General features: G+C 42.5%; 3 protein-coding genes across 5 annotated transcripts in view; 2 read left to right on the top strand and 1 right to left on the bottom strand.

Annotated features, from left to right (window-relative positions):
* Positions 1–9,900: 9,900 nt before the first annotated feature.
* LOC139461112 (uncharacterized) lies at positions 9,901–66,816 on the top strand. 3 transcript variants are annotated; one of them, XM_071242648.1, is made up of 11 exons: positions 9,901–9,969; positions 48,607–48,828; positions 55,181–55,327; positions 57,319–57,547; positions 58,340–59,286; positions 59,651–59,717; positions 59,906–60,181; positions 60,652–61,155; positions 62,086–62,141; positions 64,128–64,408; positions 66,429–66,816. In XM_071242648.1, exons 2-11 carry the CDS (start codon positions 48,616–48,618, stop codon positions 66,568–66,570), a joined length of 2,862 nt encoding a protein of 953 aa, XP_071098749.1. In that variant the 5' UTR covers positions 9,901–9,969; positions 48,607–48,615; the 3' UTR covers positions 66,571–66,816. The 3 variants fall into 3 exon arrangements, with proteins under 3 accessions (XP_071098749.1, XP_071098748.1, XP_071098750.1); XM_071242647.1 differs by lacking the exon at positions 9,901–9,969 and adding an exon at positions 19,932–20,104; XM_071242649.1 differs by lacking the exons at positions 9,901–9,969; positions 55,181–55,327 and adding an exon at positions 19,932–20,104.
* A 23,344-nt stretch (positions 66,817–90,160) lies between these two features.
* Positions 90,161–125,441, top strand: LOC139461143 (guanine nucleotide-binding protein G(q) subunit alpha). Its single transcript, XM_071242689.1, has 9 exons — positions 90,161–90,216; positions 90,323–90,702; positions 113,419–113,615; positions 115,662–115,816; positions 116,901–117,029; positions 118,419–118,548; positions 119,309–119,462; positions 123,934–124,041; positions 124,996–125,441. Exons 2-9 carry the CDS (start codon positions 90,585–90,587, stop codon positions 125,076–125,078), a joined length of 1,074 nt encoding a protein of 357 aa, XP_071098790.1. The 5' UTR covers positions 90,161–90,216; positions 90,323–90,584; the 3' UTR covers positions 125,079–125,441.
* Positions 125,442–135,634: 10,193 nt separating this feature from the next.
* LOC139460647 (zinc carboxypeptidase-like) overlaps positions 135,635–144,179 on the bottom strand; it is a 14,384-nt gene continuing 5,839 nt past the window's right edge. Inside the window, exons 6-11 of the mRNA XM_071242117.1 lie at positions 141,155–141,259; positions 140,860–140,973; positions 139,983–140,073; positions 137,786–138,000; positions 136,249–136,336; positions 135,635–135,816 (exon numbers count right to left, since the gene is read on the bottom strand). Of these exons, the coding sequence (XP_071098218.1) occupies positions 135,635–135,816; positions 136,249–136,336; positions 137,786–138,000; positions 139,983–140,073; positions 140,860–140,973; positions 141,155–141,259 (795 nt within the window). The remainder of the gene's footprint in view (positions 135,817–136,248; positions 136,337–137,785; positions 138,001–139,982; positions 140,074–140,859; positions 140,974–141,154; positions 141,260–144,179) is intronic.

Raw genomic sequence — 144,179 nt, forward strand, 5'->3', positions numbered from 1 at the left:
CTTCATCAAACCCATACTAAACCCTTCATTAACCCCAACAAAAACCTCTTAATAAAACCCTTACACTAAACCCTTCACAATCCCCAACACAAAACTCCTCATCAAACCCTTTCACTAAATGTTTCAATATCCCCAACACAAAACTCCTCATCAAACCCTTTCACTAAACCCTTCATAATCCCCAACACAAAACTCTTCATCAAAGCTCTACACTAAACCCTTCATGGGCCTATCATAAACCCCATCATAAACACCTTCATCAAAACCCCAACACCAGCCTCTTCACCAACCTCCTACACCAATTTATCTATTCCTTTCCCGGAATCCAATCTTGACACTCCCAGCAAAAAAACTCTTCATTGAAAAAAAACACCAATACCTCCACCAGAACACTTCCCTGGACCCCTTCACCAAACACCTCACCAACACTAGGGCTACAACGGTTCACCAATACTTCGATTCGGTTCGATGCTCGATTATTTCCATTCGATTCGATTATTTTCGATTCGATTCATTAGTCTAATAAGATACAATAGTCATCGCGTTGACATCGAGTCCATGCTTTCTTTTCAAATGGTTTGAAAGATTAGTCGTGTTTCCGGCCTTGTACGTAATGTCGTTGTAACAAACTTTACAAGTTGCAGCATCTTTCGACTGTTGCCTAAACCCGAAATGAGCCCCAACCTTAGATTTTAGATGACCTTGGGCTGGTGACAGCACGTCGTATGCCATGCTTTCAAAGGGAGGTCACTCTAATCTATTTTCGTTTTCAAGTGAAAGTCGTCAAAAGTTTCAAACAAATGCATTTTTGGACATTTTCACTTCGTCGATATGAACGCAAGTCTTTGAATTTTTTTCGTCAACGAGGTAGGTTATTTTTGTTAATTTTAAATTTATTACAAAAATTAGAATGAACCGAATCGAAATGTAGACATTGTAGATCGAAGATCGAATCGAGACGACAAGAACCGGTTCTCGGTGCACCGAACCGAACCGTTGCAGCCCTAACCAACACCTCACCAAAACACTTCCCTGGACCCCTTCATCAAACCCCTCACCAACACCTCACCTAAACACTTCATTGGACCCCTTCATCAAACCCCTCACCAACACCTCACCTAAACACTTCATTGGACCCCTTCATCAAACCCCTCACCAACACCTCACCTAAACACTTCATTGGACCCCTTCATCAAACCCCTCACCAACACCTCACCTAAACACTTCCCTGGACCCCTTCATCAAACCCCTCATCAACACCTCACCTAAACACTTCATTGGACCCCTTCATCAAACCCCTCACCAACACCTCATCAAAACACTTCCCCGGACCCCTTCATCAAACCCCTCACCAACACCTCACCAAAACACTTCCCCGGACCCCTTCATCAAACCCCTCACCAACACCTCACCAAAACACTTCCCTGGACCCCTTCATCAAACCCCTCACCAACACCTCACCTAAACACTTCATTGGACCCCTTCATCAAACCCCTTCATCAAACACCTCACGAAAACACCTACCTGGACCCCTTCATCAAACCCCTTCATCAAACACCTCACCAGATCACTTCCCTGGACCCCTTCATCAAACCCCTCGCCAAACACACGCGTCACCTCCCCCATGCAATAACATTTGATATTCGGAGTCATAGCTCCCTTTCAAAACGCAAAACCGTTAACCCCCTTATTTCAACACCTCTTCACACGCGCGCCCTCTGCACCCAGGTGCGTATATATAAACAGTTAATAAATAATCATCGTCCTGATTAAGTGGACAACAAACTTAGACCGGGGAACATGTAAACACCACACTTATTAATATCTTTGTCTACACAATTTTGAACTAGGTGAACACGCCTTAAATGTGACCCGCTTTTATTTTTATCAAACTATGGCAAATGCGTATGTAAGTGATGCAATTAATTCCATTTTATCGTGTTTATTCAGATTGGCGTGTTTTGAGAGCCCCAGTCTGTATATAGAACTAGGGTATTATGTACACACTTCAATACAAAATTAACTTCATAAGTGGCTGCTTTTTATCAAGATACAAACAGTGCACGCGTGTGTAAATCGTTTAATGTAATAATTGATGTATTGATATACTGAGCAACAAAAGAAACGCATCGTCATGTTGTTAACTCAAAAACCAAGATGGCCGTTGAAGTGGATCATTTTTTCGAAATGTAGATATCTATGTGTGTGTGTGTGTGTGTGTGTGTGTGTGTGTGTGTGTATCATATTGTTGTGTTGGTTTTAGCCTCGTTTTAAATGTGTGACTGAACTATATCTGCCAAAATATGAGCCATATTGGCCTCATCATCGTCCGAGTTATACTGATAATCTTGATGAGCCTGTAAACAAAGCCCTCGGTAGTGTCCACTTTGGGGTCAAGTGTCCGTCAGCTCAGATATATCAACTGCGAGAATATGGTCTCTCGGGTGGGTGTTGACCGTTATAAGCGTCGATTGTCCGAACTGTTTGGGTGTGCGCCAGAGACAAATACTGATTGGGTTTCTGAAATGCATCTATAATAGAATGTCGGGATTTGCTGTCAAATTAATGTGGGAAAGATATCGGATATAAAAAAATCTACTGGATTGATTTCTGAAGAAGGGGTACTTTGATCATCGATGAAAAAACAGAAGAAAGATTTCTTCTCACACAAGCATCAAATGACATGCCCTCTACATACTCACACTCACTGGTCAAACGAGTGGTTTGGTATCTGGTGGTGTTAATTCAGTATCAGATTGTTATGGAAGCGTATTACTGCCACATTCTAAAAACAATATCATCCACGAAGTTGATACTTGTATATACGTAGATGATGAGGTGAGGTGAGGTGAAATGGGGTTTAACGTCGCGTCCAAGATTATTGCACTTATATAGCGACGTGCATGTACGTGTATGTGTTTGTGTGGCTGCTTGTACTAGTCCGGACTGATGCCGATTTATAGTGCTAGCACACTGAGATACCATGCCGCAGTTTAACATGAATACCCCACTCAGACACAGTATACTGACTCCGAGCCGACCAGTCCTTGTTTTAGCCCCTAATGCCGAGCGCCAGACAGGGTATCAACAAGTACCATCTTTTAACGTCTTTCGGTATGACGCGGCCGGGGATCGAACACCGGACCTTCGGCTCTCCGGGCGGACGCTCTACCACTAGACCACGGAGGTGGTCTACGTAGATGATACTTACATCTACGCAGTTGATACTACTCACATCTACGTGACCCGTGAAGATTTCGGAGTAGATTAGGTCTTCAGCAGCCCATGCTTGCCGTAAAAGGCGACTATGCTTATCGTAAGAGGCAGCTAACGGGATCGGGTGGTCAGATTCGCTGATTTGGTGCTGCATGTCATCGTATCCCAAGTGCGTGAATCGATGCTCATGATATCAATCACTGGTTTGTCTGGTCCAGACTCGATTATTCACAGACCGCCGTTATATAGCTGGAAAATTGCTGGCAACGGCGTTAAAATATAAACAAACAAAACATCTTCGTATATATTATGTTTGTGAGCGTTACTTATGTTCGATAGTAGATGGTACATTCTTCTACGTACATATGTTGTAAATTAAAGTATCATCTACGTAGATGTAAGTATGGTCTACGTAGATGTAAGTATGATCTACGTAGATGTAAGTATGGTCAATGTAGATGTAAGTATGGTCAACGTAGATGTAAGTATGGTCAACGTAGATGTAAGTATGGTGTACGTAGATGTAAGTATGGTCAACGTAGATGTAAGTATGGTCAACGTAGATGTAAGTATGGTCAACGTAGATGTAAGTATGGTCAACGTAGATGTAAGTATGGTCAATGTAGATGTAAGTATGGTCAATGTAGATGTAAGTATGGTCAATGTAGATGTAAGTATGGTCTACGTAGATGTAAGTATGGTCTACGTAGATGTAAGTATGGTCTACGTAGATGTACGTATGGTCAACGTAGATGTAAGTATGGTCTTCGTAGATGTCAGTATGGTCAACGTAGATGTACGTATGGTCAACGTAGATGTATGTATGGTCAACGTAGATGTAAGTATGGTCAACGTAGATGTTAGTATGGTCAACATAGATGTAAGTATGGTCAACGTAGATGTAAGTATGGTCAACGTAGATGTACGTATGGTGTACGTAGGTGTAAGAATCATCTGCCAAGATAACATTTTTATCAGAATGTGGCACTAATACGTTTCCATAGATTGTTGTTGGTATATGCAGCTTGTATCTTCCTGGCAACTTTGTGTATGTCGCAATGTTGAAGGTTATTAAGTATGTAAACGGTAACCATAGCAATATACCTACTTTATTATTATATTATTATATTAGTTCAAACGAAGGATTTCATTCGTCAAATAGCATAAATGAGAGATTAAATTGATTAACACAAAACAGTTAAATGTACTAAAATTAACATACACAAATACAACAAAATCACACATCCCTTATGAGACCTGTCAGTTATATCATATTACTTTCACAAAACAATAAATTTACCTTTGGAAAAATGCCATGAATCTTTCAGACGTTTAATGTTTTATGGAAGGGTCACTGTCCACCTTAATTAGCACCTGGTGGTCAAGAGCCGCTCATCCATTGTATGTGGACCGTTAAGGAGCTCCTTGACCGCACCTCCCAGCCACGCCCACTCATATATTCTAACGTTGCGGACATTCCCCCATGCCACAAAATGATTGATTGATTCTCAGAAGAGTAAGAGAAAACAGGTTTAAGTGTATTTGTCTGAATACTTGAATATCTTTAACTGGAAATATACTTAAATTATTGTTGTTATTATCGAGATTCATTCACGTAAACATTGGTTGCATTTCATGGTTTGTAAATAGGGAAAATAAAAATACTGTTTTTATTTCTTTATAAATGGCGATAGCACAAACCCTAGGACTCCTATATTGGCGTATTTGTTATTTAACGCCACACTCAACAATAGTCCAGTTATATGACGGCGATCTGTCAATAATCAAACCTGGACCAGACGATCCAGTGATTAATATCACGAGCATCGATCTACACAATTGGGATACGATGACATGCACCAACCAACTCAGTGACCTGACCGCCCGATCCCGTTAGTCGCCTCTTACGACAAGCATGGTCGCATCTTACGACAAGCATGGGTTGCTGAAGACCTATTCTACCCCGGATCATCACGTGACGTTCGTACATGAAGTAGAGCTGACATGATGCAAATTGAAATAAACTTGATAAATGAAGTGTAAGTAAATAACTGATATTTATTAACCGTATGATTATTGTAGATGTGACATTTAAGTATATCAATCTTCTGTGCACACAGGGGGCACGGGTGGCCCAGTCGTTTAAGGCGCCGCGATTCGCTGTGCAGAGTTGCGTCCCCTGGACACGCCAGAAACCTATGATTGTGGCTTCGAATCCCGGTTCGCCCTGATTATGTTTCTAGGTTTGTCAGCACCATACCCGTGCTCGTTGGTTTCACCGAAGTGTTAAACGTCTAAGACCTGTATCACTTCGGGCTTTCTTCCCACATTAAGCTGACACGCCGCGATATAACTGGAATAATGTTAAAAGCGGTGTTAAACCCCAACTCACTCACTCACTCTGTGCACCACAACAAGTCGGGTATCAAGCGAAAAAAGGACAGCCTGACCCCGTCAATATGAGTATTCGACCACACCTCAAATTCTCATTTGTGTCATTTTTTTAATATTGGCTAGCATTGTACACAACCACCAGTAGCTAACGTGATGACGTAAATCCTGCTGGGGTACCATGCAGGAGGCAAAATACTGTAAGTCCCAGTGATCCCCAGGGAGGTGGCCTAGCTTTGGTTACTGGTGGCGTATAGCCCGTGTTTTAAACTGTATAAATAATATTGTAATGCCCAAATATGATTGAAAAACATGTTTTTAAATATAACCTTGCATCCATGACTCACGTTTGAATTTATGAACTTCGTCGCTATGTGGCTGAAAAAAATGCCGATGCGACGTTAATGTTTAACTCACTCACTCACTGACTCATATCCATCGTGTCACAACTGAAGTAACATGAATATCATAATTTCAATTTTTGTATTGATATAAACGTTTATTAATATTAATATGGGTATATCATGTCTGATTGTTTATTTACATGGGGTATATCATGTCTGATTGTTTATCAATATGGGTATATCATGTATGATTGTTTATTAATTTGGGTATATCATGTCTGATTGTTTATTTACATCGGGTATATCATGTATGATTGTTTATTTACATTGGGTATACCATGTATGATTGTTTATTTACATTGGGTATACCATGTATGATTGTTTATTTACATTGGGTATACCATGTATGATTGTTTATTTACATCGGGTATATCATGTATGATTGTTTATTTACATTGGGTATACCATGTATGATTGTTTATTAATATGGGAATATAATGTCTGGTTGTTTATTTGCATGGGGTATATCATGTATGATTGTTTATCTACATCGGGTATATCATGTATGATTGTTTATTTACATCGGGTATATCATGTATAGTGTAGGAACACTGCCTTTAAAAAAGGGGAAGATTGTTCAGACGTCGCTTGTCAGTTTACACATATGACATAATTATGTTTCATAAATTAATTTTGGTTACGTTGTCGTCGACGACGGCTATAAATGCACATGTTATGACTATCTGGACAGGTGTTTCCTCAACACGTGGTGAAGTCTGTTTAATTTAAACCCAACAAAATGAATGTCATTTACATAAACGGACGGGCAAACGACATTTTTTTATTTCCTCCAAAAGTTGAAGAGTCCATATGAAAGTAAGTTTGGTCAAATCCTGAATGTAATGAACCGTAAGCAGTTAACAAAAATAGGTACAATACCCTTCTGGGTAGATGCTAGTGAACAGTAACGGTTATAGTGAGTGAGTTTGTTTTTACGCCGCTTTTGGCAATATTCCAATAATTTCACGGCGGGGGACACCAGAAATGGGCTTCACACATTGAACCCCCATGTCGGGATTCGAACCTGGGTCTTCGGCGTGACGAGCGAACGCTTTAACCACTAGGCTACCCGACCGCCCCAGTAATGGTTATAACATGTATTGTCTGATGTACAATGCGCAACTAAGGCGTTAGCGCAAACCTTGGGTTCCTATATTTCGTTATTACATGATTGCGTATTTGGTATTTAACGCCACACTCAACAACGGTCCAGCTATATGACGGCGATCTGTAAATAATCAAATCTGGACCAGACGACCCAGTGACTGATATCATGAGCATCGATCTACACAATTTAAAAACGATTACAAAAGAAAGCATCGATCTACACAATTTATAAACTATTACAAAAGAAAGCATACATCCACGTTTTATTGTGGCTGAAAATGAAACAAACTTGAAATGGTTTTTCGACGTTGATGCATTTGATACGGGTATCATGTGGGGGACTGTTTTCAGATAACGTTTCGATAACGTTAGTAATGATTTGAACGAAAACAGTTTTCAAGTATATACGTTCCGATGCCCGACAGTTTGTGTAGTTGTCGATGACATGTCATGAAATTTGATGACAAACCTAGAAACATAATCGAGGCGAACCGGGATTCGAACCCACAGTCATAGGTTCCTGACGTGCCCAAGGGACGCAACTCTGCACAGCGAATTGCGGCGCCTGAGACAACTGGACCACCCGTGCCCCCTCTTTCAGACAGTGGTCTGCCACGACGCAACAACCCTTTCGGAGTTGCGTCCCTTTGCTTTACCAGGATCCGACCTGAACGGTAGCAGGTAATTAACGTAACGATATGTCAGTCCACATCACTTCAAACGATATGTAATTATCACCTTTATTGTGTATATTGTGATGAAAAAGGAGGTACAGTTGACCCAGTCGCTTGAGGCGGAGAATTCGTGTAGGATTGCGACCTTTTACGTATGATCGGTGTGAAGTCTAAGATCTGCATCACTTCAGGCTTTCCTCCCACATTAAGCAGACACACGTGTCAAAGCGGCGTTAAAATCAACTCACTCACACACAGCGGATGATAAAAACTTTATTCATGTGGAAAAAATAATATGTATGACAGGTCACTTGAGGGCAATAACATTCTATGCCGGGACTACTTTCATTCTATGATGCTATTGGTTTTTTTTAATAACATCATAAACATTTGTCTTCTCATGTAAAATCACAAGTCTATTCCATCCATGACTTTTTCAGGCCAATCGATGATATAAACATGTCAATTGACTAGAAAATACAAATATCCTCGAAATATATTGATTTGTCCACATACTAAAATTATACACGAACGCTCGGTGCTGTAATGTAGAGTTACCTCCCTTGGACAAGGCTTGATCTCACCAATACCCATGTGCAATCTCAGCTCTTGTCAACGTATCGTTTCATTGGTGATTTTAGACACGCTGTACAGTGTGACAACAGCTAGACAGCGTGACATCACGTGTAACATCCTGGCATGGATAAGGGACACAACCCCGAAATGGTTTTTACGTCGCTGTGGACAACTGAATTGGGTCAATTCTCAACGAGGAAATAAACTGATAGTTACAATAAAATATTGTCTTATATATTATTATTTTTACAGCAATATGTTCGTGTATATATAAATACAGAAACTCTCATAGGTTTTAGATAATATTTTAAAGATACAACAAATTGATAAACTAAATAGCATTAATAAGTATCAATTACTTAGTATAAGATGTTACATAGGTGCATGTATATGTTTTATATAGTATTTACAACTTTTTGGATTCGCAGCAACCTACTCAGCCAAAATGAATTCTAGTACGACTGCTGCTACTACTGCTGCTACTGCTGCCGCTGCTACTACTGCTGCTACTACTACTACTACTACTACTACTACTACTACTGTCGGTGCTGCTACTACTACTACTACTGGTACTACTACCACTGCTACTACTACTACTACTACTACTACTACTACTACTACTACTACTACTACTGCCGCTGCTGCTAGTGCTACTACTACTGCTGCCACTGGCGCTGCTACTACTACTATTGCTACTACTACTGCTACTGCGGCTACTACCGCTGCAACTACTACTGCTACTACCACTGCTGGTACTACTACTCTGCTGCCATTACTACTACTGCTACTACCGCTACTACTACTGCTGCTTCTACTGCTACTACTACTGCTACTACGGTTAACTGCTATTACTACCACTGCTACACTGCTACTACTGCTGCTGCTGCTACCACTACGAACAATAATAAATAAAAACATAAATAAAATAAATTTTAAGTAGTCTAAACACATATTTTTATCCCCAATCTGTTAGTGCATATCATGTTTTTAAGAGCAAGGGAAGGGTGTGCCGATCCCATTCTCTCAAAGAATGCTTAGCCTGGTGTAGATTTCACGACACAAACTATTTGTTACGTCACAAATACCATTACAATTTAAATAGCGCTCACAACAAGAGAAACACGCACCCGTTCCATGAAAAAGAGTGTCGTAATAGTTCCAATACCTGACATTTTCAAGTTTCTCGGAATATACGTCCTTTTATTGGGCACGTTAAGATCAAGTGTTACTCGGCAAATACTGGACCCTTATCTAAAGTGAAACGCACTTGTTGTATGAGCACGTGATTTTAACCCGTAATAAAAAAGACCCGATTTAAATACCCGGTTTGATTGTTCAGATTTCTATTTATAGAGTTAACGGTTTCGTGGCCATGTGAGAGAAGACACTTCTTTCAAAGTCGAGGATAGTCCAATATTAAACTATTCATGACGTACCTCCTGCAAATATCTTTATATCAGGACGAAGAATAGATAGACAGAAAGCGTTCCCACCCGAGTGGTGTCTCGGCGAGAAGATCTCGCGAGATTGAACGAGATTTCTTATCAATGCTTTCGAGACCCGGCGAATTTGATTATCATGGAGGAAATTGAACTGCTAAGGTAAGAAAACGTGTTGGATCTTGTTTTGATATTTGTGAATGAGATTGTTTACCTCAAGGCGATGTAGTGGGGATTTGTAGTCCCATATGTTTTGCCATTGTCACTGATTATTCTTTGGGTCACGGGTTGGTGGTCGCGAGACTGTCGTCTGCTTTTTTTACCGTTAGCAGACGTGATATCAAATTACACTCTTTGAGTGACTTCAGTTGCGGTGAAGTATATACTCAGAATCTGTCGCGTTATTACCATAAGAACGGGTACGAATGTACCCCCTTTATACGGATATTAATGCGTGGGATCTTCGTATGTAAGGTGGACGTTTATCGTAATTTATAAAATATTTTGTGGGGGGTATATACCATTTCATAGCGATACAATTACACGTGATCCGAGAGTACTGTAGCACCCAAGCAGTCAGGAAGGTGACGTACCCGTGACGTGTTCTGTATTACCGAACCACGGACAAGGGGGGTCAACTACTCTTTGTCCAAAATGTAAACGCCTCTGGTTGTATTCGTCCGGACAGACAAGTGTCCGGGTACACGGGGTTCTGACTCACGAGGTTATACTGTGTAGAATTCTTGTAATCGTCAAGTTCGTCTAATCATACGTTTCAAAGTATGTTATATTTTTCACAAAATTGCAATATTCTCTCAGATATCAATTAATAATAATAATAATAATAATAATAATAATAAACAAAAACATGGCGGACTTTTCTTTCGAAATGTCACGCTTGCATCCCAAGTACCAAGTTGTCCGACTCACCTTTGTTCTCGATCGGTGCCTTAGGTTTGGTACCTCCCAATCTGTTGACTGACATTGGGAGAGTACCCGGGTTTGCTACCAGGAATACAGCCCTTTTGACAATCCGGGTAATGCAGAAGGCTGCAGTGTTGGGGAGTCTTCACATTCTCCGAAAAGTTCTGGGTGGGTTTGACGAGGCAGCGCTTCCTGGGAGAAGTCCCATTCGCTGTCTGGGCTGTGTGTAGAGGGGGCAAGGCTCCTGAGTTGATGATGAGCCTAACAAGCCTGACTGTGCCAGGATCACCTATACCCTCTGCTGATGATGATAGCAATGTTATATTAATGATAAAAATACTAATAATGGACATTTGTAATGCACCATATCCACCCACGAATGCGACTTAATAATGCGGCTTAAATACCACAGACTGTACTAAATGCAGGTTAGATGGGACGCGAATTCATTAATTCATGTCACGTACAAAGCGTACCATGTTTATCTAGTATAAGAGCAATGACAAGGTCGCGCTGACATCCCTGGTAGACAGTGATCAGACGTTGTATTTATTAATATGCATGCTTTTTAAGTCACTGTAACCAAACTATCGTCTTACATTTCCTGTGAAAGCACCAAAAAAATACAAAATTAAAAATGAGACTTTTTAAAAGACTTTTAATTAATAATTACGTAATATTTATTAATACATTTTAATTCAAACATCAAATCAAAATATATTCAAAAACTACACTTTACACTACCTGAACATTCAATTATTGATTGTTGAAATACTTTGTTTAGTTTTGTCAAATTGGTTCCTACAGCAATACCTTGCTATTTTTTTTACACGGTGCCTTGTATAACTAGGGCAGGTAAACAGATTTTATATTCAAAAATGATTCAAATTTACATGCATAGTAGCACGGCGTGTTTGGCGAATGTTTGTTGACATTTGAATAAAAAAAGATGGTGTCATCGCGGGCGACCTATATAACGCTCAATCCCTGCTTGAAACGCCTTGGATCTGCGAACAGAGACGAACAGTAAATGTATCGACTTGCAACTCATGAATAGGCTTCACACGGAAGGGTCTTTTTTCTGAATCTACCCTACGTAGCTTTCTTTCTACCGTAATTTAAATTTGAAGGAGGAGCTGTCATATTTGACCTCTTAACATTTTGATTTATGAAATCTGGTGTGAAGGTTATTTAGGACACAATATTGCTGACTTGACCATTTTTCTGAACTACATTTCCAAGGTGAAGGAGGATTTCATGTTTTCATCGCCAGTATTATTAATTCATAGTTGTAGCGGGTGTAATCATTCATTAAAGAATTTCTATGTTCGAAATATTTATTCTTTGACCTTCAATGGGCGAGGTGCGCTAAACACCCATCTTTGTCAACGCGATCTAATCGGTAGGAAAGATAACACATGTGTTTTTATGAATGAAAGAGGGCTCCTGTCAATTTAACAGTTACTAGATGGGTGACATTGAAAAACATGCTGATTTCAGAGGTTTTCGTGGATAGTTATTTTAGTTGTTGGGCCTGTCTTAAGAGCAGATTTTTGGGCTGATTTAAAATCATCTTGAACATGCTAAGTGTAACAATTCTTCCAGAATTCCGATATATGGACATAATCCCCTTATTTTTCTAAACCTCTCCTCAAGATCATATCGCAAGTCCAAACCGTGCAAGTTGAAACGTTAGTTTTCAATTATCATAAGAAGTAACACCTGATTCTTTCATAACACTATAATAATATGAAATAATCGGATGTTCACTGCCTTTTGTAATTAGTATATATATATTACGAAGCTCTCTGGTTCTCAACTTCGACAGCAACAGGGGCGGTCGGGTAGCCTAGTGGTTAAAGCGTTCGCTCGTCACGCCGAATACCCGGGTTCTAATCCCGACATGGGTACAATGTGTGAAGCCCATTTCTGGTGTCCACCGCCGTGATATTGCTGGAAAGCAGTGTAAAACCATATTCATTCATTCATTCAATAGCAACAATTCCCGATGTTGTCCAACTGCACCCATGCAATGGGTATGATTGTACTTTCACGTTAAAAATTCAAACACTAATATTGTCTGTAGCCTTCCGTAAAAGTTCAGAGTACGCCAACCAGTATTAACATAAGCTTTCTGTTTGTTTTGTGATCATAAACCTTGATCGTGTACTCGTAAGATAACGTTTCCAATCACTGAAGTGGTTCACCGTCAAGCCGCGCTGGACGCTCTCTCCAGCCGTCGGTTTTAGTCCTCCCCAAACCCAGCCCCATGTCATAAACCCTATCGCGTACGGCATGTGCGTGTCTGTAAACAGATGCACAGACGCACAGAGCCACAGACATATTACCCCCATTTACCACCCCAAACTGGCTTCCACAGGAGATATCGCTTGAATGAGATCAAGCGATATCTACACTGTAGCTATCGCTGCGATGAAATTACATCACAATGCTTTGCAGACCATTATGACATCACTGGTTACCATGACGTCACAATCAAATGACATCACTAATTGCTCCGCTACTGAAGCTGTTAGCAGTACTTTTTACACTGAAGACACTGCTAATTACTGTCTACAAATTGAAAAAGTTGAAAGAATGATGTTGTATGATAAATAAAATCTCACCCGAGTGTCTTTTGATATCAAATATATCAACACTCGTTGATAAAAGTGGCAAAAATCGAATTTTTCCACTTTTATCAACGAGTGTTGATATATTTGATATCAATAGACACTCGGGTGAGATTCTCTATCTACCCGAGGCAGAGGAGTTAACTGACTCTAACAGTCCAGTTTCCACCCTCCCCGAACTAGGTTAGAATTCCAGTGTTACATATTGGCTAGACGAACGAGTCTAAGCATATTTCAATCAAAATCTCGCAAGAACTAGAAATCCGTTTCGTAAACAACATGGATTTCAAAGAGCAGATTTCGGTCGATTGCAGGATTTGCAACGCATGTGTACCGCCAACTTGGCGTATGTTTTTAATCAAGGTGCTCAAGTGAATTGCGGGGTAAGGTCCCGTTTTATTGCAACATAGATCTTGATTATCGATCAGATCGTCTTGACTGGGCGCCGTCATTTTGTTTGAAGCAAATGCAAGCGATATGAGCGATGGTTGGTTGGTTGGTTGGCACTCAGCAATATGTCAGCCATATGACGGCGGTCTGTAAATAATTGTTGTTTAACGCCGCTCTCAGCAATATTCCAGCGACATGACGGCGGTCTGTAAATAATCGTTTCTGGACCAGACAATCCAGTGATTGACATCATGAGGTCTCTGTACGTGTCTATGTAGGTATACGTATGTGCGGGTATATGTATGTGGTATATGCATTTGTATGTATATGTACGTGTATCTCTGTGACTGACATCAGATATGAGCGATGGACATTATAGGGACATAGAAGGGACACAACTCGTAATAGCCACGTGTGGCGCTACGATCGAGTCTGGAAATTCCAGACTAGTTCGGCAAGGGTGGAAACTGAACTTTTATAGTCAGTTAATGCCCTTGCCTCGGGAAGATGGATTACCATCACAGGACAAGCCCTGTGTGATAGAACACATCGTAGACAGGGACACAGACACGACGAGACACAGACACACATATGCACAGACACGACGAAACACCAACATATTACCAACACAGAACCTGCTACTTTTCACGATGCTGATCGTAGACGGTGTTCTGTGCGTGTCTGTACATACACGCATCCTCACACAAAGACAATACCACCTATAGTACCGGGTCCGTCTCCGTATTTCTATATGCATGTAGCTATTACTGTGTGTCTGGGTGTGTCTGTATCTCGATGTGTGTCCTGTGGGTGTGGTCTTTTGGGTTTTTTGTCTGTGTATGTGTAGATAGTGTATGTCTCTGTACGATGGTTGGTTGGTTTGATGTTTAACGCCGCACTCAGCAATATTCCAGCTACATGACGGCGGTCTGTAAATAATCGAGTCTGGACCAGACAATCCAGTGATTGGCATCATGGGGTGTCTATGTAGGTATGTGTGTATGAAGGTATATGTATGTGTGGGTATATGTATGTGTGGGTATATGTATGTGTTGGTATATGTATGTCTGGGTATATGTATGTCTGGGTATATGTATGTCTGGGTATATGTATGTGGTATATGCATTTGGATGTATATGTATGTGTATCTCTGTGGGTATATATATATTTATGTGTGGGTATATGTATGTGTGGGTATATGTATGTCTGGGTATATGTATGTGTATCTCTGGGTATATGTATGTGCCTGTGTGAGTATATGTATGTGTCGGTATATGCACGTGTGTCTGTGCAGGTATATGTATGCGTGGGTATGTGTCTGTGTGGTATATGTATGTATGTGTCTGTGTGGGTATATGAATGTGTTTCTGTATATATGTGGGTATATGGATGTGTTTTCCGTATTTGCTTGAGTTTACACTTCGCTCCTCGGATGCCACAGATGGGGCAGGATACGCTCATCCTTTCGAGAAACATCTGGTATCATCACTATCTGATAGTGAGTCATAAACTTGTTATATAGAATCGGACAATGGACTCTGCTTTTAGCAGAAATGTCACTATTGGTTCTCTCTCTCTGTCACACACGCTCTCTCACTCCCATTCTCTCTCTCACTCTCTCTGTCTGTCTCTCTCTCTGTCTGTCACTCTCTCTCTCACTCTCTGTCTCTCACTCTCTGTCTGTCTGTCTCTCTGACTGTCTCTCTGTGTCAATCTTTGTCTCTCCCTGCCTCTGTCTCTCTGTGTGTCTGTCTGTCTCTCTCTGTGTCTGTCTCTCTCTCCCTGCCACTATCTCTGTCTCTCTCTCCCTGCCTGTCACTCTCTGTCTCTCTCTGTATCCCTGTCTCTCACTCTGTCTCTCTCTCACTCTCTCTCTGTGTGTGTCTCTCTCTGTCACTCTTTGTCTCTCTGCCTCTGTCTCTCTGTGTGTCTGTCTGTCTCTCTCTGTGTCTGTCTCTTTCTCTCTGTCACTCCCTGTCTCTCTCTGTCACTATCTGTCTCTCTCATTCTCTGTCTCCCTCTGTCTGTCACTATTTGTCTCTCTCTCCCTGTCACTCTCTGTGTCTCTCTCTCTCTCCCTGCCTGTCACTCTCTGTATCCCTGTCTGTCACTCTCTCTCACTCTGTCTCTCTCTCACTCTCTCTGTGTGTGTGTCTCTCTCTCTCTGTCTCTCTCTGTCACTCTTTGTCTCTCTGCCTCTGTCTCTCTGTGTGTCTGTCTCTCTCTCTCTGTCTTTCTCTTTCTCTCTGTCACTCCCTGTCTCTCTCTGTCACTATCTGTCTCTCTCATTCTCTCTCTCCCTGTCTGTCACTATTTGTCTCTCTCTCCCTGTCACTATCTCTGTCTCTCTGTCTCTCCCTGCCTGTCACTCTCTGTCTCTCTCTGTATCCCTGTCTGTCACTCTCGGTCTCTCTCTCTCCGTGTCACTCTCTGTCTCTCTGTCACCCACTGTCTCTGTCTCTCTCCATTGATAATAAATATATTCGATTATGAACAGCTTGTCAAAATATGCCATGCACTGTTATTATCGCCATTGCTCTCCAACAGTTAATTCATAAATGGGGCAAGTTCGTATTGAATGTAGACGACACACCAGCCAGGGAATACTTCCTTGTTTCAAAATTCATTGAATTGGCCGGCCTCAAGACCACGTGACATAACACCGCAGATTCAAACTTGCTGAATCAACACTTGGAATTAACGATTTCATTCAAGATTCATTTAATTGTCAATCACGTGGTTTCAATTACAAGTAAATCACCGGCAAATGACGTCACCTGATTGTGACCTTTGGACTTTTGAAGGAAGGAAATAATACTATCATACAGCTATAAGGTGACGTGTGTTAAGACGTTGTTGTTGTTGTTGTTGTTGTTGTTGTTTGTACGGCTGGCGTGGACAGGGACAACTCTGCTCAAACCGGTATCGTTTAGTACCTAGGGTACTCTCTTATTATGGTATTTGATATTAGCAACTGACTTCAGATGTATTTTTAATTAAATAGTATCGATTATCGAAAAACTAACACTGAACAATATTTGATATTTTTGGAAAACATCCTTCACCTCGGTTGTGTTTGGAAAATCGATCATAGATTTTGTTCCAACTCAGTTTCTTAAAATTGAATAAAAACATTCATTTAAAGTTAGATAATGTGTATAATGTTAAACCGCAGTTAGAGTACATTCTTTTCACTTCTAGATTAAACGGTTAGGGTGTTAAAAGAAGAAAGGGTTTGTCTAACGAAATAGGGGCGGGTAGCCTAGTGGTTAAAGCGTTCGCTCGTCACGCCGAAGACCCGGGTTCGATTCCCTACATGGTACAGTGTGTGAAGCCCGTTTCTGGTGTCCTCCGCCGTCATATTGCTGGAATACAGTAAACTACGCTTATAACGAACACGCTTATAACGAACACGCTTATAACGAACTTACTTTTTGGTCCCGACTTGTTGCTCTAGTTATTGCTGTATATATGCTTATAACGAACTACGGTTATAACGAACTAAAATTAGTAGTCCCTTTGAGTTCGTTATAACCGTACTTTACTGTATTGCTAAAAGTGGCCTAAAACCATACTCACACACTCTAACGAATGTTTCGAGTTTGCAATACAGACCTGTTTCACAGGTGGTGTCGTGTCGATAACACAGGTGAGCGTCGCCTCAGAGAACACGGCAATGTATTGTTACGTATCCTAATCTTGACATAAACGGCTGATGTGTATTTCGTAACCCAGAAGTACCGCGATAACGACTGTTGGTCTGTCAGCGCCATACCCGAGCTGGTGGGCGTTGCCACGTCGTGATATAAATAAAATGCTCCAAAAAGCGATGCTAAACCCTCCTCGCGTGCATCCATATTGATATGTAGCGTCCTTATTGTGATTAATGGACACATGCTGTGGAGACAAGTAGGAACAAGTAAATAATTTATTAAAACATGAAAACGCGAACGTCCACTAACTTACTCACTCAGTCACTCACAAAGTTCACTTACTCACGACCAAACCCACTCACTCACTCACTCATCCATCCACTGCCCAACCCACTCACTCACTCATCCTTCCATGATCGAACCCACCCAATCACTCACTCACTCATCCATCCACTGCCCAACCCACTCACTCACCCACTCACTCAGTCTCTCACTCACTCACTCACTCATCCTTCCACGACCGAACCCACCCAATCACTCACTCACTCATCCACCCACTGCCCAACCCACTCACTCACCCACTCACTCAGTCTCTCACTCACTCACTCACACATCCTTCCACGACCGAACCCACCCAATCAATCACTCATCCATCCACTGCCCAACCCACTCACTCAGTCTCTCACTCACTCACTCACACATCCTTCCACGACCGAACCCACCCAATCACTCACTCACTCATCCATCCACTGCCCAACCCACTCACTGAGTATCTCACTCATCCTTCCACGACCGAACCCACCCAATCACTTACTCATTCACTCCGCAGATCGTCCTCACAGAAAAAAAGATAATATTATGGAAATTTGCATTGCGGCCAACTCAACCGTGAAACTATTTCTCCTGACTTTAATCGTTGTGGAAAGTCCCAAAGTGTTACAAGACAGCATGAACGTATCTTGCTCTCTGCGCTGCTGGGGAGTTCGTTTTCTATACAACGCGTAGAAAGTGAAAATGAAACCATTTTCACACAATTGAGTCACAAGCTTGAACCGAATTTTGACCCATGTCTCACTTTACGTGTCGAGAAGTGAATTGATATTCGTCTCACTTCGAGTTCAGCGTTGGATTGCAACACAGCCATAAAAGCTTGACTGTACAAAAATAAACACACATGTAAAGGGTGTTTATCCACGGCCTTCAAACCTACCGCTTTCATTTATTTCTAAATTTCTGAATTAGAAATATGATTGAGGGATATTTGTAAAGATATATCGACCTCACAACAAAGGTAAGGGACACGGGTGGCCCAGTCGTCTAAGGCGCCGCGATTCGCTGTGCAGAGTTGCGTTCCTTGGGCATGCCAGAAACCTATGATTGTGGGTTCGAATCCCGGTTTGCTCCGATTCTGTCTCTAGGCTTGTCAGCACCATACCCGTGCTCGTTGGTTTCTCCGAAGTGGTAAACGTCTGAGACCTGCATCACTTCGGGCTTTCCACCCGCATTATCATGACACGCCGTGATATGACCTGGATACTGTTAAAAGCGGCGTTAAACCCAACTTACTCACTCCAACAAATAAAAGTGATTTATTTCAAAATCTTGTTCAAGAAACAAATAAACAATATGTAACTGCTATTTGTGAACTATTTTAGTTAGTTTTAAACATGTCTATTTATCTGGTACAGATCAACGTAGCTCATTATGGTAGTGAGTGAGTATGGTTTTACGCCGCATTTAGCAATATTCCAGCAATAGCCCAGAGGGGACACCAGAAATTGGGCTTATTGTTAGATACAAACCTCTGTATTGGTATTAATATTGGGAGAGTATAAAGAAATATTGGTTTGAGTGAGTGAGTGAGTTGGGTTTAACCCCGCTTTTAACAGTATTCCAGTTATATCGCGGCGTGTCAGCTTAATGTGGGAGGAAAGCCCGAAGTGATGCAGGTTTCAGACGTTTACCACTTCGGTGAAACCCACGAGCACGGGTATGGTGCTGACAAACCTAGAAACATAATCGGGGCGATCCGGGATTCGAACCCACAATCATAGGTTTCTGGCGTGCCTAAGGGACACAACTCTGCACAGCGAATCGCTTAGACGACTGGGCCACCCGTGCCCCAAAATATTGGTTTGAACCTCTCCATGTGTAATAGTCTTCGTACTCGGGATTTACTGTTAAAACACTCGCACACTTCATCTATCCTCAACACCTAAAAAAATTTGCCATGTAACGAGTCAATGTATATTTTTACATACATAGAACCACATCATATTGCGTCTTATTTGTAAGATGTAGATTTGACTTAAATATCCACACCTGTACTAAACAAAATCCAAATACTTCCCTTTTACAATTCTAGAAATAAATCCACGTGTCGATATAAAATGTTTCAAACCACACATTCAGGGAAAAACTATTTTCTTTACTTGACGTATGGCGTATACATGAAAAGGCTTTCTCGACGCAGTATACATTTACTGACTCACTTTACATTGTGCAAACACTTTCGACCGAACGCTCATATTGATACCGCGTTATATGGCTACACTGTTGACAGTTGAGGTTACGCCGGTTACGACAACGGAGAAACGAGGACTCTGTATATATATATCACTTATGCAATAGTAGGCTTATCGGGTAGATATGGAGGGTGAGGTCGTCCTTTCCGATGGGATCAGGAAACGCTTGAATGTGAGTTTATGTCATTTTAAATCATTTAAGCTGTTTAAGTAAGCTTTTTTTGTACGGTCTGGTACTATGCTGTCACATTTTGGTAGACGGTTACGTAACGGTGGTCTGCTACGGGTGGCTGTCCGTCTGTCAGTCTACCCGATGCGCACCTGTCGGGCGATCAATTTACCTAAACGTCTGTCCTGATTGCATCTTCCATAGAAATCTTCATGCTTGTTTAAACATACATATATTATTATTGTTGTTGTTGTTGTTGTTAATAATAATAATAATAATAATAATAATATTATTATTATTATTATTATTATTATTATTATTATTATTATTATTATTATTATTATTGTCATCGACGTTGTCGTCATAATCATCATTTTATTTTATCCCCATTAATACTATTATTATTATTGACCCATGGATATTCGGGTGAGAATAGGTCATCAGCAACCCGTGCTTGCCCTAAAGGGCCACTATGCTTGTCGTAAGATGCGACTAACGGGATCGGGTGGTCAGGGTCGCTGGCTTGGTTGATGCATGTCATTGTATCCCAAATGCATGGATCATATGCTCATCATGTCAATCAGTGGATTAGTCTGGTCCAGACGAAGTTATTTACAGACCGCCGTCATATAGCTGAAATATGGCTAAGTGCGGCTTAAAACAACAAACAACAACAACTATTATCATGATTTATTTTTTTATTTTTTTATTTTATTCATTTATTTTTAGGTGGAGGGGTGGGGGGTGGGGGGGGGGGGGGGATATAACCATTACTATTTGGTATTAAACATATCATACTTTAGTCAACATCGCTCAAAAAACACCTACATCTTTTGCCTCTCGTGTCTGCTTGGGTTTCATGAGAGGAGAAAGTTTTAAAATAATTTTTCGACCGATCAATTAGAAACTTATCTCCTTCTTAAACCTAAGTCTTCTCCTTCTTATGGCCATAGTGAATGAGAGGTTAGTATGTTCTCTATGCCTCCCACAGCTAGCAATGTCAGCTTTCACGACGGCAACTCTTTTCCAAAGTTTGAGTCACCTAATTATGATTTTTTTAATACTTTTAATATTCATCAAGAAAATAATGTTTGTCCAACAACCTGACTTTACATGCGACGATCCACTGGGCGTGGGTTCGAATCCTATACCCGCTCATTGGTTTGTCAACACCATAGTCTTGTTTAACGCCGCACTCTGCCATATTCCAACTATATGGGGACGGTCGGGTAGCCTAGTGGTTAAAGCGTTCGCTCGTCACGCCGAAGAGACGGGTTCGATTCCCGACATGGGTACAATGTGTGAAGCTCATTTCTGGTGTCCCCCGCCCTGATATTGCTGGAATATTACTAAAAGCGACGTTAAACCATACTCACTCACTCACTCCAGCTACATGACAGCCGTATGTAAATAATTGAGTCTGAGTGTTGCATTATCAACAAACACAAAAAGGGAGAGCGTCTAAGACTTGAATCACGTTGGGCTCTCCTCCCACCCAAAAGCTGACACGCCTTGGTAATATTTCCTTATGACCCTGTAAATCAAGGCATTTACTGCTCCTCCAGTTAAGGGTTGATTTAGAACCTTAGAGTTAAAAAAGTTGAACGCCGCTTAAACTACATTTTCGTATTTAACGCTGAACTCGATATGTATTAGATCGATGAACAAGATGTCAATAATCACAGGATTGTCTGGTCCAGACTCGATTATTTGCAGACCGCTGTCATAAATCTGGAATATTGCTGAGTGCGGCGTTAAACAACACAGAAATAAATCATTGGCGCAGCTGATAAACATTAAATGAGATGGTGGGTGCAAAAAGTCGACATCCGGTGCAAAAACGAAATTTGAATTGTAAAATAACGATGTGACTTTTATGGCGAGCGAGTACAACGTAACACGTTTTTATTTAATGACTGAGGACGTTTCGTCGCCTGCCTCTCACTAAAAGGTGGCGTTAACTAGACTGAGCGGTAACTTTGGATAGTACTGTATATCATATAAACCTTCGAAGAAAACAATCCCCTCCGTGGTCTAGTGGATAGAGCGTCTGCCCAGAGAGCTTAAGTTCGGTTGTTCAAGTCTTGGTCGTGTCATACCGAAAGACGTTAAATGATGGTACTTGTTGTTACCTTGCCTGGCGTTCGGCATGGTATTTCAGTGGGCTAGCACTATAAACTCGGCATTAGTCCGGACTACTACAAGCAGCCACACACAGACACCAAGCACCCTATAGTCCTACATTCATATACTCGTCGTCAGTAAGACAGTGGATTGTGTCATAACTGATACCTTTCATTTTTTGGGTGGTTGTTTGTTTAAACACTGGCCGTCTATGAGGCCGGTGTCACATTCCTCGGGACGAAAGCTACGCAGCTGGCTCTTTACGCCAACCGAAATGTCTCATCTTTCATATCTCCTCTCCCCGACTCGCGACTCTAGTACAGGGTGCCCACTAGTGCATGGTATTTAAAGACACACGCCAGCCTTCCCGTTTCCTTTGTTTGTGTTGGTGTTTTACAGTGCAATGCACTATTCCATAAATATCGGGTCTGTGCCAGACAAACCAGTGGTTGATATAATGAGCAATGTTTCACGCCGCTGTGATAAAATGACGCGCAATCAAGTCACCTGACCGTCCGACGTCTTCTGGCCTGGGTTCTCCTGTTAACTACCAGGGCTGTACTTAACTTGGGCGGGGGGGGGGTGGGGGTGGGGGGTGTTCACTAATGGCCTGTATCACTGCTCATGATTTCAGCCCTTGGTTTGTCATATCCTGATTTCATTATTTACAGACCGCTGCACAGTCAGAATTGTAACAGATGTATCAGTATTACGGTAAATGGTCTAGTTTGGCCCAGACAAAGAAATTAACAGTGATTCCGGGTTAGAGTGAGTGAGCATTGTGTTACGCCGCTTTTAGCAATATTCCAGCAATATCACAGCGGGACGAGAAGTGGGCTTCACACATTGTACCCATGTGGGGAATCGAACCCGTCTTCGGCGTGACGAGCAAACACTTTAACCACTAGGCTACCCGACCGCCCCAACTACATAAGAACGGAAACACATTTTATGCAGTCCGATCCAGTCTGGTAGCCATGGCAACTATTTCTGTTTTTACTTGCCCCTGTGTGTAGCAATCGGTATGTGAAGAATTACGATGCATGTGTAAACCAATTGCTACCGTACCCACAAAAGTGAGGATCGGTTGGTTACAATGGATGACTGTCTATTTATGTTTCACTCATGAAACCCAAAAAGACTGTTGTCATAACGTGACGTGACCGTTGACATGAGTGTGTGTGTGTGTGACCGTTAACGTGAGTGACGTTGTCATGTGTGACGTAACCGTTGTCATGTGAGACGTTGTCATGTGTGACGTGACCGTTGACGTGTGTGACGTGGCCGTTGTCATGTGTGATGTTCTCGTGTGTAACGTGACCATTGACGTGTGTGACGTGACCGTTGTCATGTGTGAGGTGACCGTGGACATGTGTGTGACCGTTAACGTGAGTGACGTTGTCATGTGTGACGTGACCGTTGACGTGTGTGACGTGGCCGTTGTCATGTGTGATGTTCTCGTGTGTTACGTGACCATTGACGCGTGTGACGTGACCGTTGTCATGTGTGAGGTGACCGTTGACATGTGTGTGTGACCGTTAACGTGAGTGACGTTGTCATGTGTGACGTGACCGTTGACGTGTGAGACGTTGTCATGTGTGACGTGACCATTGTCATGTCTTACGTGACCGTTGACGGGTATGACGTGACCGCTCTCATGTGTGACGTGACCGTTGTCATGTGTTACCTGACCGTTGCCGTGTGTTACCTGACCGTTGCCGTGTGTGACGTTGTCATGGATGACAACCGCCCTCAAATGTATTTGTTCCTTCAAAAAGACGATTTGACCTGTTGAACACATCCCCTATACATTGAGAAAAGCATACCAATGAACCATTCAATATTTCTAACATTTTCCACAGTACGCCCTTCTTTGTAGTTAAAAACACATCAAGTGAAATAAATTGTGCACGTATGCAATCATATCTGAAACATGTATAGAATTGCTACAAGAAATGGTTAAGTTTGAAATCAGGCGTAAAGAGCTGTCACGAATTTTCAACAAGGATGTTCAAATTCTTAAACTTAAATAGTACACGTCAAATTTGGAAACTACTTTCATTCAACAGTTTCACATAAAAGATCTTCTTGACTACTCATGTATATATTGTCAACAGAAAATTTCAACCACGCCCAAATGCAAGTGACTCACGCAGCATATCCTCAGAAACATTCAGTATCAAATTAAGCGCAATGCTTTCGTCATTAAAATTTCCCATGGGGGTTATCAATTCTCTTCACGTAATCTCAAATTATTCATCAACTGCGATACTTTCAATATTACAAGGGCCTTTTTTCAAACATCTCCCCTTCTCCCTAAAAAACGTGTCCGCGGAGGCAGCCATAAACAAGCGTTGAATATACAAACAATCTCGTTTGTCTTCACCCGTGGGAATACAGCCCCGAAGGGACTCCGATGTTGTCTCAAGGGGCCCGTTCAGGGTTTGCGCACTTGTGGAGTTATCGTTTGTGATAACCTGTGACCACTCGCTATGATATTTTGTGCCAGTGAGGGTTAAAACAAAAGACTAGCGCACTACTCTATGTCAAGGGTTGACCTTTCCTTGAGATTAAACATTCTAGTGCTTGAGGTTAGTCCTTTGCTAAAATGTAACATTTATGCGTGGTTGTGTGTATAAATGTTGAGCGTTAAATTTTCATCTGTGACGAACGAGCTCGTAGTAACTACTTGGAATCAGTGGAAAACAATCACAGTTGAGTGAGTGGGTGAGTGAGTTGGGGTGAGTGAGTGAGTTGTGTTTACCGCCGCTTTTAACAGTATTCCAGTTATATCCCGGCGTGTCAGCTTATGTGGGGGGAAAGCCCGAAGTGATGCAGGTCTTAGACGTTTACCACTTCGGTGAAACCCACGAGCACGGGTATGGTGCTGACAAACCTAGAAATATAATCGGGGAGAACCGGGATTCGAACCCAGAATCATAAGTTTCTGGCGTGCCCAAGGAACGCAACTCTGAACAGCGAATCGCGGCGTTTTAGACGACTGGGCCACCCGTGCCCCCTCACAGTTGTTGGAGTTGTCAAAGTATTTTGTAAAACGTTGGAACACTAATGTGTACTTTCTCAATGAATGTGTAGCTTTTGATCAACTCGTATCTACATCAGAGCGTGTAGGATGCGAATGCATCTTAACTAGTATACAAAGTAGACACAATTTATGGAAAACTGTTTCTTTTATAACTGTGAAGAGGGGCGGTCGGGTAGCCTAGTTGTTTAACCGTTCGCTCGTCACGACTAAGACCCGGGGTCGATTCCCGACATGGGTACATTGTGCGAAGTCCATTTCTGGTGTCCCCCGCCGTGATATTGCTGGAATTGTGTCTACTTTTCATCCGTCAGGTTCTAAGTGATGCCTATCAAACATTTCATCCGTAGTCTTAAATACACTAAAGGAATAACCTACGATACGTCCATTGTTGGGAAAATACAAAGTAAAAATAAAAGTAATTGTTTTTATGTTTAGTGGAATGTCCGAGTAACTCTCCATTCCTTAACGATAATGGAGCTGAGGCCCACAGGAGCCGAGGCCCATAAGTTTTAAGGAATGGAGAGTTTCCAGGATATGCCCCGACTTGAAACACATCTGTACTCTTACACTTGGACAAAACATTCTACAGCCATAAAACATGCAGCGTAAAAATCAGCTCGTGACGGAGCACGTGCAACAGCGGCAGAGAACACTATTAACTCTCCATTCCTTAAAAATGATTGAGCGCTCACACAACAGGTGAGATGCGGGGTAATTGGGTTTCACGTCGCGTCCAAGATTATTGCACTTATATAGCGAAGTGCATGCACGTGTATGTGTTTGTGTGTGTGCGTGTGGCTGCTTGTACTAGTCGGGCTGATGCCAATCTATAGTGGTAGCTCACAGAGATACCATGCCGCAGTTTAACATGAATACCTCACTCAAACACAGTATACTGACTCCGAGCCGACCAGTCCTTGTTTTAGCCCCTTAATACCGAGAATGACACGGCCTCCGCTCTCCGGGCAGACGCTCTACCACTGGACACATATATGTTTCAAATGAAGGTTATTTGTACCCAGTTATCTCATGAAAGCTTTTAAAATCTGTTTTATAGCCTTCAAAACTTCATAATTAATTTACGCAAATACAGTCAGATGAATGCTCTCCCAACCCCAACACACACACACACACACACACACACACACACACACACACACACACACACACACCTATCGTCCAACAATACCGGTACCCCTAAAGGGCCCCAATGAAGGTCCGCAGTTCAACAATCGTAACTCAAACGGCAGAGCACCCGACAACATTCCGTTATTCTTTCTGTGTCAAAGCTGGTGAATTGTATCAGACCTCGATAAATCTGCGCCCATGCCTTGTTCTTATTTCATGCAAACATCTGCGCTTCGTGAATCAGGTGGGGTGGAGGTCCCCAAGCAAGCGCGTTATTGCAGTTAGTTGTTTAATAGCCATGGTAACAGGGGCATCGAGTTACGGGGGGGGTGGGGGGATGACTTACCCCCGGAGTGACAGAACCTAGGGGTGCATGTTTCTTGGTCGGGTGACGTCTTATCATCATTTCAGTCTGGCGTTAAGGGAAATTATCGTCTGTAGTTAAGTAAGGTATGGCGTTTGGGTGTGTATTAATGAGTCGTCAGTGGAATTAATAGGTCGAAATAATCTAAGAGTTCGCACATATTTTAGATTGTTTTCATGCTCAAAGTAGACGTGTGAGACGTGCACAGTGAAAAGGTATATGTGCCATGTAATGAAGTGTTTTGTAGAGTATCGTTTTATTTCACAAGTGTATTTAATCGCATTCAAAAGTCAGGTTTTTCTGGTTTAAATGTCTGGCTTGGTTGCAAGCTTGAATTTGTTGACCGAACAATGAAACAAATATATCAATGAAAGGAGACGGAGAGGGAGGTAGAGAGGGTGAGTGAGAGAGAGAGAGAGAGAGAGAGGGAGGTAGAGAGGGTGAGAGAGAGAGAGAGAGAGAGAGATAGTCCGTTGTACGATTCCGACTATATAACAAGCCCGTGTTTATGAATCACTATCAGATAGTGATGATAGAGGATGTTTCTCGAAAGGTTGAGCATATCCTGCTCCATCACAAACACACGCAATGGCACGTCAAATGTTCACCTGAACAAACACGGGAACACATGGTACAAGCCAAGATAGAGAATTGCATCAGACAAAATTGTGGTCACTGGTAGGTCCCAATTAGAAATGTCTTCCACAAACATTGTGGCCTTGAATCAACAACTTTTGATCAATAGTCATATGATCATGTTAAAATCTTCGTTGAAAGAACATACTCAATTGTACCTGTGGAATGTAGACACAAAAGACTGGGGCTACTGGAATATTGTTGGACATAAAGGGAAGTTTAATTATTGGGGAATTGAACTCATCCCTCTTGTCACGCAGTCTTGCACAGAATCCCTGCAATGTTACCAGCTCATAACTGACAACAATCCAGACCCAGTTCGCGTTTTATCAATATTGTCAGTTTCAAAATCTTTTGAAAGGGAAATTCATTAATGCCAACTGTGTAAACGCCGTGACGGTGGCCCACCACCATTGAAGCAGCCATCTGTGAGTGATTGACTGTCTGTCATTCATAATATTCATTGATATGGCCCCAGTATCGTTGACCGAAAGGCCTTCTTTGCAGCCCTCAGTGGTTGCTATGACACCAATAAATCGGAATTTATACATGCCTATTTACCACCAATTTTGTGTGGGAACATGTGAAGGAAATTCAAATGCTTTTCAGTTGTGAGATACAGTTATTATTATTTTTTTCGATCTGTGGCGTGCGGCAAGGTTGTGGTCTTACTGGAGCGTCGTTTGTTTGAATTTGCAAATATTGTATCACGAATGCACCAATAAAAGTTCATGTTTAGAGTTTATGGCTGGGAATGTTTATGACCACGTTGTGTTGTGGAGGCAAATTACAACCAGCTATGCTACGTGAACAGTGTCATAATGTGGATGTTATTCTTGCCAGACGTATCGGTGATTCCACTACAGTGGTAAACGCTTGGCCTTGTCTGTCAGCGGTGGCTGTGGTCGCGGGTATCCGAACATAGTTATTAACAGTTTACTGCAATGTATACATGTTGTATGCCAGTGGATATCAGGTGCATTCTTGGTTCATTCAAGAACAGGTTTATTTTGTTAAAAAAACAATTTAATGTATGGGTGTTATATAGACTTAGTTCTTGGCTGTAGCAACGAATCGGGTTGTCAGGCTCGCTGATTTTGTTGATACATGTCATCGTATCCCAATTGTTTAGCTCGATGATCATGATGTCAATCACTGGATTGTCTGGTCCAGACTCAATTATTTAAAAACTGCCGTCATATAGCTGGAATATTGCTAGGTGCGGCGTTAAACAACAAACAAGTAAACACTTATACGTCGATTAAGGTGGATATGACCATATCTCCCTGTACACTCTACTACAATGTCCAGTGGTGAAACTGCTGACTGCGCTAATTTAGTTCAACTGTTTATTGAGGACAGAAAAAAAACTTATGTGGAATTATTTCTATTTTAACTTCTTGATGACCTTAGCAGATAGCACGTGTGGAAAAATAAAGAGTTACAAACACAGGCACACATGATTCACTTTAATCATTTGTGTATTTATATCAACATGTTACGCTTGGCATGTGTGCATCTTCGTGTTGGTGCTTCCTTGCATTCACCAACGTTGTATGTATGCATTTTGGTATGTGTGCGTCGCGGTATGTGTGCATCGTGGTATGTGTGCATTTTAGCATGTGTGCTTCTTGATATGTGTTTTTCGTTGCATGTGTGAATCTTGATATGTGTGAATCTTGCTGTATGTGCATCTTGATATATGTGAATCGTGGCATATGTGCATCTCGGCATGTGTGCATCTTGGTATGTGTGCATCTTGGTATGTGTGCATCTCAGCATGTGTGCATCTTGGTATGTGTGCATCTCGGCATGTGTGCATCTTGGTATGTGTGCATCTCGGCATGTGTGCATCTCGGCATGTGTGCATCTCGGTATGTGTGCATCTCGGCATGTGTGCATCTGGGTATGTGTGCATCTCGGTATGTGTGCATCTCGGTATGTGTGCATCTTGGTATGTGTGCATCTCGGCATGTGTGCATCTCGGTATGTGTGCATCTCGGTATGTGTGCATCTTGGTATGTGTGCATCTCGGTATGTGTGCATCTTGGTATGTGTGCATCTCGGCAGGTGTGCATCTCGGTATGTGTGCATCTCGGCGTGTGTGTTTCTTAGTGAGTGAGTTGGGTTTAACGCCGCTTTCAACAGTATTACAGTTATATCACAGCATGTCAGCTTAATGTGGGAGGAAAGCCTGAAGTCATGAGCACGGGTATGGTGCTGACAAACCTAGAAACATAATCGGGGTGAACCGGGATTCGAACCCACAATCATAGGTTTCTGGCGTGCCCAAGGGACGCAACTCTGCACAGCGAATCGCGGCGCCTTAGACGACTGGGCCACCCGTGCTCCCTTGTGTATCGTAGTATGCACCAAAGTTGTATGTATGCATCTTGGTATGCGTGCATATTGATATGTAGCCACGATTCACACATGTAAAGATGCACACATGAATCTTGATATGTGTGAATCGTTGCATGTGTGCATCATGGTGTATGTGCATCTTGATATGTATGAGTCGTTACATGTGTACATCTTGGCATGTGTGAATCCTTGCATGTGTGAATCGCGGCATGTGTGCATCTTGGTATGTGTGAATCGGGTCGTTGTGTGACTCGTGGTATGTGTGCTTTTTGGCATGTAGCCTTTAGGCATGTAGAATTTAGGCATGTAACCTTTTGACATTTGACATCTTGGCATTTAGCCTTTTCGCATGTAACATCTTGGCATGTAGGCTTTAGTCATGTAACTTCTTGGCATGTAATCTTCCGTTAAGTAACATCTTGGCATGTAAGATATAAGCATGTTACAGTTTGTTACAGTTTGTCATGTAATCCTTAAGGCATGTAGCCTCTTGGCATGTATCCTTCAGGCATGGAACAACTTGGCGTGTGACGGCTTGACATGTAACATCTTGGCATACAACATCTTGGCATGCAACCTTTAGGCTTGTAGTGTCTTGGCATGTATCCTTCAGGCATGGAACAACTTGGCATGTGGCATCTTGACATGAAACATCTTGGCATGCAACCTTCAGGCATGTGGCATTTTGGCTTGTAACCCTTAAGGTGTGTAGAATCTTCACATTTAGCCTTCGGGCATGTAACTCTTTGCATGTGGGCTTTCGCCATTTAACGTCTTGGCATGTAATCTAAGGCATGTAGCATCTTGGATGTAGTCTTTAGGGCATCTAGGCATGTACACTTTTCGCATGCATCATTTAGCATGTAGCCTTTTGGTATTTTAGCATCATGACATCAATCATCTTGAAATGTAGCATCTTGGTATGTGTGCATTTTGGTGAGTGTGCATATTGGCATGTAGAATATGGACACGTGATATTTTGGCATCTAGACTCTTGGCATGCTACAGAGGTGTGAGGTGATAAATCTGGTCTAGTGTTGTTGACAGTTCATGTGTTCACAGCGTTTAAACCATGCATGTGAGGAAGGTTCATTGTCAACGTAACATGGTCGACACAGATTCTGGCATCCAAGCCAGTCATACGGAGGAGGGTCCACCTTTAAATGTATGATCTGAACAGGACCACGATCCAGGCCGTAGGACGATTTTCGTAACATCCAACGTCTTTTTTGTAACCGGAGTTGACTAGCATTACCACATCCCTGGATATCTAGGTAAGCCACGGCGATACACATGTTGTGTTTCACTGTACTGGAACTTGATGCACACATGACGCAGCACAAACAATGTAGGCAACGACAAGAAAACATGACTCCTCACTAATCCTTGACATATATACGTGTCTTAAATAGCCTGAAGCTTTGTTTCTTACACCATTTTCGCCTTTGAACCGTGCGATGTCTACTGAAAATACTGCTGTAGATGAATAGGTTGAGCCACTTAGTTAAATCTGTGGGTCAAATACACGTGTGGTATCAAATAAGACAGATGCACGGGGTTTCTAGTTATATACTGTTTAGGTTTACAAATAGATGCTCAAGGCTTACAACGACAGACTCACTTTTTCACAAACACACTCAAGGTTTACACTTACATACTCAAGGTTTACACATAGAGACTCAAAGTTTACACAAACAGACTCAAGGTTTACACATTTAGACTCAAGGTTTACACATACTGACTCAAAGTTTACACAAACAGACTCAAGGTTTACACATTTAGACTCAAGGTTTACACATACTGACTCAAGGTTTACACATAGAGACCCAAGTTTTACACATACAGAATCAAGGTTTACACATACACACTCAAGGCTTACACATAGGGACCCAAGGTTTACACATAGAGACCCAATGTTTACACATAGAGACTCAATGTTTACACATACATACTCAAGGTTTACACATAGAGACTCAAAGTTTACACAAACAGACTCAAGGTTTACACATAGAGACCCAATGTTTACACATAGAGACTCAAGGTTTACACATACATACTCAAGGTTTACACATACCGTCTCAAAGTTTACACAAACAGACTCAAGGTTTACACATTTAGACTCAAGGTTTACACATACTGACTCAAGGTTTACACATAGAGACCCAAGGTTTACACATACAGAATCAAGGTTTACACATACACACTCAAAGTTTACACATAGGGACCCAAGGTTTACACATAGAGACCCAATGTTTACACATAGAGACCCAATGTTTACGCATACAGACTCAAGGTTTACACATACAGGCTCAAGGTTAGGACATACAGACTCAAGGTTTACACATACACACTCAAGGTTTACACATACAGACTCAAGGTTTACACATACAGACTCAAGGTTTACACATTTAGACTCAATGTTTACACATACAGACTCAAGGTTTACACATACACACTCCAGGTTTACACAGAGAGACCCAAGGTTTACACATACAGACCCAATGTTTACACATAGAGGCCCAAGGTTTACACATAGGGACCCAATGTTTACACGTAGAGAATCAAGGTTTACACATACAGACTCAAGGTTCACACATAGAGACCCAATGTTTACACATAGGGACCCAATGTTTACACAGAGAGACCCAAGGTTTACACATACAGACCCAATGTTCACACATAGAGGCCCAAGGTTTACACATAGGGACCCAATGTTTACACGTAGAGAATCAAGGTTTACACATACAGACTCAAGGTTTACACATGGAGACTCACGGTTTACTCATACAGACTCAAGGTTTACACATACAGACTCAAGGTTTGCACATGCAGACTCAAGGTTTACACATACAGACTCAAGGTTCACACATGGAGATTCAAGGTTTACACTTACAGACAGACTCACGGTTTTCACATAGAGACCCAAAGTTAACACATAGAGACTCAAGGTTTACACAAAGAGAACCAAGGTTTACACATGGAGACCCAATGTTTACACATACAGACTCAAGGTTTACACATGGAGACCCAATGTTTACACATAGAGACTCAAGGTTTACACATACAGACCCAATGTTTACACATAGAGACCCAATGTTTACACATACAGACTCAAGGTTTACACATACAGACCCAATGTTTACACGTAGAGACTCAAGGTTTGCACATGGAGACTCACGGTTTACACATACAGACTCAAGGTTTACACATGGAGACCCAATGTTTACACATAGAGACTCAAAGTTTACACATACAGCCTCAAGGTTTACACATAGAGACCCAATGTTTACACATACAGACTCAAGGTTTACACATACAGACCCAATGTTTACACGTAGAGACTCAAGGTTTGCACATACAGACTCAAGGTTTACACATAGAGACTTAAGGTTTACACATAGAAAACCAAGGTTTACACATACAGACTCAAGGTTTACACATAGAGACTCACGGTTTACACATAGAGAATCAAGGTTTACACATACAGAATCAAGGTTTACACATACAGAATCAAGGTTTACACATACAGAATCAAGGTTTACACATACAGAATCAAGGTTTACACATAGAGACTCAAGGTTTACACATACAGAATCAAGGTTTACACATACAGAATCAAGGTTTACACATAGAGACTCAAGGTTTACACATACAGAATCAAGGTTTACACATACAGAATCAAGGTTTACACATACAGAATCAAGGTTTACACATACAGACTCAAGGTTTACACATACAGACTCAAGGTTTACACATAGAGAATCAAGGTTTACACATAGAGAATCAAGGTTTACACATTTAGACTCAAGGTTTACACATACAGACTCACGGTTTACACATACAGAATCAAGGTTTACACACAGATACTCAAGGTTTACACTTGGAGATTCTACGTTCACACATAGAAACATAGGTTTATACGCTTTGTTTGTTTGTTGTTGTTTAACGCCACACTAAACACTATTCCAGCTTTATGACGGCGACGGTTTGTCCGCTGAGACCCTCAGTTTGCACATAGAAACAAGTTCACGTACTCATGCTCTTACTGGCGTGTGTTACAACAAGGAAGTTCTTCTGGATTCGCAACATGACAGGGCGTTTTCAGAAATGTTTAGACGTTAACTATGTGAATGAAGCAACGCAACCTGTTCTCCTCTGACTGACCATATGTACGGTTTGATCATACAGCTGTTGTTTTGTATCAAGTGGTATATTGTAAAGCATTCATGGCGCTTATTGCCGCACTAGCAATATTTCAAATGTGTCATGGCGGCCTGTTAATAATTGAGCCTGAATCAACCTTCAACGTATTTGGAGTATACCGTATTCGACGTAATAAGCGCCCAGGGCACTCTCAAAATTAGAAATAGGGTGCTCTTATTGGAATATAGTTTTGGTGAGATTAAAAACGAGGTTGAAAGAATGTAAATTTTGTGGTTTATGCTGCTGACAGCCTGAAATGAAATAAAAGAAGAATCTGTGTGTATTATACACAATAGATATATTTTCGAGAATTTAATTGCCCATAATTAAGGGTGCATATAACAAACGAGTGCGTATTATACACGAATAAATAAGTCTTGTGTACATTGATCAATCGGAAAGGGTGCTAACTGGGATCGTTCACTAGCCAATATATTAGCAAATAACGCCGTGGGCGTTTATTAGAGCGGGGCGCTTATTACGTCGAATACGGTAATTAAGTTATCGTTTTGAAGATCAGAGTTATGTATCCGGGTAGTGTGTCGTAATCGCTAAACTGGGACTGTATGGTAATCGCTTAGTAAACATTATGACAAATGTGTCTCGCTCACCCTGTCTGAGTTTGAATAACATTAACGCGACATGCCGTTTTCATATTGTACTTTTAGGTACAGAACCAACAAAGAAGAGGCTTGTTGCGATACCAGTGACGTGTTTTCCGTTTGAAATATGTCATGAAATAAGACACGCATGCTAACAACTGAATTTCAAAAATATACTGTCCTAACATATCAAAGTAAACAGGGTTGTCCCAATTCGGGTGTTCCGAGCTCGTTCAAACTCTCGGTCACCTCAGCAGGTTCAATATCACGAACACTCACGGTAAACAAACTTCAAACTTTAAGATTTCTGAATAATTGGAGAGGAAGTTAAGGGGTTTGACTGTTAACGAAAAGGTAAGAGGCGCGAGTGTTCGCGTTGAATATATAGCAATCAATGTTAATCGGTCAATTTTGATTGGTTTACATGGTGACAATTTCAAATATTCGCCTTGACTTATCACGATTATCCTGAAGTGAATGACACGCTATTTTGTAACGGTGAACTGTCATGAAAGACTGTGAATAACGAGTTTAAGAATGCTTCTGGTGTTTAAAACCACTATGTATGATCGGTTAAAGAAACTTCGATGTTTTTCATATGACTTAGTAATCGGTCGAGACATGACACCTGTGTTTTTATATGACTATAGTTAATCTGTCATGACATGATATTGTCATATGAATAAAAATCGAGTGTGTTTTTTAACTTTTTTTGGAGAAGTATATATTTAACAGTTTAAAATATAGTTTTCAAGAACTAATAGCTCCTCATTTATTATACTGTAATATTGCAAGTCCAAATTGTGCCACGCGACGACCCTCAAGGACAGAGAAGTTTTTGAAAGTAAGAGCTGTTAAAATTGACAAAACGCTTTTTTAAAACCCTGTCGTCGTTACCGGTTTTCTACACCAAGAACAAATGCCACAGATTTCATAATTTACTTGTTTTTGTTCGAACAATCATTGAAAACGTTATAAGGCGTTACAACAAAAATAGACATTCTGGCCACAGGATTAATCTACTTGAAATATACACAGACCGTTCGATAATATCATCATAGGCTCTCTTTCACCAGGAAATACGGAGACTCAACTTGGTAGGAAAATGGCATTTTCACGCATGAGCGTCGATGATGAATAGAACTGTTATCATTTGATCCGATATAAAATTCAGTTACATCCGATGTTGGGTTTAGTTTGGTTTAGTGCCTGATTATGGAATGTTACAGTTATAAAGCACAACTGTAATATTTGATCATGTCTGAAGCATACAAACCAGGGGGTATTTAGGTGACCATCTGACAACGCCATCGGGGTATAAAAATATTGAATAAGCAATGACTCAGCCCATTACCTTGGCTTACCCCAGCAGCTATTGCTGAAAACGTCAGCCATTTCTTTCCTTTACAAATATGTGTATTTTGTTGCAAGATTTTGTGATTTGGATTTTTGTTTGCATGCAGTATTGAAATCGGTCACGTTAAATTGTTTTAGTGTGTGTATACTGTGTGTGGTATCTACTGAATGCATTTTGCTTCAAATCTTTGTTGCATTGGTGAATTACATCTAATTAAATTAATCTTATGGTAGTCGATAGTCACAGAATGAGAGAGTACACACACACACACACACACACACACACACACACAGAGAAGAGGCAGAGGGACATAGAGTGAATGCGACAGAGAGAGTCAGAATGGGGAGAGACAGGGACAGACAAACAGTGAGCGGGAAAGGAGAGAGGGGCAGAGTAAGAGAGAGAGAGAGACACACACACACACACACACAGACAGAGTGAGTGAAGGAAACAACGAGAGACACAGAATGAATAAGACACACAGAGTAGGTGATATAGACATCAAGCGTGAGAGAGAGAGAGAGAGAGAGTGTGTGTGTGTGTGTGTGTGTGTGTGTGTGTGTGTGTGTGTGTGTGTGTGTGTGTGATTGGTTGTTGTTTAACGCCGCACTCAGCAATATTCCAGCTATATGACGGCGGTCTGTAAATAATCGAGTATGGACCAGACCATCCAGTGACTGACATCATGAGCATCGATCCACGCAATTGGGATATGATGACATGCATCAACCAAGTCAGCGAGCCTGACCACCCGATGCCGTTAGTCGCCTCTTACGACAAGCATAGTCGCCTTTTACGGCAAGCATGGGTTGCTGAAGACCTATTCTACCCCGGATCTTCAGGGGTCTCACAGTGTGATTGAGAGGGTGGGACACGCACACGGTAATTGGGAGGGGGGGACATCAAGCGTGAGAGAGAGAGAGAGAGAGAGAGAGAGAGAGAGAGAGAGAGAGAGACCTCCACACTGCCACACTGCCACACTGGTCTTGCGTGTATTAACTCAGATTGGAGGTACTCAGGGGGTACCTGGCTACGAGTGTCTTCCTATGGGGCCAGTGAGGTGGGTTATTGGGGCGTGATTGTTTCACAGTTTACCGTGTTCGCACCTAAGTCGTGAAGGTGATTTGAGTTTATCTGACATACGTTTACAACGACCACGAAAGTTAATCTGAAAATAACGTTTTATACACCTGATTAAAGTGATTTATTTTTTATCATATTCTTCAGTTTGAAAGTTTGGTTGGCAGGGAATATAAAGAATACAAATATACCCTCAGGTTCGTTGACTATATGTCTTAATCAATATGTAATCTCAATCAATAGTGTCCTTCTCGAATGATTTGTACAAAAACTTTGTGAAAATCGTGTTTAACAGTGCTTTGATTGTGATAGGTTCTTAGACTTTTAATGTGCTTTAACATAGAAATATGTCTTACAGCCATTTGGCGTGTTACAGCGAGTCAGTTTGGTTTAAGGCCGCTTTAAACATTACTGCAGTATATTTGGGCGTGTCAGCTCGATGTTGAAAGAAATACAAGCGTGACATGGCGCTGACGCTCATCACTTCGATGAGGTGAGGTGAAATAGGGTTTAACGTCGCGTCCAAGATTATTGCACTTATATAGCGACGTGCATGCTCGTCTATGTGTGTGTGTGTGTGTGTGTGTGTGTGTGGCTGCTTGTACTAGTCCGGACTGATGTCGATTTATAGTGCTAGCACACTGAGATACCATGCCGCAGTTTAACATGAATACCCCAGACACAGTATACTGACTCCGAGCCGACCAGTCCTTGTTTTAGCCCCTTAATGCCGAGCGCTAGACAGGGTAACAACAAGTACCATCTTTAAACGTCCTTTGGTATGACGCGGCTGGGGATCGAACACCGGACCTTCCGCCTCCATTAGACTACGGAGGCGGTCTCACTTCGATGAAGTCCTCGAGTAACGGTATGATGCTCACAAACCATGACCTCCTCGGAATGACTTTGAGATTCGAAGAAATATGTCCTCCGAACAGAGGTCAGTTTGGCAGTAGCTTTAAGGAAATGGAATGGAAGCCGTGTCACTTTCCTTTGTCAAAGAATTGTTTTGCAAGAAAAAATACCACAGATTTCCTAATTTACATGTTAGATTTCATTGGAATAGTAAAGGGACACGTACTTACAATATGGAGATATTTTGTTGGAAAAAGCTTTTATTTATTTAACAGTTCAGGCACGTCAGCAGGGTAATAGTACTAACAGTTCTGGTCTAAGGGAGGCAACTCTAGACACCATCATTCCTGTTCAGCGCATGGGCACGACTTGAGACAATGTTCAGCAGTGTGTTGCCTGTGTAATTTTTATTTCTAGATGGATGGATAAATTCACAAGACTACCTGAGAATTGTTTGAACGACTTGGCATTTTTTCCTTTTGCGCTATTCAAACATCACCTCTTCTTGAGTGTCAATGAAATTCTAACAAAACGATTTGATTTAAGTTGTAATTACATCAACGTTCTAAGACTTTACATTTTTATGCAACAACGTGCAGATTCATAAACTAAAATTTGTCATTTTCAAGTTACATTGAAGTTTTGAAAGACGCCTTATTTAAAATAGCTCTTTGTGTAGGTCAATCCCATCTCAACCCATGTAGCTTACTTTTATTAAAATGTAAAAAACCCTTTTTTATTCATGTGAATCTATCACCAACATTTCACAATATAAAGCCATTGTTTAAAAAGACAAACAAAGAGCCTTCGCGTTATATTAAATGAACAAACAACTTTCAGTCTCTACTGCAATGGCGTGAGGTATTTTTTTTCAAAATGATGTAATATAATTATCGGCCCATTACAGCGGCATGTAGCGCTATGTTGACTCGCATGAAATTTTGCGACAATTTTCCTTATTTTTTTTCCATTTTTATGTTTTATCTCCAAACGAAAGGGCGTCAATATTACTACGCTTTAAAGAGCCTTTTCACTGCCTGAAAGTATAAATCAAGAACGTTACAGATGCGTTCAGACGGAACATATAAAATAGGCTGCCAAACTTTCTTGGGACGCGGTTCATTAAACCGTCATGACACCCTCATTGTACCAGCTTTCCTCGATGTCTAAGAGGTTTTTAAAAAAATATCAGCAACAAAGCGAATAAGATTTCTATTTAGCTTGGTTTGTGTATTCCACAATGTGCGGAAGTACACGGATGGGTGTCACGCCTCTGCAATCGTGTTTTGTTCTAGGTACCTGCACGTGCATTATTCCGCAAACAATTACTCATGGGGTTTTTTTCAGGGCTTTTGTAGACTTTAAGACAACGACTTGTTTCAGATGCCAATACGGTTTATGAACAATTTTCAAGGAAATTTGATGATGGCGTGTCGGCAATTGCAAATGTTATCGAGTGTCGGTGTATTTACACATCTGGAAAACGAGAAGCATAATTTGCGCTATTTTCATTGGAAACACACTGCTCTTTCATGCTTCAAACGAACAGTATCACCAGACTCAAAGTTTCCCTGCCTCCTCTCGAGAATACCAGAAACAACACACGCACACACACACACACACACACGCACACACACGCGCACACACACACACACACACACACACGTAGGTTGTTGTTTAACGCCGCACTCTGCAATATTCAAGCTGTATGACCGACGGTGTTCTGCAAATAATCGAGTCGGGATCCTCCAATCCCCCTCGCCCTACGTTTCTTCCGATTCGATTAGATATATCGAGATCTTGTTCAGCAGAGGCCGTTATTTTCAATTAAGTATATGCCCAACTCGAGTCCAGGAGAAGCATTGTCATTGGCCGTTGATTTCTGACGAGAGAAAATCTAAGTTGCTAAGTTCGTGGTTTGAGAGATGTAGCTGGTTACGTCACTTCCGACAAAAAAGCGGGGCCCCGAATGGGTATAAAGTCATAATTGTGAGTGATTATGGTTTCACGCCGTTGTTAGCAACCCTCCAGTAATATCAAGACGGGGACACAAGAAATGTGATGAGGCGAAATTGGGTTTAACGTCGCGTCCAAGATTATTGCACTTATATAGCGACGTGCATGCACGTGTGTGTGTGGCTGCTTGCACTAGTCCGGACTGATGCCGATTTATAGTGATAGCTCACTGAGATACCATGCCACAGTTTAACATGAATACCCCACTTAGACACTGTATACTGACTCAGAGCCGTCGAATCCTTGTTTTAGCCCCTTAATGCCGAGCGCCAGACAGGGTAACAACAAGTACCATCTTTTAACGTCTTTTGGTATGACGCGGGCGGGGATCGAACACCGGACCTTCCGCTCTACCACAAGACCACGGAGGCGGTCCCCAGAAATGTAATTCAATTATTGAACCCATGTGATGAATCGAATTTCGTCGTGACAAGCGACGCTTCAAACACTTGGCTAACCTACCGTCCTCGGTTTCACGAATTACCTTTGTACCGTAGCTCGTACCTTCTTTCACGACCCGTGAAGATCCGGGGTAGAATAGGTCTTCAGCAACCCATGCTTGCCGTAAAAACCGACTGTGCCTGTCGTAAGAGGCGACTAACGGCATCGGGTGGTCAGGCTCGCCGACTTGGTTGATACATGTCATCGTATCCCAATTGCGTTGATCGATGCTCATGATGTTAATCACTGAATTGTCTGGTCCAGACTCGATTATTTACAGACCGCCGTCATATAGTTGGAATATTGCTGAGAGTGGCGTTAAACAACAAACAAAACAAAACTTTTTTTCACATACACCGTTTCATAATCCCTGCTCTTCAACATAATGGTTGTCTTTCAATAGAACATTGGTCAAGATGTCTTCGACGAAACTGTGTAAACCAACTGTAGTTTGTGAACATCAATATAATTATTGTGTATGATATATTAATATATGTGAGACAGCGTGTTGACAAGGTCAGTCTCGATAGTGATTATAAAGTAAGTAAGTGAGTATGGTTTTACGCCGCTTTTAGCAATATTCCAGCAATATCACGGCGGGGGACACCAGGAATGGGCTTCACACATTGTACCCATGTCGGGAATCGAACCCGGGTCTTCGGCGTGACGAGCGAACGCTTTAACCACTAGGCTACCCGACCGCCCCTATAGTGATTATTAAATGAAAATAAGGTACCTACCTTGCCCAATGCTTATTTTCACAAACAGATCCATTTGGTATCCATGGTTACACGATATTCTATTGAAAATTACACGATGGCGTCTTAGTAATCCAGGAGAAAGTAGCTCCGCGTTAATACGTTGATACGTAACCTCTCTTTACACTTTAAGAATACGTAATCCCCGCGTCTTCTATTACGTCGTAACGTCTTGTTCGTGTCTCGTGTGACGTCACTTTCGCAGGTAGTGGCAGAACATCTGTACATCCACGACAACAGTTTCTGTGGAATAAAATAGAGCAGAGTAAAAAACAGAAAGACGAGGAATCCACTCTCACAGAGTCCGGATAAGGGAAGTCACACTGTACACATGATAAGGGTCTCTCTATATAATGGACAGTCGTTATCCGGACTAACGCTTGGTGTCTTATGTACCATTCCAGAAGAAGAACTGGAATTGACAGCGCAACACATTTCCCCTTGACAATCACACATGGGAGGGGTCTCTGTATGTGATAGACAGTCGTTATCCCCACTAACATCAGACGTCAGATGTAGCATTTCAGAATACACGGAGCTGACATTCAACATATGAACCAGCAACTGTCATCACACGTCATAGGTTCATCTTGAGTATCTTTTAACCACGTATTATCATCACCAGTGTGCCATAGCGTTGTCCTGTTCCCAAATCGGTAATCTGTAAACGCAGGATCATTTCTTGGTGAAATATTTAAGAAACCTTGAACACCAACAAAAATAATAACGGTTCCGTCGATCTCTAACTGCTTCCTTCTTAACACAAACCAAAACCATCCATAAGCAATGTTTTCTGTATCCAACACCACAGCATCACTCTTGATTGCAAGCCGAAGTTGGTTTGAATAGATAACTGAAGTTGCTAACTCATTCACTCTTCCAAAAACATAATCTTTGCATTTTTACAACAGAAACAACTAGACCGTGTTTCCTTTCTACTCAGATGACACCTGAGCTGTCATCCTCGATATAACGCGAAATGGGGATCCAATTTCGTAACACAATTTGATGAATGGAAATGACACCAGTTGTACATCTGAATATGTAGGTGAACTACTACCCATAACGATTGTGGTTTGGGACCAGTTATTCGGGTTTATTTGCCTTTTGCGTTATCTGCGAATTTGGAAAGATGATAGCCTGTAAGTAAGAGAGTCAAGCGTGTAGCGTCAACACAAGGCTTCATTCATACATGTAGCTTATGAGTGGCCACTAGAAACGCAATGCTGTATGCCATTAATTAAAACGACGAGGACTGATCAGAGTAATGCGAAATATATTATGTTTGTTTGTTTGTTTGTTTGTTTGTTTGTTTGTTAACGCCGTATCCCTCAATATTCTAGCTATATGACGGCGGTCTGTAAATAATCGAGTCTGGGCCAGGCATTCCATTGATTGACATCATGAGCATCTATGAAGGCAATTGGGATACGATGACATGCATCAGTCGGGTCACCGAGCCTGACCACCAGATCCCGTTAGTCGCCTCTTGCGACAAGCGTGGGATGCTGGAGACCATTTCTAACCCGGATCTTCACGGGTCACGAAATATAGTATGTACAGAGAAGTTGTATGTATTTAATATTAGTAATACAGTCGAATATTAATATGTTTCAAGATAAGGACGGATTTAAGTGTTCATTTACAGTAAACTACGTTTATAACAAACACGCCTTTTAAGAACCGACGGCTGTAACGAACAGTTTTTTGTCCCGTCCCATTGCTTCATATATGCTGTGCATATGCTTATAACGAACAACGTATATAACGAATTACAATTAGTGGTCCCTTTGGGTTCGTTATAACCGTAGTTTACTGTATATGATATGGTGACAAGATATCCAGAACGACGAGACAAGAGTATGGCGGAAAGCTTTCATTTTTAACAATGGGCGAGGGTGCTTATAACCAACTATAATTAGTGGTCCCTTTAAGTTTGTTAACTGTATCTTTAATTCTACTCCTGCAACTGTTGTCCTGCTTCATCCAAAACAACATGGATACAATGTGTGAAGCCCATTTCTGGTGTCCCCCGGCGTGATATTGCTGGAAATTTGCTAAAGCGGCGTAAAACCATATTAATTCATCCCGAACAACTCCCCTGCTAGCGAACGTACGTGAATCAAGTGCAAATAGTTTGAACAGCAAGGCACTGAAAGCAACACAAGACCACTGTGAACCATATTCCATCAAACACCTTCCCGATTTAAAAAAAAAAACCCAACATAACGGGCCATTTAGAAACTATTTGCATTAATTTATTATACCGAGGCAGCTGATATGAAGGATAAATCAGCAGGGGCAAAACCAGTGAACCATAACAGCCACCAATCTTTCAATTAAATGTTTCCCAGGCGTTTGAATTCACGCCGTGTGACGCAAGAGTATAAGTTTTCTTTTAAATATTTTTCACAACACGAAACCAAATGACGCGGACTTGGCAGTAATTTCCCAATGGAATTACTCCACGAAACGAATAGATATAATCGGCATTATTTCTGTCATTGTGTTGGTGTATCGGAATTGGGGAACTCGGTTCTATATAAGATCGGATGGTCTTATGAACATGAAAATAGCAAAGGGAAATCGTGTGGCTGTAACAAGTAAGTCTCTATGTCTCATACACTGTCTTCACTCTATGTCTCATACACTGTCTTCACTCTATGTCTCATACACTGTCTTCACTCTATGTCTCATACACTGTCTTCACTCTATGTCTCATACACAGTCTTCACTCTATGTGTCATACACTGTCTTCACTCTATGTCTCATACACTGTCTTCACTCTATGTCTCATACACTGTCTTCACTCTATGTCTCATACACTGTCTTCACTCTATGTCTCATACACTGTCTTCACTCTATGTCTCACACACTGTCTTCACTCTATGTCTCATACACAGTCTTCACTCTATGTCTCATACACTGTCTTCACTCTATGTCTCATACACTGTCTTCACTCTATGTCTCATACACTGTCTTCACTCTATGTCTCATACACTGTCTTCACTCTATGGCTCATACACTGTCTTTACTCTATGTCTCATACACTGTCTTCACTCTATATCTCATACACTGTCTTCACTCTATATCTCATACACTGTCTTCACTCTATGTGTCATACACTGTCTTCACTCTATGTGTCATACACTGTCTTCACTCTATGGCTCATACACTGTCTTCACTCTATGTCTCATACACTGTCTTCACTCTATGTGTCATACACTGTCTTCACTCTATGTCTCAACACTGTTTTCACTCTATGTGTCATACACTGTCTTCACTCTATGGCTCATACACTGTCTTCACTCTATGTCTCATACACTGTCTTCACTCTATGTGTCATACACTGTCTTCACTCTATGTCTCAACACTGTTTTCACTCTATGTCTCATACACTGTCTTCACTCTATGTGTCATACACTGTCTTCACTCTATGGCTCATACACTGTCTTTACTCTATGTCTCATACACTGTCTTCACTCTATATCTCATATACTGTCTTCACTCTATGTCTCATACACTGTCTTTACTCTATATCTCATACACTGTCTTCACTCTATGGCTCATACACTGTCTTCACTCTATGGCTCATACACTGTCTTCACTCTATGTCTCATACACTGTCTTCACTCTATATCTCATACACTGTCTTCACTCTATGTCTCATACACTGTCTTCACTCTGTGTCTCATACACTGTCTTCACTCTATTTCTCATACACTGTCTTCACTCTATGTCTCATACACTGTCTTCACTCTATGTCTCATACACTGTCTTCACTCTATGTCTCATATACTGTCTTTACTCTATGTCTCATACACTGTTTTCACTCTATGGCTCATACACTGTCTTCATGAAACACATCATGGCCTCGTCAATTTTTAAGAACATTTAAGAATGTTTAGTTTAGTTTAGTTATTTTTCTTGATTATATTAGGCATTTCAGGCTTTTTACGTTGTAATTATTACATGCCCTTTGATATCTAAAGTTCCGGGCGAAAGAAAGTTAAACAAATGTTTGATGATGGCTAAAAGTTAAACAAGGTGAGGTGAAATGGGGTTTAACGTCGCGTCCAAGATTATTGCACTTATAAACCGACGTGCATGCACGTGTGTGTGTGTGTGGCTGCTTGTACTAGTCAGGACTGATGCCGATTTATAGTGCTTTTACACTGAGACACCATGCCGCAGTTTAAAATGAATACCCCACTCAGACACAGTATACTGACTCCGAGCCGACCAGTCCTTGGTTTAGCCCCTAATGCCAGACAGGGTACCGTCAAGTACCATCTTTTAACCAGTTTTGGTATGACGCGGCCGGGGATCGAACACCGGACATTCCGCTCTACGGGTGGACGCTCTACCACTAGACCACGGAGGCGGTCCTAAAAGTTAAACAAACAAGGAGGGTTTTTTCGATGGTGACGTAATGATACGGGTATCAAATGCAATATAATATGCATCATATCAATGAATATCTCACAACAGGTGATGTACACACGTCTCAAAGGGAGGGGCGCACGGGTGGCCCAGTCATCTAAGGCGCCGCGATTCGCTGTGCAGAGTTGCGTCCCTTGGGAACGCCAGAAACCTATGATTGTGGGTTCGAATCCCGGTTCGCCCCGATTATGTTTCTCGGTTTGTCAGCACCATACCCCTGCTCGGGAGTTTCACCGAAGTGGTAAACGTCTGAGACCTGCATCACTTGTGGCTTTCCTCCCACATTAAGCTGACACGCCGTGATATAAATGGAATACCGTTAAAAGCGGCGTTAAACCCAACTCACTCACTCACGTCTCAAGGGACATGGGGTTCGCAATTTCACAGGACACAGTTATGAGCTGAGTGAAGCGTGAACTTTCAAGTGTATAGTTTATTTTTCCCCGGCTGTTGTTCAGTACGAGAACAGGTATTTGGTAGAAATAGAAACATTTTATAATAGTTTTGTCGATATCGATAGTAGTAGTAGTAGTAGTAGTAGTAGTAGTAGTAGTAGTAGTGGTGGTGGCAGCTGCAACAGTAGTAGTGGTGGTAGTCAGAGTAGCAGTAGTAGTAGTAGTAGCAGCAGCCGTTGCAGCAACGGAAGCAGTAGTAGTAGTAGTAGTAGTAGAAGAAGAAGAAGTAGTATAAGGAGTAGTAGTAGTGGCAGCTGCAACAGTGGTAGTCGGAGTAGCAGTAGTAGCTGTAGTAGTAGCAGCAGCAAATGTAGTAGTGAAAGCATCACATGTAGTAGAAGTAGTAGTAGTAGTAGCAGCAGCAGCATCACATGTAGTAGTAGTAGTAGTAGTAGTAGTATATAGTAGTAGCTCTGTTGCTAACACTGTAATTAGTATAACCACCACCACATCAGCAGCAGTGTCAGTTATCACAACCGTTCCGATAATCATGATCATTTTTTGCGTATCATTGCCATCGATATCACTATCATCACATTTTGTCGTCATAGTAACTCCTCTTTCTTGTTGGAATGTCTACTGACAGTTGAACGTGATGCCCACGTCTCAATGAGCTGTGCGTGACGCCCCCGCCAGCAGTATTTCAGACACAGCTTAGTGTGGGAGGAAAACCCTGTCTTAAACTTTTTCATCTTGTGGGATCCCCTGAGGACGGGTATTGTGCCGAATAACCAAACAAGGATAGCCGAAATAGCCGAACATGGATCATATTTTGATCACGATGAAGGGACGCAACTCTGCAGGGCGAACTGCTACGCCCAAGACAACGAGGTCACCCCACATCACAATACAGTGAAAGTTTCCGTTTAGCTGCATGACTCATTTTATAAATATAGTGTATATTTTTCTATGTATGTAAATTATGTAACATAACTACTATCGGGAAGGTCAGACAATTGTTATTAGTTTGTTTAAGTTTTGTTTGTTTGTTTGTTGTTTAACGCGCATTTAGCAATATTCCAGCTATATGACGGCGGTCTGTAAACTATGGAGTCCTGTCTATCGTACCGTAGTGTGTCTATTGTACCTTAGTGTGTCTATCGTACCGTAGTGCGTCTATTGTACCTTAGTGTGTCTATCGTACCGTAGTGCGTCTATTGTACCTTAGTGTGTCTATCGTACCGTAGTGTGTCTATTGTACCTTAGTGTGTCTATCGTACCTTAGCGTGTCTATCGTACCTTGGTTGGTTGGTTGTTTAGAAGCGCACTCAGCAATATTCCACCTATGTGAATATGCGGTCTGTAAATAATCGAGTATGGACCAGACAATCAGTGATTGACATCATGAGCATCGATCCACGAAATTGGGATACAATGACATGCATCAACCAATTCAGCGAGTCTGACCACCCGATCCCGTTAGTAGCCTCTTACGACAGGCATATTCGCCGTTTACTGAAAGCACGGCTTGCTGAAGACCTATTCTACCCCGGATCTTCACGGGTCAGTTTGTTTAAGTGCGGTCAGTTCCTGGTAAAATGAATTCAGGTACATGTATATCGAAACACCATTCGCAAATTTTGTTTTGTTCCAAAAATCTTCAGACCCACATTTTGGTTAAAAAGGAAAACATCCGGGATGCTGTGTATTATCGCCCCTAAGTGAGTGAGTGAGTGAGTTGATTTTACGCCGTTTAACATTCCAGCAATATAACGGTAACTGGACCTTAGGAATGGACTTCACACAGTGTATCAAACTGAGGAATCGAACCCGGGACTTAGGCGCGAAGAGAGCACTCTTTAACCACGAGGCTACTCCAACGCCCCTCTCATGTTAGTGTAACTAATAAACCTTTTGGGGTTCTTTGTTGTAAAATCGGGGTTCTACTTTAAATACGTGAAGATAGACTATTTTTATTTTTTGTGAGGACTACATCACGAAATTCGTCCGAAAATAATAAAACGGTGCTGAAATAGCTCGTGAGGGCAGAGTATAAACTGTTGTACTTAGAATGAAGCCGCCTTCAGGAATTCCGGTTAGAATAGGCGTAAGCGTGGCTGAATGGTCGGATGGTCAGGATCGCTGACGAGGTTTATTTCGTGCCATCGTACCTCGATAGCGTTGGACGTTGTTCGTCTTATTAATGGTTTGTTTGGTCCAGAGTGGACTTTACGTTGAGTTAAACGACAAACGAGTTACTATAGGATCAGGTGGTCGGAAAGATCCTATCTCGATAGCATAGTCCAAAGTGATCTCAGCGCTAAAATGAGCATAACTTTTGACGGACGTAGTGCCAAGATCGCTTTGTGGAACGGGGCCCGGCTTCAGTGATTTACCGGCCATGGTGAAATAGCTGGAAAATATCAACGTGGAGATGAACAGCAATTAAACACGACTTAGTGGCCAAGGCAGTTGTTCTATGCTCAATGATCTATGGTCTCTATGCTGAGTGGTAACGTGTATGCCCTCCTTTTGAACATAGTCTCAGTTTCTGCAAACTACGATTTACGCGGAGCCTTACAACATAAATCCGTGAAATTGAAAAAAATGTCACTTCAGGTCTCACCCTACCAGCCTAACATTCATTATCACTTAGAGATGACACTTATCTTACAAAACTTCTCACCTTCCAGTACTTTCTGATGCCCACGACACAAATGGAAGCAAGTCACGAATCGTCTCAAAGCCACGTGGGTACTGTCCTCCCTCCTGCCAATTTCCCGCCATATTACCCGGAGCAGACGACACAACCCCCTGCCCAGAACGGAGCTCCATGTTTCTACCTCGGTGACCGGCCGAACTTTGAGCGAGACCCTCTTCAGTTATTTCCCAGGACAGATCCGGAAGATCAACAGGTATGTTACTGAATGTGACTTTCTTACGAAAAAAAATAACCGTGGACTGGTTTTGCAGGGTGGTTGCCATGGCGACTTACTTTGCAGCTGTTAAGACCGGAAATTGACACAATCGGAAGTCGCTATTATAAATTCAAGGGTCTTGTTTATTTAGTGCTCTCGTATTTTAAGACAGCGGTTTGGGGTTTTCTATTAGATCTTTTTATCTCAATCGGATTTTGATGTAGCTACGATTTTCATAGGATTGACTTCACATACAGAAACGCGACCAAGTAAACTTCCTCATCTAAAAATAATCTTTATCCTGTATTTTCTTGTCGAGGCTTTATTTTTAAACTGTTTCACCATATGTTGAATTGGGCCAGTGACATTATGTCTAACCACAAACGCGTGATTTTAGTCGTTCATAAACAAAAATATAGGATTTTTCCAGCCGAGAAAAGACATAAAGGCCAAAGCTGTATTTCACTTATGTCAATAACACATAATCAGCCTTAAATTCCCCAAATCATTGTCATACTACAAAAATGATTTCGAATTAAATATTATCACTGACATATAATTTGTCTATAAACTGCGCTTTAGTTTTATCGATATGTTTAGTTTAAAGATTTATTGAGGGCGACATTGTCTCGCGGGCGTGTTACAACGCCTCCCGCTGACTACGAGAGGCGCGACTGGGCGAATTGTGTTGACTGTAGAAGAAGCTTTACTCTCACTGACCCTGGCCCATATCTGAGACACGTTGACATTGTAACCGCGATATAACATTTGGAGAAGCCAATTTGAAACTAATACCCAATACGTTTTGCGTGGGGAACGAAGCGGATATTGTAATGTTATTCACATATTTATTTTGTGTGTTTTAGATAAAAAAATATTAAATATTTATCCATGAAGTATTAAAAGCTAACATTAACTCTGCGCATGTGAGTTCATTGGAGTTTCTTTTCTTGTTTGTTTGTTGTTTGTTGTTTGTTTGTTGTTTAACGCCGCACTCAGCGATATTCAAGCTAAATGACGGCGACCGACTCATAATCAAGTCTTCACCAGACAACTAGTGACTGATATTATGAGCATTGACCCCAGCCGGACAGACGTTCTATCCACTACACCACAGAGGCGGGCTCCGGACAGACGCTGTATCATTACATCAAGGAGGCGGTCTCCGGACAGACGCTCTATCCACTATACCACGGAGGCGGTCTCCAGACAGACGCTCTATTCATTCCACCACGGAGGCGGTCTCCGGACAGACGCTCTATCAACTACACCACGGAAGCGGTCTCCGGGCAGACGCTCTATCCACTACACCACGGTGGCGGTCTCCGGGCAGACGCTCTATCCACTACACCACGGAGGCGGTCTCCGGGCAGACGCTCTATCCGATACACCACGGAAGCGGTCTCCGGGCAGACGCTCTATCCACTACACCACGGTGGCGGTCTCCAGGAAGACACTCTATCCACTACACCACGGAAGCGGTCTCCAGGCAGACGCTCTATCCACTACACCACGGAAGCGGTCTCCGGGCAGACGCTCTATCCACTTCACCACGGAGGCGGTCTCCGGGCAGACGCTCTATCCACTACACCACGGAAGCGGTCTCCGGGCAGACGCTCTATCCACTACACCACGGTGGAGGTCTCCAGGAAGAAACTCTATCCACTACACCACGGAGGCGGTCTCCGGACAGACGCTCTATCAACTACACCACGGAAGCGGTCTCCGGGCAGACGCTCTATCAACTACACCACGGTGGCGGTCTCCGGGCAGACGCTCTATCCACTACACCACGGAAGCGGTCTCCGGGCAGACGCTCTATCCACTACACCACGGTGGCGGTGTCCGGGCAGACGCTCTATCCACTACACCACGGAAGCGGTCTCCGGGCAGACGCTCTATCCACTACACCACGGTGGCGGTCTCCAGGAAGACACTCTATCCACTACACCACGGAAGCGGTCTCCAGGCAGACGCTCTATCCACTACACCACGGAGGCGGTCTACAGGCAGACGCTCTATTTACTACATCACAGAGGCGGTCTCCGGACAGACGCTCTATCTACTACATCACAGAGGCGGTCTCCGGACAGATGCTCTATCCACTACACCACGGAGGCGGTCTCCAGACAGACGCTCTATCCACTCAACCACGGAAGCGGTCTCCGGACAGACGCTCTATCCACTCAACCGCGGAAGCGGTCTCCAGGCAGACGTTCTATCCACTACACCAAGGAGGCGGTCTCCAGGCAGACGCTCTATTTACTACATCACAGAGACGGTCTCCGTCCAGACGCTCTATCCACTACACCACGGAGGCGGTCTCCAGACAAATGCTCTATCCACTACACCACGGAAGCGGTCTCCGGGCAGACGCTCTATCTACTACACCACGGTGGCGGTCTCCGGGCAGACGCTCTATCCACTACACCACGGTGGCGGTTTCCAGGAAGACGCTCTATCCACTACACCACGGTGGCGGTCTCCGGGCAGACGCTCTATCCACTACACCACGGAAGCGGTCTCCAGGAAGACGTTCTATCCACTACACCACGGTGGCGGTCTCCGGGCAGACGCTCTATCCACTACACCACGGTGGCGGTCTCCGGGCAGACGCTCTATCCACTACACCACGGTGGCGGTCTCCGGGCAGACGCTCTATCCACTACACCAGGGTGGCGGTCTGCAGGAAGACGCTCTATCCACTACACCACGGAGGCGGTCTACAGGCAGACGCTCTATTTACTACATCACAGAGGCGGTCTCCGGACAGACGCTCTATCTACTACATCACAGAGGCGGTCTCCGGACAGATGCTCTATCCACTACACCACGGAGGCGGTCTCCGGGCAGACGCTCTATCCACTACACCACGGTGGCGGTCTCCAGGAAGACGCTCTATCCACTACACCACGGAGGCGGTCTACAGGCAGACGCTCTATTTACTACATCACAGAGGCGGTCTCCGGACAGACGCTCTATCTACTGCATCACAGAGGCGGTCTCCGGACAGATGCTCTATCCACTACACCACGGAGGCGGTCTCCAGACAGACGCTCTATCCACTCAACCACGGAAGCGGTCTCCGGACAGACGCTCTATCCACTACACCACGGAAGCGGTCTCCAGGCAGACGTTCTATCCACTACACCAAGGAGGCGGTCTCCAGGCAGACGCTTTATTTACTACATCACAGAGGCGATCTCCGTCCAGACGCTCTATCCACTACACCACGGAGGCGGTCTCCAGACAAATGCTCTATCCACTACACCACGGAGGCGGTCTCCAGACAAATGCTCTATCCACTACACCACGGAGGCGGTCTCCAGACAGACGCTCTATCCACTCAACCACGGAGGCGGTCTCCGGGCAGACGCTCTATCCACTTCACCACGGAGGCGGTCTCCGGACAGACGCTCTATCCAATCCACGGAGGAGGCGGTCTCCGGGCAGACTCTCTATCCACTACACCACGGAGGCGGTCTCCGGCTAGACGCTCTATCCACTACACCACGGAGGCGGTCTCCGGCTAGACACTCTATCCACTACACCACGGAGGCGGTCTCCGGCTAGACGCTCTATCCACTCAACTGCGGAAGCGGTCTCCGGGTAGACTCTCTATCCACTACACCACGGAGGCGGTCTCCGGGTAGACACTCTATCCACTACATCACGGAGGCGGTCTCCGGGTAGACGCTCTATCCACTACACCACGGAGGCGGTCTCAGGGTAGACTCTCTATCCACTACACCACGGAGGCGGTCTCCGGGTAGACACTCTATCCACTGCATCACAGAGGCGGTCTCCGGGTAGACGCTCTATTCACTACACCACGGAGGCAGTCTCACTTACATCTGTTAAAGGGATAAAGCAATCACACTTACATCTGTTAAAGGGATCAAGCAAGCACACCTACATATGGTAAGGGAATAAAGGAAACACAGGATACTATTTTAAATGAACTGGCAGCAGCATACCTTGTTGTTGTTGTTGTTGTTGTTGTTTGTTCGTCGGTTGCGTCGGTTGTTGCAAGGGGGCACGGGTGGCCCAGTCGTCTAAGGCGCCGCGATTCGCTGTGCAGAGTTGCATCACTTCGGGCTTTCCTCCCACATTAAGCTGACACGCCGTGATATAACTGAAATAATGTTAAAAGCGGCGTTAAACACAACTCACTCACTTACTGTTGTTGCAAGTCTATATTTCTGTAGTATCCAGACGATTGATTCTTGTGTGTACCGTATGCTGTCGTTGATGCTGTGTTATAGTTGTTGCTGTTGCTGTAGGTGGCGGTGTTGGTACTGACGATGCTGGTGTTGTAGGCGGTACTGTTAGTACTGACGATGCTGCTGTTGTAGATGGTGTTGTTGATACTGACGGTGATGTATAGAAGTCCTAAAATACATCGCCCAAATGTTTGCACTCCCTGGGAACAGCCAACGGCTGTATAAAGGACGGGGTCGTCGTAACTTTCAACGTCCGTATCAACTGACTCATTATTTCCTCCTAGCATAATTTAAAGTCATTTTCGCAAATAATGACACAGATAAAAACCTAAACGTGTCCTTGTATGCTGACGGATGGATGACGTGTGACAAATTATAAACATTCCCATTCCCATTGAAGACCCGGGGTAGAATAGGTCTTCAGCAACCCATGCTTGCCGTAAAAGGCGACTATGCTTGTCGTAAAAGGCGACTAACGGGATCGGGTGGTCAGGTTCGACTTGGTTGATGCTTGTTATCGATCCCAATTGCGTGGATCGATGCTCATGATGTCAATCACTGGATAGTCTGGTCCAGACTCGATTATTTCACAGACCGCCGTTATATAGCTGGAATATTGCTGAGTGCGGCGTTAAAGAGTGAGTGAGTATGGTTTTACGCCGTTTTTAGCAATATTCCAGCAATATCACGGCGGGGGACACCAGAAATGGGCTTCACACATTGTACCCATGTCGGGAATCGAACCCGGGTTTTCGGCGTGACGAGCGAATGCTTTAACCACTAGGCTACCCGACCGCCCCGCGGCGTTAAAGAACAACCAATCACACACACACACAGACACACACACACACACTCTCTCTCTCTCTCTCTCTCTCTCTCTCTCTCTCTCTCTCTCTCTCTCTCTCTCTCTCTCTCTCACGCTTGATGTCTATATCACCTACTCTGTGCGGCGTAAAACAACAAACCAAATAAAAAACATCAAACATACCGGGTATCATGGTTAAAGATGAGGAGACGTACCAGCGGGGATGCACTGGCCAAGATGGCGCTGACAATGGAAAGTGAGTGCCTACAAGAAAAGAAATCGCTCTCGGGTGCCATGGTTACCAAGTGCGTGGATATATGCTCACACTATCAATCAGTGGTTTGTCAAGACTCGATCGACCAGCTGGATGTTGGGATATAGCTCAATCAAAACACCACGTTTTCTTAAAAGACAGTGATCATGGCCCCGTGAAGATTCAGATTAGAACTGGTCTTCAGCAACGCATGCTTGTCGTAAGAGGAGACTAACGGGATCGGGTGGACAGAATCGCTGACTTGGATTGGACTTATAGAGTTAACTCCCTTGCCTAGGGAACATGTAGGAAACGGACGTAAAATATGGCTCGCTGGCGTGCATGTACTTGAACATTTATATTTTTTTTAAAACTATTTTATATATCATAGCCTCTGTGGCACAGATCGATCAATTGAAATATTAAGACGACATTTGTCGTTTGATTGTACATGATTTTCCTCATGAATATCCGGGGTAGAATAGGTCATCAGCTACCCATGCCTGCTGTGAAAGGCGACCATGCTTGTCGTAAGAGGCGACTAACGGGATCGGGAGGCCAGACCCGCTGACTTGGTTGATGCATGTCATCGTATCCTAATTGCGTAGACCGATGCTCATGATGTCAATCACTGGATTGCCTGATCCAGACTCGATTATTTACAGACCGACAAAGACGACACAATTTATGGATAATAACTTCTTTATTTACTGTAAAGGCGACGTTTCGGTATTGATTCTTACACCGTTGTCGAGCAATAGTATAAAGATCTATATTGTTCATATAAACTTGTCTACTTTGTCGTCCGTCAACTTCTAAGTAATGCCTTTCAAACATTGTATTGACAGACCACTGCCACATGGCTGGAATATTGCTGAGTGCGGCGTTAAACAAAAAGCAAACAAACAAACAAATCTTACGTAGATTGTGTTGAAAGATTAGGCGTGCAACGGCGATTGAATATAAAATCCCCAGGGGATGAGACTAAACCTGACTGAGAGCAATAGGATGTCGTAACTGGAGGTTAATAAGATGAAGAAATGTAGTTTCTTCCGCTTATAATTGCAGATACCGTTCGCCATATTGGAATATGCGCCCGAGTTTGGTCGACAGCGACTGTTGTATGCACCCCTCACGCCCCCACTCACACCCCAAACACCACAGAAGGCCCGGGGGTACGTCCCGCCTGTCTACAGAGACACCTCTCATACGGAGGTGAGATGATGCAGGGGTGTCATGTTGTCATTAGTGTCATCTTCATCATCATCTCATCTTCATCATCATCGTCATCAGTAAATGTGTACATATTAACATCGTCATCATCATCATCATCATCATCATCATCTAAGGAAGACAATTTATGGATGTCAACTTCTTTATTATGAGGAACACAAAGTTTTGGAATTTCTGCTTACTCCTTCATCATTCACCTGATGAAGGAGTAAGTATATACCCCGAAACATTGCCGTCCTCATAATAAAGAAGTTGACATCCATAAATTCTCTGCCTTATGTGTATCACTACTAAATGCCTTTCAAAAACTTGATCATTATCATAATCATCATTTATCTACAACATGTGTGAGAGTGTGTCTCTGTGTGTGTACGTGCGTTCGTGTGTGCACGCGTGTGTGTGTGAGAGAGAGAGAGAACGTGTCTGTGTGAGTGCGTTCGTGTGTGTGTGAGTGCGTTCGTGTGTGTGTGTGAGTGCGTTCGTGTATGTGTGTGTATCTGTGTGTCTCGTTTCACTCGTCCAGTCGGTTTTGAGCGTATGTGTGTGTGTGAGTGCGTGCGTTCGTGTGTGTGTGTGTGCGTGCGTGCGTGCGTTCGTATGTGTGTGTGTATCTGAATCTGCGTGTCTCGTTTCACTCGTCTAGTCGGTTTTGAGCGTGTGTGTGTGTATCTGTGCGTGTGTGTGTGTGTATCTGTGTGTCGTTTCACTCGTCCAGTCGGTTTTGAGCGTGTGTGTGTGTGTGTTTCCTGACTCTGAGCCGATCGTTATTGTTATGATAGTAAAGACAAGATATTGTATGGAAGACAACTTATAAGGGTATATACCGAAACGTCACATCATAGCAGAATAAAGAAGTTGTCATTCTTTAAATATGTTGTCGTTACTATTACATACCAACAAGAGCTACAGAGCGTATTTGAGCAAAATACCCCAAAAGAATATTCAAAACCCAATACCTTTCAATTTACTTGCGTACAGAAACGCATGCAGATTAAATGAAAAACTCAAACGTATAAAAACAGCATGCGTACAACAGGACTAATTTCCGAAACACAATTACGAGCTAATTTACTTTCCCAGTCAAGCCTAAGTAAAATTATTTAGCACAGTTATATACATCTAAAACATTATTTCACTTTTGTTTTAAATCTTTAAATGTTCACTAATTTGGGAAAAACACCAATAGAGTGATGAATAGGTGAGTGAAAAGATCTGTTACACCAACACCACATTTGCAGCTCATTCGTTTAACAATGTTAGGTCAAAGCATAGTCCTACTTTCCCTAACTGTTAAAGTGAGTGAGTGAGTGAGTTTGGTTTAACGCCGCTTTTAACATTATTCCAGTTATATCACGGCGTGTCAGCTTAATGTGGGAGGAAAGCCCGAAGTGATGCAGGTCTCAGACGTTTACCATTTCGGTGAAACCCACGAGCACGGGTATGGTGCTGACAAACCTAGAAACATAATCGGGGCGAACCGGGATTCGAAGCCACAATCATAGGTTTCTGGCGTGGCCAAGGGACGCAACTCTGCACAGCGAATCGCGGCGCCTTAGACGACTGGGCCACCGACGTTTAACTGATTTGTGACCTGTGCACTGTACACTTTTGTGTGTTTGTTTGTTGTTTAACACCGCACTCAGCAATCTTCAAGCTATATGACGGGGTCTGTAAATAATCGAGTTTGAACCAGACAATCCAGTGATTGACATCATGATCATCGACCCACACTATTGGGATCGATGACATGCATCAACCAAGTCAGCGAGCCTGACCACCCGATCCCGTTAGTCGCCTCTTACGACAAGCATGGGTTGCTAGAGTTATTCTACCCCGGATCTTCACGGGTCGCATTGACACAGGACCACAGGCAACAACAACAAAACAAGCCTGTCAACACCACCTATCATTCGTCTAATCCCATTACGATGTTAATTAACAACAGTAAAATAACTAAACATATTTGCCTTCAGGCACACAGAGAGCCAACCCATCGAGACAGCTGGCTTCTGTTCGACCACCGCCCTGCGGCGACCAGGCCTCTGTATGTCCAGACACAGCCATGGCTACCCTCTGACCCCTCCCCAAATGTAGTGTCAAGGCAACAGATGCTGGAGATACCAATCCCTGGTAGTATGACGCCGGAGTCCCGCCAGATGATGTTGGAGAGAGTGACGACAGTTGTCGCAGAACACACGGACGGTAAGCAAAGCAAGACTTGCATAAATTGCCTGTACCCTCAAAAAGAAATAAGTAATGCAAAAAGAAAAGACTTGCGTAAAGTTCAAAGGTTTACTTGAGTGAGGTGAAATGGGGTTTAACGTCGCTTTCAATATTATTGCGCTAATATAGTGACGTGCATGCACGTGTGTGTGTGTGTGGGGGGGGGGGGGGGGGGGCACCGGAAATAGGCTTCACACATTGTACCCATGTCGGGAATCGAACCCGGGTCCTCGTCGTGACGCTTTAACCACTAGGCTACCCGACCGCACCAAGCCCACTGAGATACCTAACCGCAGTTTAACATGGACATCATATACTGACTACAAGCCGACCATTCCTTGTTTTATGCCCGTTATGCCGAGCGCCAGGCAGAGTACCATCTTTTAACGTCTTTTGGTATGACGCGGCCGGGGATCGAACCTTCGACCTTCCGCTCTCCTGGCAGACGCTCTATCCACTAGACCGCGGAGGCGGTCACGTTCGCTTGAATCAGAGAACGGTGATAATACTGCAGCGACCCCTCGTAAGCTCCAACTTTTCAAATTCGATATATCGGTTAAGACGAGGTCAATGTCTTTTTCTAGTAAATGATTGTCTCGAACAAGGGATAGCTCGATGTTTCCCATACTCCCAAGAACTTCGGGTTAACGACGTTTCGATATTTTTCAAAACCACAATAGTATCACTGAATATCATACAAAATATCACTGCATGTTCTAATAAATAAAATATAAAAACTTCGTGCATGTAATCAAATTTAATATTTTACAGAGCAAAGAGAAGAATTCCCGCTCCAAGATCCGCCCAAGTCGAAATATAAACGTCCGTTGTCAGAGGACAGTTCTGTCCCTAACGTTTCCATGACAACAAGGTACGACAACCCACCCCAGTCACCCAGGCATGCTTACCCGGCACCCAAAACACCCCAGCCGGAATCTGCTCACAAAAACTTCAACTTCACCATGGATGAAGATAGAGGTCAAATGTCCCCCAAAAGGGTCAAGGCGGACAACGGCGTTGCACGGCCCCCGATGTCTCCGTTAGTCCACTCAGATGTCCAGCAGGCCCGACCTTACCCCCCGCGACATAACGACCAGCCCCCGATCTTCCAATTCCCTGATGTTTCTGAAACCAGGGAGGCATGTTCAAGGCTGTTCTCCAGCGACGACCGACAGATGTATCTACCAAGGGTACCACGATGCACCGACGAGAGGCTTCTGGAACATTCTCAGTGGTACCCGGGTGACCAAAGACTCTCCGACCGTCAGCACTATCAACCAGCACGAGACGTTTACGGAGAAAGACCCCCGGCTCCTGCAATGGTTCAAAGAGAATTTACCAAGAACCCGTTTCAAAGATATGTCCCTGGGCAATGTTCTCCAGAGAAGTATTCCTGGAGGCCGAGCACCTATGTCCGGAGTGACATGCCGGTTGGTCAGATACAACAGTTCCAGAGGGGAAGTGAGGTCAGGCAGATGACCAACTCGAGTCTCAAACGAACGCCAACGATGAGGAGCCAGAGCAACATCGAGTACTCTCCCAGCAAGGCCGAGCTGGAACAGATGGAGAAGGAGAAGTACTCGCGGTCAATCTCCAAACCGGAAGGTCCAGTTGGGATGCAGCAACTACAACGGCAATACGCCACTAAGGACAACGGCTACTGCGGCTACATTGGCGAGGCTTCCTACCCAGCAGAACGACCTGTAGAAGTACCTTGGGTAAGTTTATTAGGGATTTTTCACCTTTCACCTTCTGACATGGATGTTTATCCGTGAAATCAGTTTTTCTCTGAATAAACTAGTCGTTGCTGTCGTTGCCGTCATCGTTGTAGCAGTAGTAGTAGTAGTAATAGTAGTAGCAGAAGGATAGTAGTAGTTGTAGTAGTAGTAGGAGTAGTAGTAGTAGTAGTAGCAAGAGTAGTAGTAACATCAAGGGTATTAGCAGTAGTAGTAGCAGCAAGAGTAGTAGTAGTAGTAGTAACATCAACGACAGTAACAGTTATAGTTGTAGCAATAGTAGTAGTTGGGGTAGCGTTAATCATGTTTAATTTCTTAATTAGGTTTTCTGTTTGCGTTTCAAAAGCAGAGCGTGTACAAAGACGCCAGAAGGCAGGGGCCTTGTCGACAGCTTTTCGGAACTTCAGAATCATGTAAGTCGATTTTAACGTTCTGGGCTTCTCATTGACTAAATCAATTCAGGACGCACATGGTTGCGTCCCCTAGTCGGGTCAGGATCAGCGTTGAACTGTTGAACTACATTGTAGAGCTTGCTTTTCTTCTTCAGGTTAACCTGAATGTTGTGAGTGTTTATTTTGAATATTCTTGTACAACTCTTCAGGTTATAGCAGAGGTCAGACCTACCGTAGTGACCCATACACGTCACACATCTCTCAACGAGGCCAACTGGTTAGTTCCAACGAGGATTACGACATCTATATTGTTCCACACGAGCCTCGGACTGAAGCAGTGACGTCACGTCCGGCGACATCGGAAGCTGATAATGAGTTGGTCTATGTACAGCCACGTCGGCAGTCGATTTCCTGTTCCCGAGATACTTGCAGAACTGTATCGATGATGCAGGGAAGATCTTCCCCAGAGAAGAAGCATCAGATAGGTAGGTGTCCTTGCCCTTAGATTCTTAATACAATAGGGAGCCGTCGCTGTTATACAACCGACATTTGTCCTGCCTAGTAGACCCGTGAAGATCCGGGGTAGAATTGGTCTTCAGCAACCCATGCTTGCCGTAAAAGGCGACTATGCTTGTCGTAAGGGGCGACTAACGGGATCGGGTGGTCAGGCTCGCTGACTTGGTTGATGCATGTCATCGATCCCAATTGCGTGGATCGATGCTCATGATATTAATCACTGGTCCAGATTCGATTATTTACAGACCGCCTTCATATAGCGGGAATATTGCCGAGTGCGGCATTAAACTACAAACCAAACCAAACCAAACCAAACCTGCCTAGTACAAGCAGGCACCCACAAACACGCATGCACACATATACAACACACACACGCGCGCGCGCGCGCGCAGATACACTGAGACGGGCAATAATCTCGAGATGTTATTTTTAATTTCAGGTCAGCAGATCGACATCAAGATTAAATGCCAGGACGTTGCTCAAAATATACAGGAACTGTCGGAGAAACTTCAGATGAAGAAAGCGACAAGCCCCTGTTTTTGTGAAAACGTCGAAGCGAAAATAAAGATAATAGCCCAAACGGCTTACAGCAAAATCCGAAGAGACGACACTAGTCGTGAAAGTCACGAACGTTTTGATAGAGAAATTAAGAAAACGAACACCATGTTGAAGAACGCGCTGGAAACGGCTAAAGCTATGAGGGACCTATGTGGACAACACAGAACGGTCACTGACATTTACACCGGAAGCGTTGTCATAGCAATGCAGTGCACAACCCTCGCGTCGCTCGAGACTTTACGAGAGCAGTATAAAACCGGCGAGCTGAAACAACTGTTGTATCAAAGTTTTGTAACCGAGAGGTTGAAAAGAGAGTCTGGAAAGTATATTTTGCTTTCCGTGACTATATCAGACAAAGATTTTGAAAGGTGTAGGAGAAATCTAGGTAAATAGAAGTTCTTTTTCATTTAGAATGTGTACATCAGTACCCACGTAACCACCAAAATCTCCTAACCTGTGAAGATCCGGGTTTGAAAAGGTCCCCAGCAACCAATGATTTTCTTATTGGCGACTCTGCTTGTCGTAAGAGGCGACTAACGGGATCGGGTGGTCAGTCTAGCTGACTTGGTTGAGGTATTTCAACGTATCCTAACTGCTCACATCGATGGCCATAGTGTCCATCACTTGATTGTCTGGTCCAGACTCGATTATTTACAGACCGCCGTCATATAGCTGGAATAATGCTGAGTGCGGCGATAAACAACAAACAAACATATATATATCTTCTAAAATGTAGGTTGGCCCAGTCGTCTAAGGCGCGGCAATTCGTCGATTCGAATCCCGGTTCGCCCCGATTATGTTACTGGGTTTGTCAGTACAATACCCGTGCTCGAGGGAGACCTGTATCACTTCGGGCTTTCCTCCCGATATAACTCGAATATTGGCCAAAGTGGCGTTATAACCCAACTCACTCACTCACTCAAAAATGTATGTTCTGAAGTCATTGGATATTTGCGAGGTTTGTTTTTTGTTTGTTGTTCAGTTGGTGTTTTCTGTGTGTCTGTTTGTTCATTTGATGTTTCTTGTTTGTGGGTTTGTTGGGTTTTTTTTTGTTCTTTCGTTTTTTTGTTTGGGTTGTGTTTTTATTTTGGGGGAGAGAGGGGGGTGGGGGATGGTTGTAGCTGTTAATATGTTTTCATTTTTTGGTGTGTGGGGGTGGGTGGGGGGGACATCATTTGACCATATTTATAACTTTTGACCGATAAAAGTGCCAGCGATTAATAGAATTCCGTGCTTTTGACGAGGCCTACCTATTCTTCAATGAAGTCATTGTTCCCCCAGCGTCCTGAGTTGTATCTCACATCTGTACTTTCAGAAGAACCTCTTCGTGACGTCAGGAGCCAACGGAGGAAACCACGGACAACTGCAATGGTAAGTCCCGAACTTGGGATGGAGGCTGAGGAAACAGGAGAGGGGTGTGTGTGTGTGTGTGTGTGTGTGTGTGTGTGTGGAGGGGGGGGGGGGGTCACTAGAGGGGGGGGTAGTTTGATGGATAATATGTGTTAGTGTGTTGACTGACTCGTATGTCCTTGACGTGTCTTGGTCTTGCCTTGCACAATTGCTCTTGTCGCGTATCGGATAGTCCGTAGTATTCGTGTTGTATCTATCGCAGTGTATGTCGCTACGTAGTGCGTCTATCGTACCGTAGTGTGTCTAACGTACCGTAGTGTGTCTAACGGACTGTATTGTGTTTATCGTACCGTAGTGTGTCTATCGTATCGTAGTGCGTCTATCGTACCGTAGTGTGTCTAACGGACTGTAGTGCGTCTATCGTAACGTAGTGCGTCTATCGCACCGTAGTGTGTCTAACGTACCGTAGTGTGTCTAACGGACTGTAGTGCGTCTATCGTACAGTAGTGTGTCTATCGTACCGTAGTGTTGCTATCGCACCGTAGTATTGCTATCGCACCGTAGTGTGTCTATCGCACCGTAATGTGTCTAACTTACCATAATGTGTCTAACGTACCGTAGTGTGTCTATCGTACCGTAGTGTGTCTATCGTACCATAATGTGTCTAACGTACCGTAGTGTGTCTATCGTATCGTAGTGTGTCTATCGTATCGTAGTGTGTCTATCCATCCGTAGTGTGTCTAACTTAAGATAATGTGTATAACGTATCGTAGTATGGCTAACGTACCGTAGTGTCTCTATCCTACCGTAGTGTGTCTAACGTACCGTAGTGTATCTATCGTACCGTAGTGTGTCTATCGTACCGTAGTGTGTCTAACGTACCGTAATGTGCCTAACTTACCATAATGTGTATAACTTACCATAATGTGTCTAACGTACCGTAGTGTGGCTATCGTATCGTAGTGTGTCTAACGTACCGTAGTGTTGCTATCGCACCGTAGTGTTGCTATCGCACCGTAGTGTGTCTATCGCACCGTAATGTGTCTAACTTACCATAATGTGTCTAACGTACCGTAGTGTGTCTATCTTACCGTAGTGTGTCTATCGTACCATAATGTGTCTAACGTACCGTAGTGTGTCTATCGTATCGTAGTGTGTCTATCGTATCGTAGTGTGTCTATCGTATCGTAGTGTGTCTATCGTATCGTAGTGTGTCTATCGTATCGTAGTGTGTCTATCCATCCGTAGTGTGTCTAACTTAAGATAATGTGTATAACGTATCGTAGTATGGCTAACGTACCGTAGTGTCTCTATCCTACCGTAGTGTGTCTAACGTACTTTAGTGTATCTATCGTACCGTAGTGTGTCTATCGTACCGTAGTGCGTCTATCGTACCGTAGTGTGTCTATCGTACCGTAGTGTGTCTATCGTACCGTAGTGTGTCTTTCCATCCGTAGTGTGTCTATCGTACCGTAATGTATCTATCGTACCGTAGTGTGTCTATTGTACCGTAGTGTGTCTATCGTACCGTAGTGTGTCTATCGTACCGTATTGTGTCTATCGTAACGTAGTGCGTCTATCGTAACGTAGTGTGTCTGTCGTACCGTAGTGTGTCTAACGTACCGTAGTGTGTCTATCGTACCGTAGTGTCTCTATCGTACCGTAGTGTGTCTAACGTACCTTAGTGTATCTATCGTACCGTATTGTGTCTATCGTAACGTAGTGTGTCTAACGTACCGTAGTGTGTCTATCCTACCGTAGTGTGTCTATCCTACTGTAGTGTGTCTATCCTACTGTAGTGTGTCTGTCGTATGTTCTATTTCATCGTATTTTTTTCTGTCACATTAAGTCTGTTTTATTGTCTCTATCCTACTGTATTGTCTACCGTATCACATTGGATCTATCATTTGTGTCAATTGTTTTTTATTGTGTCCATCCTATTATGACTTTCGAATCAAATCACCCAAAATACGAATACATTTAAGTAGCCCTGACGTTCATCCGCAGCTCTCTCCATCAAAGAGGATCACAAAGAGCGCCGATGACCTGGAGAACATCCCGTCCTTGACGCCCACACCAGTGAATCACTGTCGCAGCGCCTCCACCCCAGTCCTGATGACGTCATCACCACTCTCTAGTCCCACCCACCTCACCAGGTCACCCTCTACCCCCACCAAGAGGGACCGTGTCTTTTCCTTCACCGGCAAGTGTCCTACCCCATCCCGACACAGAAACCTCTCACTATCGTCAGCTGGGGACCTGTCACCACGAAGGATATTTCAACAAATGTAAGTGTATTGAGTGAGTGAGTGAGTGAATATGGTTTTACGCCGCTTTTAGCAATATTCCAGCAATATCACGGCGGGGGACACCAGAAATGGGCTTCACACATTGTACCCATGTCGAGAATCGAACCCGGGTCTTCGGCGTGACGAGCGACGCTTTAACCACTAGGCTACCCGACCGCCTCTGTAAGCGTATTGAAGACTACCTGGCAAAAGAGAGTATGCACCATGTTTGATGGTGCCTTAAATGAAACAAACAAGAACTTGTTATGAACACACCATGCCTACATTGTGTTATAAACGCACAATGAACACACAATCTAGACTTCCAGATGTCGGACTTTCAGTTTTGAGGAAGCTTCGGTGGCTGAGTAGGTTAAATCGCTGACTTTGTGTGCTGGCGATTAGGTGCCTCACGCTGGCAGTGTTGGTTCGAATCCCGCAGGGTATCAACCCCCAAAAAGTGAGAGAATCTGTACTTTACAAAGAAAATGTTATCCCAAATATAACTTTTGTTACAAGAAATTGTTTTTCGATGGTGTTCTACGGATATCCCGAGTTTTGGACCTTAAGTTTGCAGTGTTTCGGCGGCTGTTTTTATCGTAGTAACGTTTTGATAACGTTTGTAATAATTTTGGTCAAATCCAATTTTCAAGGGTGTACTTTTCTTAACCGGCTTTTTAGTTGAGTGAGTGAGTGAGTTGGGTTTAACGCGACTTATAAGAGTATTTTAGTTATGCCACGGCGTGTCTACCTACTGTCAGATCATGGGTGCAGGTCTCACTCGTGGACCTGTTAAGTGAAATACGCGAGAACGGGTATGGTGTTGATATAATCTGGGGAATCTGGAATTCGAACCCACGATCACCAAGCGGCGTCTTTGCTGACTTGGCCACCTCTAGTGAGTGAGTGAGTGTGGTTCTCGCCGCTTTTAGCAATATTCTAGCACTACAACAGCGGGAGGACGCCGGAAACTGGCTTCACACATTGTACCCATGTCGGGAATCGAACCCGGGTCTTCGGCATGACGAGCGAACGTTTTAACCACTAGGCTACCCCATCGCTCCACACCTCGAGTGACTGAGGTGAGTGGTTACACCGCGATGTGTTGGCTTTGTGTAGGATAACAGTTCAACGTGGTGCAGCATGTCGACGTGTTAAGAGTTCAAAGCCCCTGTGGCCAATACATCCTGGTACATCAAAGGGAAGCAACTTGGCGCTGGACGTAGACGTCAAGATGTCACTTTTGCGTATTGCTTATACGCTATAAAAAAACATTCTTACCCATCCTTGTAATTGGAGTGTGGTTTAAACCAGTCTTCATTACATTGCGGAACTGGCTATATAATGTCAGTGCTCCCAAACCCTCATTTTCACGAAGCAAGGAAGTTAACTGACTACAAAAGTCCAGTTTCCACCCTTGCCGAACTAGGCTGGAATTGTGGATTGATATTTTGGCTCGACTAACGAGTCTATGCATAGTCCAATCAAATTTTGCGTAAAGAAATCAACATCCGTTTCGTCAACTGTCGTGCAGATTTCGGTCGATGGCAGGATTTGCAAGGCATGTGTATCGTCAACTTAGCGTCAACAGATATTTTACAAATCGTTTCATGGTTTTAATCAATGTGCTCACGTGATCTGCTGCACTTTTAGAAGTAAGACCCGCTTTGTTACAATATAGATCTTGATTATCGATCCTATCGTCTTCACTGAGCGCCGCCATTTTGTTTGAAGCAAATGCTAGTGATGTCAGAGGTGGAATCTGATTGGTCAATAGGAGGGACATAATTCGTAATAGCCACTGGTGGCGCTACGATCGAACCCTAGTTCGGCAAGGATGGAAACTGGATAACTTTATAGTCAACTGGATATACTCCCTAGCCTCGGGAAGATGCCAAACCCTCTCCTATTGAGAACTCTCAAGTTGTATTATTTGTAATTAACATGATTTACTGGTATAATGTTTATCATCATCAATATCATTATTATCATTATTGTTATCATTTTTTTTAATTTTCAGAAACACTGACGACCCACCGTGTTCTCCGTCCAAGAAAAACTTCACATTCATCGACGCGTACAACCAGCAGTCTTCACCCAAGCTCCGTAAGAGCCTTGAAGACATAACTTCAGATTTCGGGAATGTGTCTGTACACCGCTGACAGACGTCTGATTAGACAAACAGACATACACGAGAGTCACGGTCACAGAATCAAACCTCACTCCCCATACGTCCAACGAACAAATGCTTTATGTACATATATTACATATGTGTCAAAAATGGCCCAAGCATGCGCGTGTTTGTTATAGGCATGTATGGTGCCTTCCTTGGATCCCAGGTGAGGCGAGGTGCAATGGGGTTTGAGGTCGCGTTCAAGACTATTGCCCTTATATATCGACGTGGGGAGGGGGGGGGGGGGGGGGGGGGGGTAGTTGCTTGTACTAGTCCGGACTAATGTCGATTTATAGTGCTAGCCCACTGAGATACCAAGCCGCAGTTGAATATGAATACCCCACTCAGACACAGTATACCGGCAACAGGGCAAGACGTTAAAATATGGTACTTGTTGTTACCCTGCCTGGCGCTCGGCATTTATGGGCTAAAACAAGGACTGGTCGGCCCGGAGTCAGAATACTGTTGTCTGAGTGGGGTATTCATGTTAAACTGCGGCATGGCACCTCAGTTGGCTAGCACTATAAAACCATTATCAGTTGGATTACTACAAGCAGCAACATACACGTGCATGCACGTCGCTATACAAGTGCAATAATCTTGGACGCGACGTTTAACCCCATTTCACCTCACCTTCTTCTAAAAGTCCACAGTGGTTGGATGATGGTGCTCTTAAATCATGGATGAGTAATGCTTTAATCCTGACGCCACTGGTTACGCGGCTCAACCAATGAGTTCCGTCGTCATCTTGCCATCACTGGCTGTATGGCTTAACCAGGGAGTATTGATTTGTTTTGATGCCGACGTAATTGGACGTACGCTTCGACAAGAAAGAATATACTTCTCAGCAGTTTTTGTCAAATTAACTGCTCTATACGTTTTCCCTTTTACTGTTTCTGTTTTGTTTGCTTTTTTTTCAGAATAGAAAAATCCACTTTTGTTTTAGTATACGTGTTTAGTCGTTGTGTTGGATTAGTTTGTTATCAATATTTATTTGATTTGGTTTTTTTCCGATGTTTGACGATGTAGTTTTCTATCATTTTGTAGACCTTTGTATTTTTTTTGCAGGTTGCGTTTACTTTATTTTCGTTGTTTTTCACTGACTACTGCCAAACACTTGTGTTCATTCCGAAACCTTTATGTGTTCAGATCCCGTCACTTACCTATTCATCAGTCACAGCGCCCGATTTGTCAATCTTTTATCGTCAATATTCGTTTTGCTTCCATGGACAAAGAGGCAAACTTCATTTAAGTAAATGTGTTTTATTAAGTTTCTCGTATCTACAAATCATTTGATCAAATTCCGGGAAACTTATCCACTACGAATGGAGGAAAAACATGGAAACCACTTCTATAGTCTCCGGTATTTCGCTCAGAAGGTGTTGAATGAAATCACCCGTTCTCAATTGAAGATGTTGAACGACTTCAGCTATATTGAATGGAAGGTTTTGGATGACATCACCTATTCGGAATGGAGGTGTTGAATGATAGTTAATATTCGGAATGGAAGGTGTTGAATCATAATTACTATTTTGAATGGAGGTGTTAGATGATATTTACTATTTTGAATAGGGGTGTTGATGATAATTACTATTTGTAATGGAGGTTGTTGAATGATATTAATTTTTCTGAATGGAAGGTGTTGAATGATATTTAATGTTCTGAAAGGAAGGTGTTGAATGATATTTACTATTCTGAATGGAGGGTGTTGAATACTAGTTTCTATTCGGAATGGAAGGCGTTGAATGATATTTAATAATAGTAATGGAGGGTGTTGAATGATATTTACTATTCTGATTGGAAGGTGTTCAATGGCACCCAATACACTGAGTGGAAAATAATGTATGATATTTTTTAGAATTGAAAATGTTCATTTTTATACAAGAAAAATATAATTTTCATTTGTATTCGTTAGGATGTGTCGTCTTTGTAATGTGAGATGAAATCCACTGTTGTGAGATATAATGTTGTTCTTTAGATACGTTTATTATATACACAGGTTTCTATGTATTTTTACATATATATCCAAGATATCTTTAATATCAACATGGCGAAATAGGAATTGACACTTTCATTTACAAACGAATGGCGTGGATTTAACCGCAATTAGTCAAACCGACGGACGTGGAAAGCTGAGTAAAATGACGAATCACTTGGTTGCCCCACTCTACATCATTGTTGAGTCTATCTGGACACACCTGACAAACAGATATCATGTTTGACGGTCTATGTAAAATGACATGAGACCTTTATCCATAAGTGTGAATCGTCGTGTGTAATAACTGTCCACATGTCCATTTTAACTATTCTCAATGCTGATTGGTCAGGTGAATCTATATGACTTGACAATGCGTCATTGGTGAGAAAAATGACGTCATCCATTGTTTATGACGTCACAAATTCATTAATTTACGTCATCTGAAATATTGAGAAATTTTCTCTAGACGTGACATTTCATACGTTTTTTCTTCATTTTCTCTCTTAAAAATGGCAATGGGTAATAGAATGAATAACTTACTGGAAACACGGAATTTCGGAGTATCCATCCTTCCTGAATTATTGGTGTAAGTCACTCTCCTTATTAACATCATTCATTCACTCGGGACAGACAATCTGTAATTTCTCGTAGGACGTTCATCATTCTCTAATTATTACATTCGGATGATGATCCTACTGGTGTTGTGGGATTCCCGTCAGAATTATTGAATGTCAAAATTCTTTAACGGCTTAATTCTATCGTTCGTTTCGTAAATCAGTATGACATTCATGTTATAATCTCTTCATATACCAGTATTCAGATACGTAGAATCAGTGCCTGAAAATCTACACATTTTATTTTTCTGTACCTGTGAAATAATATATTTCATTCTGATGATCCTATCAAATCATTTACATATCATGAGTAATTATATCCTTAAATTATACATACAACATTGTACATACTGTTTTCCCTATAGAAACGTTATTTAATTCAGAAATTCTTTTAGAATAAATACGAAAATCTAGCTATTCTGTGAGTCTTTTTTTGGTGATTGAGTTTTGTATCATGCCGCTTGAAGTCTATTTCATAAATATGACGGGGCACGGGTGGCCCAGTCGTCTAAGGCGTCTCGATTCGCTGTGCAGAGTTGCGTCCCTTGGGAACGCCAGAAACCTATGATTGTGGCTTCGAATCCCGGTTCGCCCCGGTTATGTTTCTAGGTTTGTCAGCACCATATCCGTGCTCGAGGGTTTCACCGATGTGGTAAACGTCTGAGACCTGCATCACTTCGAGCTTTCCTCCCACATTAAGCTGACACGCCGTGATATAACTGGAATACTTTTAAAAGCGGCGTTAAACCCAACTCACTCACTCACTCACTCACTCATAAATATGACGGCGTTTACATTTACACGTGGGAGAGCCCGAACTGAAAATAGGCTAATCACTATTTGTGTGAAAATCCCTGAGTACGGTTTAGTGATGGTGAACAACGAATACCCAGTTTCATAGGTTTCTGGTGCACCAAAGGGAAGTAACTCGGCACAGTGATTTGCGACCATCCGTGCTCCCTGGTCAGGAAAATGTGTCTGATGTTTCGAGGTGTAGATGAGTGAGTAAGATATTACACTGGGAGAAAAAACTCTCTTTCCGTCTTTGTCTCTGTAATTAGTGTGGATTCCGCGTGAGAATAGATCCTCAGTGGTCTGCGTACGACGTGAGGCGACGGAATGGGTCGGGAGGTCAGACTCTGAGACTTGGAGGATTGCGTGACATCGGGAGGGTTGTTGCTCGTAATATCAATCACTGATTTGTCTGGTCCAGATTCGATCGATATCAAGATGTCACCATCATATGCCTGGAATAGCGGCGAGAGCGTGGTTAACAACGACAATAATTCGAGATTATTGCACTTAAATAGCGTGCGTTTGTTTGAGTGTGTATGTGGGGTGGAGTGGATGTGGGTGCGTGTGGGTGTGTGTGTGTGTGTGTGGGGGGGGGGGGGGGGGGGGGTGCAAGTCCGGAAGTACCATCTCTTTTTAACGTCCGGTCTCCAGACAAACGCTCTGTCCCCAAGTCTACGTGGTATTGTTTGAAATGAACGCCTCTGTTCCCAGTGTTGTGTCGGTTTTAGCGGTATGGAAGCACTGTAATGACAGGGGGCACAGTGACGGGGAACCCGAGTGGTCAATATAATAGAACCCCGGCCGGGGCTTTAACATCTGGGTCACCCTGTGAGAGTGAGTGAGTTGAGTTTGAAGCCACGTTTCTGTTTTATAACTGTGACCTTCGTGACGCGAATAGTTAACTTCTTCGTAAAAGCTCGAGGGGAAGTGTTTTATCTAACTTATAAACCGAAAAAAAGAAACTTAAAACAACATTTTATGTTTTTTATATTTTCAAACATACTTTCCATGAACCTTGGGAAACGGGCGTAAAATATCTGTTGATGGCGTGCGGTACTTGAAAAAGGCATTCAGCATGTATCAGATGAGGTGAAATTGGGTTTTAACGTCGCGTCCAAGATTATTGCACTCATATAGCGATGTGCATGCACATGTGTGGCTGCTTGTACTAGTCCGGACTGATGCCGATTTATAGTGATAGCTCACTGAGATACAATGCCGCAGTTTAACATGAATACCCCATTCAGACACAGTATACTGACTCTGAGCCGGCCAGTCCTTGTTTTAGCCCCTTAATGCCGAGCGCCAGACAGGTAACAACAAGTACCATCTTTAAATGTCTTTTGGTATGACGCGGCCGGGGATCCATCCCCGGACCTTCCGCTCTCCGGGCGGACGCTCTACCACTAAACCGCGGAGGCGGCATGTATCAGCGCGTCTGAAACCTCGTGGTATACTCACTGGGCTACAGGTACGGAGGTTGTGTGTTCGATCCGCGGGAATATACAGAAAACATTTCTCATTTGATTTTACATTTCATTACTTTGTGCTCAAATGCAAAATACATTCATGCGAGAAACATTCATATGTTATAATATCAATGTAAGTTATATTATGTAAAATCCCAGGGATATAATTACATCGCTCTTTATGAGATTTAACCCGAGTGGAGAGCAATAGGATGGCGTCACTGGAGGTTTATAAAGTTTCAACCAAACCCTGGATGTTGTTGTTTACTCAACTGATGTTGAAAGAGTGAGTGAGTTTGGTTTTAGCAATATTTCAACAATATCACGGCGGGGGACACCAGAAATTGGCTTCACATACTGTACCCATGTTGGGAATAAAACCCGGGTCTTCGGCGTAACGAGCGAACGCTTTAACCACTAGGCTACCCGACCGCCCCGTCTGATGAAACAGAGCAGATAAAGGGACTTTAATACTGTTATAGTAGCTAACTCACGATCGAAAAGATACCGAATGAAATAGTATGTAAATGTTTTACTTGTACATTTTCACAAAGGTTATATATATGATATATAAATATAGATATAAAATATATAAATGAATAAATATATTGAAACTTCAAAAGGAGAAACGTGTTACCATCATACTGATACTTACCATCTCTGACTGCTGTGGGGGCGGTCGGGTAGCCTAGTGGTTAAAGCGTTCGCTCGTCATGCCGAAGACCCGGGTTCGGCTCCCGACATGGGTACAATGTGTGAAGCCCATTTGTGGTGTCCCCCGCCGTGATATTGCTGGAATATTGCTAAAAGCGGCGTAAAAGCATACTCACTCACTCACTGACTGCTGTGACGCGAGTCTGTTGATACAATGTCGCAGTTCCTGTGTTGTGTGTAAAAGGCCTTGACCTTCTACACAAACAAATCCACGTCACTTTTTTCAGCAACATCACGTTACAGCGCACAAAACACTTATGCACAATGAATGCTATACAAACGCATTTAATTATTTCATATAATAATAATAATATAATTATTATTATTATGACAGGTGTTTTCATCTTAAGGATGTTGCTGACGATGAGTCTATTTATAGAACTGCAGACCCGGAAGCGGTGTGATAAAGGGAATTCCCCTATGATGACCTGACAGTTGACCTACATGGCACATAGTTAGGTCACATGCTAATAGAGTATATCCTGTGGTCTTCCGCGCTTCTCTATATTGTGTCTATCTATTTTCTATTTGTTGTTTAACGGCGCACTTATCAATATTCCAGCTATATGACGGTGGTCTGCAAAAATCGAGTTGGGACCAGACAATCCAGTGGTTGACATCAAACAAGTCACTGAGCTAACCTGTTAGTCGCCTCTTCTGACAAGCAAGGGTTGCTGAAAACCAAATCTAAACCGGATATTCACATGGGAGACAAGCAAGGGTTGGTGAAAACCAATTCTAAACCGGATCTTCACAGGGGAGACAAGCAAGGGTTGGTGAAAACCAAATCTAAACCGGATCTTCACAGGGGAGACAAGCAAGGGTCGCTGAAAACCAATTCTAAACCGGATCTTCACAGGGGAGACAAGCATGGGTTGCTGAAAACCAATTCTAAACCGGATCTTGACAGGGGAGACAAGCAAGGGTCGCTGAAAACCAATTCTAAACCGGATCTTCACAGGGGAAACAAGCATGGGTTGCTGAAAACGAATTCTAAACCGGATCTTGACAGGGGAGACAAGCAAGGGTCGCTGAAAACCAATTCTAAACCGGATCTTCACATGGGAGACTAGCAAGGGTCGCTGAAAACGAATTCTAAACCGGATCTTCACATGGGAGACTAGCAAGGGTCGCTGAAAACCAATTCTAAACCGGATCTTCACAGGGGAAACTAGCAAGGGTCACTGAAAACCAATTCTAAACCGGATCTTCACAGGGGAGACAAGCAAGGGTCGCTGAAAACCAATTCTAAACCGGATCTTCACAGGGGAGACAAGCAAGGGTTGCTGAAAACCAATTCTAAACCGGATCTTCACAGGGGAGACAAGCATGGGTTGCTGAAAACCAATTCTAAACCGGATCTTCACAGGGGAGACAAGCAAGGGTTGCTGAAAACCAATTCTAAACCGGATCTTCACAGGGGAGACAAGCAAGGGTAGCTGAAAACCAATTCTAAACCGGATCTTCACAGGGGAGACTAGCAAGGGTCGCTGAAAACCAATTCTAAACCGGATCTTGACAGGGGAGACAAGCAAGGGTCGCTGAAAACGAATTCTAAACCGGATCTTCACAGGGGAGACAAGCAAGGGTTGCTGAAAACCAATTCTAAACCGGATCTTCACAGGGGAGACTAGCAAGGGTCGCTGAAAACCAATTCTAAACCGGATCTTCACAGGGGAGACTAGCAAGGGTCGCTGAAAACCAATTCTAAACGTATGATTGTGGGTTCGACTCCCGGTTCGCCCCGATTATGTTTCTAGGTTTGTCAGCACCATACCCGTGCTCGTGGGTTTCACCGAAGTGAGACCTGCATCACTTCGGGCTTTCCTCCCACATTAAGCTGACACGATATAACTGGAATACTGTTAAAAGCGGCGATAAACCCAACTCACTCACTCACTGATAAGCGGCAGTTGATGGTGCGGATATCAGCATAATTCGGACGCTGCCTAATTCGGGTTCCTTGACGCCCACAGTGCCACATTGTGGCATTGGGCCTAACAAAAACATATTGGTTTATTTGTTTAGAACAAACATTTGGTAAAGCGTTTTATTTTTTATTACTTGGTATATGGACACGCCCACAATAGAGATCACGAAAGAGGAGAAAAATTCTTCGTTTTTTATTTATGCAAAGCACAAATTCATGTTCCTGTCAAATAGCTCAGTGCGGCGAAACACAACAACAACAACAAAATAAAAAAATTCTTTGCTGAAGAGTTTAATTTTAATTTTATATCAAGTCTTATTTCAACCAGGAGGTTGTGAGAGAGAAAATTCCATAAACCAACTATAACATTTAAATGAGTTTTTACTCAAATAGCAATTAATGCGCTAAAACCCTTGGACTGAGAACCAGCGCTTGAACAAATTCACAACGGAAGCGGTCGCTCGGATCTACTCGGATTATTCCGTTACACACGGTCGTCAGTAGGACGAGCTGAGTGCTGAAGGTGTACATAAAGGGCGGTAACTCCGTTAGCCCTCTTTGCATTGTGTAAGCGTTGATGCGCAGCTCTGAAAAAAATCTCAATAATTTTACGAATGTGTCATCCGAAGCAGCAATAACAGATGGTTTTTTTCGTGAAATGTCAATCAAACAATCTTACCTCAGAAGCTGCTGTTTCACCAACTCCTATACCGGATGTGACGTCATTGTCCTGTAACACCATAGCGTCAATTACGTCTATATTTAGAAGCTGTGTCAACAATGAACAAAGACTTGACAAACTGATTTCAACTGATTTCGTTCTTCTTTGCTTCCTTTTCATCATTTTGACACCCTTGTTTATGTTTATCTCTATATATGTAAGTATTAAATATACTGACGGGCTAAAGAAGGTATACACGCACTTTATGGTGACTAGAAATAAAACACGCAAGAAACGGACATTCAATGGTGATGAATTTAATGTTTGTATCATAGTTGTGTTTTGGACCTTAGTTTTGCAATGTTTCGGGGACTGTTTTCAGCCTAGTGACGTTTTGTACGGAAGCCTTTAAGGGCCATTTGGTTTTTGTTGTTGGTTTTTTCGATACTATCTTGAAATTTCAACTTAGTATCTTGAAATTTCAACTTCTGTATCTTGAAATTTCAACTTCTTAAAATAGAAGTATAGTATCTTGAAATTTCAACTTAGTATCTTGAAATGTCAACTAAGTTTCTTGAAATTTCAACTTCTGTATCTTGAAATTTCATATAGCTGGAATATTGCTGAGTGCGGCGTTAAACAACATAAAACAACAAACAAACACGCAAAGGCGTCGGTCTCATTCCTAGATGTGCGTGGAATAACCTGGGTAAGCAATACGTTTCAGATAATTTCGGCATCGAACATACGAATTCCATTATTCAGCAATGTCTAGACTCATCCAAACCTAAATGCTGCAGTAGATAAATTACGGAACTGTTCTGCTAAACTGAGGAACAACAGAAATAACAACATTAATTCTCATGGTATATTAATAAGTGAAATTATTGAAAAAAGCGAATATTTTTTTTAACTTTTTGCCGATGATGAATTACTTGCTGATAATGTTGTGCATTTAGAAAGAAAATTCAATTTATTCGAATTATCCTAATGAGAGGGGCATGGACGTAAATATGGACAAATGTAATATCACTGTTTTTCGTAAAGGTAGATATTTCAAGCAAATTGATGAGGCTTATTATTAAGGCATGGCGATGTCAGTAATTTCCCACGTAAATATAAAGGTGTCACATATACTTCATGGTTAATTTGTTTCAAAACCTGTGAGACCATAGCATTAAACACTCTTAACACATATTTCCAAATTTTAAACTGCTTAGACAATATTCTGGGTATGTTTGGGTACGGGGGTATATATTACAATTTCACCTAGACCCTGTTTTACTGAAATTAATTTTATGTGTGTTATTATTTTAAAAGTAATCGAGTGCCTGTTTATGTTTGGGAACAAAATAATTGACCTCCTACACAATATAAACACAAATAAGGATCTGAAACAAAAATCCCCCCTCCCTCTTCGCACTGAAATTCAAATGGTTGCTCCTTTATATGTAGATGTATGAAGTTTTCTACTTGGTCCGTGAAGATCCGGGGTAGAACAGGTCTTAAGCAAGCCATGCTTCCCGTAAAAGGGGACTATGCTTGTCGTAAGAGGCGACTAACGGGATCGGGTGGTCAGACTCACTGACTTGGTTGATGCTTGTCATCGATCCCCATTGCGACTTGATTATTTCCAGACCGCCGTCATATAGCCGGAATATTGCTGAGTGCGGCGTTAAACAACAAACAAACAAACAAACCAAAAAAGCGTTACTACATTATTTTATCAGTCATATCTGATATCAGTAGTTGTGGACGGGTACATAAGACTCGGACTCAGGGCACGTCATACTGTATACCCTGAGGGACCGGTTGACGACGAATTTACCTTACCAGCGTACCTTTCCCTCGTTTATCTTATACCTTCATCAGTAAGGCCAGCCAACCATTTCACGGACATCTTGCCACCTTCCGCCCAACTGTGTTTGATAGGTGTTCAGTAACGACAGAATATAATCATATAGTTGTATTCTCCCCCCCCCCCCCCCCCATATGCTGAAGGTGCAAATGTGCTGAAACCGAGTGAAATGACAGATGTGATGCGCCAGTAAAATCCCTCATGTGGCCATCGGTGAGTTAACAGTTTCGAGTGTGTCTTATCTGTGTAATCACGAAATAGCAAGGAAACGCAGAACGCCCAATGGTCAATATCCTCGATTATCCAGTGTTTGTTTGTTTGTTTGTTTGTTTAACGCCGCACTCAGCAATATTCCAGCGATATGACGGCGGTTTGTAAATAATCGAGTCTGGACTAGACAATCCAGTGATTGACATCATGAGCATCGATCTACGCAGTTGGGATGCGATGCCATGCATCAACCAAGTCAGCGAGCCTGACCACCAGATCCCGTTAGTCGCCTCTTACCAGAAGCAAGGTTTGCTAAAACCAGTTCTCTTTACGGGTCGATTATCCAGTGTATTAATTAACAGGTGACAGGTAACATAGCTCCATTTTTTTAATCCACTGTCCACTTTCTACTAAACTTCGTTCAGATCTTTTTTTACTCGGTGTCAACGTGTGTGTAATAGCTATAGTGATGATTGTGATGTGCATTAAGTGAGTGAATGAGTATGGTTTCTCGCCGCTTTTAGCAATATTCTAACAATATCACGGCCTTGGGCACCAGAAATGGGCTTCACACAATGTACCCATGTCGGGAATCGAACCCAGGTCTTCGGCGTGACGAGCGAACGCTTTAAGCACCAGGCTACCCGACCGCCCCTGCATTAAGCGATTGTGCTGATGTCAAGACTAGATATAGTACATTTTACAGCCCAAAGCCGCATAAAAGAAAAAGTTAACTGTATAACAAGTGATTTTATTTTCAGTCATTTCTGTGTAATTATATTTTAGCATAATATAATTTTTGAAAAGTCTTTTACTTTATAATAGAATTTATGTTTTAGTGTCTATATACATAGTATGGTTCAAATATGTTGAATGACCCTGTAAACATGTTACTGTTAGTTTAATACTGCTTTATATTTTCATTTAAGCCTATTATGTGCCTCGGGGTTAATGATTTCATAATGTACTTTTGTATGTAACAATTGTATGTGAGATGAGACTTTAATAAACAATCTGTTGGTCTAAATAGATTGAAAAACACCGTCATTGTAGGTGTCAGGTGAGAGTAAGTCCTCGTTGACGCGTGGGGGTATATCTAATCGTATTTCGTTTTAGTGTTATTTCATCTTTTCAATACCGCGCCCACCACAAATCCTGTTGGCTTGTCAGATCTAGTGATATCAAATATCCGTTCCTTTTAACATTTGTTGATTATACTACGGATCTATATAAGAATGTATGTGTATAAAAAAACATTGATATTGCAAGAATACAACAATAAGCTTTATCATAAAGCTGAAATAACACCAACAGCTCAGCATTGGGATTTCAATCTTAGCTGCATAATGCAATTAACGGTAGCGTTTGTCAACCAGTGACGTCACAATGCTGACCACGTCAACAGCTGAGTCCCGATCCAGCTGAGCTAATTTTGATATAGGTATACAGATCAAAGGTATGGGATACTTATATTTAGATACAATACACGCCTAGCCTCTTAACCAGCCTCACGCCCCTTTAATCTTTAATCCGGGTTAATATCAACTGTAAGCCTGGATTACACGTATCAGTGATATTAGAGGCGTGTCAAATTCCCCGGCTGTGGAGATAAGATATATACATAAAGTGAACACACTTGTGTTTACGTATTTACTTCCACAATTATTTGTTTATTTGTTTGTTTGTTTGTTGTTTAACGCCGCACTTAGCAATATAACAGCTATATGAAGCTGAAGTTTAAAATCTCCCTTTAAGGAAACGGAGAACGCCCAATGGTTAATATTCTCGATTATCCAGTGTTTGTTTGTTTGCTTGTTTGTTTGTTTGTTTGTTTAACGTCACACTCAGTAATATTCCATCCATATGACGGCGGTCTGGAAATAATCGAGTCTGGACCAGACAATTCAGTGATTAACATCACAAGCATCGTTCCACGAAATTGGGATACGATGACATGCATCAACCAAGTCAGCGAGTCTGACCACCCGATCCCGTTAGTCGCCTCTTACGACAAGCATAGTCGCCTTTTACGGCAAGCATGGGTTGCTGGAGTCTATTCTAACCCGGATCTTCACGGGTCTAAAATGTCAAACATACTGTCAATTCTTTAATAACGCATTCTTCAAGGATGTCTGTGTCATTACATTTCGAGTACTTCTCATTGTGGGCTTCACACATTGTACCCATGTCGGGAATCGAACCCGGGTCTTCGGCGTGACGAGCGAACACTTTAACCACTAGGTTACCCCAACGCCCCATGTGAGTGTCGGCAAGTTTGTTTGCTATCTGTATATGTGTAGTCTAGCGCTAGATCTGTGTATTCATGCGCATTGTCTTTTTGTGGAAGGGCTTGTTTAAAAAATATTTTGAGCTATTGGACACCTTTCTGAATCTTTTTTGACCAACAGAACGTTTCCCAGTGTTGAGCCAGAAAAGTCAATAACACCCTCAAATCTTAAAATACATAATGCTTATAAGAATATGATCCCCAACATCCCAGTATTAATCAGTGGATTGTCTGGTCCAAGCTCTATTATTTACAGACGGACGTCATATATTGGTGAGTGTAGTGTTAAACAACAAACCAGCCAAACTGATTCAGTCTCGATTCATTAAGCGCCTCGTACGAGCCCCGATTATGTTTCTAGGTTTATCAGCACCATACCCGCGCTCGTGGGTTTCATCGAAGTGGTAAACGTCTGAGACCTGCATCACTTCGGGCTTTCCTCCCACATTAAGCTGACACGCCATGATATAACCGGAATACTGTTAAAAGCGTCGTTAAACCCAACTCACTCACTCACTCACTGTGGATCAGGTGGTCACTCCGGTGACTTGGTTGATTGCGTGTCAACGCGAACGCTTTAATCACCTTGAGAACCATCCTGGGAACATGACATGACCTGATTGTACCTCACGTCATCTTGCCATATTGCTTCTCTTTGCGACTAATATGATAACATCAATCAATAGAATCAGGAGATGGACGGGTGTTCACAGTGCTGGCCACACCCTATAGTGATCAATATTAGTTGTCACTCAATTAGTTCCCCGGCTGAATCCTCGCGTGGTCTACAGGCTACTTGACAACGATTTCCATGTCACGGAGGTTTCTGATGACAAGGCCACAACTACGACTGTTTGTGAATATGGACCAAGGTGGTTTGTGAGATTTGTAACAAGTTGAAAAATTCAGTTGAAAGGGTTAAATTATTCCTCAAAGGCAAGGAATGCTGGTCAGACCGAGCTCAAATTATACCTACATGATAAGCAAACAGGTTCAGTCCAAGGGCAGATAACTCCTCCAAATCAAGCAAACAGGTTCAGTCCAAGGGCAGATAACTCCTCCAAATCAAGCAAACAGGTTCAGTCCAAGGGCAGATAACTCCTCCAAATCAAGCAAACGGGTTCAGTCCAAGGGAAGATTACTCCAACAATACAAGCAAACAAGTTCAGTCCAAGGGCAGATAACTCCTCCAAAGCAAGCAAACAGGTTCAGCCCAAGAGGAAATTACTCCAATTAGATATGCAAACAGGTTCACTCCAAGAGTAGATTACTCTTATAATTCAGGCAAACAAGTTCAGTTCAAGGGCACGTTACCCCTCCATAGCAAGCAAACATGTTCAGCCGAAGGGCACGTTACTCCTACAAGGCAAACAAACAGGTTCAGTCCAAGGGGAAAAGCTTCAGGCTAAGGGCAGATTACTCTCATGTAGATAAGCGGTTTCTGTATAAAGGTAGATAACTCATACGAGGGGACACCTCGGAAATATTACTCACACAAGCCAGACAAACCGGTTTCGGAATCTGCCGTAAGTGTTCGTCAAGAGCGGATAGGCATGAGACATAAGAAGGAATGTTCATAAAATCTAAATCTGTAGGTCGTTAAAGATACGATCTCGTCCTCGGGAGTTGAATGTCGGGTGGCGCTTTCTCCGTACATTCAGTCCGGAACGAACCGTTGACTGCCACGCCTCGGCAACCTCCGTTTAAGTAACACGACCTCTTCACAACGATACCCGACCTCACTATAGCGAGGACTAGACGACGTCAGGGATGTATGGAGAGATTTCTCCACCTGCTCGGATTATGTACGTGGACCGTATATACCTAAATTACAGTCTAATAAAAATATCGCTCATACTTAACTCATCATTAGCGCTGACTCTCAACAATCTCACTGACATGGAAATATTGCCCAAACCCGTGCCGGCTAAGAAGATCCGGATTAGAATAGGTCATCAGCAACCCATGCTTTGAACTGCATATCTTGTTTATTTTTATATAATATATTTCCATAAACCGAATTTTTTTAGGCCACGCCCAATTAGAAATTACTGTTTTCTGATTGGCTGATAATAGAATGGGCGGGGCTTGTGTTGCATTATTGCGCTGAACGACGTCACCTATTTCGTACTGTTATCTACAGTGTTAATTGTTAAATAAGCAGTTTGTATAGTAATTATTTTGGGCTATATGTATTTATAAGAATTGGCTTCAATATGGTTTCTGTTTATGGAGATATAAACGTAAAAACCGATTTCTTAATTCTTAAATCGCAACGGCACGTTGATACATTATACAACGATCATAAACGACCCATTCGTCACCACTCGTTCCTTTCCGTAACATACAAGACCCGTGAAGATCCGGGGTAGAATAGGTCTCAGCAACCCATGCTTGCCGTAAAAGGCGACTATGCTTGTCCTAAGAGTCGACTAATGGGATCAGATGGTCAGGCTCGCTGACTTGGTTGATGCATGTTACCGATCACAATTGCGTAGATCCATGCTCAAGATGTCAATCACTGGACTGTGTGGTCCCGACTCGATTATTTACAGACCGCAGTCATATAGCTGGAATATTGCTGAGTGCGGCGTTAAACATCTAACCAACCAACAGTAACCTACAAGAAGAAGAATGTTATTTGCGAAAATACGACAAACCAATCAGAATGCGCGTATGACTTCAAGTTCTTCGGTCTAAGATCTATCCCTCAGGAAATTCTTTTGTTTTTACATATGTTGTGCATCTAAAACTATACCAAAGATATACAGTAAACTACGGTTATAACGAACTCAAAGGGACCACTAATTTTAGTTCGTTGTAGCCGTAGTTCGTTATATGCATATATACAGCATCACTACAGCAAATAGTCGGGACAAAAAAGTAAGTTCGTTATATCCGTCAGTTCGTTATAAGCGTGTTCGTTATAAACGTAGTTTACTGTATTTAAAAGTTCGAGGCGTAACCCGGGCCCATTATCCTTCTGCTAATCTTATATGACACAGTATTCGGCAACTAAAGACACCATAACGAATTTATTAAGCCGAAAGGTTTACACTATTTAGTAAATTGATCGCACATGTCATGTCAAAACGGACAACCGGTACCAACGACAGGACCAGTACATACGTTTCCGATTCAACGCTTTAATCTGAACATAAACGTTAACAATGGAATAAATTATTCACTAAATGTGAATATTTTAACAAGTATTATGGCGAAAATGGATATAGAATGTTCATATAAATGCCCGCATGTTGACAGCAATCTGCGGGCAACTGTAACTTGAAAGCAGTCCGCTTTCTCCTAACGACGGGCTGCTATTATTATAATTCTTGTGCTTATGACGTCATTGGCATCACGTTTCTTGTTTGTGACGTCATTCAATATTGTGTTCTATGATGTTGCTATATGTAACTCAATAACAAGCTTTTTTACTCTATAATGTTTATTATTAAAGTCATGAATGTGGTTTCTTTAACATTGATTTATTTGCGCACAATTAATGATATTAAAACACAAAATAGTATAAGGGTAACGCTATTTTTCAGGGCATTATCATTTGCAGAAGCCCGAGGTCTTCCATTAACTGCCTGACGAAGGAGGGCAGTTGAAAAGACCGAAATTCGTTATTCGACATTATAGCTAAAATGGATAGAATTATCATAAAAACGCCCGCATGTTATCAGAAATGAGCGGGCCACTGTAACTTGATAATGCCCTCATATTACTTGACGACGGGCCATTATCACGCCCGTTGTTAGGTGACGTCATAGGATAGGGAAAGGTGACGTAACGTTCAATAGTGACGTCATCTGGTTCATTCTATGACGTTTCCATATCTATAAAAGTGGGTCAGTGATATTCATGTTGATTGCAGTAAATGTTTCAAAATCGACATTGTTGTTTCTTTTTATTTGATAACAAATTCCATCCATTTTAGCTATAATGTCGAATAACGAATTTCTGTACCATGTGTGAGGAGGGTGGGGCAATATCCAAAATGGTTGCTACTGATGGTATACGGTCTCTTATAGCTAAAATGGATAGAATTATCATTAAACCGCCCGCACGTTTTCAGAAATGTAGCGGGCCGCTGTAACTTGAAAATGCCCTCATATTGCTTGACGGCGGGCCATTATCAAGCCCGTTGTTAGGTGACGTCATAGGGTAGAGAAAATGACGTCACGTATTATAGTGACGTCATCTGGTTTGTTCTATGACGTTTCCATATTTGTAAAATGTGGTCATTGACATTCGTGTTGATTGCAGTAAGTGTTTCAAAACCGATGTTGTTGTTTCTTTTTCTTTGTTAACAAATTCCATCCATTTTAGCTATAATAACGGTAACGCTTTTTTTCAGGGCATTACCATCTGCAGAAGCCCTCGATCTTGGAAAACCTCGGGCTTCTACAAATGATAATGCCCTGAAAAATAGCATTACCCTTATAATATTATATGGGTTATGCTATTTTTCAGGGCATTATCATTTGCAGAAGCCCGAGGTCTTCCATTAACTGTCCGACGAAGGAGGCCAGTTGAAAAGACCCGAGGGCTTCTGCAAATGATAATGCCCTGAAAAAGAACGTTACCGTTATTATAGCTAAAATGGATGGAATTTGTTTTCAAATAAAAAGAATCAATATCGGTTTTGAAACATTTTCTGCAATCAACATGAATGTCACTGACCAACTTTTACAAATGTGGAAACGTCCCAGAACAAACCAGATGTCGTCACTACTGAACTTGACGTCACCTATCCCTACCCAATGACGTCACCTAACAACGGGCGTGATAATGGCCCATCGTCAAGCAATATGAGGGCATTATCAAGTTATAGTGGCCCCCTGATTTCTGATAGCATGCTGCGGTTTACTGATAATTCTATCCATTTTAGCTATAATAGGTCTGTGGGGCGGTCAGGTAGCCTAGTGGTTAAAGCGTTCGCACGTCACGCCGAAGTTAGTGAGTTTGATTTTACGCCGCTTTTAGCAATATCCCAGCAATATCACGGCGGGGGACACCAGAAATGGGCTTCACACATTGTACCCATGTCGGGAATCGAACCCGGGTCTTCGGCGTGATGAGCGAACGCTTTAACCACTCGGCTACCCGGCCGCCCCTGCAACCTTTTAGACACAAGACGCCCGGGACACTGCTTACAAACTGAAAAGGTTGAAATTTATGGGCGGTGAATAGAATTTTTCCCTCGTGTCTTTTGGTACCGAATATTTCAACACTCGTCGATAAAAGTTTAAGACTGTTCGGCAAGCCTCGGATTTTCAAACGTGGATCGACTTGTGTTGTGTTGATTTCAGAAGACACTCGGGTGAGATTCTCTATTCGTCTCGCTGCCTGTAATATACTTCTTATACCGCTGATAGCTGTCTGGGTGTGTTGAATGTCATTCTCTTGTGCCAGTTTCAAGTACATATGTATCTTTCATTGGTGATGCACATTTAGCGTAATCAGAGCGTGAAGAAGATCGGTAACGGTCTACGATGATAGAATTAATATGTTGTAGCTTGATTACCAATGGGTTGGCTATACTTTTCGCTTTACATATTTTGAAATTACTGTTACGGTTGAATGAAAAGTTTAGGTGCAAATTGTTCTGGGCCGTTGCTATCTATATGAAAATATGAATCAGATTATGTTGCGCGAAGCTTGACGCTGCAGTCATTGCTAACAACACTGAGACTCTCTCCCTCTGGACCTCGCTACACTGTTTCATTGCTGGTAAACTTCAAATAAAAATTAATCTCTCTCTCTCTCTCTCTCTCTCTCTCTCTCTCTCTCTCTCTCTATCTCCCTCTCTCTCCATATATCTATATGAATATCATTGTTCATACAATAATTATACAAATAATTCTTGTATGTGGCATGTCATTGCTGGTAAACTACAAATAAGAAAATAAATTAATCTCTCTCTCTTTCACTCTCTCTTTCTCTCTCCATATAAATATATACTTATAACTTAGTTAGTTATTGTTATCATTGTTCATATAGGTGAACTATAAAATAATAATAATAATACTCTCTCTCTCTCTCTCTCTCTCTCTCTCTCTCTCTCTCTCTCTCTCTCTCATGTAATCCTGAACTTTGGCCCCAGAGACGTGTGGAAACAACTTAATCAACGCAGAATACGTAAAAACAACAATCGATGAAAACTGTCTAATGACACGTACATCGACCGCACGTGCCACCAGTGCAGCGAGTGTATGATTGATTGACGCGTTGTACATATCCATGTATATTTCAATCTGAGTGACAGGTGGTAGTAAGCTGCGCGGCCTGCAGGGCGTGGTCAGGATCATGCGAAAGTCTTGTGAGGTAGGGCGTGGATCCGTCGAACCCTTTCCCTTAACCCAGAAACACTGATGATGTCACACTGACAATGACCAACAACAATAATTATCAATAATAACAATCATAGTTTAAGATTCGTATCACCCTCTGTATTATTTGTTTGTTTGTTTGTTTGTTTTTGTAACGCCGCACTCAACAGTATTTCAGCTATATGACGGCGGTCTGTAAAATAATCGAATCTGGACCAGACAATCCAGTGATTGATATCATGAGATTCGATCCACGCCATTGAGATCGATGACATGTATCAACCAAGTCAGCGAGCCTGACCCCCTGATCCCAATAGTCGCCTTTTACGACAAGCATGGGTTGCTGAAGACCTATTCTACCCCGGAATCTCGACGGGTCCACTCTGTATCAACCCAGTTTCATCGTGGCTGTCAATGTTGGGGTAGAATTCGAAATCAAGTAAAAATTAAATATGGATGCCGCCTAAAAGATCTGGTCGTCGTCTACCCATGCTTGTCGTAAGAGGCGACTAACGGGATCTAGTGTTGCTTGTTGTTTCCCTGTCTTCCGTTCGGCATGCAGGGTATACTGACTTCGAGCCGATCAGTCTTTGTTCTATGCATTTAATCCCAAATGCCAGGCAGTGCAACAAATAGTACCACGGTTTAACGTCTTTTGTTTTATATTGCGCGGTCGAGGATTGAACCCTCGATCGTCCGCTCTCCGGGCTGACGCTCTATCCACTGGGCCACGGAGGCGGTTAGGGACTCCTTGGCAGATTAAATCCACAGTGCATCGTTGATAGATTACGCCGGTTAAAATGGTGATCGGGGTATCGGGTTGATAAAGGTCGTCGTACCACGACTGCGTTTACCGTTGCTTAGACGGGGGAGGTAGGGTAGCCTAGTGGTTAAGGCGTTCGCTACGTCCGCCGAAGACCTGGGTTCGATTCCCGACATGGTTACAATGTGTGAAGCCCATTTCTGGTGTTCCCGCTGCGATACTGCCGGAATATTGTTAAAAGCGGCGTAAAACCTCACTCACTCACGTTGCTTACACGAGACTCGGTTATATGCAAACCGCCACCACAGAGCTCGAATATTGCTGATCGCGGCGTTATACAACATATGTATATCACTTGCCGCTGGGGCCGGTGAAGAGCCGGGTTGGAATAGGTCTTCAGCAACCCATGCTTGTCGTGAGAGGCGACTAACGGGATCGGGTGGTCAGACTCGCTGATTTGGTTGATGCATGTCACCGTATCCCAACTGCGTGGATCGATGCTCATGATGTCAATCACTGGATTGTCTGGTCCAGACTCGATTATTTACAGACCGCCGTCATATCGCTGGGATATTGCTGAGTGCGGCGTTAACCAACCAACAAACAACAAACATGCTTGTGGGCTATAGATATGTTTTCGCATCCCGAATACTTCGATGTTCGTGTTATCGGCCACCAGTTTAAACTGATCAAATGAAAAAAAACTAAATACCAAATGGTCCTAATGGGCTTTCGTAGTATGCATATATATTGAATTTGAAATTGTGAAATTTTGTAAATACCAGGGAGAGGGCAATCTAAGCTGGAAGTACTTGTCCCCCAATCCCGTTCACTTCTTGTGAATATTTGTGAATTATTTTTAAATAAAATAAAATGAGACGATAGTGCATTTCATTCAGCGTCAGCTGAGAGATGACATGTACAGAAATATACAAGCCGACCACTCTGCCTCGCCCATGCTATGCACAAGTAATTAAGATGCCGAATACCAATAGACAGGCTTGGTTGCATGAGAGCATCGATTATGTGAGGTATAAACTTATGAGCCGTTCATCTGTAGGTCAGTGATACACGTGCAGCAAGCGGCAACAGGGCGCGGCACATCAAAGCACGGATGTAATGAACACGCTCCTGTGAATAGACATCACTTGTGACAGTTGATGAGTAGTCGCCGTCTCGCGCTCTGCATGGCACGCAACGAATAAGACCAGGTATGTTGGACAGTTCCTAACGGATCTTAGCAATGTTATGGAGCTTGGGTTACGATTAGGTAATACATCGGTTGATGAATACTGACAGTTTATATATTCATTTCGTTGCCTGAGGGAATATTACCGTTGGACGTCGACCTTGAAATCTCATAAACAGTGAGTACCTGTGATGCATCCGGTATTTCGTTGAACCGGTATATCGAAATCGTATATCTATTAAAAGAGCGATTCATATAAAATGGCAGCGATATATCTTTAATTGTCCCCATCAATCTATGCTGGTCGTAAGAGACGAGTTAAGTTGCTCGGTGATTTGGTTGATTGCGTGTCATCGTACAGTCCGACGACGTGGATTGTTGGTCATAATGTCAATCACTGGATCGTCTGGTTTAGACGCCATTATGTACAGGCCGTCGTCATGACCCTGGACTATTGCTGAGTGCGGAATTAAACAATAAAGACACATCTATGCCGAAGGGGTAGTGGGGCGGTCAGTCATGCTGGTTGGTTTGTTGTTTAACGCCGCACCTAACAATATTCCAGCAATATGACGGCGGTCTGTAAATAATCGAGTCTGGACCAGACAATCCAGTGATTCATATTATGAATATCGATCCACCAGTTATGTTTGCTTGTCAGTTAGCGTTTCAATACCAAAATGAAACCCGTGAAGATGCAGGGTAGAAAAGGTCTTCAGCAACCCATGCTTGCCGTAAAAGGCGACCATGCTTGTCGTAAAAGGCGGCTAACGGGATCGGGGGAAGTTCGCTGACTTGGTTCATGCATGTCATCGTATCCCAAGTGCGTGGATCGATGCTCATGATGTCAATCACTTGATTGTCTGGTCCAGACTCGATTATTTACAGACCGCCGTCATATAGCTGAGTGCGGTGGTAAATAACAACAAACAAACAAACACAACACACCGGGTGTGCCCCCGGGCACATGAATTGCACATGCTATGTAAGAAACACCTGTGAAACACACAATTACAGTTCGTATAAGATTGACCTCGTGCGAGTTGAAATCAGAAGGCGAACCCACCGCATGATTTGCACGTGCTTACCATGCACGATAAGGTAACGAAATTGCCGCGAGTCACCCCACTTTAGAAGAGGCTGTTTTGTTTATATCTGGTGTTAGATTCTCCGAATGCTTGGTGCAATGCATGAAGTTAATTACTGAGTTCCACATAAACGACCAAGAATAACACCCCATCTTGCAATTACCCGCTAGCCCACTAACGCCTGGTCGTTCAAGTAGCCGGTCGACCCGTGAGACCCGGGGTAGAATAGGTCTTCAGCAACCCATGCTTGCCATAAAAGGCGACTATGCTTGTCATAAAAGGCAACTAATCGGGTGGTCAGGCTCGCTGACTTGGTTGATGCATGTCATCGATCTCAACTGCGTGGATCAATGCTCATGATGTCAATCACTGTATTGTCTGGTCCAGACTCGATTATTTACAGAGCACCGACATATAGCTGAGTGCGGCGTTAATCAACAAACAAAACAAACAACAAGTTGCCGATCAGTTACAAGATTCACTCGTCATGCCGAAGCCAGGAGTTTGATTCCCCATAATGGTGTTTTCGTAGTGTCTCCCGCGATGATGTAGGAATATTATTAAACGCTCAAGCCATTTATGTCCACAGTAATATTGCTGGGAACATATTCAAACAAAAATTAATATGTTTGTTTGTTGTTTAACGCCGCGCTCTGCAATATCCCAGCGATATGACGGCGGTCTGTTTATAATCGAGTCCGGACCATACAATCCAGTGATTGACATCATAAGCGTCGATCCACGCAATAGGGATACGACGTCATGCATCAACCAAGTCAGCGAGCCTGACCACCCGATCCCGTTAGTCGCCTCTTACGACAAGCGTGGTTTGCTGAAGACCTATTCTAACACGGGTCTTCGCGGGTTGCAAACCAACTGTGAAAATATGTACTGAGCACAGTGCTTGTTTAGCTTTATGAAAAATATCACAAAACTAATAATATTCATATGGCTGTCTAACTTCTGTAGCTCAAGCGCTGTCTTGTAATAGTGTTTATCCCATAGTCACGTGATATGGTAGGATACAAATTTGAACAATGTATTTATATTCAAAGTCAAACTGTAGGGGTGGAAACACTATAATCATTTAGTAACAAAATGTAGCATTTGTTGATAATTCATTAATAACTGATATATTTGGTCTGCATTGGTTAGTTTATGAAGAGAATATGATTTTTTATTGTCTACGAATATTTTTAACCGTACTACTTGACTAACGTAATAATTTATGCACACATATATATTTTCGAAAAATTCTTCTTAATATTTAGCAACTCCTTAAAAATTGATTCGCCTTGTTTTTGTAGATGTTGATAGATCGATATGTTTTTTTATTTTGGTTCCATTTTTAATATTGTAAATCTTATAAACAATTAAAAAGTTAATATGTACTTTGTGGTTCATTCATAAACTCATTATTATCATTCATAACAATTTAGCATTTTATGAAATTATACTTGTTTGCAAGACATATTACGTCATGTATAACCATATTTCAGCAATGACTTAAATCCTTTCGCAAAAATGATTTCAGTATGTGAATTGCAAAATGTTGCCATACTTTCGTAACGGTAGCCGTAGCATCGGGCGATACCGGCTTCGCGTAATGAGCACACAGCCTCATTATGCGAGAGTGTAGCCTCATACTCATTGCTATCCCATAATTTCTGCTTTTCTGGCTGTTCCGCCAATTGAACGTACATCAACCTGCGCATTATTGCGCGTTCGTGTGCGTTTCAAGGTAAGGTTTCTCTAATGTACATTCTGGTATTTTCATTCATTGGTCTTTCTTTTATCAAATGCATACGTCATATTGTATTATATGCGTTTTTATTTCTTACCGACAGGAAAGTTTTACAATTGGAAACCCCCCTTCGCTACCACACCCTAATGTTAACTGTATAACTCCATAGTCGAAGCTGAATTTGCGAATTTTGAACAATTCGCTCGGAGTAAGACAAGGTGAAACTGGGACCGTGCCCCCGACGTTTATTGAGAGGAATTGGGGGACGGAAGGGGGGACAGTAGTGATTCTGGACTGCATCGCCGGACGGAAGGACCGAGCGACAACTATTGACTGGCGAGCGAGAACGACATCTCGTCGTCAAAATGGCGTGCTGTCTAACAGAGGAATTGAAAGAGCAGAAGCGAATTAACCAGGAAATAGAACGCCAGCTGCGCAAAGACAAGCGGGATGCTAGACGCGAGTTGAAGTTGCTTCTATTAGGTAAGTATTTGCTAAAGAAATACATCATTTTGACCACATAATACATGTGTTTTTATTCGAGAAGTAAACGTCTGTCTTCATATGCAGGGTTTACTGAGCAGCCATGTTGGCCAATAATTAAATGTTTAGACCCAGTTTGACATTATTATGCTGAATGCATCTATGCACTATAGGAATTGAGGTAGTAAGCGAACGCAAGGGGAGTTTGCAGCTTTGTTTATGTGTAAAATATCCCTATGCCGGCTGTAGGTTTGGCTTGAAGTTTAGCGTGGGACGCCATGTTGGATTTATACGGAACATGGTTGAATATATAATTCATTTAGAACGATCTATATTCCTCGATGGCTGTGCACATGCAGATGGGGTGTAGCGCGTGCAGATGCACCTCAGTTGTGATATAATGCTGTACATTTGTAATATTAAACGTACGAGATGCTACAAGGGGTCGGCTTTTGTTGGGGGCAAGAAATCCAAGACAATTCCGTACCAAGTCGCATCTTCCGCCAACAGACTCTCCAGATCTTGAAGTAAGGATACACTTAGAGATTTGCAGGCAAATTACACCATGGTATTACCGTCCATGTGTTTCTCCAACAGTGGGAGTGTACGGTGACTTGGGATGCGCGGCACCTTTATGTTTTGACAGTTGTCAAATGTACTATCGAGCATGATCATTGACTTGGTGCAATACTGTCATGGCTGCTTCTGAAACCAGCATTAATAAATGGTCTATTTTTGCAAATTATTTATGTAAATTATTTGATGATTGTAAATAAAATGTTTTATCAGTGTATTTTAGCTGGAACAGATTTTAATGTTAGGGGTGTCCTGCATATTATGCTCTGTGGGGGTATATTGGATTTGACAGAAGTGACATGATTTTGTGTTAATTTGCAAAGCAGATCCCTCTTTTTGGTTTTGACTGAAACATAGATAAATAAATATACAAATCTCAGAACTTTATTGTCAATGGTAAGCATTTGTTAAAAGATTCTTGACGTTAATTTCAATCCGAATTATCGCCTAAACAGTCAATTTCAAATTTTTATGTTCGTGTTGATTAAGCACTTTCTGTGGCCTTGTTTTTAGGGATGAAAGTGCTTTTTCACTTTCATGTAGTGGGTTTTGAAGTTGATGCATGAAGAATGTGACTGTTTCCACAAAACGATCATTGTTCAGAGTCATTAAACTTTGTCATAATCAGTACAATTTTATTAAAGTCTACACTAAATATTTTACCATTGCAAGTCTTTTATTGCAGCTGGAAGCTCCTTAAATTTAAGAAGCACTGAAGAGTGCAAATAGTGTAGCTGGAAAAATCTCAACATATAAAGACATTTAAAATTATCAATATATGTTAATAACTGTTAACATCTGCAAGCGCTTTTCTGTAGAAGAATTTAGGTACAGTAAAGTTTCCTGAAGATACTTCTCTTCCATGGCTACTCATGGTGCAAAATCTCCACAGAATCCTTAAGTCCCAATGTTATTTTCTAGTTTGCCAAATACTTGAAGCCAGATGTGGTTCGGTAGCCTGGTGGTTAAAGTGTTTGCTCATCACGACGAAAACCTGGGTTTGATGCCCACATGGCTACTATCTGTGAAGCCCATTTCTGGTGTCTCATGCCATGATATTGCTGGAATATTGTCCAAAGGTGCTAAAAGCCACACTCACTTGCTTGAACCTAATCTGTTTCAAAATGAAGTAAAATTCAGGCTCCAGATTTCATACTTTCATCGAGCGGAAACATCAAAGGGTGATGAACTTGTAGTCATCAAAAGTGGTTGCTATAAGGCGACTATGCTTGCTGTCAAAGGCGACTATGCATGTCGTAAAAGGCGACGAACAGGATCGGGTGGTTAGACTCGCTGACTTGGTTGATGCAAGTCATTGTATCTAAATTGTGTGCATCCATGCTCATGATGTGAATCACTGGATTGTCTGGTCCAGACTCGGATCATTTCCAGACCGCCGTCATATAGCTGGGATATTGCTGAGTGCAGCGTTAAACAACAAACAAACCCGATATTTAGGTAGCTCCGAGTTGACAGCATGGTGCATCATGAGCTCCAAATGTATGGCTGCCATATAGAGCTGGAGCGATCTTCAACAACTTTTGTGGAGCTATGCAACATGGGAGAAACCACGAGGTTATACATATCTTTCACTTGTACAGAACAGTTCTATTTTAACTTAACCAGCTAATATATTGTGAGGGCTTCATCTTTCTCTTCTCTGGTATATATACTGGATAATTGCCGGTGATTTGCTTTGGTTTGTTTGTTGTTTAACGTCACACTCAGAAATATTCCTGCTATATGAGGGTGGTCTGTAAATAATCGAGTCTGGACCACACAATCCAGTGATTGACATCATGAGCATCAATCGCAATTGGGATACAATGACATGCATCAACCAAGTCAGCGAGCCTGACCACACAGTCCCGTTTGTCGCCTCCTAGGACAAGCGCAGTTGCCTCTTACAGCAAGCATGGGTTGCTGAAGACCTATTCTACCCCGCATCTTCGCAGGTCTCATTGCTGGTGAAAAAATGTGGTTTGGATGGGTTATTTCTTCATGACAGCATTTTGGTATGAAGACTTACATGTTGTAGTAGTTCAGGATGTTTCTGTGGGAACTGTAGCACAGACCATGGCAGTATTTCATGTTTGCTGTTACCCTGTCTCTGTTGACCATGCTCATGCTATCAATCACTAAGCTTCTCTGGTCGTAGTCTCCTCCCATATGAGTTGTGCTGACATGCCATGATACTACTGGATAATATTGATAGTGTTTGCCCAGAGAGTGGAAATTCAGTTGCTGGATCCCCTGTCCTGTCATATGAAGAGTTATTAAAATATGGTACTGAAGAGTGAGTGAGTTGGGTTTAACGCTGCTTTTAACAGTATTCCAGTTATATCACGGCATGTCAGCTTGATGTGTTAGGAAAGCCCAAAGTGATGCAGGTCTCAGACGTTAACCACTTCGGTGAAACCCACGGGCACGGGCATGGTGCTGACAAACCTAGAAACATAATCGGGACGAACCTTGATTCGAACCCACAATCATAGGTTTCTGGCGGGCACAAGGGACGCAACTCTGCACAGCGAATCACTGCGCCTTAGACGACTGTGCCCCCTGACCCCTGAAGAGCTGGTTTAGAAACGACCCATGCTTGCCGTAAAAGGCGACTATGCTTGATTTACTGAGCCCGGATCATGCAGCCCTCGGGGGATTCAAGGTGACAAAATGTGTCAGGTGGTCAAGCTCAGTGACTTGATGAGGGACGGTCGGGTAGCGTTCGCTCGTCACGCCGAAGACCTGGGTTCAATTCCAGACATGGGTACAATGTGTGAAGCCCATTTCTGGTGCCCCTGCTGTGATATTGCTGGAATATTGCTAAAAGCGGCGTAAAACCATACTCACTCACCCTCCAGTGACTTGATGATGTGATGGGGAACTGACAGTCTGGAATGTTGCTCGTAGTATCAATCACTGGAATGTCTGGTCCAGACATGATTATTTACAGACCGCTGTCAGTGCCTTGCACACTGCTAAGTGGGACATTAAATAAACTAATTCACAGATGCAATAATGAGGATTTTGTGGATGGTTTGCGAAATGGCTGAATTGAATGTCATTGCACCCCAATGAGGATTTTTCTTGCACACAGGTCGTCTTAATAAAAACAAATTATTAACAAGCAGCAATGAGTGACCGGGTTTTAAAGCTGCTTTAGACATTTTTCCAATTATATCACTGCGCATGGGCGGATACAGAGGGGGGTGCGCACCCCCACTTTTTTTTCGAAAAAAATGTTTATTTCTGTATAAATTACTACCAAAGACAATAAATAGATCTTAATTGTGCACCTACCCTTTAAAGAAAAGCTGTATCAGCCCATGCTGCGTGTCAGCTTAATGTGGGAGGAAAGCCTGAAGTGATGCAGGACTCTGACATTTACCGCTTTGGTGAAATCAAAGAGCACGGGTATGGTGCTAACAAACCTAGAAACATAATCGGGATGAACCGGGATTCAAACCCACAATAGGTTTCTGGCATGCCCAAGGGACACAACTCTGCACAGCAAATTGAGAACCTTAGAGAACTACAGAAATGATGAAGCAAGATGGATGCTCTGGTATAAAACAACATTCACTCACTGATCACTAACCCCCCACCTCCCTAAAGAAAAGTCTGACAGAATCACTGACCAATGATGTACAAGCCTCTTCCAATGTACTACTACAATGTACATGGCAACCTTGTTACAGTGAAGCCAAGCACAATGGCTCAGGGCTACTGGTTGAAGTCATTGGAAGCCAGAAAACAATTTTAACAGAAATATTTTCCAGATGCATGGTGGGGGGGGGTCGAAATAAGTGCCATGGTAGATTTCGTATTGGGCCTGTAGTTTCAGATTTGTATGGGTTGTTATAGAAGGCAATAAATTTATGTCTCAAGTTACCTGTCACAATAAGCTGTAGGTTTTTTTTAAATGAGGGCCTGAAGAGTTTAGTCAGGGCCTACAGGTTCTGAAGTTTGTGGGTCCTGATGGCAGCCTGGCAATTTTTATTATTTCGAACACTGGTTATTTATTACCACTTCTAACTTTTACCCCATGCAATCTATCTGTCACTATCTACTAGTCAACGATTTAAAATGTCTCTCTAAGTCTTATTTCAATGTGTGAGTGTCGTGTTTGTTTTTAAACACCCAACTCAGTGATGTTTCAGCTGTATAACAGCAGCCATTTAATAATCCTGTCTGGACCAGAATATCCAGTGATTGATATTGTGAGTAACGAACTAGACAATCCGGGTTATAACCCCACAGGGTTATACGGCAAGCATGGGTTGTTGAAGACCTATTCTACCCTGGATCTTCACGAGTCAGTGGCAGCATGTGCAGGTTGAGAAAGAGTTGGAGAAACGCTCGTCCTCCGGGGCGAGTAAATATACTTCTATTACCGTATTTGACGTAATAAGCGCCCAGGGTGCTCTCAAAATTAGTAATAGGGGGCTCTTATTAGAATATTATTTTGGTGGAAAAAACAGAGTTGAAAGATAAATTTTATGGTTTTAGCTGACAACCTGAAATGTTTATGTACGAAAGATATATTTTTCCAGAATTAAATTGCCCATAATTAAGGGTGCATATAACATACGAGTGTGTGTCATACGCGAATAAATAAGTCTGGTGTACATTGATCATTTGGAAGGGGTGCTAATTGGGATTGTTCACTTGCCAATATATTAACAAATATCGCCCTGGGTGCTTATTGGAGCGGGGCGCTTATTACGTTGAATACGGTATATCAATTCATCTCTAATCATTTTCGAATCTAAAACACGTTTTCTCTCACCCACAATCTAAGTAATCAGGTAATAAGAGGAAAATACATGTTGCTCATCATAGATAGACTTACTTGACAACTGTCTGTTACAGAAATAAACAGGAAGTGCATTTGTGCAGCAGGTATGGAAACAAGTTTTTAAAGGGAGATAATTAAATTTTGTATAGTTGCTGGTGAGTCGTTACTGATGTTTAATTGTCAAAGTGATAGTGAACAGCTGATGATTGATTTTGTGGCTGACATATGGAAAATTTTGAATGGGGATGGTGGGGTTATTGACAAAAAAACGTAACAATAACAGGCAGTCTGAAGAAAGGAAAATTTCTCAAAAACAATTTGACTGTAGAATACAGAAAACAAACTGTGCAAGAATCATGGTTGAGCAAGTTTGAATAGAAGGGAAAGGAACGTAGATGGTGGGGACTTGAGAAATTTTACAAAGCAAGTTAAAACACTGCAGGATGAGGACAAAATATCTACCTGCCCTGCGGGACAAGTTGGGTTTAAGAAATATTTTGAGCACTGATAGTGTGCTTGGCATTTCCAATAGTGATTTAGGGCATAATAATAAGATAGACACAGAAGCCTTAGCATGCATAGATGCCAGGCCTCCATGACCCCATTGAATTGGCGTGTCATTGTAGCCCATCCTGAGATAGATGCTCATGATGTCAATCACTGGATTGTCTGGTCAAGACTCCATAATTTACAGACTGCGGACGTATAACTGGATCATTACTGGCTGTGGATCTAACAAACACATAGGTAAATGTCTACGACAGGGTCCATTGGCCTCCGTTTTTAAAAACAAGAATCCACCCTGACCATAATTCTTTGTTTGCCAGAAACCTATGATCATGGGTTTGAATCCTGGTTTACCCAGGTAATGTTTCTATGTTCGTCACTAAACCCGTCACTATACCTATCACTGTAACCACCATGCCATAAACGTCTGTAACATGCATCACTTAGGACTTTTTTCGCACTTTTAGCTCACATGCCGTGATAAAACTAGAATTCTGTTGTAAAAGGCATTAAACCCAACCCACTCTCTCCTTTGTCAGCACAGGGGTGTGGAAAGTGGGTATGTGTACTATTTACATGCAATCGTTGAACAAACAAACAAAATTAGGTTTAGTGGTCCATGGATAACCTTAAGAGTTACCAGGCCTTTAGTAAACTGCGATTAAATATTCAAAACAAGTACTAAATCAAGCTTTGACAATGTGGGAATCTTGCGAGTATGACCTATCCAACTGTAAACAGTGTTTTGTTTACTTCCTTGTTCTGTTTTCTGTCATGCTTTAGTACATGCTCTCTGATTGGTTGATCAGTGATATAAGTAGCCAACTGCAAATGACATTCTATTAGCTTAAAATGTATGTTTTCTGTTTGATTACGGCCTAGGAGTGGATGAATTCATTATGCATGGTTGGAAAAACAACGGATACGAAAATTGATTAAAGCGAAAGAAAATAACAGGCAATAAAAGTCAAGTATGAAAAGATGCAAGTTGGAATTACAGAAACATTGGGTTCAAAATTTCCAATGGCTTTTAGCAGTGGACAAGAACATTCATTTATTTTGTGATAAAACACCATGCTTGGACGATAATTTGGACAAGTCGACTATGACTCTGGACAAGTGAAGTTTTAATGTTTCTTGCTCAGAGAGGGGCAGTCGGGTAACCTAGTGGTTAAAGCGTTCGCTTGCAAGCCGAAGACCCGGGTTCGATTCCCGACATGGGTACAATGTGTGAAGCCAATTTCTGGTGACCCCTGCTGTGATATTGCTGGAATATTGCTAAAAGTGGGGTAAAACCATACTCACTCACTCAGTCTTGCTCAGGGACAAGTTCCCAATTTTAATCTTTAAACAACACCAGCACTGTACTAAAATGGTAAACGTCTTTCGTACTTGTTAGTTTGGACTTTCCACCAGCATGCTGAAATAGGACTCAAATATTGTTTGAGGCTGTGAAAAGCCCAAAAGCTCACCCCTAAGAAAGCTTTGATAATTTCGAGAGTGCCACAGAGCACTGGTAATTGTTTCATTTGTAGTTTTCAGATAAACACTTTCACAAGGTGTTAACAAAATATGGTTTCTTGAGGCACTGGGGTCTTGCTGTACCTGTGCCATTACGATTTTAACCGTGCCATCGGAACTAAAATATAAAGAATGTCGAAACCTGCATGTACACAGCAGGTTCTGTATGTCAGTGGCAATGCAAACTAACTGGGGAGATTTGTAGGTCTAGAAAAATAATGTGGTTCCGATTACAATTTAAGACCAAAAGAGGGTACATACTGTTGGTTTGGTTAGTTTGTTGTTTGTTTAATGCCACATTTCAGCTATATGACGGCGCTCTGGAAATAATCGAGTCTGGACCAGACAATCCAGTGATTAATATCTTGAGCCTCGATCGGATTGATGACATGCATCAACCAAGTCAGCGAGCCTGAGCACCAGATCCTGTTAGTCGCCTCCTATGACAAGCATAGTCGCCTTTTACGGCAAGCATGGGTTGCTGAAGACCTTCGTTGGGGAGAATAGGTCTTCAGCAACCCACTGATTAGTACATGGAAATCTTGTAAGAATAACTCCCCAACACCAATGCTGGTCGTAAGAGGCAACTTAATGGTGGTCTGACTCACTGACTTGGTTGATGTTATCATTGAACCCTGATGGTGTTGCTCACAATTTCAATCACTGGATTGTGTAATCCAGGTTTGATTACTTACAGATCACAGTCACATGGCTGGAATATTGCTGAGCGTGGCGTTAAAAGAACAAAACAACATCGTGTGTCCTTGAAATCATATCAGATACGACTTTCATGTCTGCTTTTATTCACAAAATGTGTTTTAAAATTAATATGATATTAATAAGAACCTCAAGTGGAGAAAGTTAGGTCCCAGAAAGTTGCCTGTAAACATGGATGTTTCTGGCCCTCCTCTCGAACTCACACTACATGTGATATTTTACATCATCATGTTTTATCTTACCTTTAGATAGGCAACAAGGAAGTTATGCTTGATAAACTGATAACCATATCTAGGGTTCACTAAGAGAAGATTGTGTTGTCTACAACTGTCAATCGCTAGGTTGGTCTTCCTGATTGATGGCCTTCATCTTGCCGGATGTCAACAATCACATTCTATGGGTAAAAATTGAAAGTGGATGTTGCCTTGGAAGATCTGGGTTAGAATTGGTCTTCAGCTTCTCATACTTGTCAGAAGAGGCGACTTACAGGATAGGTAGTCACATTTTATAAACATAAAAATGAAATACCTTATTCGACGTAATAAGCGCCCAGGGCGCTCTCAAAATTCAAAAAAGGGGTCTCTTATTAGAATATTATTTTGAGTTGAGATCGTAAATTTCGTGGTTTATGCTGACAGCCTGAAATGTTTATATACGACAGATATTTTTTTCTGGGATTCAGTTGCCCATAATTAAGGGTGCATATAACATACAATTGCGTATTATACACAAATAATAAGTCTTGTGTACATTAATCAATTGGAAGGGGTGCTAATTGAGATTGTTCACTAGCCAATATATTAGCAAATATCGCTGTGGGCACTTATTAGAGCAGGGCGCTTATTACGCCGAATACGGTAATATGCATGACTCCCAGTGGCACTGAAAAGTATATTTGACTGCATTGAAATTGCATTCCTAGCGATAGAAATTAGCACTAGTCGAATAGTCCATGCAAAACTGCCTAATAGTTAAGGTATCATAGACTAGTAGAAATTTGTTATTGATAAGGGTTTTGCTATATGTTAACATTATACACATGTTATAAGGACTTCTGGACTAAAAATGTTTGTTTCTATCACTGCTTGTATTTATTACTGGGCGGTCGGGTAGCCTAGTGGTTAAAGCGGTCGCTCGTCACGCTGAAGACCCGGGTTCGATTCCTGACATGGGTACAATGTGTGAAGCCCATTTCTGGTGTCCCCCGCAGTGATATTGCTGGAATATTGCTAAAAGCGGCATAAAAGCATACTCACTCACTCACACACTACAATCATATTAGATTGTCCATCTGAGTGTTTTTGCTCCTTTAGAAATGGTTTCATTATTGTTTTTTTGTTGTTGTTGCACACGCACACACAGCAATATTCCAGCTATATGATAGCAGTCAGTAAATAATTGAGTCTGGACCAGACAATCCAGTGATTGACATCACAAGCATCAATCCACGCAATTGGGATACAATGACATGGATCAAATGGTCAGCCTCATTGACTTGGTTCCAACAAGCTTTGGTTTTGTTACTTGTTTGATCAGTGTCATGGATAGTTGCTCATATCACTTCCTGGATTGCCTGGTCAAGAATTGTTTTACAGGTCGCCGTCATAGAGCTGGAATATTGTCAAGTCCAGTGTTTCATCAGGGCTTGACTTAAAGGAGTGTAGTGGGTGTCAGGGTCACTGTGATCTGTGATACATGCGTTAGCCCTGTGACTGATGTTTAGCGGGTGTCGGAGTCATTGTGATGATGTGTGATACATGTATGAGCCCTGTGACTGGTGTGTAGTGGGTGTCGGAGTCATTGTGATCTGTGATACATGCGTTAGCCCTGTGACTGGTGTGTAGTGGGTGTCGGAGTCACTGTGATGATGTGTGATACATGCGTGAGCCCTGTGACTGGTGTGTAGTGGGTGTCGGAGTCACTGTGATGATCCATGATACATGTGTGAGCCCTGTGACTGGTATGTAGCGAGTGTCGGAGTCACTGTGATGATGTGTGATACATGTGTGAGCCCTGTGACTGGTGTGTAGTGGGTGTCGGGGTCACTGTGATGATGTGTGATACATGCGTTAACCCTGTGACTGGTGTGTTGTGGGTGTCGGGGTCACTGTGATGATGTGTGATACATGTGTGAGCCCTGTGACTGGTGTGTAGTGGGTGTCGGGGTCACTGTGATGATCTGTGATACATGTGTGAGCCCTGTGACTGGTATGTAGTGGGTGCCGGGGTCACTGTGATGATACGTGATACATGTGTGAGCCCTGTGACTGGTGTGTAGTGGGTGTCGCGGTCACTGTGATGATCCATGATACATGTGTGAGCCCTGTGACTGGTGTGTAGTGGGTGTCGGGGTCACTGTGATGATGTGTGATACATGTGTGAGCCCTGTGACTGGTATGTAGTGGGTGTCGGGGTCACTGTGATGATGTGTGATACATGTATGAGCCCTGTGACTGGTGTGTTGTGGGTGTCGGGGTCACTGGGATGATGTGTGATACATGTGTGAGCCCTGTGACTGGTATGTAGTGGGTGTCGGGGTCACTGTGATGATGTGTGATACATGTGTGAGCCCTGTGACTGGTGTGTAGTGGGTGTCAGGGTCACTGTGATGATGTGTGATACATGTATGAGCCCTGTGACTGGTATGTAGTGGGTGTCGGAGTCACTGTGATGATGTGTGATACATGTGTGAGCCCTGTGACTGGTATGTAGTGGGTGTCGGGGTCACTGTGATGATATGTGATACATGTGTGAGCCCTGTGACTGGTATGTAGTGGGTGTCGGAGTCACTGTGATGATATGTGATACATGTGTGAGCCCTGTGACTGGTGTGTTGTGGGTGTCGGGGTCACTGGGATGATGTGTGATACATGTGTGAGCCCTGTGACTGGTGTGTAGTGGGTGTCGGGGTCACTGTGATGATCTGTGATACATGTGTGAGCCCTGTGACTGGTGTGTAGTGGGTGTCGGGGTCACTGTGATCTATGATACATGTGTGAGCCCTGTGACTGGTGTGTAGTGGGTGTCGGGGTCACTGTGATGATGTGTGATACATGTGTGAGCCCTGTGACTGGTGTGTAGTGGGTGTCGGGGTCACTGTGATGATGTGTGATACATGTGTGAGCCCTGTGACTGGTGTGTAGTGGGTGTCGGAGTCACTGTGATGATATGTGATACATGTGTGAGCCCTGTGACTGGTGTGTAGTGGGTGTCGGAGTCACTGTGATGATATGTGATACATGTGTGAGCCCTGTGACTGGTATGTAGTGGGTGTCGGGGTCACTGTGATGTGTGATACATGTGTGAGCCCTGTGACTGGTATGTAGTGGGTGTCGGGGTCACTGTGATGATGTGTGATACATGTGTGAGCCCTGTGACTGGTGTGTAGTGGGTGTCGGGGTCACTGTGATGATGTGTGATACATGTGTGAGCCCTGTGACTGGTATGTAGTGGGTGTCGGGGTCACTGTGATGATGTGTGATACATGTGTGAGCCCTGTGACTGGTATGTAGTGGGTGTCGGGGTCACTGTGATGATGTGTGATACATGTGTGAGCCCTGTGACTGGTATGTAGTGGGTGTCGGGGTCACTGTGATGATGTGTGATACATGTGTGAGCCCTGTGACTGGTATGTAGTGGGTGTCGGAGTCACTGTGATGATGTGTGATACATGTGTGAGCCCTGTGACTTGTATGTAGTGGGTGTCAGGGTCACTGTGATGATGTGTGATACATGTGTGAGCCCTGTGACTGGTATGTAGTGGGTGTCGGGGTCACTGTGATGATATGTGATACATGTGTGAGCCCTGTGACTGGTGTGTAGTGGGTGTCGGGGTCACTGTGATGATGTGTGATACATGTGTGAGCCCTGTGACTGGTGTGTAGTGGGTGTCGGGGTCACTGTGATGATGTGTGATACATGTGTGAGCCCTGTGACTGGTATGTAGTGGGTGTCGGGGTCTCTGTGATGATGTGTGATACATGTGTGAGCCCTGTGACTGGTGTGTAGTGGGTGTCGGGGTCACTGTGATGATGTGTGATACATGTGTGAGCCCTGTGACTGGTGTGTAGTGGGTGTCGGGGTCACTGTGATGATGTGTGATACATGTGTGAGCCCTGTGACTGGTATGTAGTGGGTGTCGGGGTCACTGTGATGATCCATGATACATGTGTGAGCCCTGTGACTGGTGTGTAGTGGGTGTCGGGGTCACTGTGATGATGTGTGATACATGTGTGAGCCCTGTGACTGGTATGTAGTGGGTGTCGGGGTCACTGTGATGATGTGTGATACATGTGTGAGCCCTGTGACTGGTATGTAGTGGGTGTCGGGGTCACTGTGATGATGTGTGATACATGTGTGAGCCCTGTGACTGGTATGTAGTGGGTGTCGGGGTCACTGTGATGATGTGAGATACATGTGTGAGCCCTGTGACTGGTATGTAGTGGGTGTCGGGGTCACTGTGATGATGTGAGATACATGTGTGAGCCCTGTGACTGGTATGTAGTGGGTGTCGGGGTCACTGTGATGATGTGTGATACATGCGTTAACCCTGTGACTGGTATGTAGTGGGTGTCGGGGTCACTGTGATGATGTGTGATACATGCGTTAACCCTGTGACTGGTGTGTTGTGGGTGTCGGGGTCACTGTGATGATATGTGATACATGTGTGAGCCCTGTGACTGGTATGTAGTGGGTGTCGGGGTCACTGTGATCTATGATACATGTGTGAGCCCTGTGACTGGTGTGTAGTGGGTGTCGGGGTCACTGTGATGATGTGTGATACATGTGTGAGCCCTGTGACTGGTGTGTAGTGGGTGTCAGGGTCACTGTGATGATATGTGATACATGTGTGAGCCCTGTGACTGGTATGTGGTGGGTGTCGCGGTCATTGTGATGATGTGTGATACATGTGTGAGCCCTGTGACTGGTATGTGGTGGGTGTCGGGGTCACTGTGATGATGTGTGATACATGTGTGAGCCCTGTGACTGGTGTGTAGTGGGTGTCAGGGTCACTGTGATGATGTGTGATACATGTGTGAGCCCTGTGACTGGTATGTAGTGGGTGTCGGGGTCACTGTGATGATGTGTGATACATGTGTGAGCCCTGTGACTGGTATGTAGTGGGTGTCGGGGTCACTGTGATGATGTGTGATACATGTATCAGTGTGCAGTGCTTGATGTTTGAAGTGGCAATAGGAAACAGGCTCTTGAGGTCAAGTGCCTGGTGTCATGTGGTCAGACAGATTCTTTGCCCGACACTGGTCACAGAAGCAGTGATGTTGTACAGAGATCATACCACACAATCGCAATATGATCCCACAAGGATCCAATTCTACACCAGCTGTTACATGCTAGTTCATCTTCCCGAGGCAAGCGTGTCCACTAGCCTATATCACAGCCTAGTTTCTACATCTTCCCGAGACAAGCGTGTCCACTAGCCTATATCACAGCCTAGTTTCTACATCTTCCCGAGACAAGCGTGTCCACTAGCCTATATCAAAGCCTTGTTTTCTACCCTTGCCACATCAAGGCCCCTTTTCTTGGCTCGACCCTGACACCACCTCGTGTGGATAACGAGTTGTGCCACTTGCAATGAAAGCGCGATATCCAGTCAGATCTCTGTTCTTATCTTGTATAGGTTCACAAAGATGGAGACTACCACAGGCAATGAACAAGTCGATCAGATAACGAAAACATTCGTGATTTCATCCCTGACACAAAAATCGTTGGAGGCAGGGTATGAAACTCCCAAAATTTTCAGCCAAACCACAGGACTGGCTAGCTGAAATACTTGCCAGCCCTGACCAAAACCTGCCTGCCCACTCTAATCATATGTTTCTCAGGATAATTTAATTAAAACTTAAAATCGAATTCATTGAACATGAAGTAATGCAAGAAAAGAAATAGCAAACACTTTTAGGTCAGATTTGTATTTAATATCCTAGAATACATCATGTAAATAATGCTTATCATCGGGAAATATTTAGAATAATTTTACATATGAAATATAACCCGACCGTCGGGCAGGGGGATTTGAAAATCTGGCAGCCCGAGTTGAAATCAACCCGTCTCGGACGTTCGGGCAGGCATGTATATCGAACACTGTTGGAGGGCTCTTATAGATGAAAAAGACATATTCGTATCAACAAAGATAGCGGTAAATCACTTTCATACGAAGGTGTACCAGTCATGAATGTTGAATTTGTGAAACGTTCTCTGATATGACTATCGATATGTGCGATAGTCCAACCATATTTAGCACAGGAAAGTTGGCTTGATGTGGCAAGGGTGGAAACAAGACTTTGATAAAAAGGATAGTGGATGCTCTTTCCTTGGGAAGATGTTGCAAGTTAGGCTGTATGTCGATGTGGCTTGAATACGAATAGTGCCAGTACATGCAAGTTTGCCCTTATTATACAGTGTGCTGAAAACTAGTTGGAATAAGAACTAGGTATGTAATTGCTTTCTCATTATGTTTTGGTGGCCCTGGGTGCCGTTGTACAAAGCGATCTTATCGCTAAGATAATATTAACTCTCATACCTTAACATAGACTTACGACAATCATAGCACTAATGTTGTTTTTAACAACGGCACCCTAGTGGCCCAGTTGTCTAAATGCAGCAATTTCCTGTGTAGAGTTATGTCCCTTGGGCATGCCAGAAACCTATGATTGTGGGTTCAAATCCCGTTTCTCTCCGATTATGTTTCTAGGTTTGTCTGCACCATACCCGTGCTTGTGCATTTCACAAAAGTGGTAAGCGTGTGTGACCTGCATCACTATAGGCTTCATCCCACATTAAACTGACATCACTGGAATACTGCTGAACCCAACTCACTCCATCGTATCATGTTTTGCTCTGACACGAATTGCCATACCCTGTTCCCGGGGAGTCTTGGGTACCAAACATCTCGTCCTGCTCTGCCATGTGAACTTTGACCTCCCCGTCTACCTGAGTGATGCGATGGTTCTTGAGCCAATCAGATGTCAGCTTCTGAAACAATTCATTTCTTAAACGCCACAGATCGTTCATAAATATTCCTTCAATGGTTCTCCATTTTTGGGTGCTTCATTGACAACAGCGTGTAAGAATAAACCGCAACAATATAACAGCAGGGATCAGAACTTTCTGAACCAGAATAGACATTCAGCAACCCATGCCTGCTGTAAAAGATAACGATGCTTTTCGTAAGAGAAACAAGAATGTGGAGCCTGTAATGGAGGTGTTCTGTGTTTCAGCTATCTGGGTGTGGTGAAATGGGGTTTAACGTCGCGTCACAGATTATTGCACTTATGTAGCGACGTGCATGTACGTGTGTATGTGTGTGTGGCTGCTTGTACTAGTCCGGACTGATGCCGATTTATAGTGCTAGCTCACTGAGATACCATGCCGCAGTTTAACATGAATACCCCACCCAGACACAGTATACTGACTCCGAGCCGACCAGTCCTTGTTTAAGCCCCTTAATGCCGAGCGCCAGACAGGGTAACAACAAGTACCATCTTTTACCTTCTTTTGGTATGACGCACTCGGGGATCGAACCCCGGACCTTCCGCTCTCTGGGCGGACACTCTACCACTAGACCATGGAGGCGGTCTTCAGCTATCTGAACAACGTGGACCGAATAGCAGCAACTGATAACCTACCCACGTTACCCGACATCACATTTTTCACAATTTCACATAGTTCAATGCAGTGTGACATGAATCATGAATAACTGTGAGAAATTCAGAAATGATTAAGCTAGTGTGAGTTTTTGGTGAAATTTCAATATTCTGCAGTGAAAGTGTCAGTGGAACTTGTAAGGGATGGATATTGATACAGGCCAGCCAGTAGCGTTGTCCTCCTGGTCTAAGGGGCGGTCGGGTAGCCTAGTGGTTAAAGTGTTCGCTCGTCACGCCGAAGACCCGGGTTCGAATCCCGACATGGGTACAATGTGTGAAGCCCATTTCTGGTGTCCTCCGCCGTGATATTGCTCACTCACTCACTCACTCACTCACTCTTTCACTCACTCACTCTTTCACTCACTCACTCACTCACTCACTCACTCCTGGTCTAAGGCTGTCCATACTTTTTCCTGTGTTGCCTTTTTACCCACCCTCTCTGGATTTACATTCGGACGTGAAATAATAAGATATTTTCATATCTCAATATCCTCTTCTGTGGAAATTTATACCCCGATGTGGTAATAATAATAATATAATCCAACCATTACTCACTCATTAAAAAACCCAGGTCAGCTTGATCTTTTCAAGCTGTATGGATTAAAAATCTATTTACAGAGCAAAGCGAACAGATCTACCTCATAAATGAATTTAAGGACAATGGCCAAGGTTTCTAAACACACATTTGATGAAAAATATTTTTAGAAGTTTTATTTATTTATTTTCGCTCTCTTGCTGCTTGAGAAACATGAGAAACATAAACAATATGGATGCATTAATGATAGGGATAACCAGAGGTCAAGTAGAAATTTATTAGAAATTCAGGGTTTTAGGTGTGTCGGCCACTATTGGGTTTGTAGGCTTTTCAGGCATATTTCTGCTGTGAAAATCTTTTCATTGGCTAATTAATTTCTGTTTGTTTACGTGTTGTTTAACCCCACACTCAGCAATGTTCCCGCAATATGACGGCAGTCTGTAAATAGAATCTGGACCATACAATCCAGTGATTGACATCATGAATTTCGATTCATGCAATTTGGTTACAAGGACATGCATCAACCAACTTGGCGAACCTGACCACCCAATCCCGCTTGTTCCCTCTTACGACAAGTATAGTCGCCTTTTACGGCATTAGCATAGGTTGCTGAGGACCTGTTCTAACCTGGATCTTCAGATAAAAACATTTCTGACTGTCTTAGGTCAGTGAGGTAGGTGGTGACGGTAGGGTGACCATCAAGGACAATTTGCTGTTGCAGTTTGATACTGAAAAATGATACTGCGATACTGTTTTACCTTGACCTCCAAAATTATCAGAGCTCCAGATAACATTTTGATCAATTGAGTTTTTACCCAGTACTCTAGGGTTTCTATTTTAATTGGGTTATTACATTTTTCATTGAGTAACCAATATTTTTTCACTCACCTATTCATGACTTATTGGTTTTTCCCCAAATTAGTGAACATTTTAAGATTTAACAAAAATGAAATAATTTTTGAGATGTATGTAACTGTTTTAAATATATTGGCTTGACTCGGAAATGAGCTCCTTGTATGTGTGCTGAAAAAGCTTTGGTATTTACACGGGCTGTTTTAAAACATTTGAGTTTTTCATTTATTGCATATGTTTCTGTCTGCAAGTTAATTGAAAGTAATTGGGCTTTGAATATTTTGGGGGGGTATTTTACGCAAATACACTACTTATCTGTAGCTCTGAATTATGCATCCAGGGAAACCCAAACAATTAATATTAAGGGCCCTTACAGGAAATATGGGGTCCTGTGAGGTAATGAAATGGTGTAGTGTACTGTATTATTTGATAATTACTTTAAAGACAGGACCTTTTTACTTTTTGTCACAAATTTGGCACAATTAATATTACTTCTCAATATGTTTTTCTTGAGTCCATTCCAGACTTCGGTGGCTAGTGGACGTATATTTCTGTTTGGTTTAAAACACTGCTGTTGTGGTGACTTGATAAGTACCTGAATGTTCTGCAACGTAGACTGTCACTGGTACACCATGTGTCATTGTCTTCCCATGAGGGGCGGTCGGGTAGCCTAGTGGTTAAAGCGTTCGCTCGTCACGCTGAAGACCCATTTCTGGTGTCCCCCTCCGTGATATTGCTGGAATATTGCTAAAAGCGACGTAAAACCATACTCAGTCAGTCAGTCTTCCCATGATGATAGCCATGGAAAGTTTGTTGGGAATGATTTGGAAGCTGGTGGACAGTAAACCTAGAGCTGAAGGCAGCAAACAGACCGTGTGTGACCCACTGGTTGAGTTGTCGGTCATTCATCCCACAACGAGCATTGATAATAACACTGCCGGTCGGCCAGCCAGCCTGCCAGCAGCCAGCAGCCAGCCAGCCAGGCAACCCTGTACAATGCATGGAGGACTCCAGTCATTACAGATCAATACAGACTGGTGGAGAATACATGCTCTACGAAGATGTGTTGTTGCGGGCAGCTTGTTGGGTGTGGCTCCTGCTGCATGTACTCCTCTGTGAGCTGTAAGCACTGACTCAATAATTCCCTCTTTATCGGCAGGATCCATATACTGACTCACTCACTAGTGCCCTGTGGTAGTTGTGGTGTTGTGGACGTCTTTGTAGCTGAGGTTTAGGCTCATGCTGCATTGTGGGTGATACTGGATGAGTTGGTCCCTGGGTCAGATCTGGGGGTACATAGTTGTGTCGGTTGCTATGGAGAATCCTGTGTGAGGAAAGTCACTGGTTGGTCAGATCTGGGATACATAGTTGCGTCTGTTGCTATGGAGAATCCTGCGTGAGGAGAGTCACTGGTTGGTCAGATCTGGGGGTACATAGTTGTGTCGGTTGCTATGGAGAATCCTGTGTGAGGAGAGTCACTGGTTGGTCAGATCTGGGGGTACATAGTTGTGTCGGTTGCTATGGAGAATCCTGTGCGAGGAGAGTCACTGGTTGGTCAGATCTTGGGGGTTGTGTCGGTTGCTATGGAGAATACTTGGTTGGGAGGTACCTGGAAGGTCAGATCTTGGTGGTACAGACATATGTCGGTTGCCATGGAGAATCCAGGTGTATAAATGCCTTTGGGTTCTAAGATTTATGGGCAATCACGGATTGGAAAGTCCTTGTTTTAGGAATTGTCTTCAATGTATTGTTTTGCATTTATGGATGTAAAAATGTAACAACTGAAGTGCTCACTGTGTAAATCTCGACAACAGTGCTAATAAATAAACTCTATTCACTCACTAATTTTGAGACCCGTGAAGATCCGGGGTTGAAAAGGTCTTCAGCAACCCATGCTTGCTGAGAAAGGCCTGGGCTCGATCGTAGAGCCACCAGTGGCTATTACGAGTTATTTCCCTTCTATGCCTCTCCTATGGACCAATCAGATTCGACCCCTCATATCACTTGCATTTGCTTCAAACCAAATGGCACCCAGTCAAGACAATCTGATCGATAATCAAGATCTATATTGTGATAAAACGGATCTTGCATCACGAAGAGCATCAAATCACGTGGGCACCTTGATAAAAAAACATGAAAAGATTGTAAAATATCTGTTGACAACGAGTTGGGGGTGCACATGGTTTGCAAATTCTGCAATTGACCGAAATCTGCATGACAGTTTACATACCGGATTACGATTTCATTGCCTGATTTTGATTGGACAATGCATAGACTCGTTAGTCCAGCCAAAATCTAACTCCATACATAATACTAGCCTAAAGTACTCACGGAAATGAAAAAAACCTGTTTTTTCAATTTCAGATTTTAAATAAATGCAGTTAATATACAAAATATATAAATATTCAAACAACTCAATTAGTACTAATTGGGCCTTGGCACAAATACAGCGTATCAAAGGTTTTTATGTCTTTTTACACGTAAAAGTATGTAAAAATATGAACAAAACAGACTAATTTGAAACTGAGCATAACCAGGTGTTAGGAGATCAAGGTGAATGTCCATGACCAATGACACCTTGACGACAGGTGAAACAGGTGCTTGAAACCCACGTGCATGTGATTTGTCAGTGGTTAGTGATTTGTCAGTGGCATTGTGGGATAGTGAATCATCGTCAAAATATCAGAACGTAAAAGTAACATATTCCCTTCTCAAACAACAACTTACATGTCATTATTATTATGTACATAAACATAGCTGTTATTTTTATTGTTGTTTTGATAACTTTTTTCCAAGGCTAATTTGCATAATGCCTATAGCCAGTTTCTGCCATGTCAATTTGGACTTAGTTTTATTTTTGAATGTTGAAAGTGCCTACAAATTACCTCCTGTAAAGTACATTTTGTATGGAGCACTGAGATAAAACTAGCACATCCAGACTAAAACTTTTCCAGTTGTTTTCTTATTTCGTATTTACATCTGCGTAATGCTTTGTGTCGATTATTAAATCCAGCAAAACAGTTTTTTTTTCATTACCATGAGTACTAGCTCGGCAAGGGTGGAAACTGGACTTTCATAGTCAGTTAACTCTCTTGCCTCGGGAAGATGCATTCAGATATGCTTCAATGAAACGGAGATATGCTGATCATGTGAAGCTTGTTGATGAGGATTGATGGATTTTCACAGTGATGGATTCTGGGGATGCCATAGTCTTGAGAGCCATAGTGGTCATTTTTGTGTGCTCAAATCTGCTGTGGAAATATGTTTTGTATCGATATGTTTCCCTACTTGATAATTATTTCCTTCATGTGACCTGTGAAGATTCTGGGGTAGAATAGGTCTTCAGCAACCCATGCTTGCCGTAAAAGGCGACTATGCCTGTCGTAAGAGGCGACTAACAGGATCGGGTGGTCAGGCTCGCTGAACCATGAAGGTCCGGGGTAGAATAGGTCTTCAGCAACCCATGCTTGCCGTAAAAGGCGACTATGCCTGTCGTAAGAGGCGACTAACGGGATCGGGTGGTCAGGCTCGCTGACTTGGTTGATTACATGTCACTATATCTGTCAATTTACAGCTACATACAAATATGTATCCTTCACAATGCAGGCATTTTGCTAGAGGCAGATCACCTTAGGACATATTTGACATATATAGTTTTACATTTTATGACATATATAGTTGGCCGAACATTCATCATGCTTACAGCATGTACAGTGCCCTCGTCTTTATTTAAAATATTTTAAAAATGGGTTTACATCTTGGGGGTGATGGGGTACCTATTTAAAAAAAAAATGTAAACATTTTTTTAATTTACAAGATATGGGATACCTAGTTTTATAGCTAAAATGGATAGAATTATCATTAAACCGCCCGCATGTTATCAGAAATGAGCGGGCCACTGTAACTTGATAATACCCTCATATTGCTTGACGACGGGCCATTATCACGGCCGTTGTTAGGTGACGTCATAGGATAGGTGACGTCACAGGATAGGTAACGTCACGTTCAATAGTGACGTCATCTGGTTTGTTCTATGAAGTTTCCATATTTTGAAAAGTGGGTCAGTGACATTCGTGTTGATTGCAGTAACTGTTTCAAACCCGATATTGTTGTTTCTTTTTATTTGATAAAAAATTCCATCCATTTTAGCTATAATAACAGTAACATTATTTTTCAGGGCATTATCATTTGCTGAAGCCCTTGGTCTTTTCCTTCGTCGGGCAGTTAATGGAAGGCCTTATGCTTCTGCAAATGATAAAGCCCTGAAAAATAGCGTTACCGTTATTATACCAGTGAGGATTCTCTTCGAGAACAGCATGTGAAACCCATTATGTGAAGGGGCGGTCTGGTAGCCTAGTGGTTAAAGCGTTCGCTCGTCACGCCGAAGACCCGGGTTCGATTCCCGACATGGGTACAATGTGTAAAGCCCATTTCTGGTGTCCCCCGCCGTGATATTGCTGGATTATTGCTAAAAGCGGCGTAAAACCATACTCACTCACTCACTCATTATATGAAATATTGCAGTTAGTTTTTAGCTTTAGGTCCAAACCGATCCTAAACTGTGATGTGTCAAGTCATTGGTAGTTTACCTTACTGTGTTGCCCACCTTGTCAAGACAAACAGAGAAAGCTGTGGGCTGATTGTTGTGTTGTAGGATGGGCGAACAACTGGCGCTACTCATACCCTGCTCCCCGAACATTTAGGATAGGTGTAGTGTTGATTCTGTGCAGTAAAAGGTTGACCGGTGAAGCTCCGCCTTACAATTGGCCTTCAACAACCATTGCTTGTCATGACGACTAATGGGTTCGGATAGGCGTTCTGACTTGATTGATGCATGTCATTGTGTCCCAATTTATCAGATGAATTCTGCTGATGTTAATCACTATTCCTTCACCTGATCGAAAGTCTTGTCGATAAATTTATGACTACTTACGTATTCTGTTTTATTATAACTCCTTGTAGACTCTGGTAGTTGTTTGCATTATTTGAGCTGAATCATGAAGCGATTTGTCTCTCATATTTATGATTTTTCAATATTTATAATATCTCAATAATTTTGAAGATTGGCAGGCAACACTTATGTGTCACTAGGCCGACTGTCTTTTGGGGTTTTAAAATTATTTCAGACACTGCCATTCCCATTTGTTTGTGATGGTACAGAAATGCATTTACCCGCACACATATACATTGCTATACTAGTGCAGACCCAGAGGACCTGGGTAAGAAGACGTCTTCAGCAACCCATGCTTGCCGTAAGAGGCGACTATGCTTGTTGTAAGAGGCGACTAATGGGATCAGGTGGTCAGGGTCGCTGACATGGTTGATGCATGTCATATCGCAATTGCGTGGATCGATGCTCATGATATCAATCACTGGATTGTCCAGACTGGTCCAGACTCGATTATTTACAGACTGACATATAGCTGGAATATTGCTGAGTGTGGTGTCTAGCAAGCAACAAACGAACAAAATATAAGTGCAATAATAATGAACAGATCCATGTTTTTGATTCTGTGACTAATTGTGTGTCATGTTTGTGTTCACAGGGACAGGAGAGTCAGGGAAGAGTACCTTCATAAAACAGATGCGAATTATCCATGGCGCAGGCTACTCTGACGATGACAAGCGCACCTTCATCAAAATTGTGTACCAGAATATCTTCATGGCTATGAATGCCATGATCAGGGCTATGGAGACTCTAAAGATTGCTTACAGAGATGTGAACTCAGTAAATAATCAGACCGTAAGTGGCATTGTTTTACTTGCATGAGTTCCCTTTAACCGTTGTACAGCAATTTTATATATTTTATACAGTTGCCTCCTTTGAGCCCACTGGAAACAGTGATTGTGGCTTCAAATCCCACTTTCAGCCATTTCGTTTAAACAGTTGTCAAACCATGCCAGTGGGTTTTGCCAAAGTGGTAAACATCTGAGACCTGTATCACATCAAGCTTCCCCGTGAAGATCCGGGTTAGAAAAGTTCTTCAACCCATGCTTGTCGTAAGAGACCACTAACAGGTGGTCAGACTCGCTGACTTGGTTGATGCATGTCATCGTATCCAAATTGTGTGGATCGATGCTAATGATATCAATCATTGGATTACCTGGTCCGGACCCGAATATTTACAGACTGCCGTCATATGGCTGGAATATTGCTGAGTGCAGCGTTAAACAACAAACAAACAAACAAAACATTGAACTCCGACATAATGCTGACATGCTTTGAAAAAACTGAAATACTGTTGAATGCCGAGTTAAACCAAACCCACTCATTGTTCCAATGCCACTGTTGAAATGGCTACATAATGTTTTTGGGTGTTGGGTGATTTATCAATCCCACAGCAGAGGTTATTGAGAGTTCAGCCTTGCTGTTTTATGATGTCATCATTTCCCAATGACATAGAATGACACTGAGGCTGTCAATCACTGGATTGTCAGGTCCAGACTAGATTATTACAGACCAGTGCAACTTTAAGCAACGGACAAACAATATTAATTTCACTGTGACTCAAGTTTGAAACTATAAGATCTAATATGATATATTTGACTTGATGAGTACTAAGTGACCATGTGGATAAAAGTATTTTCTGTTTTAAGAAGAAACTTTAATCCTGTCCTAAATATGTCCAAATTCCTGAGTCAGTTGACAAGAAGGAAGTTGTAGATGTTGTGGAAGAATGATGATGTATGTTAATGTTGAAGACAGCTGACAGGGCCGTCTTTAGGGTGACAAACTGTAGCATATGTGCAGGATGACTGACTGTTCCCAGGCTGTTTAACCTGCACCAAGATTCTTCACATTCATCTGTCAAGTACAGACAGCTGATTTGCAATAGCCATGTCCTGTCAGTGGCACCCATGAAGATCTGGGTTAAATATGTCTGTAACAACCCATGCTTGTCGTAAGAGGCAATCAGGTGATCATGCTCGCTGAGTTGGTTGATGCATATCATCGTATCAAAATTCCTTGGACTGATGCTCGTGTCAATTATTGGATTGTTTGGTCCAGACTCGATTATTTACAGACAACCGGCATATACCTGGAATATTCCTGAGTGAGCATTAAACAACAAGCAAACAAACAAAACTTAAGGGGTGGACAGGGGCCAAGAGGTTAAGGTGTTAGGTCACCAGGCTGATGTCTGGTTTTAGTACTCGCATGTCAAGAACACCACCTTGGCCCAGTGCATGTGACCCATGAAGATCGAGGGTAGAATAGGTCTTCAGCAACTCTTGCTTGTCGTAAAAGGCAACTATGCTTGTCGTAGAGATGACTAACGCGGTCAGGCGGTCAGGCTCGCTGACTTGGTTGATGCATGTCATCGATCCCAATTGTGTGGATCGATTCTCATGATATCAATCACTGGATAAAGTTTCATTTTTTTGTGATTTGTAGTGATTTTCTTCATTCTGTCCATTAATTATCAATATGAGCATGAAGCTGGTATGGCGTGTATGGCACTGTGTCAGGTAGTGAGTGAATATGAGGCACACATATGGCCACCCGTGAAGATCCTGGGTAGAATAGGTCTTCAGCAACCCATGCTTGCCGTAAAAAGCGGCGAGTATGCTTGTCGTAAGAGGCGATTATCTGGTCAAGACTCTATTATTTACAGACCGCCGTCATATAGTTGGAATAATGTTGAGTGGAGCTTTAAACAACAAACAAAGAAACAATTTGAGGTGTATCAGACACTCCTCAAACATTTTGCAAGCAGGTGTGCACTGCCATACCTACCAGTAATTGAAAGCAGTGCAGATGACACTAAACATGCCCTCTTATTTTCAGGATAATGCAATTATGATCCGAAATGTTGACTACGAGACGGTGACAACGTTCGAGCCCCAGTATGTGGAAGCTATCAAGTGTCTGTGGGCAGACCAAGGCATCCAGGAGTGTTATGACAGACGTCGAGAATACCAGCTCACCGACTCTGCTAAATAGTGAGTAGAACCACTGTCAAACACGGAACTGTTCGATATGAGCAGTGCTCAGTCAACGAGCCCACCTGAGTTACTACCCCAAATATTTTAATATCCTTTGCCAGCTACAGCGACCTAATGGATAGGGTGGTCAGGCTCGGTGACTTAGTTGATAGCATGTCATCTTAACCTGACATGGATCTTTGCTCACAATATCAATCACTGGATTGTCAAACCGAGCTATGTTTATATTGCTGAGTGTGGCGTTCAACAGCTAACATATCAGAAATATCTTTTCCTTGAGCAAAAACAGGTCATGCTACATTAAACTTGTCACCTGCAAATATTAACTGATTCATTAGCTCATGTTTTGTGGCAATCTTTGATTTGGAAGTTTGCCAAAATCTAGCAATGCCCTCTCTGGAAACAAGTCCTGAAACTGCACATATTTTGAACCCCCATATTTACTTTGATGTTTGTGTATTGCTAAGAGTATTATCTGAAGAATATGAACTGTGCCTTTGTAGATTCACAATAATCAATGACCTGTGATCATTTTTGAAACCTATGTTGAGTTCATCACAAAGTATTTTGTCTTTCAAAAGTTAATAGTTCATGGGTGAGCAGTAAGCATTTGTCCTGAAATCAGTTGATGACTGAACAAAGAATATTTTTTGAGGATATTTTTATGACATGGCGTTGCCCAGTCTTCACGACAAAAAAATGTCCCCCAAAATCTCTAAAATGTTTCTGTTAGGTACATCAGCCCTCATGTGTTACTGAGTATTCAGTTCTGTGAAGATTCCTTGTTTTCAGCAACCAATGCTTGTCATAAAGGCGTCTAACTGGATCGGGTGGTCAGGCTTGCTGACTTTGTTGATGAATGTCATTGTATCCCAATAACATGGATCGATGCTCATGATGTCAATCACTAGATTGTCTTTTCCAAACTCGATTATATACAGACCTCCGTCATTTAGCTGGAATATTGCTGAGTGCGGCGTTAAACAACAAACAAACAAATGGAACACTGCTTGACAGTTTTTGTGAAGCTGTTGATGGAACAAGAATGTGTAGCCTGTAATGGAGGTGTTCTGTGTTTCAGCTATCTGAACAATGTGGACAGAATAGCAGCAACTGATTACCTACCCACGTTACCCGACATCCTCCGTGTGAGAGTACCCACAACCGGCATCATAGAATATCCATTTGATTTGGATAGTATAATATTTAGGTGAGTAGAGACGAGGGGTGAAACGATACATCAGTGCACCAGTGCAGTTTTAATGTGACGATACGATACACGATACATATATTACTGTGTCGATACAAAAGATACACTTGCTAAATTAAATTATTTGATGACCCCCAAGCGTTTTTTGTCCGTCAAAGGAGCGGTCAGGTAGCCCTGTGGTTAAAGCGTTTGCTAGTCACGCCGAACACCCAGGTTCGATTCCCGAAAAGGGTACAATGTGTGAAGCCCATTTCTGGTGTCCCCCCGCCGTGATATTGCTGCAATATTGCTAAAAGCGGCGTAAAACCATACTCACTCACTCACTTTTGTCCGTCAAATGCTGCAAATTTTGTTGTAATAAGCGTTTCAAGTTCATAACTAATAATAGCCTTTTCACACACGTGTCTAGGCTAGCCTTTTCCTTTGAACCTACTCTGAAATATTTATAGTCAAGAAGTTTCCACGAGATTTGACGAAAACATGTGTATTCACTATTGTATCGTGATTGGTATCGTATCATGACCTCCCTGTATCGTTTCACCCCAAGTAGAGACCCTCTTTTTGATGGATGCTTGTTTGTCGGTGGTTATCTAACTTATTCTAAGATGTGTATTTGTTCAATCTTTAATTTTTTTCAAAGTGTTCAAATGAAAAATGTGGGGTTAGTGTGCGTTTCTTTTATATGTCACAGAACCCGTGAAGATTGGGTTAGAATAGGTCTTCAGCAGCCCTTGCTTGTCCTAAGAAGTGACTAACGGATCAGGTGGTCAGGCTCGCTGACTTGGTTGGTGCATGTCATCGTATACCAATTGCATAGATCAATGCACATGATGTCAGTCACTGGATGTCTGGTGCATGTCATCGTATCCCAATTGCATAGATCAATGCACATGATGTCAATCACTGGATTGTCTGGTCCATGTCATCGTATCCCAATTGCATAGATCAATGCACATGATGTCAGTCACTGGATTGTCTGGTCCATGTCATCGTATCCCAATTGCATAGATCAATGCACATGATGTCAGTCACTGGATTATCTGGTCCAGACTCGATTTATTTACAGAACGCTGTCATATAGCTGGAATATTGCTAAGTGCACCGTAAAAAAAAATATTAAAAAAATATATATATGACACTGTTAACTTCCTTGCAAAGTTCACACTTTACGTCAAGGTCATATTAGGAAATTATTCACTCTTTACAATTTCACAAAAAATATAATTTGTAGTAGTCATCTTTTTAAAATGTTTTCTTTTTGTTTGATTAATTACACTGTAGATGAGTTTGACCGATCTTCACATCACCAAAACATTGACTTGGGTTATGTCTTCCTTCTATATGTGTTTTCATGTGGAGGAATCTCCTAATCATCTCATCTCATTCCAGAATGGTTGACGTGGGAGGACAGAGGTCCGAGAGACGGAAGTGGATCCACTGTTTTGAAAACGTGACGTCCATCATGTTCTTAGTAGCCTTAAGTGAATATGATCAAGTGTTGGTAGAATCAGATAGTGAGGTAAGAAGGAGTTAGTGTTTCTCTGGTGAGGCTATCAATTGTATTTATTGTTCATAGAGCATTGTGACGTGATTGAACACATTGTGGTCCAGGGTTTCATTCTACAAGGCGATCGTAGCGCAACGACAGTAGCAAGTCTATGTAAAAACGGTATCAGGATCTATACCGAAACGTTGCCTTTACAGTATTAAAGATGTATCTACTTTGTTGACGAGGAAATTCTTGTCATCTACCCACGCCCAGCCAACGTAGTGTAATCAGTGCGCTTCTCAAGCAGTGGTCGAGGCAGCGATGCCAATGTCATGTAATGGTTGGAACAATGTCACATTACGTCATGGTCTCTGCAGGAAGAGTCGTAGGAAACATTGTAAAATCAGAGCTGTATCATGTTGGCCAAGGTTTATCATATAATTCCGGGGTCGAATGAACGTACAAAGCAGGATCGGAATAAGGTATTACAGTGTTAGAAATTGGCACTAGTCCTGTAGTCCTTGCCAATTTGCCCAATAGTGAAGGTATCTTAAGGACTAGTAGAAATTTTTGCCATTTTTATGGGTTTTACTATACGTTATCATTATACGGACTAGTGGACTTAAACTGTTAGTTTCTACTGCTGCATTAAGAAGATTTGCATAATGTGAGATTGGATAAGTATATTAATATACAATTTAATGTAAAGTTTACAATTTTATCAAGTTGGTTGATGTATGTAACCCCAAAATATACAAATTGGTGTAACATGTTCTGTTTTGTTTGCCAGAACCGGATGGAGGAATCGAAAGCATTGTTCCGGACGATTATCACCTACCCGTGGTTCCAGAACTCCTCCGTCATCCTCTTCCTCAATAAGAAGGATCTGTTAGAAGAGAAGATTATGCACTCTCATCTAGTCGACTACTTCCCTGAGTTTGATGGTGAGTTCTGTAACATTTACCCTCCAAAACTGGCTTCCACAGGACATATCCTGCAAAGAAAATGCATCAATGCCTTGCAAAGTATTGTGACTTCATTGGTTGCTGTGACCGCCTCCGTGGTCCAGTGGTAGAGTGTCCGCCTGGAGAGCAGAAGGTCCGGGGTTCACCGTCCGCGTCATTCCAAAAGACGTTAAAAGATGGTACTTGTTGTTACCCTGTCTGGCACTCGGCATTAAGGGGCTAAAACAAGGACTGGTCTGCTCGGAGTCAGTATACTGTGTCTGAGTGGGGTATTCATGATAAACTGCGGCGTGGTAACTGAGTGGGCTAGCACTATAAATCGGCATCAGTCCGGACTCGTACAAGCAGCCACACACACACACATGCATGCATGTCGCTATAAGTGTAGTATTCTTTGACGTGACATTAAACCCCATATCACCTCACCTCTTTCAACTTGTATATATATATTTGATATCATTTTATCATCCAAAACTGGCTCCCACAGGAGATATCGCTTGGATGAAATCAAGCGATATCTACACTGTAGATATCGCTGCAATGAAATTGCATCACAATGCTTTGCAGACCATTGTGACGTCACAATCAAATGACATCAGTAATGGCTCTGCTACTGAAGCTGTTAGCAGTACTTTTTTACACTGAAGACACAGCTAATTACTGTCTACAAACTGAAATTTTTTGAAGAATGATGTTGGATGTTAAATAAAATCTCACCCTCATGTCTTTTGATTTCAAATATATCAACACTCGTTGATATATTTGATATCATAAGACACTCAGGTGAGATTCTGTCATTATATACTTTAGTATACTACCTCCCGGAGTTTAAGATGGGTCTTTCGGCACGTGTTACCTTTGAAGGTCACCCATGGGGATTCTGGATAAGAATATAGGTCCCCAGCTACCTATACTTGCCAACCTGTGAAGATTCCGGGGTAGAATAGGTCTTCAGCATCCCATGCTTGTCGTAAAAGGCGACTAACGGGATCGGCAGGTCAGGCTCGCTGACTTGGTTGATGCATGTGATCGATCCCAATTGCGTGGATCGATGTTCATGATATTATTAATCACTGGATTGTCTGGTCCAGACGCGATTATTTATAGACCCCCTTCATATAGCTGGAATATTGCTGAGTGAGGTGTAAAACAACAAACCAACCAAGCTATACTTGCCATTCGAGGTGACTAATTGGATTGGGTGGTCAGACTCAGTTGATATCATTTGAATTGTTATATTGAGATAAGTGCAGCGTTGGTTATATAATATAAATGCAAGCCATATCCTTCTGAAATACAGATTCATTCCTCATTTTTAGGGTGAAGAGTTACATTTTTCATTTTGTAGCAGAAATAAATTTTTGTGTGATAAAATCATTGAAGAAATGAATAGTGAAGTAACGTCATTGTATTGTTCTGACCAGAATAGGTAGTTCACATGATTGCAAAAAGTTCTGCATTTACTTTTTTTTAAACAGTGGATGAATATGTTGAACATTCTCAAACTGAAAAGAACAAAACTAAACTAAGTCACAATCTATAAATATGTAAATTTCTTGCTCATGGTCTTCATACAGCTGATTCTGTCATCTTGGATACATTAGTCAAAGGGAAGTAACTCTGTCCGTCCCTATGTTAGCATTTTCTATGTTAATGAGGTATGTCGTCATTCTGTGATGCAAGGCATAGGGGAAGGGAGGTAACTCTGTCTATCCTGCTATGAACAGCTGTGGAAATAAATTAAGTCTGGGTTAGAATTGATGTAATTATTCTGATTTTGATAGTAAAGCATTTTTTTTTAATGAGATAATATGAAATGGCCAAGTGCTGTTTTGTGTATGGACAGTACCTGGTATTAATTCATCCATAGTTGTCTGAAACAGTGTCTCAAGTAATAATGATACATCATTTGCTCTCCTTATTTATTTATTTATTTATTTATTTATTTATTTATTTATTTATTTAATAAAATAATAAAGTCCATGTTAGTCCATCATCTTCTTTATATCAGTTTCAGACATAGTACTTTCGCTGTCTCATGACAGCTCTTCAGTGTAACTGACAATGACATATAATGATGTCATACTTATGATGACATCATAAATTACAACTGTGACGTCATAATGTATTTACACACTCCAGCGACGACAGCAAGTAATTTAACAATTGTAGGGAGACATTTGAATTAAATATACAGTATTTGTAAAGTAACAGTGCAACATTAACGATTGAAATGACAAATCTATTAATACATTCTAGAGTTGTAATTTATGACGTCATCATAAGTATGACATCATTATATGTCATTGTCAGTTCCACTGAAGAGCTGTCATGAGACGGCGAAAGTACTATGTCTGAAACTGATATAAAGAAGATGGTGGACTTTATTATTTTATTTTTTATTACATGTACACCGAGTGAACATTTACCTCATTTTTGTGTATATATATGGAAACGGGTAAATATAATATTTGGCTTTCAGAAGGTAGGCGCTACGTCAAGTTCACTATGACGTCAGTAGGCACCCATTATGTCCAACAGTTAATGATTTATAAAATAATCTTGCCTGAAGAGTGGGGAACAGACAAGTGGGGACTGTTTGTATTTTTATGATAATATACATTTTTTATTTCACATGACCGTAACTATGGTAACAATGGTCGCTTGTGAAATATTTTCTTAGCCATAGGGGTACCCCGACACATACTACCAACGCTTTTATTTTTGCCGTTCGACAGTCAGGTAGCACACTTATTTGTAATTTGTAAACAGCATGACAGGTTTCACAATGGTGCGGGATGATAGCCTTTACCATCATAAAATAGGGCTTGCCCCCAACATGATGGGGGCACAGGGACCAGTTGTCTAAGGCGCAGCGATTCGCTATGCAGAGTTGCGTCCCTTGGGCATGCCAGACACCTATGATTGTGGGTTTGAATCCTGATTCGCCTCGATTATATTTCTAGGTTTGTCAGCACCATACCCATGCTCGTAGGTTTCACCGAAGTTGTAAACATCTGAGACCTGCATCACTTCGGGCTTTCCTCCCACATGAAGCTGACATACCTCTATATGACTGGAAAAGTGTTAAAAGCGTCGATAAACCCAACTCGCTCGCTCGCTCACTCACTCACTCACTCACTCACTCACTCCAACATGACAGTTGTTTAGTAACTGAAATTAGTGCTGGGATTAGTCCAAATTTTCTACCCAGGTAGCCACCATGTTATTACCTGACTCTACCCGAGTACCCATGGTAAGTCTCAAGAGTTGGCTACAAAATGTCCAATTGGGAATAGTTGACCGTAGCCTTGGCAAAATGTATACACGTATAAAATGATCTGGTCATGCACACACTTAAGTTGACTGAAGTATTATATTTATTCAAACCTATAAAGGTCAGAAGGAAGGTGCACAGTCAGAAAGAAATGCGAACACTAGTGCCTTGTGGTGTAACCATAGAGTTCTAGATAACTTTTGTCATTAAACAATATAGCACGTGATTAACCACAGATCCAGTTAGTCCTGTGGGTATCCAGGTCCTTCTCAGTACCCACACGACCCGAGTTACCCGTTTCAGCCCTAACAGAAATGCTGCTCAAGGTGGTGTTAAACCATCACATGGACTATTATCACAGCCTTAGAAAACCAAATTATTTTTTAAGCTAGTCCCGAGACCTCTTTGGTATTTCTCTCATTCTTAAAGTTTCTGTTTTTCATGGAATAAATGTTCCAGCTATATGAAGGAGTAGCTGGCCCTGCTGGTCGACAAAAATATTTAACTGTGGGCAGAGCTCCAGATAAGCCTTTAAGGTTGTGGGTATTTTACCCATGCATTTTAAAATCATTGGGTATCAGAAATTCTATCTGCGTATTCAGATATCTTTTACCCACTAGTTTTGACACATGTGGGTATTTAAGTTAAATATTTAAAAACACTATTCATCTAGTCCCTGCAAACTGGTTTCGTGTGGGTTCGAGAGCTTTATACGACTCAAAAATACCACGATACTTCCACAAGTAAGTGTGATGGCAAATGATCATGATGTAACTGTCATCGTGGAGTTTTGCAAGGTTGACGGAATGCCCGTTATAATTTCAAAATAAGTTGCTGATTTGCTAATCGAATACGCAGGGTTACTTCACAATATTTTGATGATACGCACAAGTTATATTTTTGTAGCGTATCTGTAATGTTCGTTGCGTATTTGATACGCTTGGATTATATTTTACTGTGTTTTTCTGCATTTCTGATGCGTATTTCATGCATATACACAGCTTATCTGGAGCTCTGTATGTGTACATTTTCTGTCAGTTTTATTTTGCTCAATTTATATCAAAATTGAAGCATCATGGACTGGTTCACAATCAACCCACCTATAATATTTGTCAACGAGAACGAACTACATTTGGTTAGGCACATCACTCATGCTTTACTGTTGTGTTTCAGGTCCAAAGAAAGATGCTGGTGCAGCACGCGAGTTCATTCTTAAAATGTTTGTGGAGCTCAACCCTGACCCGGACAAAATAATCTACTCGCACTTCACCTGTGCTACAGGTGAGCCTTGTTCTGTCGCTTGTACTCTGTCCTCGACATTGGCCATAGGCATGGGCTCAGTGATATTAAAATGTTATATATTTTCAATATGGTCGCTGGACAGTTATACAATTCCACTATGCTTCTGTTTTCTGTGAATTATAATGTGGACAAGAAAATATGAACTTCATGTAAATATTTGGTATTGGTAGGGTCACTTGGTAGGGTATTGGTCAAGAAGTTAGTTTGGGGTGCTTAAAACCGTAAATATGGGGCTGCCCACATGATCATAAAGTTCATTGCACGTTTCATTTTGTTTCCATTTTCCATATATTTTGTACATTGTGTTAAAGTATTATGATTTTTATATTTTTTGGAAAATGGAAATAAAAACGATGTGCAGCAGACTTTATGATGATGCGGGTGGTGCTGAGAATCAAGACTATTATTTTATTTAGTCTGGTACCTGTCCTATTACTGTCAAAACAGATCGATCTCTGAACCTGTTCCTCAAGTTGATCTTAGGGACCGAAAGAAATAATTATGCGCCAGGGTATCGATTAAAAAAATGAATTTGCCTGCCATAAAAATTGCATTGTTGCAAGGTGTTTTTCTTAAAAAAAGGAATTGAGACTCATAGTTATAAATAATATAAATGCATCTGCTTTTGTAGCTGAAAATATTATTTTATCTGGATACAAGTGTCGGTGGGGTAGCCTAGTGGTTAAAGCGTTCGCTCATCACGCTGAAGACCCGGGTTTCGATTCCCCACATGGGTACAATGTGTGAAGCCCATTTCTGGTGTCCCCCGCTGTGATATTGCTGGAATATTGCTAAAAGCAGCATAATACAAGACTCACTCACTCACACACCATCTCGTTACAAAATCGCAGGCATAGATGCTGAGATTGTTTGCCGGAGCTGAGCCCTGATGGGATGTAAGAGTTGTTCCTAATTTGTCCACCTTTGTTTCAGATACGGAGAACATCCGATTTGTATTTGCGGCGGTGAAAGACACCATACTTCAGTTGAATCTGAAGGAGTACAATCTGGTCTGAAGACGGGTTGAACCGGGCAGCTTAAAGTTGGCAATTAACGTCTTTTTGTGAAAGTGTCCTTGATCGCTGATCGATTCATGATGCAGTTGATTCAGCCAGTACTACTGGTGTCGCCATTACGTCAAGTCTCCTTTGACCTGCACAGTCCCCCCCTCCCCCCCCCTACCTTGAAACGATTGATTCCTGTGCGTACATTGTGATCGCAGATGATCTGTGACAAGCGTCTATCTCTGTATCTCTCTCGCACTTGCCATCATCATCAATATAGATGGATGTTTGTGATATTATCTACTGTCCCAGTCAGAGGATGACCACGTTACCAGTTTGACGCATGGAGACTGTTAGGCTTGGAACATGGGCTGGGGAGGGAGGGAGGGGATGGGAATGAGGTTTTGAAGCCATGTAGCATCGTGTAGTGGGGTTTTGGCTTTCTCCGACAGCACAGAACTACCACTCGCCCAGGATCCGCGCCAGAGTATCAGTCAACCTTCATTCAACCTGTTTTCTTCCTCTGTCACAATTTTTTTGTTTCCACCTGATTGCAAGCCACGTGTGACACCCCGTCTGACTGGCAGACGCTAAGTGGCAGCATCTGTTGTTATTGTTGTTGAATACAAAACCATGGACAACTTTCTGCCATTTTGATAATTCAACAACACAACCACCTCTTTCTTACCCAGCTGGGGTCGTCATCTCACGGACTGAAGGTACGATCCAGGAAATGTCAAAGAGGGGGAGGGAGAAAGGAGAGCGGGCCAGTCGCACTTAGCGACTGTTTTTAAGTGCGACTGATCTATTTCCAGCTGTCTAGCTGGCACTGAAATTTACTTGAAGGGCATGTTTATTTGTGAGTCCACACCGAGGTGAAACTGCTCAGCAGAGGGCCCAGGATCATTTAGAAGGGCTTGCAGGCATGTGGGAGGTCGACCTCCTGTGTCGTCATGGTAACAAGTTCACAGAGGAGGAAGACGTGAAATACATACTGACTTTGTCCCTCTGAAGGTGTATACAGGGCCACAGTACGGATCGTCTACGACGCCTGCACGTCGTACAGTTCCCACTTGTAGGTACAGAAAATTGTACATAGCTTTTAACAGTGGACAACACTTGTGTTTGTTCCTTAACGGAAAATGTGTCAACTTCTTATGTTTGTGGTGTCAGCTTGTGTTTATATCTAAGTACAACTCCCCAGTGGCTGCGTGCTCTGAGCAATACACCAGCAACCAGTTTTGTTTACCTTTCTAACTAGCCTCCGCCTTGTTCACTGTCGTGAACAGGGTCAGTGTAGGTCAAATTACTGAAATTGGACATTACCTTTTCTGTGGTGTATTTCTCCGAGCACTTAGATTGCAAACACTGATCACTACTGACCATGAGAATGATAATGTATGTGCAAAAGAGGACTGTATAGTAATTGTTGTGTGAAAAGTTCTTATGTATAACTGTGCTGCCACAATTTTCATACCACCTGGATCTAACAGGCTGTTATTCGCTTTTGATACATATTGACCCTCTATGTGTAAGAAAAGTAGTGTTAATATTTTGATGTCCAGATGTGTGAATGTTTATAATTATTATGGTGAATTTGATTATAATAATTATTATTATTACTATTATTGTAATTATGATGGTTTATCGCCGTGGAGATATCCCAAGAAGGTCTGATTCAGCACATGGGTGCCTCGTGGAGCATCTTGTCTCACGCCTGTGGAGTCAGAACCGAAGGACTTTGGGGCTGTGTAGTTGATCTAGCACTGACCAAGTTGACCGGCGTCCAGGGCTCTCCAGGAAATATGTGCTGGAAGGAGTACCCTTTGGACAGGATTCGCATGAGTGACTCAAACCCAATTATTTGTCTTGTGACCGGCATTTTATGCTTACATTTTGAAAATGGCTGTATCTGGCATTTAACAATTGACTGTGTCCTGGGCTAATGATACACGATGAAGGAGAGGTGCAACGTCCCCCTGTTGTCCGAGCCTACCCCATTGACCAGAAGACCAAGGCTAGTGGCTGTCTGCAGACCGTGTGTTGACAGACCATGGCTCAACACTTCAATACTGCCACAGGCTGCTGTTTCTACAGTCATTGACTGCTCTAGCAGTTGGTGGAAAACCAGTGATAGCAATTTTTGTCAATAATTTTTGGTTTGAAAGAAACTGATATTGCTTCGTATCACAAGATATTCATATATCCTAGACTTATTGTGTGTTTGGATGAGAGTTGTCTCCCTTTGACGTTTTTACTTTGATAGAATTAGTTTGAAATTTCGAAAAGATCATTTTATGCCAAGGCTAGAGTTTGAAATGGCATGTTTGCTTCTATGTTATTTTCCATTGTTGAAAAGGGGGAAGGGGAGATAATAGTTTGAAAGGGAGACAATCCTTGCCAAATGAAATTTGTAATGTATGTATACGTATGCATGTGCAATTAGAGTTGTGCCCCTTGACTACTGGATGTGTTGTATGAGTGTGTGTGCATGTGGCCTTTATTGAGGTGTTTGTCTCCCTGTAGATCCGACAGCCGATACAGGAGGAAGGACTTAATGGGTGAAATAGGCACAGAGCACACACAGTTATGACCACAAGCCTGCATTCTTTCTACTGGCTTATCAAAGCTATAAGGCAGCATACAGACTCTGAGAAATTCACTTAGGTCAGTTTCTGACTCTAGGCAAAAAGTCACCAGCATGCATGGGTTAGAATAAAGTAGCTGGTAGCACATCCAGTAACAATACCTCCATTGTGCAATCTACTAAGCCTTATCAAGATGGGTCGTTTAACTTTGGCTATTTAATCCCGTTCATACTTAAAATTGACTTAATTTTTTTCGTACTTTTGATGACGTTATTACGGTTGGTGTAAAGTATCCAAATCGAGGTAACGTTTATAAATCTTCGAGACTTCGAATGACAGGTGTTTTCCAAATGGACTCGTCCTACTTAAACTAGTTAGATGGTTCTTTTTGTACTGATTACCGAATTCAAATTTTCACATGAACTAATATCTATGCTGACAACTCCCTACTATATGTTCTTTGCGTGTATGATGACTTGTGTATTTCTGTTGTACGTAGTAGTGTTTCTAATTGGTTTCATCAGAGCTGAATTCAGACGAATTTGAAAACCTGAGCATTTGTATGTGTGTGTACATTTTATATCAGAATTAATCCAGCATGAATGTCGTGAGCCCTGAGTTGCTTCTGTATGTGAATTACTGTAAGTCAAGACTTTTTCAAATTTACGCAATTGCCTTTGGACTAGACAAAATTGTCACCCTCAAACCATATGTACAGCTTCTCCAGGCCGACTGTTGTCGCGGAGAGCTTGTACAGCTTCTCCAGGGCGACTGTTGTCGCGGAGAGCTTGTACAGCTTCTCCAGGCCGACTGTTGTCGCGGATAGCTTGTACAGCTTCTCCAGGCCGACTGTTGTCGCGGAGAGCTTGTACAGCTTCTCCAGGCCGACTGTTGTCGCGGAGAGCTTGTACAGCTTCTCCAGGCCGACTGTTGTCGCGGAGAGCTTGTACAGCTTCTCCAGGCCGACTGTTGTCACGGAGAGCTTGTACATCTTCTCCAGGCTGACTGTTGTCACGGAGAGCTTGTACAGCTTCTCCAGGCCGACTGTTGTCACGGAGAGCTTGTACATCTTCTCCAGGCCGACTGTTGTCACGGAGAGCTTGTACAGCTTCTCCAGGCCGACTGTTGTCACAGAGAGCTTGTACATCTTCTCCAGGCCGACTGTTGTCACGGAGAGCTTGTACATCTTCACCAGGCCGACTGTTGTCATGGAGATGTGATACACATGGCTGTATTTTAACTTTTGCAATTGCATAAGAAGGTAGATTTAATTCGTTCGGTGAAGTGTGCCACCTGTAGACTCCTCCAATCATTAGATGTCTGTACACGGTGTGTGTACCTGTGTTTAACACAAGCCGGGAGAGAGCTTCATGCATGTACAGCGATTCAACTTGATACATTTGTGTATAAATATATAAATACCTTCTTCATGTCTGTGGGAGGCTGAGTGATTGTGTCCCGTTTTAGAATAATTACTCGTAACAGGTGGAAGGTAAGTAGCGACTTTTCTACACGGAACATTCACATGATGTGCTCAACTAAGCCACTGGAATATAGCCCTGTTACCACTTGTCACCTTGGGAGGAATGGTATTGTATGTACTCTGTAACACCGCACACAAGTCTGTTCAGTTGCCAGAGTCCCTTTCGATTTGTGGACGATATTTGAGATTTTTGTATCTGAGAAAGGATGCTCCTTTGTCCTCTCCCAGCGTTTGGTTTCTTGAGACTTTTGGGTTTTGGAAAAATGGTTGAAACAATGCTTAGGATACAGCTTGTTTTCCATTTGTGCTGCCTGAACCGACTTGTGTGTGGCTTTCTACAACTCGCATCATTTGATCATGACTGATGTTTCTTCATGGAATGCATCCTGTATTTGTGGCTTACTTCTGGTGATTGAGTGATAGGTCCCATGGCTTCGGTAGCAGCCTGTGTGTTGATTTCATTGTTTAACTAGCTGTTTGTGATTGCAAGGGGAACAGTTGTCTCCCTTACATAGTTCTACAGAGTTGTGTCCCTTTACACTGCCCACTTTTGTTGCCATTGCCAAAATGTAGTGTGGAAAATAGGACACTGTTTTGAAACCCATGTAATTCAATTTAAATAACCTCCTGAACAGTAATGTCAAAATTGTCTCGGACCTCAACTACGTTTTGAGAGAAACATAATCACCCATCTTTGTATTGTGGTATATATGTTAGTGATAATGCGATGTTACTTTAATTGACCTAGTTCAATCCCAGAATAACTACCAACAACTAGTGCCTAGCGTTATCTCTCTTTGTCAACTCTTGTGTCGCAACCATGGACTTGTTCATTATAGGAAGCAGGATCTTTTTCTGTGCCAGTGTCCTATTGTTCAATAGTGTAACTGTGATTTTGTAACAAGTTTGACATGTTTGTTTGAATGGGCCAGGTGCAACATATATTCTTTTTGCTAGAGAGACCTGGATTCCCCCTTCGTCCCACACTGGTTGGATCTAGTTGAGACTGGTCAGATCTAGTTGAGACTGGTCAGATGCATCCAGTGGTGTCTCTTGATCAGTGTTGCCGTGAGGTGACATGCTAGATCTTTGCTGTTATGGGACATCCGGGGCAAAGCAGAGCCTCTCTTGATAATATTGGAGCAGTTCACACTGAAATGTAGGGACTATTTGAATTATTTGGGTTTTGCATAATGTAGGTACAACTCGAGTGTTTGAAACTGTTTTTCTAGTCTTGAGGGAACGGTGGGTCAGATTTACAAATTATGGAAGATGTTCTTCTAACTTTAGACCCCCCTGCCTCGCAGGTAAAGTTAGGAGTGCCATTTCAAAATTTGAAAATCTGAAATGTAACCTCGGTGACGTGATTTTGGAAGACGCCATAATGGATGAAATCTCCTTTAATAACTCCCCAACAAATAAGACTGGAAATAGCGAGTAACGCCTCTGGACAATGACAAGGGTGCTGTTTTGTGAGGACCAGGATGGTGTCCTGGAGCCAGTGTAGTGTTCTTTTGGGCGGCATGGCATCACTGTGACCTTGGACACACATGGCATCCTGGTGACCTTGAACTTGCAGGACATGGTGTGTTAGGATTAACACGGCATCGTGGCACCCTGAGACAGACGTGAGGCTACAGTGCAATATGGTGATTACTGTTCCCAGCTTTCTGTTGGTCAAGCTGTCCCATCAATAGAGGAAGTTGTGTCCCGTTTCTGAGTGGTAATCTGCATAATTTGACCAAGTGCTTAACTTGAATCTCATATTTCATGGTGTTTTGTCCAAACATAATACTAATGCGATCTCAGAAAAAAGATGTCTGCATTTTGTTGGAAAGCTGGAATTTTTAAATCCCCGACTTGTAATGGCATTTGTTCTAGCATATTTGAAACTGAGTTTGGGAACATATTGGGAGGCATAGACAGTGTTAAATGTGCAACTGACAACCTACTGTAAATTTGTATGTAATATGAAATGCTTGTTTATTATTTAATAATTGGAAGTTTGCTCAATATGAACTGCATTTTGTAGACTGATTATGAATATTGTTACTTGGAGGCAGCAGTGTCAGCTGTGTCTCTCCCCCCACCAGTTGTCTCCCTTGGCCTGGCTACTTGCCGTGGCCTGTCCAGTCTGTTGCTCTGTATAAAGGCTCAAGTTTGCACTATCTGGTTATTACACAGTGTTCATTTTCTCTGTAAATGTATTTGTACCACAGTGCATGTATGTAAGTATGTATGTATGTATTCTCGGGGTCCTGTTGCTATGGCAACAGGTACTCTGTTCAACAAGTTTCTGGGATTTGTTTTGCATATTGAAGAGCCATTTTAAGCTCCAATATGGAGTACCAGTGGGTTAGACGCGGACCCTATCAGGTGATCATTGTATTAAGAGCAGACAGTGTTATTAATGTTGATAATCATGGTAGGGAATGTATTTTGTAGCGCTTTTTGTAGTCTCGTTGCCATGGAAACGTGATGCATGGGTGCGTCATCAAAAACTCTGTTACGCAATTTATCTTATTGACTATGCGCCAATGATGTGTCATTTTGTTTGAATGATGTGAAAATAATCTCATTTTTTAAATACAACATTAAAAAGTGGCACTGACTTCTGTGTTTATTTGTGTTTATTATCGAAGATGGATGTTTACTCAGAATGTTGTAGAGTTATGTTCAAGGTGTCACGGACGAGCAACCGTTATTCAACATCATTTCAAATGTTAAGTTTAGACTCTGGCTATGGATGGGAGGCACGGGTGGCCCAGTCATCTAAGGCGCCGCAAATCAGTGTGCATAATTGTGTCCCTTGGACAAGCCTGAAACCTATAATTGTGGGTTCGAATCCCGGTTCGCTCCGATTATGTTTCTAGGTCTGTCAGCACCTTACCCGTGCTCGTTGGTTTCACCTAAGTGGTAAACGTCACAGACTTGCATCACTTCGGGCTTTCCTCCCACATAAAGCTGACACGCCGTGCTATAACTGGAATACTGTTAAAAGCGGCGTTAAACCCAACTCACTCACTCACTGGCTATGGTTGGTTGCATGTCGGAGATGGGTCTTGTGTAGCCCTGTAATTCAAGCGTTGGTTTGTCACACAGGACCTGGCTTCGATCCCCACATACATACAATGTGGTCTTTCTCTTGAAGTAATGACTCATCAAGGGTAAGAACGAGTATATTTCTCTTAATGCGTACAATGCATGGAGTCAAGTATTTGAATCCTCTGGAATGTGTTGAAAGTGGTGCAAACCCCGTCACAACACCACATGGATGATCCATGACCATGACCCATGAAGTTCCGGAGTAGAACAGGTCTTCAGCAACCCATGCTTGCAGTGAAAGGCGACTATGCTTGTAAGATGCGACTAAAGGGATCGGGTGGCCAGGCTCGCTGCCCCCCTGGCTGATTCATGTCATCGTATATCCCTATTACGTGGATCGATGATCATGATTTCAATCACTGGATTGTCTGGTCCAGAATCGATTTTTTACAAACCGCCGTCATACAGCTGGAATATGGCTGAGTGCGGCGTTAAACAACAAACAATAACAACCAGTGCTTTGACCCTGTGCCGTTACCTCCCTTGTTCAAATCCCTGATTTGTGATGCATGGGTCACATTTGTTAAATTCATTCTCAAACAGATTTTCCAAACCAATAATTTAGGGTCGCTCGAAATAGCAATACATTTTTAAAAATTGTATTTGATATAATGTGTTTGGTTCACGCAGATTAGTGCGAAAAAATGGAAATACTGTGCAAGTGTTGGTTGTTTAGTAGTTTACAGCAATATATAGAAGGGTGTCAACGCCCTCATGGGCGACTAACGGGATCGGGTGGTCAGGCTCGCTGACTTGGTTGATGCATGTCATCGTATCCCAATTGCGTAGACCGATGCTCATGTACATTTCACTGGATTATCGGGTTCAGAATCGATTATTTCCCGACCGCCTTCATATGGACGAAATGTTGAGGTCAACGTTAACCATCAAACAAACCGATCCCGTTAGTAGACTGTTGCTGAAGAACTATTCAAACCCCGGATCTTCACGGGGCTGTTTACCAGGTACTGGATACCAACATTTAAGTTTTGCAGATATGCTTGTGGGTTTTACAACAGTGGCGACCGCCTCTGTGGTCTAGTGGTAGAGCGTCCGCCCGGAGAGCGGAAGGTCCGGGGTTCGATTAAACCATATCAAAATTCGTATAAGATGGTACTTGTTGAGACCTTGTCTGGATGCTCGGCATTAAGGGGTTTAAACAAGTCCGTTTACCCTGAGAGGGGTCTTCACGTTAAACTGCGGTATGGTATGGCATGGTGAGCTAGTAGAGGAACTTCTTAATTCTTTCTCACAAAAAAAACAAAAAACATTCGTGCACAAACCAATTTTTGAATTCTCTACATCAACAACTTTGTGCCTACCTTTAAAGGTTAGATAAAAAATATAACGTCATTTACGTAGAGACTAAATACCTGGTTTTGCCATCAGCATTGGTGTACAGTACTTATTATTGTTAGCAACAAAAGACAAGACTGTTTCTTGCGATTGTCTTAGCGCGACATGGCGGTCACGGTAGGCGAAGGGAGGTAATTGGGATTTTATACGCGTTTTATCCACTGATATATGCCTTCCCACAATTTTGCAAATTTCTTGACACCGTTTTGAAAAATCTGCAGGAAACGACCACACATATTTTCTAACGAAGCGTGAATGCGAATTATTTTCTGTGTATGCAATTCGCATATTAACCACTCCTTTTTATTATGTTATCCCGAGTTAGGGTTTGCCTAGTCGTCTTCACTGGTCAGAGTTGCGTCCCTTTGACACGCCCAAAACGTATGCTCGTTGGTAATAATCCCGGTTCGCCCCGATTATGTTCTAAGTTTGTCAGCACCATTCCCGTCCTCGTGGGTTTCACCAAAGTGGTCAATGCATGTCATATCTCATTTGCGTAGATCTCCGCTCATGTCAATCACATGATTGTATGGTCCAGACTCGATTATTTTCAGCCTGCAGTCATATAGCTGGAATGTTGTTATGTCAGCGTTTAACAAATCTATAAAATGATGCGAGTTTTGAAATGACCGCTTCTGATGCTCTTCGTCAACTTGTATCTATGCTGATACAAACTGAAAACGCACAATTAACTGACCTGTGAAGATCCGGGGTAGAATAGGTCTTCAGCAACCCATGCTTGTCACAAGAGGGGACTAACGGGATCGAGTGGTCAGGCTCGCTGACTTGGTTGATGCATGTCATAGTATCCCAATTGCGTGTATCGATGCTCATAATGTCAATCATTGGATTGTCTGGTCCTGACACGATTATTTACAGACCGCCGTCATACAGCTGTAATATTGCTGAGTGCGGCAAAAAACCAAACAGACATAATTCAACTCGAAATGAATGACAAGACAACGATTTTGACAGTTTCAGTTTCTCGAAGCACAACAAATGAGATTCAAAAACCTAATGACGACATTGTTGTGTATGATTATCTCTTGCCTAAATACCCAGAACGACTTAGTATTTAATTCTTGTGGCTAGTTTGCCAAATGTTATATAAATTCGAATATGCGTTTTCAAAGTATGTCAGAAAACAAATACAATCAATTCACAAGAAAGGAAATAAATGGAAGTAATTAATATATATTATGGGTTTAAAGTAATTCAAACCTCCTCGGCCGAAACTACAATCGTTTCGCCCGCACCTATGACAAAGCTGCATGTTTAGTTTGTTGTTGTTGTTTCTTTGATGTTTAACGGCACACTCAGACAAATTCCAGCTATATATATGACAGCGGTATGTAAATAATCGAGTATGGGCGAGATGATCCAGTGATTGACATAATGAGCATCGATCCACGCAACTGGGATTTGATGACATGAATCAACCAAGTCAGCGAACCTGACCACCCGATCCCGTTAGTCGCCTCTTTCGACAGGTGTGGTGGCCGTGCAATTTTCAAGCAGTAGTGTAAAAGGAAGAGAATTAATTGATGTCGCCTCTGAAGACCTATCCTAATCCGGATCTTCACGAGTCCGACTAAAATGAAGATCTATTTGTCAAGCGTTATCACATGGATGTCAAGACATGCTTGTTGCTCCTGGTGTTCCTGTTCGGGTTACTGTTATTTGCAGGTCATCGTGTTACATCGTGTTGGATCGTGTTACAGATTGAATATTGCTGGCTGCAGCTTCAAGCAACAAATATTCACTCATTCATTTTTTTACCTCTGGTTAAAAAGATCCAGGAAACTTTATTTCAAATATTATTTCTGGTTTTCCTTTCCCATTATAAAACCTCTAAATAACGAAACAAATTATGAAACAGTTTTATTCCGAAACTATTGACACTTTCTCGACACAATCATTGCAACACATAAGCAATATATATAGGTAAAATTAGAAAAAAAACAATCGTGTGTCAGTGTTATATCACAGGGAGTGGAGGACAAGATTTAGTCTGGGATGTGGGCAGGGGCTGTAGGCTACAACTCCGACACAATGGCATGCATGGACACCCAGAGGTCCTCGCCGGTTGGGATGATCTCACTGGCCGGAAGCTCAAACCCGGAGTTGGCGTTGGCGTCGGGTCTCATCTCGTAGGTCATGGCGTACGGGATGTTGGCGTTGAGGCGGGCCCAATCTGAGGACGTTCCGGATGCAACGTCTGCAAGCACAGGAGCCGATAATAATAATAATAATAATAATAATAATAATAATGTTGCTGTTGATGATGATGATGATGATGATGATGATGATGATGATGATGATAAAATTCCATCCATGGGACGACCCAAAATGATAGGGAACAACATTCTTAGGAATAGGCCCGTATACATTCTCAGACATATCCAGGCCAATAAACCTGATCTTGACCTTTTTGATAATTCTAATGAAATCATATGTATCATTATTTTCTGTCCCTTTTGACACTAATGTGATTGATTCAATTTAATCTGTAGATAACAACAACAACAACAACAACAACAACAACAACAACAACAACAACGGTACAAGTACTTTTAGTGATGACAAGGAGGCGTCATTCTGCTTGTCCCTGTCGGTGGCGAATGAATCAAATCGGTAAGGCAGCACTTACAGAGTATCTCAGGCGCTGTTCCTACAAAGTACTCCTTCTGGTAGGGGAGGTTCCTGATGGCGTCCTTGGCGAGGTTCGTGATCCTCCTCTGAGGAGAGATTCGTAGTGAGACATAGAGATGATGATGATGATGATGATGATGATGATGAGACGAGGTGATGAGAGATGAATTAGTGAGTGAGTGAGTTGGGTTTAACGCTTTTAACAGTATTCCAGTCATATCGCCAGCTTAATGTGGGAGGAAAGCCCGAAGTGATGCAGGTTTCAGACGTTTACCACTTCGGTGAAACCCACGAGCACGGGTATGGTGCTAGAAACATAACTGGGGCGAATCGGGATTCGAACCCACAGTCATAGGTTTCTGGCGTGCCCAAGGGACGCAACTCTGCACAGCGAATCGCGGCACCTTAGACGACTGGGCCACCCGTGCCCCCAAGAGATGAATTAAGAATTTAGAACGACCATGCAGTCCAACTTTTCTCAATGTGTGCCACATCACTCATGCTCAAAGGCACAAAATGATCAAAAACAACGCTCACTGCAAAAAGAAAGTCCAGATATACAAGCTTGTATATGCTTTGGATAGATGATACATCCAAAGCCTAAACAATTTTGGATAGATGATATATCCAAAAATATACAATTTTGTGTATATGATATATCTAAGATTGTCTTTCTTTGTACACATTGATAAAGGGAGATAAGTGCAAGTATTCGCTGTTAAATATAATGTATGTGCAAAAGACAGTGTTTAAGTTGATCACTGTGTTTCTTTGAATATGTTGGTAAAGGGGGATAATTGCTATGTTTGTTCTGTATGTGCAAAATGCAGTGTTTTTAAGTCGATCAATATTATTAGCAAGTTTCAAATAAAATTGATATAGTGGCGTGTAACATTACTGGAATGTTTAATTAGTACTCCACACTGTTAGCGGGAATACGTACTCTCAAATATACAAACTTGTGTATTTTTGGAAATACCAAATATACCAAATTGTATATTTTGGATATATTGGAATTTTCCCTTGTGGCTTGTGTGTGTTTTTTTGTGCTAGGGAACTCCCATGAACTGGTCCGTCGAAGTTTACGTCATTTCAAAAATACAGTTGAGTGAATAACGTTTGAACGTCAAATTGTTTCTTTCATATGAACGTCAGTTTCGCGGTCATGTATAATATCAAGTAAATTTCAAATTGAAACATTCCATTTGGTTTGACATCGCTTTCAAAAGTATTGCATTAATTTAGAGACGCCCGTGCGTGCGTGCGTGTGTGTGTGCGCGCGCTTATACCATTCCGGAATTATGCAGGTGCTACCCCAGTGAGATACCACGCCGCAGTTTAACAAGAATATCCCACTCAGACACATTAAACTGGCTCCGAGCCGACCAGTCCTTGTTTTATCCACTATGTGCCGAGCGATAGGCAGGGTAATAACAAGTACCATCTTTGAACGTCTTTTGGTATGACGCGGCCGGGGATCGAACTACCGACCATCCGCTCCCCGCTGCATCAAACAGACCACACCAGATACGTACAATCTCAGCATTATTATCCGGCACGGTGTTCTCGGCGTATCCGTAGGGCACGAGAAGATACTGGGAGTAGGAGTGGATGGAGAGGTAGGCGGAGATGGGGCCCTCGTTGCTCTGGATACTGGAGACCCAGTCTCGGATATTTCTCGTTTCCGCCTCGGAGAAGACGCTGGCGCCTCGGAAGGTGTCGGAAAAACAGCTGGAGGAAGATCCGGTGCCTGGAGAGGAAGACAAAACACATCCCTCGATAAATACACTACTGAAGACTAAAAAACCAAACCGTCATTACATATCAATATCACTGACGTCATTGCATTCCAGAGTGACCTTATGTAATTCGATGAGAACATGTGGAAAGAGTGCAAGAGAAATTTCAGTCTCATTAAAATCAGATCTTAGTGCTCGCCACAACACAAGGATCTGAGGACATCCCATTACAGGTCGTGTCAGAACGACCTTTCACCCGACCGACAAGAGCGTCGCTTACGAGATCGCGAAAGTTAAAGTCTGGGTGTGTTTTCTGATCATGCAACCACGCCCAGGTTAACACGGGTTATTTCGAACGACAGTTAAGAGCTGTAGGACCGATTCCGTCAAAAATAATCTCGCTTCAATAGGATCAACTTTTGAAACGGGGGAGACTTGCTAAAGCCCAGGGGAAGTACAGCCATGCATTCTCGACCATCTGTTTGACATTCCAGAATTTTCATTAAAATTTGTTCAGTTTTAAATTTTGAATCGAGATCCTTGTTTACATTTTTAAAGCGTAGTCCAGAATGGAAGCGACTTTCCATAGCCCCCGGGAAGTACTGCCATACAATCTCGGCCTTCCGTTATACATTCCAAGATTTTCTATATAAGGCGTACAAATTAAAATTTTGAATTGAGAACATATTTTGCAAAGCGTACTAAGGAATGGAAGTCGCCATTTTAAAATTAGTGCCGTGAAGCTCGAGAAAGCTGTTTTCTGATTGGCTAATGTTGACTTGGCATTAGCGCAGCCATTCTTGAAAATCACTGGATGTGACGTCAAATAAACAGGCTGAGTGTTTTTTATTTTGGCCTGTACCGGCTCCTAGCTTGGCACAAATTGACGACGCGCATAGTGAGCCGGGAACCAGCTTACTTCTGACATGACCTGTAATGGGAGGTCCTCAGATGTTCGTGTAGTGGTAACGAGCATTAAGATCCAATTTTAATAAGAAAATATTATCAGTGATATTTGTATTTACAAACAGTAATAGTGTTAAAATGTGTGGGTGTTTTTGAGTGAGTATTCCGATGTATTACACTTTAAAGAATATAAATTGCATCGAATACTTAACACACCTGCAAATCTGAAAATACATACTGTTTGTCAGCCAGCTAATTCATACGAGCGGATATGGTCTTGATAATATAAAGAAGAAGAGAATGGACGTATTGGTAAGCCCGGCTGTATTTTTGTGTGTGATTGCTTCCCCCAAAGATTTTTTGTTTGTTGTTGAGAGACAAGTAAACATCATTCTATCGTTCTGTTTGTTTTTTGTTTAACGCCGCACTCAGCAATATTCCAGCTATATCACGGCGGTCTGTAACCAGACAACCCAGTGATTAATATCACGAGTATCGATCCACGCAATTGGGAAACGATGACATGCATCAACCAAGTCAGCGAGCCTGACCACCGATCCCGTTAGTCGCCTCTTACGACAAGCATAGTCGCCTTTTACGGCAAGCATGGGCTACTGAAGACCTTTCCTACCCCGGTTCCTCACGGGTCCATCATTCTAGTGAAATACTACGGCAATTGAACAAACTTTTGAACAAAAATTGCATAAGTTTTGTAACAACTGCCAAACTATTGCAGCCGTAGTCCTGTGTCTGTTTACATGTTTGTTGCTTTACGCCGCACTCAGCAATATTACAGCTATACCGTCGGTCTGTAAATAATCGAGCCTGGACCAGACAATCCAGTGATTGACATCATGAGCATCGATCCACGCAATTGGGATATGATGACATGCATCAACCAAGTAAGCGAGCCTGACCACCCGATCCCGTTAGTCCCCTCTGAAGACCTATTCTAATCCGGATCTTCCCCCTAAGACATAAGGCAACACTCGCTCCCCATTTCCACCTGTGTTGGACCCGGTACAGCTACACCGTTTAAGTGTCGTTGTGATATAATTGCAAACGACACTATTGACATGAACAATACCTCCAAAATTGGCATCCCAGTTCCTGTTCAGGTCCACACCGCGGCCGAAGATGGAACTGCAGGTGTTCCTGTTCTTCCTCCACAGACGGTCCTGGAGAACACAGCAATGTGACCATGGCATGTACACTGGATAGATGGATAGATGAGGTATACATCAGGGTGTGTGTGTGTGTGTGTGTGTGTGTGTGTGTGTGTGTGTGTGTGTGTGTGTGTGTGGTTATACCCATTAGAGTTGGTGACAAGGACGATGTACTTACAGTGGAGTGTGTGTAGGTATACCTATCAGACCTGGTGACAAGGACGATGTACTTACAGTGGTGTGTGTGTAGGTATACCCATCAGGGTTGGCGACAAGCACGATGTACTTACAGTGGTGTGTGTGTGTAGGTATACCTATCAGACCTGGTGACAAGGATGATATACTTACAGTGGTGTGTGTGTAGGTATACCCATCAGGGTTTGTGACAAGGACGATGTTTTTACAGTGGTGTGTGTGTAGGTATACCCATCAGGGTTTGTGACAAGGACGATGTACTTACAGTGGTGTGTGTGTAGGTATACCCATCAGGGTTTGTGACAAGGACGATGTTTGTACAGTGGTGTGTGTGTAGGTATACCCATCAGGGTTTGTGACAAGGACGATGTACTTACAGTGGTGTGTGTGTAGGTATACCCATCGGGGTTTGTGACAAGAATGATGTACTTACAGTGGAGTGTGTGTAGGTATATTCATCAGGGTTGGTGACAAGGACGATGTACTTACAGTGGAGTGTGTGTGTAGGTATACCCATCAGGGTTGGTGACAAGAACGATGTACTTACAGTGGTGTGTGTGTAGGTATACCTATCAGACCTGGTGACAAGGACGATGTACTTACAGTGGTGTGTGTGTAGGTATACCCATCAGGGTTGGTGACAGGAACGATGTACCACTCAAAGTTGTTGTACAAAAATTCGGCTTGACTGCCGGGGATGGATCGTTCGTGAAGCATCTGTAGAGAAACAGAAGTCGTTGGAGCCCAGATATTGGATAAATCTAAAAGAAACCCGAATGCCGCTGACTGTCTGGCACAGTGGCACTGGCAGCAAGGGTACAGGGTACGCACTCTCTGTACAAAATTGGACGCGACCTATCTTCAAAGTTGGACGCTACCTCTCTCCAAACTTGCTCACCCTGTCTACAAAGTACATCGAGGAGGCAGGTGTAACCCATTCTCTGGCGTGAATCCCGGCTTCGATGAAGATACGCTTCTTGCCAGAAACATTGGGGTTGTTAATCTGAAAGAAAAAAACATTAAATTTAAATAAATATACTCAGTGGACTACAGACCCATGAACATCCGGGTTAGAATGGGTCTTCAGCAACCCATGCTTGCCGTCAATGGCGTCTATGTTTGTCGTAAAAGGCGAATAACGGAATCGGGTCATCGCATCATGTCATCGCATCCTAATTACGTAGACCCGTGAAGATCCGGGTGACAATTGGTCTTCAGCAACCCATGCTTGTCGTAAGAGGCGATCGGGTGGTCGATGAATGTCATCGTATCCCAACTGCGCAGATTGATGCTCGTGATGTCAATCACTGGATTGTCTGGTCCAGACTCGAGCATTTACGGACCGCCGTCATATAGATAGAATATTGCTGAGTGCGGCGTTAAACAACAAACAAACAAACGTAGATCATTGATAGTGATATCAATCACTGGACAGTTTGGTCCAGACTCGAGTATTTACAGACCGCTGTCATATAGCTGGAAAATTGCGGCGTTAAACAACAAACAAACACTGGACTACGATTGCAATAGTTTAGCAGTTGCTACAAAACTGATGCAATTTTTGTTCAATAGTTGTACACCTATTGCAATAGTATTTCAACAGAATGATGAATACTTGTCTCTTTTTTGTTTAATTCGATATAGAGTCAAAGCCAAACCTGTAGCGGAGTGTCGAGTTTAATTGTTTATATTTTAGCTCGTCATGTTTCGCATTTAAATACATCGATAATTCAATCCATCTGTAAGGTCCTTATAGATAATGAAATTGTGTGTTGTTGATTTGTGTGTCGTTACTACAGTTTATACCGCCGTCATATAGCTGGAATATTGCTGAGTGTGGCGTTAAACAACAAATAAACAGTCAAACAAAACTGCTGTTTATATGACGAATGCACCTTTGTCAACGGAAGCGAGTGACGACACCCTTCTCCATTTCGAGTCACTGATCCATGAGACACTTCTTATTGTTTTTGGGTCTCCATAAATGTTGATGTGACCACGTACTTGCTTACCATGGACGTATCGTGACACCAGAATACATTATACGTACATGGCTGTAGCTGGTCGATCTTCCCTCTGGGTCGGCCTATGGTTGACGTTGATGTGACAGCGTACTTGCTTGCCATGGACGTATCGTGACACCAGAATACATTATACGTACATGGAAGTAGCTGGTCGATCTCCCCTCTGGTTCGGCCTATGGTTGACCCTGATGTGACCACGTACTTGCTTACCATGAACGTATCGTGACACCAAAATACATTATACGTACATGGATGTAGCTGGTCAATCTCCCCTCTGGATCGGCCTATGGTTGACGTTGATGTGACCACGTACTTGTTTACCATGGACGTATCGTGACACCAAAATACATTATATGTACATGGATGTAGCTGGTCGATCTCCCCTCTGGGTCGGCCTATGGTTGACGTTGATGTGACAGCGTACTTGTTTACTATGGACGTATCGTGACACCAGAATACAATATACGTATATGGATGTAGCTGGTCGATCTTCCCTCTGGATCGGCCTATGGTTGACGTTGATGTGACCACGTACTTGCTTGCCATGGACGTATCGTGGCACCAGTATACATTATACGTACATGGAAGTAGCTGGTCGATCTCCCCTCTGGATCGGCCTATGGTTGACCCTGATGTGACCACGTACTTGCTTACCATGGACGTATCGTGACACCAGAATACATTATACGTACATGGATGTAGCTGGTCAATCTTCCCTCTGGGTCGGCCTATGGTTGACGTTGATGTGACCACGTACTTGCTTGCCATGGACGTATCGTGGCACCAGAATACATTATACGTACATGGAAGTAGCTGGTCGATCTTCCCTCTGGGTCGGCCTATGGTTGACGTTGATGTGACCACGTACTTGTCTACCATGGACGTATCGTGACACCAGAATACATTATATGTACATGGAAGTAGCTGGTCGATCTCCCCTCTGGGTCGGCCTATGGTTGACGTTGATGTGACAGCGTACTTGTTTACCATGGACGTATCGTGACACCAGAATACATTATACGTACATGGAAGTAGCTGGTCGATCTTCCCTCTGGGTCGGCCTATGGTTGACGTTGATGTGACCACGTACTTGTCTACCATGGACGTATCGTGACACCAGAATACATTATACGTACATGGATGTAGCTGGTCGATCTCCCCTCTGGGTCGGCCTATGGTTGACGTTGATGTGACCACGTACATGCTTACCATGGACGTATCGTGACACCAGAATACATTATACGTACATGGAAGTAGCTGGTCAATCTCCCCTCTGGGTCGGCCTATGGTTGACGTTGATGTGACCACGTACTTGTCTACCATGGACGTATCGTGACACCAGAATACATTTTATGTACATGGAAGTAGCTGGTCAATCTCCCCTCTGGTTCGGCCTATGGTTGACGTTGATGTGACCACGTACTTGCTTACCATGGACGTATCGTGACACCAGAATACATTATACGTACATGGATGTAGCTGGTCGATCTCCCCTCTGGGTCGGCCTGTGGTTGACGTTGATGTGACCACGTACTTGTCTACCATGGACGTATCGTGACACCAGAATACATTATACGTACATGGATGTAGCAGGTCGATCTCCCCTCTGGGTCGGCCTATGGTTGACGTTGATGTGACCACGTACTTGTCTACCATGGACGTATCGTGACACCAGAATACATTATACGTACATGGATGTAGCAGGTCGATCTCCTCTCTGGGTCGGCCTGTGGTTGACGTTGATGTGACCACGTACTTGCTTGCCATGGACGTATCGTGACACCAGAATACATTATACGTACATGGATGTAGCTGGTCGATCTCCCCTCTGGGTCGGCCTATGGTTGACGTTGATGTGACCACGTACTTGTTTACCATGGACGTATCGTGACACCAGAA

This window comes from Haliotis cracherodii, unplaced genomic scaffold, assembly GCF_022045235.1.
Source record: "Haliotis cracherodii isolate W230 unplaced genomic scaffold, xgHalCrac1.p SCAF_14, whole genome shotgun sequence".
Taxonomy (NCBI): Eukaryota; Metazoa; Mollusca; class Gastropoda; order Lepetellida; family Haliotidae; genus Haliotis; species Haliotis cracherodii.

Excerpts from the sequence above, each read along its gene's own strand:
- LOC139461143 (XM_071242689.1), top strand. The coding sequence starts at position 90,585 with ATGGCGTGCTGTCTAACAGAGGAATTGAAAGAGCAGAAGCGAATTAAC. Across the intron at positions 115,817-116,900 it reads CTCACCGACTCTGCTAAATA|CTATCTGAACAATGTGGACA; the intron begins GTGAGTAGAACC and ends TCTGTGTTTCAG. Across the intron at positions 119,463-123,933 it reads CTACTTCCCTGAGTTTGATG|GTCCAAAGAAAGATGCTGGT; the intron begins GTGAGTTCTGTA and ends GTTGTGTTTCAG.
- LOC139461112 (XM_071242647.1), top strand. The coding sequence starts at position 20,057 with ATGGAGGGTGAGGTCGTCCTTTCCGATGGGATCAGGAAACGCTTGAAT. Across the intron at positions 55,328-57,318 it reads GAGACACCTCTCATACGGAG|GCACACAGAGAGCCAACCCA; the intron begins GTGAGATGATGC and ends ATTTGCCTTCAG. Across the intron at positions 60,182-60,651 it reads AGAGAAGAAGCATCAGATAG|GTCAGCAGATCGACATCAAG; the intron begins GTAGGTGTCCTT and ends TTTTAATTTCAG.